At 55.2% G+C, this 121,057-nt stretch overlaps 4 protein-coding genes across 10 annotated transcripts; 2 read left to right on the top strand and 2 right to left on the bottom strand.

Moving 5' to 3' along the window:
- Positions 1-5,822: 5,822 nt before the first annotated feature.
- Positions 5,823-13,254, bottom strand: LOC141988647 (aldehyde dehydrogenase family 3 member B1-like). 4 transcript variants are annotated; one of them, XM_074954491.1, is made up of 10 exons: positions 13,194-13,254; positions 12,104-12,266; positions 10,883-10,993; positions 10,543-10,663; positions 10,203-10,288; positions 9,770-9,851; positions 8,977-9,363; positions 8,528-8,694; positions 7,595-7,694; positions 5,823-6,994 (listed from the first exon to the last, which is right to left on the bottom strand). In XM_074954491.1, exons 1-10 carry the CDS (start codon positions 13,238-13,240, stop codon positions 6,801-6,803), a joined length of 1,458 nt encoding a protein of 485 aa, XP_074810592.1. In that variant the 5' UTR covers positions 13,241-13,254; the 3' UTR covers positions 5,823-6,800. The 4 variants fall into 4 exon arrangements, with proteins under 4 accessions (XP_074810592.1, XP_074810589.1, XP_074810591.1 ...); XM_074954488.1 differs by having other exon boundaries at positions 6,857-6,994; positions 8,508-8,694; XM_074954490.1 differs by having other exon boundaries at positions 6,857-6,994; positions 8,553-8,694.
- Positions 13,255-30,287: 17,033 nt separating this feature from the next.
- Positions 30,288-39,323, top strand: UNC93B1 (unc-93 homolog B1, TLR signaling regulator). The gene is made up of 12 exons (XM_074954485.1): positions 30,288-30,413; positions 32,315-32,436; positions 32,770-32,911; positions 33,836-33,989; positions 34,297-34,458; positions 34,649-34,778; positions 35,392-35,485; positions 35,762-35,886; positions 36,424-36,606; positions 36,890-37,163; positions 37,432-37,550; positions 38,004-39,323. Exons 1-12 carry the CDS (start codon positions 30,404-30,406, stop codon positions 38,304-38,306), a joined length of 1,818 nt encoding a protein of 605 aa, XP_074810586.1. The 5' UTR covers positions 30,288-30,403; the 3' UTR covers positions 38,307-39,323.
- A 17,875-nt stretch (positions 39,324-57,198) lies between these two features.
- Positions 57,199-71,134, top strand: MAX (MYC associated factor X). Of its 4 annotated transcripts, none has more exons than XM_074954495.1 (5): positions 57,199-57,365; positions 57,497-57,523; positions 64,691-64,798; positions 69,379-69,502; positions 70,298-71,134. In XM_074954495.1, exons 1-5 carry the CDS (start codon positions 57,330-57,332, stop codon positions 70,483-70,485), a joined length of 483 nt encoding a protein of 160 aa, XP_074810596.1. In that variant the 5' UTR covers positions 57,199-57,329; the 3' UTR covers positions 70,486-71,134. The 4 variants fall into 4 exon arrangements, with proteins under 4 accessions (XP_074810596.1, XP_074810595.1, XP_074810599.1 ...); XM_074954494.1 differs by having other exon boundaries at positions 69,373-69,502; XM_074954498.1 differs by lacking the exon at positions 57,497-57,523.
- Positions 71,135-74,796: 3,662 nt separating this feature from the next.
- On the bottom strand, positions 74,797-109,009 carry FNTB (farnesyltransferase, CAAX box, subunit beta). Its single transcript, XM_074954486.1, has 12 exons — positions 108,902-109,009; positions 100,448-100,512; positions 97,072-97,144; positions 96,111-96,202; positions 81,898-82,044; positions 81,149-81,232; positions 79,933-80,019; positions 79,551-79,680; positions 78,850-78,982; positions 76,279-76,390; positions 75,939-76,053; positions 74,797-75,236 (listed from the first exon to the last, which is right to left on the bottom strand). Exons 1-12 carry the CDS (start codon positions 108,992-108,994, stop codon positions 75,111-75,113), a joined length of 1,257 nt encoding a protein of 418 aa, XP_074810587.1. The 5' UTR covers positions 108,995-109,009; the 3' UTR covers positions 74,797-75,110.
- Between the last annotated feature and the right edge of the window lie 12,048 nt (positions 109,010-121,057).

The following is a 121,057-nucleotide window of genomic DNA, read 5'->3' as shown; positions in this document are numbered from 1 at the left end:
CAGGAGGTGCCCCTAGTGGTGACTGGCAAACCCCATAACGGCAGCAGAACTGGACACAGGATTCCAGCAGTAGTCGCACCAGTGCCAAATATACAGGTAAAATCACCTCTCCCCTACTCCAGATTCCCCTGTTTATGCATCACAGGATCGCATTAGCCCTTTTGGCTGCAGTCTTGCACTGGGAGCTCATGTTCAGCTGATTATCCATCACAACCCCTAAGTCTTTCACACAGTCACTGCTTCCCAGGATAGAGTCCCCCATCCTGTAGGTGTGGCCAATATTCTTGGTTCCTAGATGTATACATTTATGTTTAGCCATATTCAAATGTATATGGTTTGTTGAGCCCTGTATCAGTGACCTGTAATCTCCAGTATTTACCACTTCCCTAATCTTTGCATCATCTGCAAACTTTATCAGCAATTATTTTGTTTTCTTCCAAGTTGTTGATAAAAATGTTAAATAGCATAGGGCCAAAAACTGAACCCTGGGTGACCACCACCACCCCCCCCCGAAACACACTTGTTCAATGACAGTTTCCCATTTATAATTACATTTTGAGATATGGCATTTAGCCAGTCTTTAATCCATTTAGTGTGTGACAAGTTAATTTTGTATTATGCTAGTTTTTAATCAAAATGTGATACCAAGTGAAATGCCTTACAGAAGTCTCTTACATCAATACTATTACCTTTTATCAGCTAAACTTGTAATCTCATAAAAAAGATATGAGGCGGTTTGACAGGATCTATTTTCCATAATCCCATGTTGATGGGCAGTTATTACATTGTCCTCTTTTTATTCTTGGGTTACTATATCAGCTGCTTCATTATCTTGTCCAGGATTGATGTAAGGCTGACAGGCCTATAATTACCCAGGTTATCCAGTTTAATTATTGGCACAACATTAACTTTCTTCCAGTCTTCTGGGACATCCCCAATTTTCTGAGATGTATTGAACATCATTAATGGTCCAGCAGTTCCCTCGGCCAGCTCTTTTAAAAGTCTTGGATGGAAGTAATCCAGGCCTGCTGATTTAAAAATGTCTAAGTTTGGTAGCTGCTGTTTAAAATCCTGCTGAGATACTAGTGGAATGGAAAGAGTCATCATATGATACAACTACATCATACAGCTTTTTCCCAAATACAGAACTGAAATATTTATATAACACTTTTGTTATTTCTGGCATTATTATTGACAATTCTATTTCCAACTAGTAATAGACTGATACCATGTTATGATTCTTTTTGTTTCTAGTATATTTTTAAAATGTATTGTCCTTAACTCTGCTGGCAATGGATTTTTCCTTGAGTCCTCTTGCTTCCCTTATCATTTTTCTACTATTCCTAGCTTCTGATTTCTATCCATTACTATCAACCTGCCTTGTCTTCCATTTCTTATATATATTTTTTCTATTACTGACTTCACTTCCCTCTAAGTTAGGTTGGTTTTTTTTGCCAGTGTGGTCTTTCTTCTGGATTGTGACTTCTTTGGGTATCTAATGAAATGTTTTTAAACAATTCCTAACTCTCATTCAAAATGGTTTTTAATGGGGGGACAAGGACTGGGATGTGGTTGTGGCTAGACAAGGCAGGATGGGTGAGGCAATGGGGGTTGTCAGCCTGGATGGAGGGGGATGGGTGCATAGGCACGGACTCTGTGGGTGCTCCAGGGCTGGAGCACCCACAGGGAAAAATTAGTGGGTGCTCTGCATCCACTGGCAGCCAAGCACCCCTCCCCACCCCCCACATCCTCCGAGTGTGCCACATCCCCGCTCCTCCGCCTACTTCCCAGCGCTTGCTGCCGCCAAACAGTTAGTTGTTTGGCAGCGTAGCAAGCTCCGGGAGGGAGCAGAGAGGAGCAGGAACGTGGCATGCTCAGGGGAGGAGGTGGGACTGGGGCGGGGATTTCAGGAAGGAGTCGGAATAGGGGCAGGGAGGGGGCGGGGACTTTGGGGAAGGGGTTGGAATGGGGTCGAGGCGGGGCGGCAGGGCAGGGGTGGAGTCGGGGCGGGGCTGGGGGCAGAGGGGGGTCGAGCACCCACTGGTGCGAGCAGGAGTTGGCACCTATGGATGGATGGGTGAGGTGATGGGAGCTGTTTTTAGCTAGGCGGGGGGATGGGTGAGGCACTTTGTGTCCTCGTCTATGGAGCACGGTCATGGCCCCACTGGACACTACCACTCTGCATGAGGGCACATGCCCATCTGAAGTGGAATACCCTGACCCAGCGGCTGTAGGAGCAGTTCCCGGCGGGTCAGTCCCTGTTCTTCTCGCTGGGCCAATTCCACAGGTGAGATAAAAAGGAATCTGGAACAACACAAACTCCTTCATGTGCACTAAAACGGGAGGGGGTCTCCTAAGCAGCCTTTGAACCTGGGCCCCTCAGCCCCAGCTATGAGCACAAAGGCTGTGGGGGTCAACCACAGCAGAGGGGACCCAGCCTTGGCCCGTGGGATTTGCTGTTTGCCAGGGCTCATGGGCGTGGGTTTTGTTTCGGGCCCGAGGAGGTACGTGTGGCCGAGGGGCTACGTCTGCGCGTACGCAGACAGCGATGTGGCACAGTCAGTCTGCGCTGCAGGGCTCAGCCACCCAGTCTGTCCCCCTGGGCACCCGGGGGCTACTCCCAGCTCTGCCATGAGGAACCTTGGTTTGCAGCTGGCCCTGCTAAGGAATTCCACACCCCCACTGCCCAGAGAGCCCACAGCCAGCTCTCAGGGGCTTCGCCCTCGAGTGCCTGGCCCCAGAGGCACTGAGCTGTGGCCATGGGGAAGAACAGAAGAGCTGGCTTGGGCCACTTGAAAATTAATGCACACTTTAAATTTAGCCCACTGGGGCCACCTACAGCCCCCTCTTATCCCAGTCTTGGGCTCCCCCTACAGCTCTTCCAATAGCCCTCAATCCTGACCCTCAGCTCCCTGCTGGCCCATCCCTAGGCTCCTCCTACCCCCAGCTATACCAGTGCCCTCAATGCTGACCCACAGACCTCTGCTGCACCAGCCCTGCCTGCTAGTGCCCCTCAAAGCCTTGGAAACAAGCAGGGAGAACTGGAGGTCCTGGTGATGTCAAGGAACTATGACGTGATTGGAATAACAGAGACTTGGTGGGATAACTCACATGACTGGAGTACAGTCATGGATGGTTATAAACTGTTCAGGAAGGACAGGCAGGGCAGAAAAGGTGGGGGAGTAGCACTGTATGTAAGGGAGCAGTATGACTGCTCAGAGCTCCGGTACGAAACTGTGGAAAAACCTGAGTGTCTCTGGATTAAGTTTAGAAGTGTGTGCAACAAGAGTGATGTAGTGGTGGGAGTCTGCTATAGACCACCGGACCAGGGGGATGAGGTGGATGAGGCTTTCTTCCGGCAACTCACGGAAGCTACTAGATCGCATGCCCTGATTCTCATGGGTGACTTTAATTTTCCTGATATCTGCTGGGAGAGCAATACAGCGGTGCATAGACACTCCAGGAAGTTTTTGGAAAGCGTAGGGGACAATTTCCTGGCGCAAGTGCTAGGGGAGCCAACTAGGGGGGGCGCTTTTCTTGACCTGCTGCTCACAAACCGGGTAGAATTAGTGGGGGAAGCAAAAGTGGATGGGAATCTGGGAGGCAGTGACCATGAGTTGGTTGAGTTCAGGATCCTGACGCAGGGAAGAAAGGTAAGCAGCAGGATACGGACCCTGGACTTCAGGAAAGCAGACTTCGACTCCCTCAGGGAACAGATGGCCAGGATCCCCTGGGGGACTAACATGAAGGGGAAGGGAGTCCAGGAGATCTGGCTGTATTTCAAGGAATCCCTGTTGAGGTTACAGGGACAAACCATCCCGATGAGTCGAAAGAATAGTAAATATGGCAGGCGACCAGCTTGGCTTAATGGTGAAATCCTAGCGGATCTTAAACATAAAAAAGAAGCTTACAAGAAGTGGAAGGTTGGACATATGACCAGGGAAGAGTATAAAAATATTGCTCGGGCATGTAGGAATGAAATCAGGAGGGCCAAATCGCACCTGGAGCTGCAGCTAGCAAGAGATGTCAAGAGTAACAAGAAGGGTTTCTTCAGGTATGTTGGCAACAAGAAGAAAGCCAAGGAAAGTGTGGGCCCCTTACTGAATGAGGGAGGCAACCTAGTGACAGAGGATATGGAAAAAGCTAATGTACTCAATGCTTTTTTTGCCTCTGTTTTCACTAACAAGGTCAGCTCCCAGACTGCTGCGCTGGGCATCACAGAATGGGGAAGAGATGGCCAGCCCTCTGTGGAGATAGAGGTGGTTAGGGACTATTTAGAAAAGCTGGACGTGCACAAGTCCATGGGGCCGGACGAGTTGCATCCGAGAGTGCTGAAGGAATTGGCGGCTGTGATTGCAGAGCCCTTGGCCATTATCTTTGAAAACTCGTGGCGAACGGGGGAAGTCCCGGATGACTGGAAAAAGGCTAATGTAGTGCCAATCTTTAAAAAAGGGAAGAAGGAGGATCCTGGGAACTACAGGCCAGTCAGCCTCACCTCAGTCCCTGGAAAAATCATGGAGCAGGTCCTCAAAGAATCAATCCTGAAGCACTTACATGAGAGGAAAGTGATCAGGAACAGTCAGCATGGGTTCACCAAGGGAAGGTCATGCCTGACTAATCTAATCGCCTTTTATGATGAGATTACTGGTTCTGTGGATGAAGGGAAAGCAGTGGATGTATTGTTTCTTGACTTTAGCAAAGCTTTTGACACGGTCTCCCACAGTATTCTCGTCAGCAAGTTAAGGAAGTATGGGCTGGATGAATGCACTATAAGGTGGGTAGAAAGCTGGCTAGATTGTCGGGCTCAACGGGTAGTGATCAATGGCTCCATGTCTAGTTGGCAGCCGGTGTCAAGTGGTGTGCCCCAGGGGTCGGTCCTGGGGCCGGTTTTGTTCAATATCTTCATAAATGATCTGGAGGATGGTGTGGATTGCACTCTCAGCAAATTTGCGGATGATACTAAACTGGGAGGAGTGGTAGATACGCTGGAGGGGAGGGATAGGATACAGAAGGACCTAGACAAATTGGAGGATTGGGCCAAAAGAAATCTGATGAGGTTCAATAAGGATAAGTGCAGGGTCCTGCACTTAGGATGGAAGAATCCAATGCACCGCTACAGACTAGGGACCGAATGGCTAGGCAGCAGTTCTGCAGAAAAGGACCTAGGGGTGACAGTGGACGAGAAGCTGGATATGAGTCAACAGTGTGCCCTTGTTGCCAAGAAGGCCAATGGCATTTTGGGATGTATAAGTAGGGGCATAGCGAGCAGATCGAGGGACGTGATCGTTCCCCTCTATTCGACACTGGTGAGGCCTCATCTGGAGTACTGTGTCCAGTTTTGGGCCCCACACTACAAGAAGGATGTGGATAAATTGGAGAGAGTCCAGCGAAGGGCAACAAAAATGATTAGGGGTCTAGAGCACATGACTTATGAGGAGAGGCTGAGGGAGCTGGGATTGTTTAGTCTGCGGAAGAGAAGAATGAGGGGGGATTTGATAGCTGCTTTCAACTACCTGAAAGGGGGTTCCAAAGAGGATGGCTCTAGACTGTTCTCAATGGTAGCAGATGACAGAACGAGGAGTAATGGTCTCAAGTTGCAATGGGGGAGGTTTAGATTGGATATTAGGAAAAACTTTTTCACTAAGAGGGTGGTGAAACACTGGAATGCGTTACCTAGGGAGGTGGTAGAATCTCCTTCCTTAGAGGTTTTTAAGGTCAGGCTTGACAAAGCCCTGGCTGGGATGATTTAACTGGGAATTGGTCCTGCTTCGAGCAGGGGGTTGGACTAGATGACCTTCTGGGGTCCCTTCCAACCCTGATATTCTATGATTCAATCCCAACCCACAGGGCTCCCCCTGGTCCCCTATGCTGGCTGTTGCTCCCTGTCTTTCATTCTCCCACAAGCTGCTCCTTGGCAGCAGGGAGAAGACCGGGGGGTGACGCTGGCCCTGCTGGCTGCTGTGCTTAGTCCCCTCTCTGGGGCCCTCCCCCAGCCCCGCCTATGCTGCCCGCCGAGCCAGAGCCAGGGAGGGCGAAAGACCTGCAGGACCAGGCCAGGCAGGCGAGTTCAACGCTGAGTCTTTACTAAACCAAAATCTACACAGGGCGAAGCACAGAGCAGGGGGCAAACGCAGCGATGGGCGAAGAGCACAGAGCACGATGGGAGAATGAGGCTAAGCCAGCACAGCGGGCATGTCTGAGGCAGGAGTGATTCCCTGAGAGCAGGCTGGGTTGCTAGCTGCCCTTACTGCCCCTGTGGCCCTCGTCCCCCTCGGAGCAGGGTCCTTCGGCTCCTGGACACCTGCCCTCCCCAAACATGCACTGAGAGGATGGCACTGCCCTTCCTGGGCAACACAGCAGCAGCCTGGGGGGGCACCGGTGTGGGAGGGCACCACTGGGATTACAGGGCCTACATATCTCCCTGGTGGGGCAGACAACTGGCCTGGAGGGGTCATTCCTAGGCAGCCCCCTTGGCATTTCCCCCCTCCCAGCATCTGTCTCCATGGGGGCAGTGGGGTGGGGGGCAGCTCGGAGACACAGGGGAAGCTCTCTCCCTACTACCCAAGGAGCTGGAGATGGGGAAGCAAGAGGCTGGGCTAGGAGGGGCAGGAGCTCCCAGAGATGGGATGGAGGAAGCTGTGCCCCTCTTCCCAGGAAGATGAAGGAGTCGGACAAAAACTATTTAGCCCCTTTGGAGGGGCCCTCCTAAGGTCAGCCAGGCCTTCTTCCCCCATGGCAGTCAGGCAGCCTGTGGGTTGTATGGTGCTGGGCGGCTGGGCTGGGTGGGCCCGACACTCCCGTCACAGCAGGGCGCAGGTACCCTTGCGCTTGATCTCGGAGGCAGAAGATAGCAGCCCCATTTTGCGCTCGCTGTAGGGTGGGTAGCGCAGGGAGTTCATGGTCTCCAGGCCCATGCTGCGCAGGAGGCAGGCGCGGTGGTGAGAGAAGGTGTCAAAGCTGAACTTGCCGTGGTACGAGCCCAGCCCACTGTTCCCTAGAAACAGAGCAGAGCTCGGATACGGGCACAGGCCAGGGCCCAGCCGCGCCCACCCCCACGGTACGATCCCAGCCCACTGGGCCCTGCCGACACACCCCCTCCCCCCCACAGTATGATCCCTGCCCACGGGGCCCTGCCCACACAGCGTGGCTCAGTCACGGGGCTAAGCCCCCCCCCCACACGGTATGATCCCAGCCCACAAGGCCCTGCCCATACAGCGCGGCTCAGCCATGGTATAGCTGCAGGCCCTGGTCACATTGGAGGAGATGCAGCCAAGCAGCGTGTCCGTGGGCCGCTCTGTGCAGTCCCAGGGCCCCAGCCAAGGCCCAGTGTATGCACCATGCCCTGGGCAGAGACGCTGGGCCCTGCTCCCAGCCCGTGTATCTGCAGGCAGCTGGGTCAGCAGTGGGAGGCTGCACGGCTCCGGGCTGTGATGGCTGGAGCTGATTAGAGCCAGGCCCTGACGTGCCACAGCCTGTTCCAGGAGCCCCATGGCAGACAGGCCCCTTCCCCAGGCTGTGCATATAGCAGCCCCCCAGGGGCTCGGCCCCAGGCTGGGGGGCAAGGAACAGGGGCAGGCTGGGGGCCCAGACGTACCAATCCCACCGAAGGGCAGCGAGAGCAGCGTCATATGCATTATGGGGTCATTGGCACCAAAACCACCGCTGCTCGTCCGCTCCAGCACCCGGTGCACCAGCTGGGGGGAAGCAGAGATGGGGAGTGAGGGAGCCCCATACCTGTCTGATATTGGGGTAGCTGGGGGTGGGTGCCACCCCATCAGCTGGCTAGGAGCCCCTCCCACACAGCTGCTTCCCTCTGGGAAGGGCGACCAGGCCCGGGGCAGGGTCTGGGTCACTGGGGCCGTCTCTCCAATTCCTACCCAGCCCAGCCATGTTCTCCAGCCTGTCCTCTCCTGCCCCCTTGCCCTCGCCATGCGGTTATATCACTGCCCAGGCAGGTGCAGTTCAGCCCTCGCCTTGTAACAGCCACGCTCCTCCCCACTTCTCCCACCAGGGCGGTGCCCCACGCGTTCGCCCAGGACAGTCAGACCGTCCGACACAGAAGCAAGGGGGCTACAGGCACCAGAGCAGCCTCTACCACCCACCAGCCAGTGCCACGCACTGTGCTCATGATGCCCAGAGGGTGACTCTGCGGCTGGGGCCTTGTGCGGACCCCTGAAGGGCCCCAGTTGTGTCCTCACGGCTGACAGAGACCTGGGCTGGTTTCATGTCGGTCGTACAGTCTCACAGTGCCACCCCCGTCTGGACGCTTTCACTCCGCTTCGCAGGGATTCAGCTTTGGCCTCTTCCCAATCTACTGGAGCTAAGTCCAGCGCACCTGCTCCCGAACCCAGCCAAGAGTGTCCACACGGGGGGCGGCTGACCTGGGGTGCAATACAGAGCCATTTTCCTGTGGAGACTGGCCCCAGGGTCGGGGCGGGGGGTTGCACTGGCACAGAAGTAAATGGGTGAAAGGACGGTTCCAGCATGAGTCCTCAGGCAGAACTAACCCTAGATCCCTGCCCCGCACATTGCTGTCAGTGGCGAAGACGTACACGACCAGCGGCCGCTCCCGGCTGTTGATGAAGGCGATGGCTTCGTCCACGTTGGGCACGGTGACGATGGGCAGGACGGGCCCGAAGATCTCCTCCTGCATGGCAGGCTCTGACGGCTGCACGTCCACCAGCACCGTGGGGGCTGTGGGGAGGGGGCATCACTCACTGCACAGGGGCACATGGCAGCCCTCATCTGCCATGGGTCTGCCCTCATCCAGCCCTGCCCTGACACCGGAGCTCCCCACAGGCCCTGCCCTGCCACCAGAGCTCCCAGTGTTCATTTCTCCACCATCAGGGCTCCCCCTGCCCTGCCTGGATCCCTGGATCCGCAGGCCAGAGCTCAGGTCCCTGGCAATGGGTCCCCCAGAGCCCCGCACCCTGACATGGGTCCCCCAGAGCCCCGCACCCTGGCCAGGGCCCTCACCGATGTAGCGCTCCTTCTCGTCCATCTGCCCCCCGATGGCCACGCGCCCGCTGCCCAGCAGGGCCCGGATGCGCTGGAACTGCTTGTCACTGATGATGCGGGCGAAGTCGGGCGACTCCCGGGGGTCGGGGCCGAAGAACTGGGTGATGGCGTGACGCAGGGCGGGCAGCAGCTTCTCCTGCGTCTCCGCGCTGCACAGCACGTAGTCGGGCGCGACGCAGGTCTGCCCCGCGTTGAAGCAGCGCCCCCAGACCAGCCGGTTGGCCACATTCTGCATGTCGCTCTCGTCAGCCACGTAGCAGGGGTTCTTGCCCCCCAGCTCCAGCGTCAGCGGCGTCAGGTGCGTGGCCGCACCTGCCATCACGATCTTGCCCACTTGGGGGTTGCCTGCGGGGGTTGGGGAGACGCATCAGGGCAGAGACCTGCCACTCTTCCACCCGGCCTGGGGCACCAGGGGCCTTGGGATGCAGGCAGCCTCGGCCTCGCCCAGGAGGGGGAAGGACCCTGCATCTGGCTGGGAGCTCCAGTCACTCTCAGCCCCCGTCTTCAGGGGCCTCAGAGAGTCACTCAGCTGGGATCCCAGCCCTGGAGAGCCTCCTCTTGGCCCAGTCAGGAGAACCCCGAGGGGCCCAGAGCCACTGGCCGGGCCCCAAGTGTGTGCCCTGGCAATGGGCTCTGGGGGGAGCTTACTGGGAGAGGGAAGGCAGAGGATGTGTGTAGGGGGGGCTGGACGGTGCCCTCTGGTGTGGAAGGGGAGGGAACCGTGGGGAGGACTGGGTCACTCGGGACATACCAGTGAAGAAGATGTAGTCAAACTTGTTCTCCAGCAGCTGGGTGGTCTCCGTGGGGCCCCCAGTCACCACAGCAAAGGAGTCCTGCAATCGGAGAGGGGAGGGTGTTTGGGGTGATCTTCATCCTGCCCCCTTTACTCTGCCCCACTCCTGCCCATTACTGTAGTGTTTACCCTCTCTGCTCCCTGTGGCCCTGTCCCCGTCACTCTGGCTACTGGCACTGACGGGGCATTGGGGTGGGGGAAGGGGGCACTGGGGAGCAGCTCAGTGGGTGCGGGGATGCAGTGGTTGAGGTATTGGGGAGCACAGAGGATAACTGGGTGTGGGAGGCTGGGGCATGGGGCAGGGGGCTGGGCACGGTGCTAGGCATGAAGAAGTGGCTCAGCGCCTGGGGAACAAATAGGCATGGTGCCAGGGGAGGGGGCAGTTCCTTACCTTGTCCAGGTAGCTGGGCAGCACCTCAGCCACGAGCTTCTCAGTGCTGCTGCTGATTTCGGAGGGTTTGATGATGACACAGTTCCCTGGTGGGGCAGGCGGGACGTCACGAAGCAGCACAGACACCTCCCCTCCCCAGGGCCTTGCCGCAACACCCCGACCCACCACTGGGGAGCACTGCAAGGATATGCCCCCCGAGAAAACACCAGGAGCCTCATTTGGTGCTGGGGCAAGGCTCTGGGTCAGGAGCCCTGCCTTGAAGCACTTGGGCACCATGCTGGGGGTGGGACCTCTGCCTGGGGCAGGTTCCAGGCTTTGGAGTTTGAGGTCCCTGACTCACCAGCAGCGATGGCCCCAACAAGGGGCACCAGGATGAGGTGCAAGGGGTAGTTCCAGGGCCCGATGATCAGCACCACTCCGTGGGGCTCCTTCCGGATGAAGGCCGTGTCGAGCTGAGTAACCTGCAGGGGAGGCCTCGGCATCAGGACCTGGGCGGAACAGGTCCCAGGTCCGGGGGGGGACTGAACTCGCCCATGGGGATAGGAGTCCTAGCACGGTCGTGGGGGCACGTCCCAGTTCAGCCCTGGATGCTTGTTCCCACCCGCCGCAGGCCTCGACCTGTGGGTGTGTTTCCTCCCCTATCCCCGCAGCTCAGCCCCGGGGGCGCATCTCCCCATTACCAGATTCTTCACCACAAACTCGTCCTTCATCCAGCTGGACAGGTTGTTGAGCGCGTAGTTGACCTCGTTCTTGACCAGCATGACCTCGGAAAGCTCCGCTTCCAAGCGGGGCTGCAGGCATACAGCAGTGTTATCTTCAACCCCTGCCCATCAGGGACCCCCCCACCCAATACACAGCTCTGCCCATCCACCACTACAGACCCTGAGGGCGGCGTGGGGCAGGGATAGGACCAGCTGGGGGAAGCTCACTGGGGTGGGGGCAGATGCAATGCCATCTCCCCTGGCAAAAGGTCCCCTCATGGGTCAGTGCGGTCCCCGGGCCAGCGGTGCCTGGACTCTTCACCAACACCAGACTCTCACACAGCCACCTGGGTGCATGAGGCCTTCTGCCAGCTCCGGGCAGCCAGGAGATGCTGACCCATGCCGGTAGGCAATCCCTGGCCTCAGATCTTCTCGCCTTTGTCACCTCCCAGCTGGCCCCCAGCAACGCGACAGGCCTGGGCACAGAGCCGTCCCACCTGCAGGAAATGCCAGCTGGGGCAAGTCACCGTAGCACATCTCCTCAGCACCACAGGAGCCCTCACCCCATAATCTCACCCTGCACTGGCACCCCATGGACAAGAGAGACCAGGGCTGGGTCAGGCGCGTCTCAGCGCTCCATGGCCTGGGCCCGGCGTATCTAACAGAGCCTAAAGCCCTCGGAGGGGGACCGGGGTTGACAGTTCCACTCCTTGGGCCAGGGGGACTCTCTGCCACCAGGCAAAGCTGGTCTGTGCAGGAGACAGAGCCTCCTCCAGGGCCAGTCACAGCCCAGGGAACGAACTGTCCTGGGAACTACGGTTCATCCCAGCCTTCCCCTCCAAGGGCCAGGTGCTGCTCCCAGTGGCCTTCACTGACAGAACCCAGAGCAGCAATGACATTTAACTAGACCCTACCAAAACACCCCCACCTGCACACACACAGTCCCACCCCCAGGGGAGAAGAGAGGGGACCACATGCTGCAGTCACCTCGTGTAATGCACAACCCACAGCCCTCGGCTCCTGCGGGGAGGAGGGTGGGCCAGGAACCTGGGCAGATGAGACCCCAGTGCACCCCCTGCTAACTGTGCTGTGGGGGATCCCCAGGGAGACCCCCCATTCCTCCTCCAACCCTTCCCTACAGGGAGACCTGCCCCCCACTTGCCCTGCGCTGGGCTCTCGGCTCAGCCCCGCCCGGCTCACCTTGCCCATGTCCGAGGCCATGGCATCCAGGATAGGCTGCTTCTTGTCATCCAGGAAGCGGCCCAGCGCCTCCAGCTGGGAGACCCGGTGCTCAGCGGTGCGCGTCTTCCCCGTGAGCCACACAGCGTGCAGGCTGCTCACCAAACCCACATAGGGGTTCATGCTGGTTGGGAGGGGGTAGGTCAGCCTGTCCTGGGAGGACCCAGAGTCCCCCCCTCATCCCCAACTCTCCATCCACACAGCCGCTGACCCCCACACACCTTCACAGCCACTGATCCTTCCCCCTGCCCATTCCCATGGCATCTGAGCCTCTAACTTCCCTCCCTCTGCACCCACTACATATCCCCATACTCTCTGATCCCCTAATCCCCAGCCCCTGCACTTCCTGTCCATCCCCAAGGCCTCTGATCCCCTAACCCCTCTCCCCCTGCCCATCCCCACAGCCTCTGAGCCCCTAACCCCCTCCCTCTGCATCCCCTGTCCATCCCCACAGCCTCTGAGCCCCTAGCCCCGCTCCCCCTGCAGTCCCTGCCCATCCCCACGGCCTCTGAGCCTCTGACCATGCCCATCCCCACAGTCCCCAACCCTGACCCCTGTCGGGGGGGCACAGGCAGTGGGGGGGGGTCTGCCCTCTTCGGGGGGGGGTGCAGATGGGGAGTGGAGTGGTCCAGCCCCAGAGGGGCCCAAAGGGGTGGGAATTTCAGTGAAATCAGGGATGGGGGGGGCAGCCCTGACTTGGGCACAATCCCACAACCCTCTTCTACCCCCTACCACCCCATGAAGCAAGCCTCAGCCTCACCGCCTGATCACCCTGCCCCCGCAACAGGCCCCGCCCCCAGCACCTGTTCACCCCGCCCCCAGCACCTGTTCACCTCGCCCCGCAGCAGGCCCCGCCCCCTGCGCCTGTTCACCCCGCCCCCAGCACCTGTTCACCTCGCCCCCGCAGCAGGCCCCGCCCCGAGCACCTGTTCACCCCGCCCCGAGCACTTGTTCACCCCGCCCCCGCAGCAGGCCCCGCCCCCAGCGCCTGTTCACCTCGCCCCCGCAGCAGGCCCCGCCCCCGGTGCCGGATCCCCTCCGTACCACGTACCTGTCGCGGCTGTTGGGATTGGCACAGCCCCGCCCCCTTCCCGCCATGCTGATGACGATTGGGCACCGGCCCGCCGGCGGAGGAAGGTGATTGGCCGGGCTGGGGCGGGGCTGGACCAGGGGTGGGATCTTGTGGCCCTTCGCTCGCTGTGATTTCCTGCCGGGTGATGCGGCCACGGCTCCGCCCCCCGGGGCAGGGCAGAGACCTAGAGCCGTCAGCGCCCAGCAGTGCTGGCGGGGGCTGAGAGCCAGGACTCCTGGGTTCTATCCCTGCTCTGGGAGGGGAGTGGGGGTAAGAGCAGGGGGCAGGCAGGTCTGCTGGGTTAGAGCAGGGGGCTGGGAGCCAGGACTCCTGGGTTCTATCCCTGCTCTGGGAGGGGAGTGGGGGTAAAAGCAGGGGGCAGGCAGGTCTCCCGCTCTACGGGGGGCTGGGAGCCAGGACTCCTGGGTTGTAGCCCCACTTGGGGAGCGGGGGTCTAGTGGTTAGAGTGGTGGCAGGGACTGGGGGCTAGGGCTCTGGTGTCCTTTCCTGGCTTGGGGAGGGCAGTGGGGTCTAGTGGTTAGAGGCTGGGGGCAGCTGAGAGCCAGGACTCCTGGGTTCTATCCCAGCTCTGTCCTGCAGTTGTTCAGAGCACGGATTTATCCTCCCATCAGTGTCCCGCAGAGGTGTGACCCTACTGGCCTGTGGCCCGTGGCTCCCTGCTGTCAGTGTGAGGATGGGCCTGCCTGGCCTGTGCTGGGTGTTGGTTTGGTTGGGAGGAGACTCTGCCATTGGGTGCTCTCCCCAGTAAGATGCTCGGAGGGGCAGGGACTGGTGGCTTAGCGCAAGAGCCCAGCGCTGCCACTGCCCTCCTAGGCCCTAACCCTGCTACAGTCAGCAGGGCTTGGCCTGGGCCCCCTTTGTGTGGTGGTGGGGGGGTCTGGCTGCCCCAAGCCTTAAACCTGCTAGCCCACCCACACGGCTCTGCACCCCACAGCTGAGGTGACCCACAGAGTTTGGTGTCTCTCGGCACTCGGCCCCTCACCCAGCAGCTTTGGAGTCTGTCTTCATAGAATCATAGAATATCAGGGTTGGAAGGGACCCCAGAAGGTCATCTAGTCCAACCCCCTGCTCGAAGCAGGACCAATTCCCAGTTAAATCATCCCAGCCAGGGCTTTGTCAAGCCTGACTTTAAAAACCTCTAAGGAAGGAGATTCTACCGCCTCCCTAGGTAACGCATTCCAGTGTTTCACCACCCTCTTAGTGAAAAAGTTTTTCCTAATATCCAATCTAAACCTCCCCCATTGCAACTTGAGACCATTACTCCTCGTTCTGTCATCTGCTACCATTGAGAACAGTCTAGAGCCATCCTCTTTGGAACCCCCTTTCAGGTAGTTGAAAGCAGCTATCAAATCCCCCCTCATTCTTCTCTTCTGCAGACTAAACAATCCCAGCTCCCTCAGCCTCTCCTCATAAGTCATGTGCTCTAGACCCCTAATCATTTTTGTTGCCCTTCACTGGACTCTCTCCAATTTATCCACATCCTTCTTGTAGTGTGGGGCCCAAAACTGGACACAGTACTCCAGATGAGGCCTCACCAGTGTCGAATAGAGGGGAACGATCATGTCCCTCGATCTGCTCGCTATGCCCCTACTTATACATCCCAAAATGCCATTGGCCTTCTTGGCAACAAGGGCACACTGTTGACTCATATCCAGCTTCTCGTCCACTGTCACCCCTAGGTCCTTTTCTGCAGAACTGCTGCCTAGCCATTCGGTCCCTAGTCTGTAGCGGTGCATTGGATTCTTCCATCCTAAGTGCAGGACCCTGCACTTATCCTTATTGAACCTCATCAGATTTCTTTTGGCCCAATCCTCCAATTTGTCTAGGTCCTTCTGTATCCTATCCCTCCCCTCCAGCGTATCTACCACTCCTCCCAGTTTAGTATCATCCGCAAATTTGCTGAGAGTGCAATCCACACCATCCTCCAGATCATTTATGAAGATATTGAACAAAACCGGCCCCAGGACCGACCCCTGGGGCACACCACTTGACACTGCCTGCCAACTAGACATGGAGCCATTGATCACTACCCGTTGAGCCCGACAATCTAGCCAGCTTTCTACCCACCTTATAGTGCATTCATCTAGCCCATACTTCCTTAACTTGCTGACAAGAATACTGTGGGAGACCGTGTCAAAAGCTTTGCTAAAGTCAAGAAACAATACATCCACTGCTTTCCCTTCATCCACAGAACCAGTAATCTCATCATAAAAGGCGATTAGATTAGTCAGGCATGACCTTCCCTTGGTGAACCCATGCTGACTGTTCCTGATCACTTTCCTCTCATGTAAGTGCTTCAGGATTGATTCTTTGAGGACCTGCTCCATGATTTTTCCAGGGACTGAGGTGAGGCTGACTGGCCTGTAGTTCCCAGGATCCTCCTTCTTCCCTTTTTTAAAGATTGGCACTACATTAGCCTTTTTCCAGTCATCCGGGACTTCCCCCATTCGCCACGAGTTTTCAAAGATAGTGGCCAAGGGCTCTGCAATCACAGCCGCCAATTCCTTCAGCACTCTCGGATGCAACTCGTCCGGCCCCATGGACTTGTGCACGTCCAGCTTTTCTAAATAGTCCCTAACCACCTCTATCTCCACAGAGGGCTGGCCATCTCTTCCCCATTCTGTGATGCCCAGCGCAGCAGTCTGGGAGCTGACCTTGTTAGTGAAAACAGAGGCAAAAAAAGCATTGAGTACATTAGCTTTTTCCACATCCTCTGTCACTAGGTTGCCTCCCTCATTCAGTAAGGGGCCCACACTTTCCTTGGCTTTCTTCTTGTTGCCAACATACCTGAAGAAACCCTTCTTGTTACTCTTGACATCTCTTGCTAGCTGCAGCTCCAGGTGCGATTTGGCCCTCCTGATATCTTTCCTACATGCCCGAGCAATATTTTTATACTCTTCCCTGGTCATATGTCCAACCTTCCACTTCTTGTAAGCTTCTTTTTTATGTTTAAGATCCGCTAGGATTTCACCATTAAGCCAAGCTGGTCGCCTGCCATATTTACTATTCTTTCGACTCATCGGGATGGTTTGTCCCTGTAACCTCAACAGGGATTCCTTGAAATACAGTCTTGCCTTTGTCGCTACCCGTGGGCGCCTTCCCTGGGGTGTCTCTGTTTGCGTCCATGTTGTTACCCTGGAAGGTGTTGGTGGCTTTCAACAAACGTGTCTTTGATCTATAGAAAGTCATAGAACTGGTTAAAGTCAATGGCTGTGCTAAGCACCTGTCATTCAGGCCAAAGGAATGGAGCAATTAAATGTCCCTTTGTGTAGTGGTAGCTGGAAACAGCAGGAAGCCACTGTCCAAGGCAATGAACCTCAGGGCAAAGCTAATCACAAGCTAAGGAGCTTTCCTGGGATTGATTGCAAATGTGGGGGGTGGGCAAGAGGGGGGAAACTGATTTGTTGTGTGTGAAAAAGCAGCCAGGCTGCAAGAGATGCAGCAGAGAGTGGGGCCCTGGAGGAAGCAGAGACTGGGCTGCCTTCGGGCAGGGAGCTCTCTGGAGGGGCAGACTTGGATTTCTGAGCAAGGGACCTGCCTCCTGTTTCTTTGCTGGGCGCAGGGGACCAGACTCTGCCTGCGTTCTTTGGGCAGAAATGGGATTGCACCAAAGAACAGCCCTGACACGTAGCCCCCATTTCTGCTTCTAATGGAAACAGCCTGGCAAGGCCTGAATGAACCGCTGGGGCTCGGGTGACCAGATGTCCCGTTTTTAAAGGGACATTCCCATTCTGGGGACCTTTTTTTTATATAGATGCCTATTACCCCCCACCCCCGTCCCAGTTTTTCACAGTTGCTATCTGGTTACCCTAGCTGGGGCCAAAGGGGCGATAATGTTTTCAGCTGCAAAGGGAAATGCCCCACAAATGCTGCACCTGGCGTGTGTGTGTGTGGGGTGGGGAGTGGGGTGCCCTGCTGGAGCTGAGGATGTGAAAGATTTACTGTGGATTGACCGAGGAAAGCCCCCGCGATGGGTACAGCAACCAGGCAGAGCAAAAGGTGGCCATGCGTGCTGTGAATTCCCTTAACCAAGAGACCCTGATGCAGCCCACCTGGACAGGTGGGGACTCTCTCTGTCCCAGGGGCTGGAGCAATGGGGTTATCTCCAGGAGGAGAAATGGGTTCCTTGCATGTACACAGCTCAGGGGTGATGACGCAACTCTGGAGTGGGCCTACCAATGCTGGGAACCCTGCTTCCCTGCCTCACCGGCTCCTGGGAGCTTGGAGCGAATACAGGGTTATGAGAAGCTTTGCAGGGAGTCAGGCCTATCCTGATTTCCCCAACTGCTGTTCAAGGGGTCACTTCCTATCCCACCCCAGGGAGAAGGGTGCCCCAGGCTGCAGCCAAGATAGGCCACACCCCACCCGGCACCCCCTGTACCCCACAACTTCTGTCCTGTGTTTGCCATCCAGCAGGAGAGCAGCTGCCTTCAGACGCCTGGCTTCTGCAGTGACTCTGTCAGTCGCTCCAACATCGATGAGGAGTATGGGGTTATTTAGGCTTCAGGAGCGGGGTGTATGGGGCCTTGGGAGTCCTGCAGCCAGTGAGGAAGGAGGTCACTGGCACAGCACTCGGCAGTGCCCAGCTCCAAGGGGGACACAGCCTATCCCAGCGGAGGGCAGGGGTGGGCACGGAGGAGCACAGAGCACCGCTCGGCCTGTGGCCCTCGCCGGGTTCAGTAGGGTGTTTAGGGGTACCTATGGGGTACAGGGCAGTGGCAGCCCGGGGAGATGGGATTCGGTCTCAGGATTAGCGTATTGGAGCTATTGTAAATAAAGGCTTGAACCCATGGCCTCTGGCTCTGAAAGCGGGAGGCACCACTACCCGAGCGCCAGGGCCGATGCCCCTGACTGGAGGGTGCAGGAGCAGAGCCCTAAGCCTGTGACACGGTGTGACCAGCAGAGGGGAGCGGAGACCCCAAAGCTTAGTCTGGGATGCACAGTGAACACCAGCCCCTTCCTGGGTACATGCCAGGGCTGGGAGCAGGGGCCTGTCACCCAGCCCCGCGCCCGCTCACGTTCCCAGGCACTTGTAACTGGCCAAACCTGTCGGAGCCGCCAGGCAGCCTCTCTGCCTGGGGGCAGCCCAGGGAAGAGATCCCAGTCATGGGATAAGAGGGAAGGTCCTCTCATGGATTGGTAACTGGTTAAAAGATAGGAAACAAAGGGTAGGAATAAATGGTCAGTTTTCAGAATGGAGAGAGGTAAATAGTGGTGTCCCCCAGGGGTCTGTACAGGGCCCACCCAGAGCCCATTTCTGCCCCCTGTGTTGAGCCCAACAGCTTCTCCAAGGAGTGGGTGCTACCCACCCCAGGCAGGTCTGAGCAGTGAGAGGAGATGTGTGGGTCTAGGAGCCCCCGGGCAACTGGCTCAGATCTCTGCATACAGCTCGGGCAGCAGGAAGAACAGGCCCAAGGAGAGCAGCTGGGACCCATGGGACTCAGCCATCTGACTGCCAGCTCCTCTCCCCTGTCCCAGGGCTGGTCCTCATGGGAGCCAGTCCTGAGTCTGAGGGGATTTGCAGTGGGGTAAGCTTCCCCCACCCTGAAGTATGTAACCTAATTGCAGTATGTAACCTATCATTTAAATTAGCTGCTGTACCAGATGATCAGAGGATAGCTAATGTGATGCCAATTTTTAAAAAGGGATCCAGAGGTGATCCTGGCAATTACAGGCAGGTAAGCCTGACTTCAGTACTAGGCAAATTGGTTGAAACTGTAGTGAAGAACAGAATCATCAGACTCCTAGATGAACATGATGTGTTGGGGAAGAGTCAACATGGTTTTAGTAAAGGGAAATCATGCCTCACCAATCTACTAGAATTCTCTGAGGGGGTCCAGTGGATATAATGTACTTGGACTTTCAGAAAGCCTTTGACAAGGTCCCTCACCAAAGACTCTTAAGCAAAACAAGCAGTCATGGGATAAGAGGGAAGGTCCTCTCATGGATTGGTAACTGGTTAAAAGATAGGAAACAAAGGGTAGGAATAAATGGTCAGTTTTCAGAATGGAGAGAGGTAAATAGTGGTGTCCCCCAGGGGTCTGTACAGGGCCCACCCAGAGCCCATTTCTGCCCCCCGTGCCTTGGGCATCCCTGCACTGGGCTCTGGCCCTTGCATCCCTGGTGGATCCAGCCTTTCTGCCACCCTGGGGGGAGGAGCAGCGCAGTTTTGTCCCCTTCCATGGGGAAAACTGAGGCACAGAGCCAGGAAGGGGCTGGCCCTGTTGTTCAGGCACAGGGGTGGGACTCAGGAGAACTGGGCTCCCTTCTGGGATCCCTGCCAGCCCTGGATCTCTGAGGGCACTGCTTCCCATCAGTACATCAGGGATAATAGCCCTGGCCCACATGTGTGCCTGCTGCCGTGGTGAAGAGGCACAGCCCAGCCCAGGTACAGGGCTTTAGCTGGTCCTCAGGCCACCAGCCTAGGGCTGGGCACAGCGCCCAGGGCCTTACCACAAGCCTCTCCAGGCTCCACTCACTCACCAGACAGCAGAAGGGCTGGGACCTCCTGGGGCAAGGGGGAAGGAAGCTGCCCAAGGCCCAGCCATGCCAACACTTCCCCACAAGGTGCTATTTGCACTTACTGCATTAGCCACCTAGTGAGCTGGACCCAGCCTACAGACCCCAACGCTGTCCACACGGGGCCACCAGGAGATATCGGACAGCACTGACTCCAACTCGTTCCTGCCCTAGGCCTGGATCAGAGCCAGCACTCCCTAGAGGGGAAAGACCCCCTGCCTATTCTCAGGCCCCCTGCCTATTCTCTGACCCCCTGAACCAGCCTGCCCTCAACCATGGGACCAAATAGGAGCTGGCACCTCCTAGAGGGGAAAGACCCCATGTCCCATCCCCACCACACACCCCTGAGCAAGCCCGCCCTCCCCAGGACTGGATTGGAGTAGGTGACCCCTAAAGGGGAAAGGCCCCATATCCCATTCCCTGCCCCCCTGAGCCAGCTGCATGCTCTGGGCCTGGATCAGAGCCAGCACCCCATAGAGGGGAAAGGCCCTATGTCCCATTCCCCCTGTCCCCCCCCCCGTCCCCCAGCCAGCCACTGCCCCACCCTGGGGCTGAATTGGAGCAGGCACCCCCTAGAAGGGAAAGGCCCTGTTCCAGGCTGGACACCCCATTGCAGTGGCTCAGCGAGGGACCTGTACCTGAGGCACTGCCCATGCACTCCGGGGTTGGGTGCTGTTGAGGTGGGAGCTCGGCACCTTGCTGGCTTCTCGCAGGGATTTCCTCCGACTCAGCCCTCTTGGCAGTGTTGTTTGCTCAGTGCTTCACTCCAGCAATGCTCGTGGGTGGGTGGCAGCCAATTGGGGCACAGCAGAGAGGGCGGGACGGCTCCCCGCCTCTGTGGAAACACAAAGTGGGGTGCAAAGTGTACAGCAGGGCAAAGTGTACAGGAGGTACACCCCCTCAGAAATGGGGGTGATTGCCAGGGGGCACTGTAAGCACCCCAGAGAGCTGGGCACAGCTGCACCACGCCGCCTCACTGACACCAGCCACAGCCACGCAGGAACCTGGGGACCAGTGCTCCCTGGGAACCACCCTCACACCACCACCCCTGGGACCCTGCGAACCCCACTCCCCTCACACCACCCACCCCCAGGACCCTGTCCTAGGAAGCCCCTCCACTCACAATGCCCCCCTGGACCCTGCCCTGGGTACCCCCCTTCCCTCACGCTGCCCCCCTGGAAACCTCCCTCCCCTCACACTGACCCCCTGGACCTTGCCCTGGGAACCACGCTCACACCAGTGCCCCGGGACCCTGCAAACCCCCCTCCCCTCAAACTGCCCCCCTGGACCCTGCCCTGGGAACCCCCTGCCCTTCACACTGCCCCCCTGGGACCCTGCCCTGGGAGCACCCCTCCCCTCACACCACCCCCCCAGGCCCTGCCCTGGGAACCCCCTTCCATTCACACCGCCCCCCTGGGACCCTGCCCCAGGAACCCCCCTTCCCTCACACTGCCCCCCTGTGAACCCCCCTCCCCTCACACTGACCCCCCGGACCCTGCCCTGGGAACCCCCCTCCCCTCACACACACACCCCCGGACACTGCTGTGGGAATCCCCCTCCCCTCACACTGCCCCCCCAGGAACTCCCCTCCCCTCACACTGCCCCCCATGGGACCCTGCCCCAGAGGTTGACTCTCCGGGGCTCAGGCGGATTCCCACCCATCAGCTTGGCTGGGATTAGTCATGATCTGATTCTGAAAACCCCACACCCTAATAATCCCACAGAATCATGTGTGGGAGGTGGCACAGCTGGGCCCCTGTGCCAGCACATCTGCCCCTGCCACTGGCATGCCCGGCAATAACTCACCTCCCGCAGGGAGCCGCATGCCTGCCGGCTCCTTGCCCTGCTAATTACCGCTCCTGTAAGCAAGGGGTAGTGGCAGTAGTGCCCCAGGTACAGAAGGGAAACTGAGGCACCAAGACAGGAAACAGCCAGGCCAAAGTCACCTCCAGGAGCTAATGTCAGGGAAAGAGAGCTCCAGGCCCCGCACAGGGGTGAGGCCCAGTTGGCCTTGCCTTGCTCCCCCTCAGTGTTCTGCATGGGGAGACTCTGTGCTGCCTATGAATCCTCCCTCTGCCATCACTAAAGCAAGGCTGCCAGCCCTGCCTGCAGGGGTGGGGGGCTCTGCAGGGTCCGTGGCTGTGTGAATTGCCCAGCACATCTCCTGCAGCCTGCTGTGGGCCAGGATGCACACTACGTGCCCAATCTGGGGGTCCACTTAAGGCACCCTGGCCTGGTCATTCCTAGCCTTTCCCACTGGTTGTTGATTGAGTTTAACCTGAGTCCTCTGCCTTTTCAGTGTGGATGGGGTCCTGTTGCTGCCTCCCCCCCCCCAGGCCCCAATCCCCTGGCCCCCCCAGGACTAAGTGCCCAGCTCCTCAAAGGTCTTTCAGCTCCCAACATCCACTGAAATCAAACTCCACTGTCCCTTTGAAGAGCTGGACCCAAGTTCTTTGCCTTGGAATTTCCTTCATTTGCTCTTAATGGTTGTAAATGGCCCCGGGCCATTGGCCCCTGTGGGGCTGCCCTTGGGAGACCTGCCAATGGCCCCTGCCTGCTGCCAGGGGGCCCGACAGACCCTGCTTGTGGGGACGGAGTGCAGAAACGAGAGGGAGAGCAGGTCCCTGGGGGGAGGGTAGAGCTGACCTAGCGCTGAATGGAGGGGGGAATCCCCCCCTCCCTCGGCAACTGCTTTGGCAGGGGGTAGTGCCAGCTGCCGGCCCAGCCTGAGCTGTGGGGAGAGGCATGGGAGGCGCAGGGCTGGCACACCGGACAGGACGCCAGCCAAACGGATCGGCAGCATTGTGCGGGTGCTGTAAGGCCGGCTCAGCACTTCCTCCTCACCCCAGTGCTGCATCTGCAACACAGGGCCCCTCCAGCCAGGGCGCCTTGGGATCCAGCAGCCTCTGTCCCTCCCAGAGGTGGGGGAGGGGGTCAGACAGGGCAGGGGGAGGCAGGAGGCCGCCCCTCTGCAGACGCCCTGTGTATTAAACAGTAACTATTTTTAAAAAATAACTTTTCTGCTTATAACAATAATTTTGACACAAATGTGTTTTAGTCTTCATTTAAAAGCGGTGAGAAAACATCAATTCATTTTAAACAACAGGGTTATACATTTCAGGTTTGAAATAGTGTGAAATATAAAAAATGTGTTTAATTTATAAAGGGGGGGGTCACACTCAGAGGCATGCTGTGTGAAAGGGGTCAGCATTACCAATACCAAAAAGTTTGAGAACCACTTCTCTAGGGACGGGGCTCTCTGCTATCGGGGAGAAGGGGAAATCAGCTCTGGTCAGCTTTGTTTGCATCACACTTTAAACTGGCTTAGCCCCAATTCCGTGTGTCACGGAGTTTGCTCAGAGTTGGTTTCTGTGTCAATTGTCTCAAGGATTGTGCCCTGTACTTGGGCCCAGGACAGTGGCATTGCGCTGGCCCCGGGGAGAGGGGTCACTCCAAGCCTGTTGCTAGTGGACTTTGGTTGGGTAAGGAAATCCTAGCTCGTGCGAGAGGAAAGTTGTATTGCAGAGAGCAGAGGGGTTTTGCCCTCTGTGTAGAATCAGGGGTTGTCCTTTGCAGCAAGGCCTGAGAACCCATGGGAGCAGCGCAGAGCCCACAGCTGACTGTGACTCAGTTTGAGGATGCACAGCTGGAGCACCACCTTATTCCAACAGCCTGTGGAGAAAGCAGGTGTGCGGGGGTGAATTTACCACGAGCACGGGTGTAATCTGATGAGCTGATTGTGCGCTCAGAGGAGCACAAAGTGAAGCAAGGCTCCTGTGAGTGTCAGGTCGGGTAGTGAAGCTAGCAATGAATGCAGCTGTTCTCACAACTGGCACTTCCGTAGGTGGGGCACCTTGCACCCCAAGAAGGGGGAGTCCAAACCCTCTGATCCCATGGTCAGGCCCAGGTAATGACAGCGAGCTCAAGCCCATCCTTGGATTTCGAGGGGGACCCATGAAGTGTCACTGCACTAGGAGATCCCAGGAACGCCAAGCTGCGATTCACGACACTGACTCAGCCACCTCGGCCCCCTGTGCAATGAACAGGGTGAGCCAGGCACCTTCGAGGGTCAGTGAAGGGTCACCGGCTGGCGCTTGCAAAAGGGCAGCGGGATTGCACAGGATAAGCCCTGCAGGAGGGTTGCCCCGCCTGGAGAAGCAGCGAGCTTTGGTCAAGAAACACGCTCCGAGCTCAGCAGAGAGACTGATGCTCAGGAGGCGGTGAGCGGGTCCTGGAGCAGGCCCGTTTTGCGCCAGGGAGTGTGGCTGGGGCAGCCTGGCCAGGGGACGCCCCAGTAGAGGTGCTGAGCTGGCCTCGGCGTGAAGCCTGGCTGGAGCAGCAATGGCACAAAGCAGAGTTAGCCCCGACCCACGGGATCTTCATGCCACTCCAGCAGGCTGGGCAGAGGCAGAGCTCTTGGTGCAGTAGGGCTAAGAGATCTGGACTTGGCTAAGGCAGACAGAGGCTCCCTGAATCCAGGGGGAGGGGACGGGTGGGGAGCAGGCTCCAGAAGCATGGAGCTGGGCTTTGCTGGTTTGCTTGTTTGGAAATATACAGAGAGGGGCTCTGGGTTTTTCCATCTCCCGCAATAGAGGGATCCTTGGGGGTCCGTGTTTCCTGCGGTTCTGAGCACCTGCGAGGGGGGAGGACAAACGGCCAAGGGGCAGCAGGGGGCACGTTAATGTCCCGGTGTCAGAAATAGGAGCAGGGCAGCAGGGGGGAGCTCTGATTTCTTTTATGTACTGAGCCTGGAGCTTGTTGCTCCCCCAGGCACCTGGCAGATGAGTTCACACAGACATGTGCACACTTGTGCCTACAAATGCACACCCCCACACACACCTGTATCCACACTTGAACATACATACACCCACATGTGCACACCTGCACCCATACGCACAGACCCTCAGACACACCTGCACCCACATGCACACACCCCCAGGCACACCTGCACCCACACGCACACATCCCTAGGGACACCTGCACCCACACACCCTCAGGCACACTTGCACCCTCATGCGCACAAGTTCTCCCAATACCAGGGGCACCCGGACCCTTGTAGCTCTCTAAGAGGATGGAAGGTGCTGGCTGCGCACATCCCCTTGCATGGGGGAAGCCAGACAGCCAGGGAAGCCATGTACTCTCACTGTCTGGGGCTGTCCAGCCAGCCCCCCAGCCAGGGCTTGTCAGGCTGGGTAGCAGGGCCCTGCCACAAGTCCCTATGCCCCCGCCCCTCTGCTCAGCTGGCTGGCCATTCTGCCCACAGGCTGCCCACACCAACAGTGCCATCCCGGGCCTGGGCTTTGGAAGCCAGGGCAAGGCCCCGGGCAGCTCCCCCCCAGAGCAAGGGCCCAGCCAGTGCCCACCTGTACTGCTGCTTGGCAGGACGCAGGTGCATCCCCGAAAGCAGGAACAAAGGTGGGCGATCGAGTTACCAAGGGGCCTCTGGGCAACGTGTCCCCCTGCCGCTCATTCCCTGGGCACGATGCCCAACCCGGCTGCACTGCAACCTTAGCACTGCCCCAGCCAATCTACCCGGCCCAGCTGAGGCCCCCCCTGTGAAGGCTCTCCCTGTCTTTCTGGCCGGGTCCCCCCATCGTGGCATCCGCCCACATCCTCCTCGGCACCATCCCTGGCAGCGAGCTCCTACCCCTCCCCTCCTGCCCGGGGGAGTGGCAACTCTGCCAGTAGCTCCCGCGCCATGCCAGTCTCCGTGCTGGAGTGCAGGTCCCCTTGCCTCAGCGCCCCCTGCCCCTTATCTCCTCACCGCTGAGCCCACAGGGAAGGCCTTGCTGAGCTGGCACAGGACCCAGCCACCAGCTTCACCTGCCAGCCTCGCTACTGCTTGGATGGCTGCCCGAAATCCAAGGAGCTGATTGGCCGTGCCAGGGCAGGGGGTGGGAAGCGGCCCTCAAATCTCACCAGGGTTATCCCACAGAGTCAGCCCGGGGCCCGTCTAGCCCGGTGTCCCAGCTCCAGCCAGCTGCTTCAGGACAGCACCAGGATGCCTGCAGTTGTGGGACAGTTGCCCCCACCCTGGCTAAGTTCCTGTTCTCGGTGCCATCTAGTAGCAGGAAGTTCCAGAGGTCCATGTAAAATAACACTGAATTTCCTGCTTCAACTTTGAATGCCCCTTGACGCTGAAGTTATCTAAACAGACCCCATTCTAGTCCTCTAGTGCTCCCCCGCCACACCCACCTGCCAGTGTCACCCCAAGTGCACTCCCCAGCCATGCCCGCCCATGGTGTCACACCAAAAGTGCTCCCCAGCCATGCCCACTGGCCAGTGTCACACTGAGAGTTCTCCCCAGCCATGCCCACCTGACACCGAGAGTGCTCCCAACCACCCCCACTTCTCACCGCCACACCAAGAACCCCTGGCCACGCCCACTTGCCAGGGGCACACTGAGAGCACCCCCCCGTCACGCCCACTTGCCAGTGGCACACTGAGCGTGCTGCCTCTTCACCTCTTGCACCATGCAGGGCGCATTCCCCCTGCCATGCTGAGCTGCCCTTGTCACCCAGAAGCAGCCACACATAACTGAACCGCAGCAAACGGATGCTCCCCCTCTGGCTTTCCCCTTTGGCCTCGAGGAAAGTGCACAGGGCTGGGATCCAGGAGACCAGGAGCTGAAGGCTGGCCACTTCTGGGGGCCATCTTGCCCCACATACACGCCTGCACTGGTGGGGAAGGATACAGCCCTGGAGGCTGCCATGTTAGCCAGATTGTAGAGGGCTCCATGCCCCCAGAAGGCAATGTCTGGAGGTTGGGGAAGGGAAGCAGGCTGGGGAGAGGGTTGCGGGCAGCAGCCTGGCAACTGGGGCTGTTAGGAGCAGGGAGCTGGCTGGCAGCAGGCAGGAAGATTCTGGGCAGTGGCCTGCAGAGAGGGGGCGGGGAAGGCATTGCACTGGGATGGCCCTGCCCCCTTGAACTGAGCTGCCCCAATGGGACTGCAGAGGTGCTGGGTGCCTGGGGCCCCGGGTAGCTGGCACCACTCAGCTTCTGGTTGCCCTAGTAAATCCCCCTCTGTGAGCTGGTATGTGAGTGTCAATGGGAGCCCCGCGCTGATAGCTCAGAGAGCCCAGAGCACTTGCAGAGCAACAGTCAGCCAGAGCGGAGGGGTGTGCGCCCCACGGTTCCCCCGGCCACAGTGGGGCAGTGTGGAGTATGTGCTCAGCTGTGGAGGCAGAAATGCAGGTGTAACCCACCCTCTGGAGTTGGCCCTCGTGCACCCACTGCTGGAATCTGGAGCCCAGATCTGGAGCACACACTTCCAGAAGGTTTCAGAGTAGCAGCCGTGTTAGTCTGTATAGGAATGCATCCGATGAAGTGAGCTGTAGCTCACGAAAGCTTATGCTCAAATAAATTGGTTAGTCTCTTAAGGTGCCACAAGTCCTCCTTTTCTTTTTACTTCCAGAAGGGTGTTGATACATTGGACAGCGGTCAGAGAATGATTAAGGGATTGGAAAACCTGCCTTGGAGTGATAGACTCCAGGAGCTCAATTTATTTAGCTTAACAAAGAGCAGGTTAAGGGGTGACTTGATCACAGTCTCTAAGTACCTACGTGGGGAACAAATATGTAATAATGGTCTTATCAGTCTAGCAGAGAAAGGCCTAACATGATCCCATGGCTGGAAGTTGAAACTAGACAAATTCAGACTGGAAATAAGGTGTAAATGTTTACCAGTGAGAGTAATTAACCATTGGACCAATTTACCAAGGGTTGCGGTGAATTTTCCATCACTGACAATGTTTAAATCAAGATTGGATGTTTTTCTCAAAGCTCTGCTCTAGGAATTATTTTGGGGCAGGTCTCTGGCCTGTGTTGTAGGAAGTCAGACTAGATGATCACAGTGGTCCTTCCTGGCCTTGGAATATATGAATCTTCCAGTATGTTACATGGCTCCCTGCTAGTGGCTGGGTCAGAGAGGATAACAACCAACTACTGCAGTCAGTTAGTGTAGCTCCTCCTTGACTGCAGGTGCCAGGGTTCCGTGCTGCAGGGATGAAGGAGCTGGGCTCACCCCCGGCTGGCTGCGGGGCCATGTAGTAGGGGGCAGGGGAGTTGCTGCAGGCTCTGGGCTCACGTCCGGCTATGGAGCTGTGGGGGGGTTTGTGCAGCTGCACCTGGTGGAATTTCTCACCTGAGTTTTTCTTTTAGGAAATTCCACAGGACCAGGATGTGGCAGAGGTGGCCAAGGACTGGACTCGGGTGCTAGGAGATGGCTGCAGGCCAGCCGCCTGCGCCACCTTCCCCTTGCACAATTGCACCATGATGGTTTGTGATCACAAGCCCAATTGCCCAGACTCCCATCTCCATTCAGTGCCAAGGACGGATGGCAACAGGGTTGCTGGTATAACAAGCAGGCTCAGCCGGGCATTGTGGGCTGGAGGCATGGACCACTGGGTGGGTTCTCTGGCCTGTGTGATGCTGGAGGTCTGCCTAGCTGATCTAATTGTCCCTCCGGGCCTGAACATCTGTGAATCTGTTCAACATCCCTTCAGTCCACGGCCCTTGCCGCTTTCCCTGCACCAGACAGACTAGCCTACCCTCGATGGGGAACTGAGAATGAAAGCTGGTGGCTGTTCCACCAGATGCAGCCCCGGAAAGGGAATTTGGTGAGCATGCGACTCGCTGCAGAAAGGGAAGTTGGGGCAAGTGAAACCTGCTCGAAGCTGCGTGGTGTCAGCTGGGTGAGCTGCTCCCGCCTGCTGCGAGTGGCTGGCCTTTGCGCTGCAAGCTCACTTCCTGAGCAGGGGCATGTTCACTGCACGTGACACCCCTGGGGCAAACCCCTCCGTGGCACAGTGCATCCAGGCACCGCTGAATACACCTGCTGCTGCTTGAGGCAGCATGGCAGGAATTTCCCACAATCCTCTAGAGCTGCTCCCATCCTAGCATGCTGTGAAGCAGCACAGACCCTTCAAGTGGCCAACTAGGGCAGCCCATGGCTGGTTGGAGCAGCTGGGCTTTTTCTGGGGAGGCGTTAAGGCCCTGCCCCTAGTTTTAGCTTCGAGTCCCACCCCAGAAGAGGCTGCTCCTGGGGCCAGGCTAGGGGAGGGCAGGTCCAGAAGAGGCAGGAGCTGGGGTATCTGGATGGGGAGAGGGGGTGGGAGATTGGGGGAAAAGACATTGAGCAGCCAGTAAAAGGGCATTCAGCACATAAGTGAGGCAGCGCTGGGACTACTAATCCACCATGGGCCCGATGGGCAGAGATGGCTGCACTAGGGCAGATGGTGAACGTACCAAGCAGAGAAGGAACCTGTATCAGACGCCTGTCCTGACAGGCACCTTCCCTGGTGATGGCACTCCCACCACCACTCACCAGGCAACTGGGTTTGGGGGAGCTGTGTAGGGCCTGGGGCACTCTGTCAGCTGTGGATTTCTGAGCCCATTGCTCCAGGGCCTGCTGGGCTGGCAGAGCTCACTGCAGAGACCCCACTTGGGTGCTCTCCTGTGGACTTGCTCTTGTGCTGCCTGGCCTGGTCATCTTCTTCAGGATATAGTAAAGGATCCCTCTGATGGGTGCTGGCTGGAGACCAGGGCCAGGCTGAACATCAGCACTGCAGCCCACAGGGATGTAAGTATATACGGGGCACTCTCCCCTAGCAGTCAGTGCTGGTCCAATGCCTCAGGTCAGCACTAGGGGGCGCTGTGTTGAGATCCTTTGGGAACTCCAGGAGCTGGGCCTTGAAGAAAAGCTGCAAATATCAAGAGCTGGCGATAAGATTGGCACTTGCTGCGTCCGTGCTTACAGAAAGGGGAGCAGGAGGCTATGCTGCCCCATCCCCATCCCCACCCCATCCCCAAATGCAGGCTGCTCCAGCTCTTTCCCTCTGAGATTTCCCCAGCGCCTAGAGATCACCAAGGAGATCAGGGCCTCCTGCCTGGCAAAGGCCAGGACTCTCCCTGCCATGTGACCCTGGGGAGGTGTGGGGGCAGTTCCTGTGATCTCCTCCCATCCCAGTGCACCACCAGGCCAAGATCTAAGCCCGTCTTTGCCGCCTGCTGCAGCTAGTGACTGGGACTGGTCCCCTCCCTTTATACGGGCCCTCCAGCAAGTATGTGTGTGTGCAGGGGGAGGGTCAGCCCCATCTTGCTGCCAGGGAATCAGAGCCAATTTGCTCCTAGCACTGACCTCAAATTGACCCCAACACCCTTGGGAACCGGCAGCACCTAGTGAGGGTGCCACTTCCCGCTGGGGCAATAATGTCCTCTTAACTCTGCCCTGCTGGGTGCTCACCTCGGGGGCCGTGGGGTATTTTCTGGGCGAGTCTCCACTGCTGCCCCTGCAGGGGGCAGAGTTAAGGTGATGGAGGGGCAGCGCTGGAGCTGAGTCCTCACACCAGTAGCAAGTGCCCTTGTGTCATCACAATATTCCAGGGTAGAGGCTGTAACTGGGCGTCCCTCAAAAATCAGGTCCTGGGGGCAGGGGAACGTGGGAGGGGCAACGGATCGTACCCCTCTATCTCCATCCCAAGGGGCAGCCTTGATGGAGGCAAGAGCGCCGATGCTGGCCGGGCGGGTCCTGCCACTTTAAGAGATGATCCCCCCCCTCCCTTCCTCCTGGCCGAAAGGGGAAGTGCTGCCCGCTCCCTCCCCCGCCGCGGGTCCCAGCCCGGACCGGAGCTTGCAGAATTCGCCAGCGCTATGGAGTCAGGTACCGGGGCCGGGGCGGCTCCTGCGCTTGATCCCCGTCCCCCTGCATCCCTGCCCCTGCTTCCCCCCGTCCCCCCCTCCTGCCCGCCCCATTCTCCTCCCCCCTTCCCAGCCCAAGAACCCCTGCACCTGCCCCACGTGCTCCTCCCCCGCCCCCGGTGCCTCTTCTTGGGGAGGAATCTGCTCATTCTTGGGTCTTTCTGTGTCAGACGGAACTTCCTGAAACTCTCCCTCCCTCCCCCCCCCGTCCCCAAACCAGGGGGCTGCGGGTCGGGAGTGAGGGGCGCTGGGGGTGCTGTGGGGGGAGCCCAGGGCTGGGATAGCAGGGGGCTGTCGGGAGTGAGGGGCGCTGGCAGAGCAGTGGGGGGAGCCCAGGGCGGGGCTGCGGGTCGGGAGTGAGGGGCCCTGGCGGTGCTGTGGGGGGAGCCCAGGGCAGGATAGCAGGGGCCTGTCGGGAGTGAGGGGCCCTGGCGGTGCTGTGGGGGGAGCCCAGGGCTGGGATAGCAGGGGGCTGTCGGGAGTGAGGGGCCCTGGCGGTGCTGTGGGGGGAGCCCAGGGCTGGGATAGCAGGGGCCTGTCGGGAGTGAGGGGCGCTGGGGGTGCTGTGGGGGGAGCCCAGGGCTGGGATAGCAGGGGGCTGTCGGGAGTGAGGGGCGCTGGCAGAGCAGTGGGGGGAGCCCAGGGCGGGGCTGCGGGTCGGGAGTGAGGGGCGTTGGCAGAGCAGTGGGGGGACCCAGGGCTGGGATAGCAGGGGCCTGTCGGGAGTGAGGGGCGCTGGCGGTGCTGTGGGGGGAGCCCAGGGCAGGATAGCAGGGGCCTGTCGGGAGTGAGGGGCGCTGGCGGTGCTGTGGGGGACCCAGGGCTGGGATAGCAGGGGGCTGTCGGGAGTGAGGGGCACTGGCGGTGCTGTGGGGGGAGCCCAGGGCTGGGATAGCAGGGGCCTGTCGGGAGTGAGGGGCGCTGGCGGTGCTGTGGGAGACCCAGGGCTGGGATAGCAGGGGGCTGTCGGGAGTGAGGGGCGCTGGCGGTGCTGTGGGGGGAGCCCAGGGCAGGATAGCAGAGGCCTGTCGGGAGTGAGGGGCACTGGCGGTGCTGTGGGGGGAGCCCAGGGCTGGGATAGCAGGGGGCTGTCGGGAGTGAGGGGCACTGGCGGTGCTGTGGGGGGAGCCCAGGGCAGGATAGCAGGGGCCTGTCGGGAGTGAGGGGCGCTGGCGGTGCTGTGGGGGGAGCCAGGGCAGGATAGTAGAGGCCTGTCGGGAGTGAGGGGCACTGGCGGTGCTGTGGGGGGAGCCCAGGTCAGGATAGCAGGGGCCTGTCGGGAGTGAGGGGCACTGGCAGTGCTGTGGGGGGAGCCCAGGGCTGGGATAGCAGGGGGCTGTCGGGAGTGAGGAGCACTGGCGGTGCTGTGGGGGGAGCCCAGGGCAGGATAGCAGGGGCCTGTTGGGAGTGAGGGGCACTGGCAGTGCTGGGGGGGGAGCCCAGGTCAGGATAGCAGGGGCCTGTCGGGAGTGAGGGGCACTGGCAGTGCTGTGGGGGGAGCCCAGGGCTGGGATAGCAGGGGGCTGTCGGGAGTGAGGAGCACTGGCGGTGCTGTGGGGGGAGCCCAGGGCAGGATAGCAGGGGCCTGTTGGGAGTGAGGGGCACTGGCGGTGCTGGGGGGGGAGCCCAGGGCTGGGATAGCAGGGGGCTGTCGGGAGTGAGGGGCACTGGCGGTGCTGTGGGGGACCCAGGGCTGGAGTAGCAGGGGCCTGTCGGGAGTGAGGGGCACTGGCGGTGCTGTGGGGGACCCAGGGCTGGGGTAGCAGGGGGCTGTCGGGAGTGAGGAGCACTGGCGGTGCTGTGGCCAGGTCGTGGCACTTTTCCCCATTCCTGTCTCTCTCTCCTGTGTCTGTGTCCCTGCAGGCGGCCATGTGAACCCAGCGATGGAGAAGGACCCCAATCACTACCAGGAGGCCGTGGGCAATGGGGTGGCAGCTGACAGACTGGTGGCGGGAGCTGGTGACGTGCCTGGCCTGGATGTGGGGGTGAGACCCCTATTCCCTGCTGAGCCTGTCTGGCTGTGCGCTGTGTCCTGGCGGCTGTGGGCTGAGGAAGGTCAGGGCTGGGCTGGGCAAGGGCCAGCCGGGCCCCTCAGTGCTTCCAGCAGTCACATGGCTCCCAGCCCAAGGGGTGTTGCTGTCTGGTGGGGGTGGGGATGGGGATTGGTGGGCAAGGAGGGCAGCCGCTGTGTTGGCAGTTCCAGAAGTGCCTGGCAGGGCCCCTCCATGGAGCAGTGTGGGGAGCAGAGGGGCTGGCCCCTGGGAAAAGGGGTTCCAATTCTGGCCCCACCTCCCTCATGGCTCCCTGGTTCTCCTCAGCTGGATGACTTTGTGGGCGCCAACCCCGACTATAACGAGGAGGAGGAGGAGCGCAAGTACTTCCGCCGCAAGCGCCTCGCCGTCATCAAAAATGTGCTCGCAGCCAGCCTGGGCGGGATGCTGACCTATGGCGTCTACCTGGGTATGGCCCGCCCACTGCCCCCCAGGCATCTAGCTGGGTACGGCCCGCCCACTGCCCCGCCCCGCCCACTGCCCCCCAGGCATCTAGCTGGGTATGGCCTGCCCACTGCCTCACCTCTGTCTTCTGGCCCCACCCATTGGCCCGCAGCCTGGATGGGATGCTGACTTACAGGATCTACTGGGGTATGCTCCCCCACTGTCCCTGCCTCCTGGCCGCCCCCACCCTCAGCCTGGGTGTCTCCCTAAGTATGGCCGACCCACTGCCCTGCCTCTGCCTGGCCCCACCCTCTGCCCCCTACCTGAGCATGATATTGGGATACGTCATCTATCTGTGTTACAGACCACTGTTCTGGGGGCCCCCTCCCACTAATTGTGTGCAGGGTTTTTCCTGGTGCCCCCCACAACTTTTCCTCCTGTGTCCCCTCCCCCTTCCTTCCCTTCCCTTCCCTTCCCTCCCCTCCCCCCTTCCCTTGCAGATAGCTGCTGTGGGGACCTCAGGAGGTCATCTAGTCCAACCCCCTGCTCAAAGCGGGACCAATCCCCAATTTTTGCCCCAGATCCCAAATGGCCCCCCCTCAAGGATTGAACTCGCAACCCTGGGTTTAGCAGGCCAATGCTCAAACCACTGAGCTATCCCTCCCTGCCTCGCCACTCACTCCCTGGGTCCTGTGTCACTGCCCCTCCAATCCCAGGAGAGTGTGGGGAGGAATGGGGGTGGGTCAGATCTCAGCCTGATTCCAAGCATCCAGGGCCCTTGCATGGCAGCCCCTCGGCCCTGGTAACTTCCCCCATCCTTTCCCAGCTGCCCCATCCTGCAGGGGGCTGGGGAAGAGGCCCTGTCCCTCTGGGTTCAGTTCCCCCATGTGCTGGGCTGGGCTCATGGGGTGCAGGGCAGGATTCACCCTGGTGCATCCGACCCCGCCAGGCCTGCTGCAGATGCAGCTGATCCTGCACTACGACGAGACGTACCGGGAGGTGAAATACAGCAACATGGGGCTGCAGGACATCGACAGCAAGATGCTGATGGGCATCAACGTCACCCCCATTGTGGCTCTGCTCTACACGCCCATCCTCATCAGGTACCTGCCCTGCCCACCAGCCCACCACACCCTCCAGAACCCGAGAGATCCCTCCCTCCCGAGCCAGCCCCGCTCTGGTGCCCCTTAGTGGGGAAAGGCCCCATGTCCCATTCCCTGCCCCCTTGAGCCAGTCCCTGCCCTGGGGCTGATCAGAGCTGGTGCCCCTGCCCACTGAGCTAGCGCCCCCTGTGGTGAACAGACCCACGTCCTATCCCCGAGGCAGACAGAGCCCCATGTCTCCTCATGGGGGGGGGGACGGGGACATGGGGGTCCTACTGCTGACCCAGTTCCCCATGTGACTGCCCAGGTTCTTCGGCACCAAGTGGACCATGTTTCTGGCCGTGGGGATCTACGCCCTCTTCGTCTCCACCAACTACTGGGAGCGCTACTACACGCTGGTGCCCTCGGCCGTGGCCATCGGTGTGGCCATTGTGCCCCTCTGGGCCTCCATGGGCAACTACGTCACCCGGTGAGCTGCCATGGAGCAAGGCCCTGCCTGCTGGGGGGGGGTGTTGGCGTTTCTGCAGGGGGATGGGTGCTCGGGTGTTGGCGTTCCTGGGGAGGAGGGGTTGTGACCCCTGGTGGGCACTGTGTGGCTCATGGGGCTGCTGCTCCGCACCCTCCCTCCCCCATTTCGTGCTCACAGTTGCCCCCTGCAGGATGGCGCAGAAGTACTACGAATACGTGAACTACAAGGAGGAGCATGTGCAGGAGCAGCAGCGTGCCCCACGTGGTGCCTACAACGCCTACATCATCGCCTTCCAGAGCCTCTTCTACGGCTGCTTCCACGTGAGGGCAGGGCCTGGGGGTATGGGGGAGGGGCCAGGGAGATGGGGCAGGGGCTAGGTGTTGGCTGGCCAGGGAGGAGGGCTGGGCCTTGGGGGCTGGGGGTACTGGGGGAGGGGGCAGGGAGGTGGCCCATTGTCTAGGTGTTGGCTGGGCACTGAGGCATCGGTACTGGGGATGGGGTGGGTAAAAGCAAGGCACTGGGGAGCGGGGAGGGAGGTGGGGTAGGCACTGGGGCTGTATTGGGGGGCATGGAGCTAGGCTGGACGTGGGAGGAGAACTGGGGGAGGCTGGGCGCAGGGGGAGACACGGGAGGGGAACAGGGAGGTGGGCTGGGCGCAGGGGGAGACACTGGGGGGGAACAGGGAGGTGGGCTGGGCGCAGGGGGGGCACTCTGGCTGCAGCTTGGTTCTCATGTGCCAAGTCCAGGAAATGCAGCTGGCTGTGCTGGCCCAGGGGCTGGCCTGGGCAGTGCTGGGCCTCGTGTCCCGGGACAGAGCTGCGGGTGGAGTGGAGTGTGCTAGTGTGGCCGGGCTGGGGTAGGAGACCCCACACACACACACACACACGCACGGGACAGGCCCAGCCTCACCTCCTCCCCATTCCTGGGTTCCAGCTGAGCTTCGTCTGCGCCCAGATGCCCATGCTTTTCTTCCTGAATTCGTACCTGTACGACCTGAACCACACGCTCTGCAATGTGAAGAATTGCGGTGAGCATCTGCGGAGGGGGCGCTTCCTGCTGGCAGAGGGGCAGCGTTACCCAGCCAGTGCAGACTGGCTCCTCCTGCCCCATCCTTATCCTTGCCACTTCCACTCCCCTCACCCCAGCACTCCCTCCTGTTGCTCCCTGACACATCCCCTGCGCGCTGCCCCTGCCCCCTCCTCGCTGCCGGAGCGCCCGCCCTGAGTCCCACGCTGTCCTGTAGGTGGGGCTCTGGGCGCCCCCTGCAGGCCGGTTGGGCTGTGACGCCGTGTTTGTTCCTCAGGCACACTGAGCAAAGGCATGCTCCCCGGCTTCAACGCCACCGTGCTGCAGAGCCTGCCACGCAGCATTAACCTCATCATCGTCGAGAGCGTGCTCATGGGCGTAGCCTTCCTCTCCATGCTCATGGTATGGACCAGCAGGGGAGTATGTAGGGGGCCTTCCACTCCATGCTCATGGTATGGACCAGCAGGGGAGTGTGTAGGGGGTCTTCCTCTCCATGCTCATGGTATGGACTGGTGGAGTGGGGCATAGAATCACAGAATATCAGGGTTGGAAGGGACCTCAGGAGGTCATCTAGTCCAACCCCCTGCTCAGTGGGGCAGTGGGGGGCCTTTCTCTCCATGCTCATGGTATGGACCGGTGGGCAGGAATGGGAGCAGGGCTTTCCTCTCCATGCTGTGCCACCCCTCTCCATGCTCACCACGCAGAGCTCCCCAAGGTGGGTGTGATGGGGTCAAGGAGCCCATGGTGGGTGCTGTGGAATGGGGCAGTTGCTGGAGAGGGGTCTACGGCCCCCACACCCAACCTGACCCACAGCCTTGGCCAGCTCTTCCCATCACTCCCTAGCTCACCCTATGCAAGCAGTGGCAGTGCCCCCCCCTTGGAGCGGGGTCCGTACCCCTCTGGGTTTCAGGGTCTCCCGTACTCACCCCCCGCCCCCAGGTGCTGATCCTGTGCGGCTCGGCTTATCGCCCCACGGAGGAAATCGACTTGCGCAGCATCGGCTGGGGCAACATCTTCCAGCTGCCCTTCAAGCACATGCGGGACTATCGCCTGCGCCACCTCTTCCCCTTCTTCATCTACAGCGGCTTCGAGGTGCTCTTCGTCTGCACCGGCTTCTCCCTGGTACAACTGCGCCCATTTCCATGGGGGTGGGGGAGGCCACAGCAGAAGGAGTGGAGTACAGTGCTCTGGTGGGGGGCTGGGCACAGGCAAAGGGGTGGGGGTCTGCACTATGGGGGTGGGGCTGCGTGTAGCAGAAGGGGTGGGGATTTGGATGGGGGTGCCCTCTGCCAGGGGCTGGGGGAGCAGGGGGACTGCCCTCTGCTGGGGGAGCAGGAGTGGGAAGGGGGGCTGCACTCTGGTTGGGGGCCGGCCATGCCATGCTAACCAGCATCTGCCCCCCCAGAATTACGGCGTCTGCGCCATTGGCCTGGAGAAGCTGGCCTACATCATCATGGCCTATGGTTTCTCGGCCGCAGCTTGCTCCAGCCTGGCGCTGTCCATGCTGCGCCTGCCCCGCCAGGCCCCACTGCTGGCCGGAGCTGCCGCCCATGCCATCTTGCTCATCGGCCTGTTCTGCTGGGCACCCCACCCGCGTGTCCTGGACCAGGCCCCCTTGCTCTACCTGGTGGCAGCGCTTTGGGGGCTGGGCAGCGCCCTGAACAAGACCAGCCTCAGCAGTGAGTAGTGGGGTCAGGGGTGGTGGGGTGGAGTGTAGCCCCGGGCCCAATGTCAGCTGGACCCTGCCCGTCGCTCCCAGTGATACCTCCACCCCCATGGGGGAGGCAGCCCAGTGGCTCTGGAATGGGGCTTTGGGCCTGTCTGTGCAGTTGGAAGTCCCGCCTCTCTCCCCTGGCCCCAGTGGACCCGGGAGCTGTGACCCTGTCCAGTGTGGGGGAGGAGCTGCTGTCTGTATGTCTGTCTGTCTGTCCGTCCGTCCCCCCGCAGCGCTCCTGGGGATGCTGTACCAAGACAAGGAGCGCCAGGACTTCGTCTTCACCATCTACCACTGGTGGCAGGCGCTGGCCATCTTTGTGGTGTACCTGTGGTCGGGGCTGCCCATGAAGGTGAGCGGGGGCTGCTCCCAGCCTGCTCTCCAGTGGGGCAGGGCACAGGGGGCTGGGTCATGGGAGGTGCAGGCCTGAGTCCACGATCCCCAAAGGGCGCAGGATTGATGTGGGACAGGAGCCATTTTCACCAGCCGTAGGGGCAATTGCCCTGCTCCCCAGCGGGGCCGTGAGGACCTGGAGGCTTGGGCGGATGGGCTGAGACTTTCCTTTGGTTCTGGATCAAACTGTTTAGTCATGGGCCTGGCCCTGGCCTCAGTCAGGACAAGCCCCTTCCTGGAACTGCCTCTCCCATCATTTCCCCCTCTGGGTGAGGCAGGCAGCCTGGCCCAGATGGTTAGGCGGGAGGGGTGACCCTAGCCTGTCCCCTCCCCTGGGCCCAACTGGTGGGGGGCAGGGGTGGGGGAGAGTCCAGCCCTACCCCTGCTCAGCATGCGCTCTCCCTTCCCCCAGGCCAAGCTGTCCATCATGCTGCTGACCCTGGTGGCCTCGGTGCTCTCCTACCTGTGGATGGAGCACAAGCTGGGGCGGCACGTGCTCTACCGCGTGCCCAAGATCCCCAAGCCGCGGCACAAGGTGCGGGGCTACCGCTACCTGGAGGCCGAGAACTCAGACGAGACGGGCTCGGAGGGGGAGTCTGAGCAGGACAGTGACAGCTCCCAGCAAGAGCAGGCAGGGCCCGGTGGGCAGCGGCACCAGCAGAAGTGTGCTTACGAGCAAGCACTGGGGGAGGAGGATGGGGAGAACGTGGGCTAGGGAGCCCCCCATGCCCGCCACCATCACCAACTCACTGCAGCTTTCCCCCCATCTTGCCCATTGGCTGTGGTACTGGATTGTCCCCACCGAACTGTGCCAGCCGGGCCTGGCAGCATCTCCCACCCTCTTCCAGGCTTGGTGGGAGGGGCCTGGAGGCAGAGAGAGGACCCTGCACACCAAGGTGACCCGGTGACTACTCCAGAGGGCATTGGAGCCCTGTTCCGCTGGGACTCCCAGTCCACTTCACAAAGCAGGTTTGCTATGGGGCTGTTTAGTATCCGTCCCTCCAGGCTGCCCCCAGAGCGCCCCTTGCACTGGTTGGGGTCTCCAGGGGCCTTGGTGCTGTTGGAGCTGGTCAGGAATCGGGCCCGGTCTCCCAGGGCAGGCACCGGCTCGTGTCAGCTGTGGACTGTGCATGGTGCTGTCTGTAATGGGCCAGGCCCAGCCCAGCCCTGGTCAGTGCGTGGAGAGGCTGGTGCACTGTGGAGTAGTACTGTGTTACCATGCTGGATACTCGGGCTTGGGATCTGCCCTCTGCCAAACGTGGAGTGGCTGGCACTGATCGTTGCCCTTCGTGCATGGGCACCACGGCTGTTCCCATCTGAAAAGGGCAGCAGTTGCTTTTCCCAGCACACATGGTGCCCACATAAGGGGACGATGCCAGCCCCCACAGCTGCCTTCTCCTGGCAAAGCAAGGGAGGGGCATGGAGAGCTTTCTGCCAGCGCCCCCTTCCAGGAGGGGAAGGCCCAGCCCCATACTCAGCAGCCTACTGAGGCCTGGCACCTGTGTGAGCGGGGAAGCCCATGAGGCCAGGCCAGCCTGGGCACTGGTGCTGTAAAGCCCTGTCCTGCAGTAGAGGAGCTGTGATTCCTGCTGCTAGAGCTGCTTTTCCCCGTCCCTGCCCCACCAGCCCCAGCAAGAAGCAGAGCATACCATGTCTAAAGACTGAGTTCTGGATACTGGACACTGCCCCCCACACCTCCCGTGTCCTACTGTGCTTTGTAAAGGCCCTTTCCCAATAAAGATCCTCTCTCTGAGCTGCCGGGACTGTGTGTATCTGGGCTGAGGGGGCTGCTGGGTTGTGTTCTGGGTGGGGAGGTCACTCACGGGCCAGATGCCCATGCACACTGGCACCCTGGCCCAGACCAGCTATTGCCACCTGGGGCTCATAGTTGCCTTGCCAGGCTGGCTCGCTGGCCTCTCAGTGAGGAACCCAGAGAGGAGTGGGGCACTCTGTGAAGGGAAGGAGGCAGCAAGAGGGGGCACTCAACTCTGATCTTCCTCAAGGGGAGGGTGAAACAATCTGAACCCATCATGATGGCGGGGGGGGAGAGGTGCTGTGGCAGGGCCGGGACTTCGGGGGACAGCTGCTGCCCACGGACCTGGCTTGGCATGGAGTGGGTGGGCCATGTGCTCACTAGGCACGGGGCTGTGGGAGTGGCTCCTACAGCCTGCGCTTCCCAGAGCAGCTGTTCAGCACCTACCGTGGAGGAGCTAGGTGTCACTGGCCCCTATAAGCTATTTTCAATCCCTCTTGCCAACCTGGAACTGCCCCTGCTCCAGCCGTCCAGACAGTAACCCAAAACAGCAGGCCAGGAACAGAGCCTCCTCCCCGAGCCATGGGGCTGCCTATCAATTACAGAATACGCTTTAGGTGGTTTTCCAGACCCAGCCACCCCCTAATGTCATTGGGATTATTTTAAATCAAAGCTGCAGAAGCTATCAGAAGCCTGCATCCCAAGAAAGGGGAAAAAATTCATAGGCAGGAGTTGTAGACCAAGCTGGATGAGCAAGCATCTCAGAGAGGTGATTAAGAAAAAGCAGAAAGCACACAGGGAGTGGAAGACGGGAGGGATCAGCAAGGAAAGCTACCTTATTGAGGTCAGAACATGGAGGGATAAAGTGAGACAGGCTGAAAGTCAAGTAGAGTTGGACCTTGCAAAGGGAATTAAAACCAATAGTAAAAGGTTCTATAGCCATATAAATAAGAAGAAAACAAAGAAAGAAGAAGTGGGACCACTAAACACTGAGGATGGAGTGGAGGTCAAGGATAACCTAGGCATGGCCCAATATCTAAACAAATACTTTGCCTCAGTCTTTAATAAGGCTAAAGAGGATCTTAGGGATAATGGTAGCATGACAAATGGGAATGAGGTTATGGAGGTAGATATTACCATATCTGAGGTAGAAGCAAAACTCAAACAGCTTAATGGGACTAAATCGGGGGGCCCAGATAATCTTCATCCAAGAATATTAAAGGAATTGGCACATGAAATTGCAAGCCTATTAGCAAGAATTTTTAATGAATCTGTAAACTCGGGGGTTGTACCGTATGATTGGAGAATTGCTAACATAGTTCCTATTTTTAAGAAAGGGGAAAAAAGTGATCCAGGTAACTATAGGCCTGTTAGTTTGACATCTGTAGTATGCAAGGTCTTGGAAAAAATTTTGAAGGTAGTTAAGGACATTGAGGTCAATGGTAAATGGGACAAAATACAACATGGTTTTACAAAAGGTAGATCGTGCCAAACCAACCTGATCTCCTTCTTTGAGAAAGTAACAGATTTTTTAGACAAAGGAAACGCAGTGGATCTAATTTACGTAGATTTCAGTAAGGCGTTTGATACCATGCCACATGGGGAATTATTAGTTAAATTGGAAAAGATGGGGATCAATATGGAAATTGAAAGGTGGATAAGGAATTGGTTAAAGGGGAGACTACAACGGGTCCTACTGAAAGGTGAACTGTCAGACTGGAGGGAGATTACCAGTGGAGTTCCTCAAGGATCGGTTTTGGGACCAATCTTATTTAATCTTTTTATTACTGACCTCAGCACAAAAAGTGGGAGTGTGCTAATAAAGTTTGCGGATGATACAAAGCTGGGAGGTATTGCCAATTTAGAGAAGGACAGGGATATCCTACAGGAGGATCTGGATGACCTTGTAAACTGGAGTAATAGTAATAGGATGAAATTTAATAGTGAGAAGTGTAAGGTCATGCATTTAGGGATTAATAACAAGAATTTTAGTTATAAGCTGGGGATGCATCAATTAGAAGTAACGGAGGAGGAGAAGGACCTTGGAGTATTGGTTGATCATAGGATGACTATGAGCTGCCAATGTGATATGGCTGTGAAAAAAGCTAATGCGGTCTTGGGATGCATCAGGAAAGGTATTTCAAGTAGGGATAAGGAGGTTTTAGTACTGTTATACAAGGCACTGGTGAGACCTCTCCTGGAATACTGTGTGCAGTTCTGGTCTCCCATGTTTAAGAAGGATGAATTCAAACTGGAACAGGTACAGAGAAGGGCTACTAGGATGATCCGAGGAATGGAAAACTTGTCTTGTGAAAGGAGACTCAAGGAGCTTGGCTTGCTTAGCCTAACTAAAAGAAGGTTGAGGGGTGATATGATTGCTCTCTATAAATATATCAGAGGGATAAATAACGGAGAGGGAGAGGAATTATTTAAGCTCAGTACCAATGTGGACACAAGAACAAATGGATATAAACTGGCCACCAGGAAGTTTAGACTTGAAATTAGACGAAGGTTTCTAACCATCAGAGGAGTGAAGTTTTGGAATAGCCTTCCAAGGGAAGCAGTGGGGGTAAAAGATCTATCTGGCTTTAAGATTAAACTTGATAAGTTTATGGAGGAGATGGTATGATGGGATAACATGGTTTTGGTAAAATAGGCCCAATGGCCTGTGATGGGATATTAGATGGGGTGGGATCTGAGTTACCCAGGAAAGAATTTTCTGTAATATCTGGCTGGTGAATCTTGCCCATATGCTCAGGGTTTAGCTGATCGTTATATTTGGGGTCGGGAAGGAATTTTTCTTCAGGGCAGATTGGAAGAGGCCCTGGAGATTTTTCGCCTTCCTCTGTAGCATGGGGCACGGGTCACTTGCTGGAGGATTCTCTGCTCCTTGAAGTTTTTAAACCACGATTTGAGGACTTAAATAGCTCAGACATAGGTGAGAGGTTTTTCGCAGGGGTGGGTGGGTGAAATTCTGTGGCCTGCGTTGTGCAGGAGGTCAGACTAGATGATCATAATGGTCCCTTCTGACCTTAGTATCTATGAAACAGCCCCCATGCCCAAGGCCCCCTGCCCTGCAGCCGGGGCAGCTGTGCCCCCAGGCTGCTCAGAGGGCGGGCTGACCCCCGATAGGCCAGACAAGCAGCTTTCCACACCCACTGGGCCCAAGTGCAGCCCCAGCCGGGAGGCAGGCCCTGTGGGTACAGTGTGGGCCGAGTGGGGGCATGGACACATGGGGATGGGGCAGAGGAAGCGGCTTGTCTGGAGTTAACCCCATGGTGGGGGCAGAGCGACAGAGGTGAGTGCTGAAGGAGAGGAGCCAGGTGCTGCGGAGGGGAGGGACGCTGCCTCTCTGCACACTCACCCTCTCGCTGCTGCCCTGGGCTTGCTCCCCCACTGCCACGGCTGGAGGCCAGGCTATGGGCACTAGGCTGCAGCTTCCCCCAGGCTGCCTCCCCATCTCTCTTGGCAGAGCCCCTTGGATGTGCCCCTATCAGCAATGGGGCAGGATAATGCTTGCCAAGCTGGGCTCTCCACAGCCCCTCACTGCACGGGGCACAGACTCACAAGAGGATCCAACAGCCTACCCCCTGGCTACCCCCCTTGGGAAGTGCCTGACACCCCGACCCTCAGCTCCTGCCCCCTTGGGGAGTGCCCATCACCCTGACCCTCAGCTCCTCCCCAACACACTTGGGGAGTGCCTGTTGCCCCAGCCCTCAGCACCCCCCTTGGGGAGTGTCTGAAACCCAGCCCTCAGCTCCCTCCACCCCAAGGAGCACCCAGAGCACTGTCCCGTCACAGCCTGCCTAGAGATGTGTCCAATCCCCCAAATCTCAGCTCTGCCCTTGGGAAGTGTCTGATACACTGCCCCTCGGGGAGTGCCCATAGCCCAGAGATTAGGGGCACTCCCTTGAATAGATGGGGGGGACTGGACCTGGGTCTCCCACATCCCAGGTGAGTGCTCTGACTGTGCTGAAACTCACAAGGCGGTTCACCACCATCGCCTCCTCCAGCTGTTTTGTGACTCAAACCCTTTGCAAATGCCAAAAACAAAGTGGACCGGGTTGAATGACATGTTTCATTAGACCAAAAAATGGATTTTTTTTTTAATTTGGGTGACACTTTTTGCAGTTTTCGCATTTGGTTTGACATGAACCAATTTTATATTTATTTGTTTTTCAGAACAGCCATCAAACTGAAAAAAAAGCTTATTCACCCAGCTGTAGTTGGGGCAACAGCTGGAATGCAGGGAGAGAGCTGAGGTGGGTGGTGACCGTTGAAAGGTTCTGGAGTGGGTGGGGTGGGGCAGCAGGTGGAGGGATGTGGAAGGTTCTGTGTCAGTTGGTGTGACGCGGAAGGTTCTGGAGCAGTGGAGTGGGAAGCTGTCAGTTGGATCAACACAGAAGGTTCTGGAGTGGTTGGGGGGGGGGCAGCAGCTGGAGCGACATGGAAGGTTCCATGGCAGCTGTAGTTTCATGGAAAGTTCTGGAGCAGTTGGGGGAGGAAGCAGCAGCTGGAGTGATGCAAAAGGTTCTTGAGTGGTTGGGGATAGCGCAGCAGTTGGGGCGACATGGAAGGTTCCGGAGCAGTTGGGGGGGGACAGTAGATGGTGTGACGTGGAAGGTTCCGGAGCAGTTGGGGAAATGGCAGTCAGAGCAATGTGGAAGTTTATGTGGCAATTGGAGTGATATGGAAGGCTCCAGAACATTTGGGGGAGACAACAGTTAGAGTGACGCAGAAGGTTCTGGTGTGGTTGAGGATGGCAGTTGGATTGGCACAGAAGGGTATGTGGCAGTAGGAACATAACATAAGAATGGCCCTACTGGGTCAGACCAAAGGTCCATCTAGCCCAGTATCCTGTCCTCCGACAGGGGCCAGTGCCAGGTGCCCCAGAGGGAATGAACAGAACAGGTAATCATCAAGTGATCCATCCCCTGTCGCCCATTCCCAGCTTCTGGCAAACAGAGGATAGGGACACCATCCCTGCCCATCCTGGCTAATAACCATTGATGGACCTATCCTCCATGAATTTATCTAGTTCTTTTTTGAACTCTGTTATAGTCTTGGCCTTCACAACATCCCCTGGCAAGGAGTTCCACAGGTTGACTCTGCGTTGGGTGAAGAAATACTTCTTTTTATTTATTTTAAACCTGCTGCCTATTAATTTCATTTGGTGATCCCTAGTTCTTGTGTTATGAGAAGTAGTAAAAAACACTTCCTTATCATCAGGGAGGCTTTGAAAACCAGTTTCATGACTGTCCAGGCTACCTGTGACAGTTGTGTGTGTTTCTCCTTGCTGCAAACCCACCCCCTTTGTTGATTTTAATTCCCTGTAAGCCAACCACCCTCCCCCTTTCGATCACAGCTGGCAAAGGAAATAAAGTAACTATTGTTTTGAAACCATGCATTCTTTCTTTATTAATTTAAAAAAAAAAAGTGAGGTAACTGACAAGGTAGCCTGGGTGGGGTGGTGTGCGGGAGGAGGGAAGGACAAGGCTACATTGCTTATTGTAGCCACACTACAAATCAAAACTGTTTGAATGACAGCCTTCTGATGCTTGGGCCATTCTCTGTAATGGAGTGGCTGCGTGCCCGGAGCCTCCCCCCACCCGCGTTCTTGGGCGTCTGGGTGAGGAGGATATGGAACTTGGGGAGGAGGGCTCCAACAGATGCTTCATCATGTCCGTTTGCTCCCCCATTAGCCTCAGCATCACCTCCTGCCTCTGCTCTTTGCACTCACTTAATGCTTTCCTTGCCTCTGCCACTGAATGCCTCCATGCATTAAGCTGGGCCCTATCAGTGTGGGAGGACTGCATGAGCTCGGAAAACATGTCATCGCGAGTGCGTTTTTTTGCCTTCTAATCTGTGATAACTTCAGGGACGGAGATGATAGGGGGAGCATAGAAACATTTGTACCTGGGGGAGATAAAAAGGGAGAGTAAAATTTAAGATGATACATTTCTGAGAACAAAAGGGAGACTCTTTCACAGTGAATCAAGCAATTCACAGCAGACAGCACATGTGCTTTAGGTGCAAGGTCGCATTTTGCCTTTTATAGTGAGCACCTGCCGGTACGGTAACACATCACAAACGGCTGGGCAACAGAATTCGGTTTCCAGGCAGCCATGGTAACTCTTTTCGTACGCAGGGTTGGCTTCTTACGCCTTCATAACATGGGGGAATGGTTTCAAACTGCAGCACCATCCTTTCCCATAGCAAGCAATGCCGGTTGGGTTTCACGTTTAAAAGGAGGGGCTGTGGTTTTCGGGTGGATGTGCAGCACACACCTCCCCCCACCTCACCGCATGGCTATTCTCGGGGATGATCCCTTCACCCCTCCCGCCGCTGCGTGGCTATTCTCTGGGATGATCCCTTTTAGCCAAGTGCAAACGGGGTCCTTTTACTGTTCCCTTACAAAAATTTCCCTATTTCAACCAGGTGACCATGAATGATATCACTCTTCTGAGGTCAACACAGAAAGATATAGACCAAATGTTGCTTGAATGCGACCAAAACCCAGGACCATTCGCTGCCATGCTTTGTGCTGCAATGATTCCAGACTACTTGCCACGGGCTTGGCATGGTAAAGTGTCCTACCATGGAGGATGAAATAAAGCAGCCCTCCCCAGAAACCTTCTGCAAAGGCTTTCAGAGTACATCCAGGAGAGTTGCATGGAGACGTCCCTGGAGGATTCCCGGTCCAGCCCCAGACACGTTGTCACGGTTCCTTCCCCACTCTGAACTCGAGGGTACAGATGTGGGGACCTGCATGAAAAGACCCCCTAAGCTTATTCTTACCAGCTTAGGTTAAAAACTTCCCCAAAGTACAAACTTTGCCTTGTCCTTGAATCTTATGCTGCCACCACCAAGCGTGTTAAACAAAGAACAGGGAAAGAGCCCGCTTGGAGACGTCTTCCCCCAAAACATCCCCTCAAGCCCTACACCCCCTTTCCTGGGGAAGGGTTGATAAAAATCCTCACCAATTTGTACAGGTGAACACAGACCCAAACGCTTGGATCTTAAGAACAATGAAAAATCAATCAGGTTCTTAAAAGAAGAATTTTAATTAAAGAAAAGATAAAAGAATCACTTCTGTAAAATCAGGATGGTAAATACCATACAGAGTAATCAGATTCAAACCATAGAGAACCCCTCTAGGCAAAACCTTAAGTTACAAAAAGACACAAAAACAGGAATATACATTCCATTCAGCACAGCATATTTTACCAGCCATTAAACAAAAGGAAATCTAACACATTTCTAGCTAGATTTCTTACTAACTTTACAGAAGTTCTGAGTCTGCATTCCTGATCTGTTCCCGGCAAAAGCATCACACAGACAGACAGACCCTTTGTTTCCCCCCCCCCCCCCCAGCTTTGAAAGTATCTTGTCTCCTCAATGGTCATTTTGGTCAGGTGCCAGCGAGGTTATCTTAGCTTCTTAACCCTTTACAGGTGAAAGGGTTTTGCCTCTGGCCAGGAGGGATTTTATAGCACTGTATACAGAAAGGTGGTTACCCTTCCCTTTATTTTTATGACACACCCCCAAATCACAGATAGGGTGAAACACTGGCTGTGATTTCTTCCTGGAGCTCTAGGAGAAAACAGAGTTAATAAGACACATGCACCTCTAAATAGACTACCAACTGTATAAAGACTAACAATATTTTCCACATCTCAAGGATGATTTTAACCAGTTGATTCTGGGAAACTTTCACGGGAGAGTGCATCAGCCACTTTGTTAGAAGCTCCTGAGATGTGTTGTATGTTGAAATCAAAATCTTGGAGAGCTAAACTCCACCAAATAAGTTTTTTGTTGTTTCCCGTGGTGGTATGAAGCCAGTGTAGCGCAGCATGGTCAGTTTGCAGGTGGCAACACCGTCCCCAAATGTATGGGCATTGCTTTTCCAGAGCAGAGACAATGGCGTAACATTCCTTTTCACTGATCAACCAGTGGCTTTCCCTCTCAGCCAGCTTCTTGCTGAGAAACACAACAGGATGGAACTCTTGATCCGGTCCTTCCTACATTAAGACTGCTCCCACACCACGCTCGGACGCATCCGTGGTTACTAGGAACGGTTTGTCAAAGTCTGGGGCCCTTAGCACAGGGTCAGACATGAGTGGCGCTTTAAGCTGGTTAAAGGCCTTCTGACACTCTTCAGTCCACTGAACTGCATTTGGCTGTTTCTTTTTGGTTAGGTCTGTCAGTGGGGCAGCAATTTGGCTGTATTGCGGTACAAATCGTCTGTAATATCCAGCCAAACCTAAGAAGGATTGGACCTGTTTCTTTGACTTTGGGACAGGCCACTTTTGGATAGCATCCACTTTGGCCTGTAAGGGGTTGATAGTTCCTTGACCCACCTGGTGTCCAAGGTAAGTCACTCTGTTTAGGCCTATTTGACACTTCTTAGCCTTAACAGTCCTGCCTCCCTTATACGCTCGAAGACTTTTTGTAGATGTTCCAGGTGTTCTGCCCAGGAATCCAAAAATATGGCCACATCATCAAGGTAGGCGACTGCATATTCTCCCAATCCCGCTAGGAGACCATCTACAAGTCTTTGGAAGGTGGCGGGTGCATTCCACAGCCCAAAAGGGAGCACATTAAATTCATACAGCCCGACATGTGTGGTGAAGGCTGACCTTTCCTTGGCGGATTCATCTAGCGGTACCTGCCAGTACCCCTTGGTTAAGTCCAAGGTAGAGATGAACTGGGCCCATCCCAGTTTCTCCAATAGTTCATCTGTGCATGGCATTGGATAGTTGTCTGGGCGAGTTACAGCATTTAGCTTAAGGTAGTCCACGCAAAAACGTATCTCCCCATCTGGTTTGGGAACTAGAACCACTGGAGATGTCCATGTACTGCCAGAGGGGCGGATTACACCCATCTGTAGCATATCCTGGATCTCCCGTTCTATAGCAGTTTTAGCTTGAGGAGACACTCGGTAAGGTTGAGCTCTAATTGGATGAGCATTACCTGTGTCAATGGAGTGGTATGTCCATTCAGTCAGTCCTGGGGTGGCTGAGAACATCGGCACATAGCTAATGCACAGATCTGCTGTTGCTGCATACGCCCAAAGGATCATGGAGGGGTTCACCTCTTCCACGCCACCAGTACTTTTCCCTTTGTAGTAGACACCTTCAGGCCACTCAGCATCATCTCCTCCCTGGGCTGTAAACTGACAAACCTTTAATTCTCTGGAATAAAAGGGCTTTAGAGAATTAATAAGGTACACCGTAGGCTTTTGGTTGGAGGTCGGGAATGCTATGAGATAATTAACAGCTCCCAGGTGCTCTTGGACCGTGAATGGCCCTTCCCACAACGCTTCCATTTTATGGGCCTGGAGCGCCTTTAAGACCATGACCTGGTCCCCTACTTTGAAGGACCGCTCTCTGGCATGTTTATCATACCAGGCTTTTGCTCTTTTTGAGCATCCTTTAGCAAGGGGTAAAGAGGTTCAGAGGGTGTTTTGTAGGTTGGTTACAAAGTCCAGAATGTTAGTTCCTGGAGAAGGTGTAAACCCCTCCCATTGCTGCTTCACCAACTGTAATGGCCCCTTAACCTCGCAGCCATATACAAGTTCAAATGGGGAAAACCCTAAACTGGGATGTGGTACAGCTCTGTAGGCAAAGAGCAACTGCTACAACACTAGGTCCCAATCACTGGAGTGCTCATTTATGAATTTATGTATCATGGCCCCCAAAGTTCCATTAAACTTCTCCACAGGCCATTTGTTTGATGATGGTAAGGGGTGGCAACCAAGTGATTCACCCCATGAGCTTCCCAAAGGCTTTCCATAGCTCCTGCCAGGAAATTAATGCCTGCATCTGTGAGGATGTCAGAGGGCCAACCTACCCTGGCAAAATGTCCGTTAGTGCCTGGCACACACTTTTAGCCCTAGTGTTGCTTAGAGCTACTGCTTCTGGCCATCGGGTGGCAAAATCCATGAAAGTCAGTATATACTGCTTTCCTCTTGGTGTCTTTTTCGGAAAAGGACCCAGAATATCCACAGCTACTCACTGAAATGGAACCTCAATGATTGGGAGTGGCTGGAGAGGGGCTTTGACCTGGTCTTGGGGTTTTCCCACTCTTTGGCACCTCACAAGACTGGACATAGGTAGAAACATCCTTGCCCATTCCCTCCCAGTGGAATGACTTTCCAAATGGTCTTTGGTTCTGTTCACCCCAGCATGGCCACTAGGATGATCATGGACTAAGCTTAATAGCTTTACCCTGTACTCAGTTGGAACTACCAACTGTCTCTGAGGATGCCAGTCTTCCTGGTGTCCACCAGAAAGAGTTTCCTTGTACAAAAGTCCTCTTTCTACAACAAACCTAGATCAATTAGAAGAGCTGAGAGGCGGTGGGTTGCTCCGTGCCACCATCCAAGCTCTCTGAAGGCTTTCATCTGCTTCCTGTTCAGTCTGGAACTGTTCCCTTGATGCTGGAGACATCAGTTCCTCATTGGATTGTGGACCTAGGCTTGGTCCCTCTGGAAGCGATGCAGGTGATGGGGCTGTTTCCATTAACTGTGAACCGCTCTCTGCTGGTGCACTATGTTGGGGTTCAGGCTCCAGCTGAGCTTCTTGTGTAGGGTTACCTGCTGCTGCCAGTGCAGGTTTGGTGGGGCCCTCTAGTGTTGGGGTTGCAAGCACTGGATTCAGTGCTGGCACTGGTTCTGGTGCTGGTTGTTCCGCCAGTTCCGGTTCTGGGACTGGCTCTGTCTGGGTCTCTGGGACTGAATCCACTACTGCTGTTGCTGACATTGGCATGGGGTCCACTTCCATCACCTCTGACCGGGTCCTGGTAGAAGTTTCTGGAATAGAGCTAGATGTGACAGCTTGCTTAGCCTGGCTGCAGGTGACCATTCCCATCCTCTTGGCTAGCTTCACATGATTGGCCAAGTCTTCCCCCAACAGCATGGGGATGGGATAATCATCATAGACTGCAAAAGTCCACGTTCCTGACCAGCCCTTGTACTGGACAGGCAACTTGGCTGTAGGCAAATTGAAAGAGTTGGACTTGAAGGGTTGAATTGTCACTTGGATCTCTGGGTCAATTAAACTGGGGTCCACTAAGGAAGCATGGATAGCTGAGTGCTCCGGTGTCCCTCCATACAGTGACCTTCTTCCCGCCCACACTCACAGTTTCCCTCCGCTCTGAGGATATCTAGGAGGTATCTGGGCCTGAGGACCTCTGGTGTGATTCTGGTGCAATGAACTGTAATCTGTTGGGGTTCTTGGGGCAGTTGGCCTTTACATGCCCCGGCTAGTTACATTTAAAACATCGTCCAGCTGACGGGTCACTGGGGCAAGGTGGGTTGCTGGAGAATGGTGTGGCGGGATGATAAGGTGTCTGGAGTGTTCCTTAGGGTGTAGTTGGGGCCTTGGGCTGCCCCCGGCAGTAGGGTGTGGGCTGAGGTTGTCCCTTCTGGTATGCACTCCAACTGCGACCAGGGTTGTTCCTCTCTCCTCCCTCCACCTGTTTTGTTCTGGTTTGCCTCACCTCTCTGGCGGTCTGGGACTGCTCGTATTGATCAGCAAAAGAAGCAAGACTTCCTGCTGAGTCAATTTTCTTTTCCCATGAACACTGTTTTATATCATCCTTGGACATATTTAGGAATTGCTCCTGTATCATCAAATCCCGCATTCCTCCAAAGCTAGTTACATCCCATCCATTGAGCCATTTATCAAACAGATCTGTCATCTGGTTTACATAAGCCACATTACTTGGTCCAGGTCCTGTCTTAAGGGCTCTAAATTTTACTCTGTAAGTTTCAGATGTAACTTGAAATTGTTTTAAAACCAAATCCTTGAACTTATTATAGTCAGAAGTCTCATCAAGAAGCATCTTATTGAATATGTCCAGAGCTCTTCCAGTCAATTTTGCGACCAATGTGGTCATCTTGTGAGCTTCAGGAATTTTATGGAGTGTGCACAGTCTCTCAAAGGTGAGAACATATTCAGCAATATCACTGGGTTCATCATACTGTGGACATAGTTGGTCCCATTTGTGGATTGTTGGGTAAGGATTGTTAGGGTTATCCGGTATATTCTGCTGAGCCTTTGCCTTCTCCATCTCCAGTGCATGCTTCCTCTCTTTTTTCTTCTCTTCCAGTTCTTTTTCCCTTGCCTCCATAGCAATCCTGTGGGCAGCCTCTTGGGCTTTTTCTGCCTCTTTTGCTGCTTCCAGTCTGGTTAACTCCAGTTTGTGTTGTGCCTTGGTTTCTGTCATCCTAGCCTCTCTGTTTTTAACTAACGTTGCACCCGAGAGTTAGAAAGAAAACCACAAAACAAAACAAAAAAACCTGGCTTGTAAAATTTTGCTGTGCTATAACATGATATCTATGTCCTCTGATAGCTATTCTCAGCCTACAGAAAAATCCTAAAAAACAACAACTAACACCTCTGTCTCCAGGCAAATAGACAGAAAACCGTCTAGCTGCTCTTAGCTAAAAAAAAAAATCTTTTCAGGTCTGTGAAAAAATTGTGAATTTCCTGCAGGAGCTTAACTACCCTGCCTTTAGGTAGAGAAAGCTCCAGCTCAAAAAAGAAGAATCCCTTTGTTATGCCTGCTGCTCTGTCCCCCAGGCAGAGACACAGAATTTACAGCTGCAATCCTCTTTTAAAAACCTTTTTAAATCCTCCTGTGCTTCTGGTTCACAATGATCTCAAAAAAATCTCAAAATGATCCCCCAAAAAATCTCAAAATGATCCCACCACTCTGCTACCATGTCACAGTTCCTTCCCCACTCTGAACTCTAAGGTACAGATGTGGGGACCTGCATTAAAGACCCCCTAAGCTTATTCTTACCAGCTTAGGTTAAAAACTTCCCCAAGGTACAAACTTTGCCTTGTCCTTGAATCTTATGCTGCCACCACCAAGCGTATTAAACAAAGAACAGGGAAGAGCCCACTTGGAGACGTCTTCCCCCAAAATATCACCCCAAGCCCTACACCCCCTTTCCTGGGGAAGGGTTGATAAAAATCCTCACCAATTTGTACAGGTGAATACAGACCCAAACCCTTGGATCTTAAGAACAATGAAAAATCAATCAGGTTCTTAAAAGAAGAATTTTAATTAAAGAAAAGATAAAAGAATCACCTCTGTAAAATCAGGATGGTAAATACCGTACAGGGTAATCAGACTCAAACCATTGAGAACCCCTCTAGGCAAAACCTTAAGTTACAAAAAGGCACAAAAACAGGAATATACATTCCATTCAGCACAGCTATTTTACCAGCCATTAAACAAAAGGAAATCTAACACATTTCTAGCTAGATTTCTTACTAACTTTACAGAAGTTCTGAGTCTGCATTCCTGATCTGTTCCCTGCAAAAGCATCACATAGACAGACAGACCCTTTGTTTCCCCCCCACAGCTTTGAAAGTATCTTGTCTCCTCAATGGTCATTTTGATCAGGTGTCAGCGAGGTTATCTTAGCTTCTTAACCCTTTACAGGTGAAAAGGTTTTGCCTCTGGCCAGGAGGGATTTTATAGCACTGTATACAGAAAGGTGGTTACCCTTCCCTTTATTTTTATGACACACGTTAACAGACTTTTCCAGTAGCTGTACTGGCTGCAAATGCATCCCAATTCTTCAAGGCAAATCAAACATTAAACACTATTGCTTTTAAACCCTGTACAGTAGTTACAAATGTGCGCTCACCAGAGCTGCCTTCTCCGGCTTCAGGGGTGGGGATCCCGCCTTCGGAGGGTATTGGCTCCAGGGTCATGAAAAGGTCCTCCTCCTCCTCTTCCTCATCCAAAAAATCCTCCTTCCTGTTTCGTGAGACTCTCCCCTTGCAGGTGTCCATGGACAGTGGTGGGGTATTGTAGGGTCCCCCCCCCAGAATGCCATGCAGCTGATCATAGAAGCGGCATGTATGGGGCTCTGACCCGGAGTGACCGTTTGCCTCCTTTGTCTTTTGGTAGGCTTGCCTGAGCTCTTCAACTTTCACGTGGCACTGCTGTGTGTCCCTGTTGTAGCCTCTCTCCACCAGGCCCTGTGCGATTTTGGCATATATATATATGTCAGCATTTCTTCTTTTTGATCAGAGTTCGGCCTACACAGATTCTTCTCCCCATACAGCAATCAGATCCAGTGTCTCCTGTTCGCTCCATGCTGGAGCTCATTTGCAATTCTGCGGGGACTGCATGGTCACCTGTGCTGCTGAGCTTGCCACACTGACCAAACAGGAAATGAAATTCAAAATTTCCCCGGCGCTTTTCCTGTGTACCTGGCTAGTGCATCGGAGTTCAAAGTGCTGTCCAGAGTGGTCACATTGGAGCACTCTAGGATAGCTCTTGGAGGCCAATACCATCGAATTGTATCTGCACTACCCCAAATTTGACCGAGCAAGGTTGATTTTAGCACTACTCCCCTCGCTGGGGAGGAGTACAGAAGTCGATTTTAAGAGCCCTTTAGGTCGACAGAACGGGGTTGGTTGTGTAGACACATTCATTTCAAAATCGACCTAATGTGTCTAAATTCGACCTAACCCCGTAGTGTAGACCAGGGCTTAGTAAATGGTGTGACGTTACACTACATAATGTTTTATGGAAATATGCCTATGAGTATGAATATGATGTAACTGGAATATGCTTTAGGCAAAAGGTCTCTTGTAAGGTATCGTTACAAAGCTTATAATCTACTGAGTGTGGTCATCCTATTTGTATACATGTACCATTCTTGTATCTGAAGCTAGAAATATGAAGTATAACTCTGAGGTCCTATTGTAATTATGCAAAATATGGGCCATTAATGGTGGTTTGGAAGCTTGATGGCTCCCATTGACTAGGACAATTGGTTGTAAATGGTCTGTTTACTTGCAAACCTTCCTGGGTGCATGCCAGACCTGGAAGAATAAGGGTGGGGTCTCACAGGACATGTGAACATGTCATCTGATATTGGAATCCATCTTAAACCTGGTGCTTTTCCTTTTAGAAGGAGGGGTGGGGACCCAGAGAGACAAAAGATTCCCACTTTGTGCCAAAGTTATAAAAGGGGGTGGAACAGAACAAAGGGGGCTGCCGGTCATGAAAACACCTGTTTTCCACCTAAGATGTCTGCTGAAACAAACAAGGACTGTACCAGGGGAAAGGTTTGGGCCAGACTAGGAAGGAATCCAGTCTGTGAAAGAATCTTATTGGAACATCTCTGACGGTGAGATATTACCTGTAATCAGTTTCTTAATGTATGAGGTTTAGATATGTGTGTTTTTGTTTTATTTTGCTTGGTGAATTTGTTCTGTCTGTTATTACTTGAAAACACTTGAATCTTACTTTTTACACTTAATTAATAAACAAAAGTGATTTTATTAACCCAGAATAAGTGATTAATACCTGGGGGAGCAAACCGCTGTGCATAGTTCTCTATCAGTGTTATAGAGGGTGGACAATTTATGAGTTTACCCTGTATAAGCTTTACACAGAGTAAAACGGATTTATTTGGGGTTTGGATTCCATTGGGAGCTGGGTGTCTGGGTGCTGGAGATAGGAAACCTGCTGAGCAGTTTTTAGTTAAAGTCTGCAGCTTTGGGGGCATGGACCAGGACCTGGGTCTGTGTTGCAGCAGGCTAGCATGTCTGGCTCAACAAGGCAGGGTTCTGGAGTCCCAAGCTGGCAGGGAAAATGGGCTCAAAGGTAATTCGAGCACATCAGGTGACAGTCCCAAGGGGGTCTCTGTGGCCGAACCTGTTACAAATGGTATCAACGCCATTACTTTTATCAACCAAACTTGTGATCTCATTAAAAAAAAAAAACACAGCAAGTGTGATTGACAAGACCCATTTTTCCATACAACCCTGTTGACTGACAATAATTATGCTGCTAGTTCTTAATTCTTTACTGATTGTGTCCCATATAAGCCTTCCCACAATCACTGCCAGGCTCAATGGTCTGCTGTTATCCCTAGTTTATTCTGTTTAAGCATTTGGTATGACTCTAGCTTCCCTGCCCCCCCCACCCCACCCTCTGGAACTTCCCCACAGTTTCAAGCTCTTTGGGGCAGCAACTGTCTCTTTGTTCTGTGTCTGTACAGCACCTAGCAAAATAGAGCCCTGGTCCATGACTAGGGCTACTAGGCACCACGGTAATATAAATAATAGGAAGATTTGTTAAAAATCAACAACAGTTCAGAGGGCTCCTTGGCCAATTCTTTTAATACTCTTGGGTGCAAGTTATCAAGTTTAACTTTAATAGTTGCTGTTTAGTATCCTCCCTAGTTATTGATGACATAGGAAGAATTTCCTTCTTGCATTAGTATCACAGAGGTCCAGCCTTTCCCTCCTGCCCATGCAGCCAAAAATCTCATTTCACATCTTGATTGTTCAAACCTCCTCCTTTCTGGCTTTGGCTACTGCAGCCCTGCTTCCCTCAAGTTTACTCAGAAGGCTGCTGCTAAGATCATCTTTCTGGCTTGTGGGTCTGAGCTTGCCAGCCCCTGAGTCCCCTCACCTTCCCATCAAACGTGATCTTGTTGGCCAAGATCCTCCAAGGTATTTAGGCATCTAACCACCTCTGAAATCAGTGGAAGTTAGATGTCTAGGGCCCAGATATCTTCAAGGCTCTGGGCCCTTTTCTTTACCCATAAGGCCCCTCTCAGCTTAGCGCTCCCCTGCAACCTAGATACTCTAGTAACCTAGCATGACACTGACCTCGACCTTCACTCCACCTGCATTCTCAACCTTTCCCGCTCACCATCAGTTTCTCCCTTACATAGCTCTGTACTTTCTCCCATGCTGCAACCCCTTACAGTGGGATAAAATCCATCAGCCACTATCTTATTCTCCTCCAAATCCCTCCTTACGTTTGCCTTCTCCATGACACCTACAGAACCCTGCCTGTACAGCTACCCAGCGGTCAAGTGGTGAGAGGCCCTCTTCCCCTTCCTTCCCCTATCCTCATTCCCCCATCTCACCCCCTGCCCCCGAAGTACAGAACCGCTTCCCCATTACCACACAACATTAACAATTCTCCCTGGCAGTGTTTGCATGTGTGGTCTGTCCCCATCCCCTCTTCTTAGCATGGGAGCTTATTGAGGCATGGGCTGACTGTGCACCCACAGCACAGGGGTGCAAACTTCTCCTCCCAGATTGCCATCAAACTAGGGCAGCCCCGGCGCAGGAGTCCCGCAAGGGCCTGTGGAGGTCTTGGGCAGAGCCATTCCAGTGGGGGTACTGTGAGGCCTGTAGACAGGGGCCCCCAGGGTGTTTGTGTGTGTCTTTAGCAGGGAAGAAGCCTTGGCCATAGACCACCAATGTAGGGTTTGTGGAGGCCCCCTTGTGAAGTTGGTGTGGTCTATGCCATGTAAGTGCAACAGGGGACTTGGACCCAGCCTGGGATCCATGCCCCCTAGGTGGGCATGGGCCTTGGACCCAGCCCCCAGGATTCGTGCCCCCTAGATGGCCATGGACCTTGGACAAACCCCCCTGCCCCAGTGTGGGGTCCCTGCCCCCTAGGTGCGGTAGGGTCCTTGGACACCCCCACCCCAGTGCGAGTCTGTTCCAGGTGCGGAAGCAGCCCTGGGTACAGCCCCCACCGTGAGGTTGTTAGTAGGGTGGGGTTCCGCACACTCTCCGCCTCCTATCCACGTGTCTTCTTCTCCGCGGAGTCCTTCCTCCTTGCCCAAGACTACAGCCCCCGGCGTGCAGCGCGCCGCCGCCGCAGGGGGCTCCGGGGCCGAAGGCAGGGCCGCGCGGGGCTCGCTGGGACTTGTAGTTCGCCGAGCTGGGACACCGGCTGCCGCCCGCCCCCCAGCGAACTCCACCCCCCAGCAGGCCCTGCGGCGGCGGCGGCGGCGGTCACGTGGCCGGGGGCGGCGCACGGTGGTGGAGGCGGCGGCGGCGGCGGCGGCGCTGGGGCTGCGGGAGGGAGGTGGCTGCGCCGTGCGGGCTGTTGTTGTTGCGCTGCCCGCGGCTCCCGCTCCGCGCCCCGCCCGGCTCGGCTCGGCTCGGCTCGGCTCGCAGCGCCCGGAGGCCCGGCAGCATGAGCGACAACGATGACATCGAGGTGGAGAGCGACGTGAGTGGCGCCCCCTGCCCCCCTGCGGCCCGGCCCGTGTCAGGCCCGGCCCGGCCCGGCCCGGCCCGGCTCGGCGCGGGCAGCGGCGCTGACAGTAACGCGTGTGTTTCTCTATCTCTCTCTTATTGCAGGAAGAGCAGCCGAGGTTTCAGTCTGCGGTACGTGCCTGCCTTTCCTTGCTTACCGCCCGGCCCCGCCCGGCACGGCCCGGCCCGGCCCGGGCAGCCAGGCCGCGCCGGTGTGAGCGCTAGGGTGGGGGTCGGGGGGGGCAGGCCGGGTGCGCGGGGACCGGATCTAGGGGCTCCGACCCAGCTGGCGCTAGCTCCAAGTTCATGTGATCCGAGACGGGCATGTACTGTGAGCTATCGGGGTTGGGATCCAGGCTCGGGCACTCGACGCAGGCTCAGAGATCCAGGCTGGGAGGTGTGTATGGAGGATCTGGGGCTGGGGTCTAGGGCAGGGCGAGCCAGGCTGCGAGGTGTGTATAGGGGAGCCAGGTTCAAGGGAGCCAGGCTGGGAGGTGTGTATGGAGGATCTGGGGCTGGGATCTAGGGCAGGGCGAGCCAGGCTCAGGTGAGCCAGGCTGGAAGGTGTGTATAGGGGAGCCAGGCTGGAAAGTGTGTATGGAGGATCTGGGGCTGGGATCTAGGGCAGGGGGAGCCAGGCTCAGGGGAGCCAGGCTGGGAGGTGTGTATAGGGGATGTAGAGCTGAGATCTAGGTCAGGGAAGGGTCAGCCAGGTGCATGTGCTCCAGGGGTGGAGTGGGATTGGAAGGATCATCTGTGGTGGGGTGGGAATCTAGATCAGGCATGTTGGGCATGGTTTGGGAAGGGGGATCTAGATCACGGAGGTGTAGAGTGGTGGCTGGAAGGGGCATCTGTAGCAGGCATATGTGGAGTGGGAATCTAGGATGGGGTAGGAAGGAGGATATAGACCCAGTGTGTTTGGGGGGAGGTCAGTGTGTGAGATGGGGATTTAGATGAGAGGAGTGGGGTGGAGGGGGCATCTCTAGTGTGAGTATGAGAACCAGGTGGGATCAAGATCAAGCCTGAGTGGGGGGGTTGTGGAGAGGAATCTCGACCTGGCATGCTAGGTTGGGGGGTGTGTGTGGAGGGGAATCTAGGCTGGGCATGTGTGAAGGAGGATTTGGAGGGGAATCTAGACTGAGCATGTACGGTGAGATCGGGATCAAGGCCAGGTATGCATGGGTTGGAGGGGAATCTACACTGTGTGTGTATATGGAGGAGATTGTGGCTAGACATGGCAGTAATGGTGGTGGGGATCTAGGCCAGGTTTGGGGGTGTGTGTGGAGGATCTAGGCTAGGCATATATGTGGATGAGGGATCTAGGCCAGCCAGGCATGTGGGAGAGGGATCTAGGCCGGTTGGGCTTGGTTTCATGTATGTGGGGGGATCTAGGCTGGACGTGTGTGTGTGGGAAATCTGGGAGAATCTAGGCCAGGCACATGCATGTGGAGAGGTTCTAGGCTGGGGGTGTGTGGGATCTAGGCCAGGGTGTGAGGAATTGGAGGGTGGACCTAGAACTGTGTGGCATGTGTGGCTGGGGATGTAGGCTGGGGGTGTGTGGGGAGAGCTGGGCTGTGTGGGCTCATTGTGTGTAGGGTTGTGAGTGTGAGGTAGGGTTGTGAGTGTGAGGAAAGGTGCAGGGGGATCTAGGCCATGCATGGGAAGGGTGGGTAGTGTAGACTGGTTGGGGTGGGGGGAAGATGTGGGGGACACACAGCATGAGCTGTGTTGGTTTGGGAGAGGGGCCCCCGTCTCTATGGAGGAGTAGCAGCTTTGAGCGTGATGGAGTTACTGGGCTGAGATCCCAGGCCTAGCAGGTGGTGGTATACTGAGCACATAGGAGAGAACCCCTTCCTTGGTCGGGGGGCAGCTGAGGACACTGCAGCCTGCCCAGGGCTCGGGTCAGGGATTGAAGGTGTGACTGCTGTGGTTCTGTGACATCCCATAAGGCAATTGTCTTGTTTGGGAATGGCTGCTTGGAGGGAGTTGTTCTGTGTTAATGGTTTGAGTACAGCCGAGGTGGGGTTGTGGTACAGACCCCCCCCCCCACCCCTCCCACCCTGCCCCCCATCCCTGCACTGCCTCCAGAGGATTGAATGAGTACTGAGTGGGAAGTTGTCGTCTTTGGGGTGGTTAATGTGAATGGGTGACACTGAAAACACAACACTCTGTCTTGGGGTCCTGGCTGACTCTTTGAAAAATCCCTGTGCGTTTGGTTGGGGTGGCCCTTAGTCTCCCCAGCTGCGTTGCTGTCTGAGGTGCCACCTCTGCATGGAGCAGCAGCCTTTTCCAGTCAGGTTTCCAGCGGTTTCTAGACTGTAAGATCTGGATTGCAAGGGGCAGATAGAGGGGATTTAGCTCGGGTTATCAGATTACTAAACCAAGTGGGTTCGTGATCATCAGCTAGCAGTTGCCTTCGGTTGCCTGTCTGGTTAGTGGAGCATCAGCAGTGCCAAGGGGGTATCCGTCCAATTCTTCAGTTTGTCTTGAAATTCGTTGTCTGCCTAGATGGTGCCATGCGCCGGTGTTTTATAGTTAGAGGTCCCATATTGTTCTCATGTCCCTCAGTGGGACTCCTAAGGATGTGTATCCCTGTACCAGGCCTTGCCTAGACCAGTAAGATTGCAATAAATCAGTTTCTCCCTGAATCCTTTGGGGAATGGTGCATGTGGATGAACCATGTCCCTAGGCTGTGTAAAAGGACCCTCCTAGATTGCTGTTGGGCCATATATCTCTGTTCACTCCTGGATTATCAAATTGAATCTTGCTCACTGGCTCGAAATCCCAGGTTTGTGTGCTCTGCTCTTCAGGAGGGAAAGGGCCATCCCACCAAATTGAGGCAACTTCTAGCTGTGTTTGGCCTGGAAGGCCCTTGCCGATGGATATGGTTTCACAACCAGATTTTCCTGTCTTAAAAAAACATTTCTCACCCCTCTTGCTGTGCGAAAGACTCACCCGAACAGGGCAAACAGCTGTCAAATGCCCAAAGAAAAGAAACTGAAAGTCTAGGATGCTTTCCTCTAGCCTTTCAGTTTTCATACTGTTCTGTGTTTCTGGTAACAACTATAAGTAAACATGGCTCAAACGGAAGTGGTCACTGCTTTTTTAAGAAGCAGGAAGGATTTCAGGTCTCAGCCAGAGGGTGGCAGTGTAGAAAGAGCTACTACTGGGTAGGCCTAAAAGTTGAAGCCATGATTTGCGTGGCCATGTTTATGAATCTCTCCGAATTGCAGTGAAAACTTTTTTGGCTGTAAAACTTTCTCTGCAGCGGTTGTACCCTCAACTCGCTTGCCTCCTGCTAGTGTGGGAGAAGCAGGCCAGGAAACATTCTGCCTGTTTGCGCTGTCCAGATGGAGTAAAATGCTCCACAGTAAGCAGCAAATATGCCAACAGTAAATTAGCTTTTACGGCTTGGAGCCCAGTTGGCAACTTGTAGCTTCTAAATGCCTCTAAACTCAGTGCTGGCTCTGGACAACTTGCTATGAGTTGCTAGGATGAGACGTGTGGGATGGGTTTTTTATTTTTTATTTTTATAGATAAAGGCTTCCTTAAATAAGTCTTGGGAGCAAATGACTTTGGGAGTCCCTTTGTCTTCCCTTGCCAGCTGGTGGAAGAAACCCTGGGAGCATGAGCTTGGCTTGTGTAGCGTTGTTGGCCTGGAGAAGCATGGTCTCCTGTCGAGCTGTGCATGGTTCTTTCGACCCCCTTGCTGGTAGTTCTTGAGCCTTGTGAAATGATCTGTTTGTGGGAAAGTTCAGCTTACTCAGGAGAGGGGCTGGGAAGCCGTGATACGTTGAGGTTCAAGCTGCTAGAGCAAATAGCTGCTCCTGTTTGGCCTAGCACAAATGATCCATGATGTACTGAGCCTAGTGTCATAGTCACTGAGAGATTGTTCCTTAAAAGCACCCATTTGGTTCGTGCGGGGCTGGCTATGGAAAGTGACAATTTCAAGGAAGATTTTTAAAAGCAGCCCCTAAAGGGCCGCCTTGTGGCATCTGCTCCAACTGGGTAAAGCCCAGGATCAGGCCCTGGCTTGCCCAGCTCAGACTGGTGCAGGGTGTCTCCTGGCAGGCTCTGTTTTGCTCTCCCACATCTTTGGCTGGTTTGCAGAGTAGCAGCTTCCAGGGTGCCCAGTTGGAGGCTTCTCTGTGTCGCAAGCAGGAGACACCTCAGCGCGTGTCCCCAGTGGGCAGCTCCATTCCTCGAGGGCCTGGGGGCCAGCGGCTTGGCGTTCTGAGCTAATGCGATTGCGTTGCTGGCTAATCGAGAATGTTGACTAAGTGTCTGGTCTGGCTCGTGTCCTCAGGTGACCTGGAAGGAGGCAGCTTTGTTTTTATTCCCACCAGGTGTCATTAGATGACTTGACCTGGGTTTACTCTTCCCCTCCGTTAAGGGTTCAGCTGCTTCATAGGCAGGCCGGCTCCCCCATACTGGGCTGTGTTGGGCGGTGCCTTCTGTTGCCTGTGGGGGTGATCGGAGCTTGGAGCGCTCTGTCTGCTCCCGCTGGAGGGGGTGGAAAGCATGTGCTGGCAGAGGCCAGGTGGGCCGTACAAAGATTCCAGAGGCTGCTGCGTCCACTGCCCGCCCTCTCCGCTGGGGTGCTGGCTGCGCGTGGCATGCGGGCCGTGAGCCTGGCTGTTCTGAGATTTGCTCTCCTCACTTTCGAAGGATGTCTAGGTAGAGCCCTGCTTTTCCAATGATTGTGACTCTTAAAGACAGAGCAGAGCCCAGGGCCATCCAGCCATGTGTCTGAGCCAGGGTTTGAATGGTGGGGGTGAGGTGTCAGGGGTTTGGTATTTTCCTTCCTCTTGCAAGCGTGTGCCCCAAGGCCCGGCTGTGCAGGTGCTGGCAGTCCGCACCAAGGCACCTCAGGGCCGGCCGAAGCTGAGATCCTCTGCAGCACCTGCCAGCCCGGGAAGGGCGCTAGGAAGCACTAATGGAGAGTCACGTGGCAGCAGGCCACGCTGGCCGATGAATGGGGCAGTGTTGTCACATGGGCCTCGCTTGGCACCAGGCACTGCTTGTGCCAAGTGGAGCTGTAGGGATAAGAGCCAGTCTTGCATCCTCTCCATCAGCGGGTTGTGGCAGAGCCCGATGCTGCTTTCACTTCGCTCTTGCCTGGGCTCAGGGCTCGCTGCTCCCGCACTGCAATTATCCACGGCGTGGATGATGCTGTTTGCTGGGCCATCCCCATGTCTCGGTTGCTGCAGGTGACAGCCCTTGTATGGGGGGGGATTTTTGTTCTGCTGGTACCCACGTCCCAGCAAGCTTCCCTGCTGCAAGCTCAGCAGCCTTCTAGCTCTGGGTCTGCACCCGTCAGCCAACACGACTGCCTGCCTCGTCAAGCCAGCTTCCAGGGCTGGCTGGGAACCAAGCCAGATGGAAAACCAGTGCTTCTGCTGCATGGTCAATGACCGTATTCTTCTCCAGCCATTCACTCCCGGTGCTGCTCAGTGGCGGAGGCTGAGTGCACGGCAGCGGCTGCCCGCGGCTTTGCGCCTGCCTAGTTCTCCCGGCTCCGCCTTTGTACGGCCCCGCTCCCAGGACTGGAATGTCCAGCCTGGCTGTGTTCATCCAGGCACTGGACAGAGGCTCTGCTTTGGTTGGGGAGAAGCTCCCAGCACAGCTGCCCCTTTGTGCTCCTGCCAGGGCTGGGAGGGGCTGAGCTGAGCGAGTGCCTGGGGAGTGGGGGAGCCCAAAATGACTGAATTTGACTTATCGTGGGCTGCAGCTGCTTGCCAGCACCAGGGAGGCTGGGGAAAGTGATCTGCATACAAATAGCCCAGCTTGGAGGGAGCACACAGCCTCCCGCATGCCAGTCAAGGGACCAGTTCAGCCTGGGTCTCCAACTGGCTCTTTGCGGATGGCCAAGGGGCGGGCCTGGCCCTGGGAAGGCAGGAGGGATTAGCAGTACCTCTGTGCCTGACAGGCTGCTGTTGGGGCCGACTCCTTGTAAGACAGAGCGCCTGCATGGCCGTACTGAAACCCCTGGCGCTGGATGACTAGGGGGCAGCTGGCCCCTGCGTTTCCCCTGCCCGCAGGAACAGCCCAGGGTAGGTGTGGCACTGTGCCTTCTCCGTGAACAGCTGGCACGGAGAGCTCTAGTCAAAGACCTTGTGAAGAGCAGAAGCTGGCCGGTTGCTGGTCCCCCAGGGAGCTGATGGCAGGGTGTCTGCCTGCCTGTGCTGGGAGGACGGGAGGGAATGTGGTTTTCAGGCCCCAGGCCTGAGAGCTCAGATCTTTGCTAAGTGGATCCAGCACGCAGCTGGAGCGGCGATGGCATTGCCCAGCCTGTAGGTTCGGGTACGTGTCCCCGATGCCCTGCCGGTAACCCCTGGCAGCTGGGGCCCTGGCGCAGTCATGCCGGTGAATGGGAAGGCTGCCTGGGCTGCAGTACCAGGTGGCATTTGGGCCTGGTAAGAATGCTGCATACGTGTCTCCTAGCCCCCGCCTGTGCCAGCTCGCCTCCAGGAACTACCTCCCCCAAGCCCATGTTGATGTGTTGGCAGCACGTGCCACCTGCTCTCCGTCCTGTACCTGAGTCAGTCAGCACAGGAAGGTGACCGGAATCTGTGGGCACTTGAGGCTGCCAGAGAAATGGGTTCTGAGGGAAACCTGTGCCCACGCCAGCATGGCACCTGGCATCCCATTCAGAGGCCAGACGCGATGATCTCATGGTGCCATCTGCCCCTGGAATTTAAGGGACCTGCCGGCACGGCGATGCCTGTTGTGTGCAGGTTGTGAGGAGTGGTTGGGGTTTGAGGTGACGGAGGAGGAAGCTGGGTGGTCGTAGAGCCTCCTGCAGCCCCACCAGCGTGGGCAGAGGTGGGAGGACAGAATGGGACTCTGTCCGGCCCTGGAGGTTCCCAGCTGAGTCTGATTCTTCACCCTTGACCCCTCGGGTATCTGGTGCTGAAGCTCCTTGTGCAGGCCGGACCTGTTGCTGGGGCTGACGTCTCTGTTGGCACCTGGCCCTTCCCAGGGGACGCCGCCTAGGTGTGTGATCTACACTGGCCGTTAGCGTCAGTCACTGAATGATCCTGGTTGGTTATGAGCGTGGGGGCGGGGCCGGCCTGAGCATGGGGGCGAGGCCTCTTCCTGCCTGGACGGCAGCTCTTCCTCTGCACTCCTGACTCCAGCTACCTTGGCCGCTGCCGCCGCCGCTCTTCTTCCTCCCTCTCTTTCTTTGCATCCAGCAGGGCCACACTCCAGAGACCGCTGTCCCCCGAGCGCAGCGCCCTCCCCACTGGGCCAGGCTGAAGGTCCCTAACACCCCATCTCTGTGTCCTTTTCTTGCAGGCTGACAAGAGGGCGCACCACAACGCGCTGGAGCGCAAGCGCAGGGACCACATCAAAGACAGCTTCCACAGTCTGCGGGACTCTGTCCCGTCCCTCCAGGGAGAGAAGGTGAGTTTACTGAGAGAGCTAGCCCCCAGCCTGGCCCGGCTTCCTCCTGCACACACTCTGCCGGCCACCCTGCAGCCCGGGCTTAGAGACAGGGGCCAAGAGTGACCCAGTGAGACCCAGCCCGCGCGAGTGCCGCTGGGGGCTGAGATCCAGTGCAGGGAGGCACCTGGGGTGTTTTCTGTGCTGGGTGCCTCAGTACCAGGGATGGGGGGGGGGCATCTGAGGAGATGTGACGGCCGCTGACACATCGGGGATCAAACCAGGGCCCTCCAGAGCTGGAAGCCTGAGATGCTCCTGCTTGAGCTAAGAGACCAGGGCGCCTGGGCTGGCGGCTGTCAAGGCTGGTATCCTCAGTGGATCGGCACAGAGGGGCCCCGGCGCACCAATGGGTATCCCAGACGAGGTAGGGGAGCAGAGCCAGACTCCGGAGGAAAGGTGCAGAGGCGGGCGGGGTAGGTTGATCTGAGGGAGAAACGGTACAATGGTGTTGCTAGGAGAGCTGCGTTGTTGCCTAGATCCCATGGTCTGAGGGGTCGGGGAGGGATGAGCGCTGCCTGTCCTGCCGTGCCCTCCCGGCCGGCAGTGCAGCGTGTCTGTCGGCAGAGCATCCTGCTGTCCTCCAGAGCTGCTGCTCTGTCCCTTTTGGGCCCAGAATTCCCTTCTCCGCCAGCCTGCAGCCGTGGCTGTGCCCTGCTGGGCTGGTGCTCATCCAACACCTCGCTGGGGCAGGCTGCGGGCAGGGCTTGCTCCTCCTGCTGTCCACACGTGGTCTCCCCACCACATGGAGACTTGGCCTGGCACTGGGACTGTCCCGGCACAGCTTGATGCCCAAACACTTCAAGTCTCCCAACTCGTTCACAAGTCAGCCCGCCTTCCCCTGGCGGGGACCCGGCACCAGGCTGTGGCAGCCTTGGGTGTCTGGGCTGCACGGCCCAGGAGACAGCGGCAAAGGCGCCCACCCTGGAGACTGGGAGCCTTGATGTAGGCAGGCGTCTTCTGGCCTGCTGTGGGCAAGCCTTGTGCCCAGGGCAGTGGCCGCCTGGGCAGGGCCCCATCTCTCGTGAGACGTCTTAGTGCCGGACACGTAATGACGGGGCTTCCCTAAGGCCAGCTGTGCGGCCTCCAGCCTCGGGCAGGCAGCTGGTGACACTGGGTCAGCGGGCAGTGTCATGCCACCCTGAGAATGGCTGGGGCGCAGAACTGCTTCGGGTTTGGATCTGCCATACAGCATCCTGCTCCCTTACTATGGCGCCATCCTGTTCCCCCCCCCAGACCTGCCCAGGACACCGCCTGCCTCTGCCCTGGTCTCTGGCACCCAGTTCTTCTGGCCTCCTGTTGCTCTGGGTCGGCTGGCAGAGGAGAGCTGGGGGCTCCTGGGAGGAGGCCCCGTGGGTTGGAAAAGCCAGGCTCTTGACTGCCGACCTACCTTCTGGTCTGTGTTGTTTCAAAGGGAGCTGGCGCTAGCACCAAGCTAGGAGGCTAAGGAGAGCCGTGGGTCCTTTCAGACTGTGGTGGAGCTAGCTGTCCATCAGAGCTCTGTGGAAAGAATGAGGAAGCGCAGACCCGGCTCTTTGGAAAGGCCAGAGCTATTTGGAGGCTCCAGGCCAAGCACATGTCCTGTTAGGCAGCATTCCTGGGTGCAGTCAGGTCAATGACGCTGTATTGCAGCCCTGGCCAGACCCACCCTTCCTCATTCAGGCTTGGGCTGAGAACAGGGGCCTGCAGTTGGCTCCTGAGTCCTTACCTAGGCCCTGATTTGTGACGCTGCTCCTCACAGCCTCTTGCTTAGCACAGCAAGTCAGGCCACTCGCTGGGCTGCTGAAATCCGGAGGTAGGAGCCCCGTGGGAGGCCCCCACTTTTGGAAATCTCAGCGGGGGAGTTGCCGGGGTGATGCTGTCTCAGCAGAGAGAGGTGTTGAGCGTTACTCCTCCATGCAGAGCTCAGATTTGGAATTCCCTACTGCGTTTTCAAGCGATCCAACAAGAGAACCCCATCCTGTGTAACTGTAATATGTTCACCTGGGTCATCGGCTGGGCTTGAACCTGAGACCATCTTGTCTACGGCCCAGAGGAGTAACTCCGCTCACTGCTCTCGGTAGAGGGTTAACCCTATCCTCACACCAGCCCCCAGAGGGTGATGTGATGCACTCTGCCAGTGGGTTACACGGGTGATTGCTAGACACCAATAGACTGCTGGGAACTAGGCTTCCTGGGTGGGGAGTATGGCTCAGTGGCTGGCAGGGGTGGAGTCAGGACTCCTGGGTGCCGTTTGAGAGGAGGCATTGAAATTACATAGGGCTCTTTCATCTGTGGTCCTCACGGTACTTTGCAGGTGGCTCTGCAGGAGTAGTCTCTTATAGGAACCTGTACCTAGATTTGGCAGCTGCTTTGTGAGAGGCACTGAGACCTGGCTTCTCTGTCCACCTGTGCCAGAAGTGACTGCTCTCTCAAATCCTCATTGCCTCTCCTGTCAAATGAGGAGGACCCATGCTTGACTGCTCCCTAAAGCAAGGGCCTTGCTGAGTAAGGGCATAGAATTAACACCAGTCAGATAGAGAAGGGACCAGAGCTCCTGGCTCCCAACCCAGTGCGTCTTCCTCTAGGCCCAAGGTTATTGAAGAGAAGCTGGCGGGTCATGATTTGTTTTGCTTTAGCTCTGTCTGTCATGTGGCTACGGTCCCGCCGGCGCTGGGTGCAGGCAGCTGGAGCGCACAAGAGACAGCGCGAGCATCCAACAGGTTTTCCTGATTGCGAGCACAGGGAGGTTTTTCTGTGGCTTATTTATGATTTGGGAGAGTCGAACAACTTGGCTGAACTGAACTCGCTTTCGCAGGGATGGCGGACGGTCCATATATCTGGTTCCTCCACTAGACCGGGGAGATGCCCACAGGAAACTGGGAAAAAGTGTTTAGCCTTGTCAAAACTTGCTGGTTTTGCTGCCTTTCCAAAACCACTCAACTGGAACTAGAGGCCAAATCTGGGAAATGTCAGCCTGAGCCCTTAAACTGGGTTGGAGTTACAAGGAAGTGAAAACAAGGGATTATAATGGGAAGGGTCAGTCAACCTGAACGCAGGGGTTTCTCCTGCTCCCCCTGGAAGCAGAGTAATCCCGTCATATGCTGCCACCTCTGGAGGCCCAGCGATGTGTCAGGAAGTGCACTACACTGTGTCCTGGGGAGCAGGCTGGGATCAGCCAGGCCATGGTGCGGGAGTGCCCCTAGCTCGGGTGCAAAATGCCCAGGGGGCATTGAGTGGGTTCCCTGGGTGGAGAGGAGGCCTCCGCAAGCCCCACACTGTCCTCGCTTAGCTCCACTTCAGGCGGTCTGGGGATAGCCTTTCCGGCCTCCCATCTGAGGGCTGCCATGGCCAGATCCTGCTTAGCTTCTGAGCAGCGCTGAGCTCGGCTCGGCGTGTGGCGGTGAGCTGCTGGGACGCTGTGCAGCCTGTGGAGATGGGCCAGGCTTAGTGCAGTGCCTCACTCTCCAGGCTGTTAACCTGCAGCTGTGAGCTCCTCCAGCCTGCCTGCTGGACAGTGGCTGAGGCCAGCCTGGGCCTGTCCCTCCCTCCCTGCAGCAGCAGTGAATGGAGCTGGGCTTCAGGCAGTGGGTGGGCCCCAGCAAAGCTGCTTCTAGCCTCAGACGCTGTGAGTGACCCCATGTAGGCTGCATAATCTGTGCCTCAGTTTGCCAGCTGTCAAAGGGGCTGTGGGTCCCAGGCATGTGGCTCAGTGTTGTCAGGCACTCTGCCATGCCAGCGACCCTCTGGTGCAGCTTTAACAGTAACTAGGGCCAGGGGGCTGCCCCTTGGACAGGGATCACTACGTCCCCTGCTGGGCACCGTCCCTCCTGGGCACCAAGTAAGGCTGATTAGGTGATGAACAACTGCATTGCAGTATGTGCCAGAAGGGCAGAGTTAAGGTGATCCTGGCAGCCTTAATCCCATCATGGCTGGCCAGGGCAGCTGACTTTGAAGCTGTACCATTCCTCTAATGGTGCCTTTGGGGAGAACCTCCTAGGGTTTTGGGAAAGAAAAATGAGGACACAAGTATTGCCACCTAGTGCATCTGGGCTGCAGCACAATGCTCTATACCGGGCCCTCATTCCAACCTGTATTACCAGTGTGGGAGCTACACTCGTAGCTACTGTTGCACGCACTGTCTCCGCCAGGGTCTAGTTGGCTTCCCGAGCAATGCCAGCCAATAGGCTTACTGCTCCACACCAGCGCAGGTGCAGAGAGCACCCCTCCTGCCGCAGGGCCAGGGCCCAGCCGAGGGCAAGCTGAGACATCGTCACTGTGTTGTGCACACCCTGGGCAGCTCCCTCCTCCCCGCCCCCAGCGATGGGCTCAGGCTCTCTGCAGACTCAGGTAGCGTCACTGTGTCGTGCACACTTGCGGGCGCTCCCCCCTGTGATGGACTTAGTCGTGCCACAGGCTCCGGCTGAGCCGCTCACACCACCCGCTCCATGCCTAGGCCTGCCAAGCTGCGGGGCCTGTCCTCCTGGCGGGGAGGAGGGGCCTGGGAGCTCCCCCCCATGAACTAGGTCTTTATTTTGTTATGTTTTTTCCTACTATTGCAACAGGCATCCCGGGCCCAAATCCTCGACAAAGCCACCGAGTACATCCAGTACATGCGCCGGAAAAACCACACGCACCAGCAGGACATCGACGACCTCAAGCGCCAGAACGCGCTGCTGGAGCAGCAAGGTGAGCGGGCAGCGCCCGCGGGTCCAGGGCAGGGGGTGCTTGATGCGCCTGGGCCCTGGGCATTTCGTAGTCTGCCTGCGCCCCTGCCGGATCCGCAGCGCAGAGCTGCTGGGCGGGGGGGGGGGGGGGGGAGTGCTTGTTGCCCTGGCACTGGGTTTCCCCAGTCCAAACAGCCAAGACAGCTGGGCTCTGGGGTGCCCTGGGGTGGGGGAAGAGGAGGACTTGGGGCCTTGGGTGGGGAGTTGTAATCACGTTGGGACTGGGGAGCCTGTCTGGTGGAGATTGTTGGGGGGCTTCATTGCAGAGTGAAAAGAGCTGAATAAATGGGGATTGCGCCAAGGCTGCCCAGCTCCCTGCTGGCACTGGGTGTGGGGTGGGGGGATCTGCCCCATGTCTCGGCCCCTGCCAGCATTGTGGGTGTGGGGTGAGGGGAGCTGCCCCACATCTTAGCCCTGGGTCACCTGGTGAGGGGACCTGCCCCACATCTTAGCCCTGGGCCACCTGGCTCTCTGCCAGCACTGGGTGGCAGGTCTTGGCGCCTGGCTCCCCGCTGGAGCTGAGTGGGCTCTGGAGTTCTCTGTCCTCAGGCCCGTCACCGTGCGTGGCAGGGGGTCAGGGCGCCCTGCTGACCATGACCCTGTGTTGAGGCCTCAGCTGTGGGTGACTTCCCTCCAGCTTCCTGAGGCTGCTCAGGCCACCCTGGCCTGTGTTGGGGGCTGGGCTGGCCCAGCCTTGGCAGGCAGCGATTGCAGCGGTCAGAGCCTCGGGTCTGGACACTGTCCCCTCTCCCCGCAGTCCGGGCGCTGGAGAAGGCGCGGTCGAGTGCCCAGCTGCAGGCCAACTACTCCTCGTCGGACAGCAGCCTCTACACAAACCCCAAGGGCAGCGCCATCTCCGCCTTCGACGGCGGCTCCGACTCCAGCTCTGAGTCGGAGCCGGACGAGCCTCAGAGCCGAAAGAAACTGCGCATGGAGGCCAGCTAGATGCCTGGCGGCGACGGACTGGCCCCGGCCGCCCCGGCGCCGTTAGCCCCCTGCCCGCCCGCTCTGTAAGGACTCTCCCTTCTCTAGTAGAGGCTCTCGGACTGCAGCTTTCTGCCCCGCCCCGCCCCACCCCGCCGGTCCCGGCCCGGCAGCGTTTCCTTTGGGGGCCAGCCGGACGCACGGCCTTTGGATAGACTCTGGGCAGCGCTCGGCTCTGAGGAGGTGCCCCCCGAGTCGCCCGGTCGATTTTCTACGAGTGTTTCTATTTATACTAACGCGCCCCGTGAACCTGAGCCGCTGGGGGGAGGGGCAGAGAGCAGCGGTGCCCGTCAGGCGCGCCCAGAGCCGGGTGCGCCCAGAGCCAGCCTCTCCTCGCTGTTCGGGAAGGCCCCTGTGCTGCCCGGGCGGAAGCCAGGCGTCCGGCCTCCCGCTGTGATGTGTGGGAGAGGGGGGGAGGTTTTTATCGAGGGTGAATGGTGATGAATTGCTATTTATTTCCTGCTCTTGGTTCAATCCGGCCCGACTCTGCCGCTGCCCCCAGGGGCCCCGGCGACAGATTCGTAAAGTAATGATCAAATTTCCTTGCGCGCGGGCGTCCCTCAGCCGCCCGCCTTTCGGATGTAAATACACCCCAAGCATTAGAGCTGGTACTAATATCGGCTGCGTGGTGCTGGCCTCGCCCCAGGGCAGCTGGGCTCCGTCCCAGCGGGACGCGAAGGGGGCACCGGGGCTAGGCCTGGCGACGGCCAGCGCGTGTGTATGTGTGTCTGTCCCTCTCTCTCCGTCCTGTCTTCTCCCTGCTCCCCCCGTCCCCGGTTCGTGGCGTTCTCTGATCTCTAGTGCACACCGTGTAGCAGGCTCCCTGGCCAGGGCCTGGCTCCCTCCAGCGGAGCTGAAGTATGTTGTACATACTGCCCAAGAAGTGTCTTGCAAGTTAAGGCTTCCCCTTTACTATGAGACTATAAATAAAAATCTTATTTTATCCTTCCTGTTGGTGGCGGCGTTTTCTTGCCGGCATCCCTGCCTCCAAGGGGGAAGGTGCTTTGCCAGGCTGCCCTCCCCACTCCTAGTAGGAAATGGCCCTGGAGCCAGGCGGCTGCTCAACCTTTTTGCGGACGTTGGGCAGGCTGAAAACACCTTTGGGTGCTGGGGGGCCCAGCTAACCCCAGTGCCAGAGGAGTGGGGGGTGATGTTTTGGCATCAGGCTGCCCCTGCCCATTGGGCTGTAGTGAATTGGGCATGGGCCAGTTCTGTGGGCAGAACTCCAGAACGAGTGTGAACACCCAGCTCTTTTCCTCCATCCACCTCAAAGCAGGTCAGTAGCACTGTCCCCATTTCACCACTGGGGAGACTGAGGCATGGGGCAGGGGAAGGGACTTGCCCTATGGTGTCTGGACAGAGCTGGGAATAGAGCCCAGGTCTTCTAAGTGCCTGGCCAAGGCCCTGGCTGCTAGGCCACAAGCTGGTTGGCTCCTCTGCTGGGCACAGAGGGAGAAGAGCAGGGGCTGCAGGAATGGGGCCCTGTCTGTAGGGTGGGGGGCAGAGCCAGCTGGGCTGTGGGTGTGGGCTGTGGCTGGCGGGAGGGTGCTCAGCCCTGTGCACTGCATCCCAGGCTGGTGACAGGAACGGCAGCACCACCAGCTTGCTTCCTTGGGCGGGGAGGTCCCAGGCATCACTGGGGCCCTTGGGCCATGGCCTTAGCTCCCCTGGGCCATGCTCACCCAGCTGCCAGGCCATGCAACCAGCTTGGTGTAGGGTGGGAGGGGCAGCAGTGTGGGACTGGGAGTCACAGCGGGGCAAGGGAAGAGTGAGAACCACTGGTGAGGGGCTAGCCCTGAGAGGGCACCACGGCCAGTGCCCATGGTGCTGGGAGGGCAGGGCTGGGGGGAGGTGCCCCCTGCCCAATGCACCCCTGCCCCCACCACTTCTGTCCTCCCAACCCTGCCCGGAGCGCAGTCAAGGCAGCACTGGTGGAATGGGGCCTCTGCTAACAGTCCAGGAGGTAGCTGCTGCTGTGGGGGGGTTATTCACTGAAGCCGCCATGCTGCAGCAAGGCATGGGCGGAGGGGGCCTCCCCTGCCTTCCCATAGCTCCACGTGGGGCCTTAGCACCAGCAATATTCAGAGCCCTGAGGCTAGGGGTTCCCCCTGGGCCCACGAGCCACCCCCGAGTGTCCCCTGGCCCCCTCTTGCTGCCCCCTGGCCCGGGAGCAGAGCGTCCCTGCCTCTGCCTCTTCCATGCTGCTTCCTGGCTGCCCCAGGGTCTTCATACCCCCCCACCTCGACTGCCAGGCAGACTGAGCCGGCCCTTCCACCTCAGGCCCTTCCCTTTCCCAGCGGGACCCTCCGCCAGCACAAGGGGCCCCTCCACCCGCAGTCATCGCTCCTGCCCCACGCTGGGCAAGGAGGCAGCCCCATCCCCACCCCCAGCGAGGCTACAGTCAGGGCAACAGCAGGGGAGGAGGCGCACGCAGCACCCCCCCCCCGGCACCCCCCATGGGGGAGGGGAGGGAGATTCCTGGACCTGAGAGGGGCCCTAGGAGCACATGCAGTGACAGTGGTGGGGGCGAGTGTGCTGCTGGGGGGTGCTGGGAAAGGGGGGCTCCTCGCCCAGAGCTCACTGCTGCTGGCAGGGAAAGGGCTGGGGGGGGAGTCCTCTCTGGCCCCTGTCCCAGAACAGCCTGCCTGCACCCCAAACTCACCCCCAGCCTTGCCCCACCCCAGAGCCCACACCCCCAGCCAGAGCTTTCACCCCACCACTGCACCCTCAACCCTCTACCTTAGCCCTGAGCCCCTCCAGCACCCCAAATACCTTATCCCCAGTCCCAGCCAGAGCCCTGAGCCTCCCCAACACCACAAAACCCTCATCTCCAGCCCCAGCCAGAGCCTTCATCCCCCTGAACTCCAACCCTCTACCATGGCCCTGAGCCCCTACCACACCCCAAACACCTTATCTCCAGTCCCAGCCAGAGCCCTCATCCCCCCACACCCCAACCCTCTGCCCCTGCCCTCACCCTAAGCCCTTCCCACACCCCAAACCCCTCAGCTCCTACACCCCTACTCTTGCCCTGAGCCCCTCCCATCCCCCTCAGCCCTGCACCCCCTCCCAAAGCCTGCACCCCAATCCCCTGCCCCAGCCTAGGGCCTGCACCCCAGACCTCCTCCCCCACCCAAACTCCCTCCCAGAGCTGTGGGGGGTGGAGTTTGGCAGGGGTAGGTTCTGGGCACCACCAAAATTTCTACAAACCTGCCACCCCTGGGTTGTCTACGGGTGTTAGATGCTGCAATACCACTGGCGCTGGGCCCAGGGGCAGAACCTAGCCCTTCTCCTTGGCTAGGGGCACTAACCTACCCACCCCTCGCTTCCTGGAAGCCATCTGCTGCTTCATGCAGAGGCAGTCGGCCTCTCCCATGGCTGAACTGCTGCTCTTTTAAACAAGGAACCCTGGCCCTTGCCCCAGGAGCTCACCACTGCACTGCCCTGTCCTGCTGTGACACACAGCCCGCTGCTGTGCTCATGGGAAGCGTGGCGGCGTGGCCCCTGTGGCTGCAGGGCTCCATCTTGCGCTGCAGACCTGAGCTACTGGGCCTGAGAGCTAAAGCCACACAGACTTGAGTGCCCAGTGCCCCCTTGGGCATGAGACCCCCCCACCCCTACCACTTCTCCTTCACCCTACAGCCAACGCTTGGCCCTCAGCACCTATCCTTCTGCCCACAGCTGGGTGCCAAGCTGCTCTGTCCCTGAGCCCCAGGGATGCCCCATCTTAGGTGTTGCCCCATCATGCTGGTCCACCCCTAGCCTGCAGCAGTGCCAGGATTTGGCCCCTCTCGCCACAGAGCCAGGATGCCGTGGACAGGCCGGCTGAGCCATGGGTTGGCTTGGTGCACCCTTCCCCGAAGACGAGGCGGCAGCAAGAAAAGGTTTAATAACCATGTTGGCAGAATCACCCCGCCAGACCCGGGGAGGGAGGCTCAGCTGCAGGGGAATGGGGCTGCTGCCCATTTCAGTCCTGTCCCCTTACTAGCCTCCCGCTGGGTTTCCTGTTCCATGCAGGGCACCCAGCAGCAGGGACTCGGCTGCCCAGAGCATTGCAGACCACTGGAGCGACCACCTCTGATCTGCCCCTCATCCCAGTGCCAAACCAAGGTTCAGCCGGTATCATGCAAGCAGGCCCTGTGGCACCAGCCTCCTTCTCTTCCCACAGTGTTAATTGTGAACAGGCCCCACGCCCCCTCCCAGGTAGCGCCATGGGGCAGGGCTGGGCCTGCATTGGCCAGGCTGGAGGGCAGCAGCTCGGGCTGATTTAGTGTGGTGCCAAGGAAACCCCCAGGGGCTCAGTTCTGGTTTATTGATGCTAAAACGTTCACAGCCCGTTATTTCAGAACAGCATTGCTCCTGGCAGGAAGGTTAGTGGGGCCCGGGGCCCTCGTGTGCCTACAGCGGGGGGCCCGGCACGGCTATTTTTGGTCTGGCTAGTGCCTTGAGCTCGCACCGGCCGGAGGGGGGAGCGCCCTGTCCGCCCCGCTCTCAAACCCCAAGGTTCGCCCCGTGGGGGGGGTTTCGCGCTGTGCTCCGACTGCAGGCAGAGCACGTCTGTACAGCGTCCGCGAAGGGAGCTGCCCCGTCTAGTCTCCGGCGGGTGCTGTCATCTCCTCTGCCGCCGGCATGCCGGGGACGGGCTGCCGCAGGAAGTGCATGACGGCCTGCACCACTCTGTCGGGGGAGATGTTGTACACGGGGTGTGTCGGTTGCTGCGAGGGGAAACACACCCAAGTTAACAATGGCGACGGGGGGCTGGGCCAGGCGAGCGGCTCACGTGGCCCAGGCACAAAGGGCACCCGGGCGGGAGAGGAAGCGTGGGGCAGAGGCACTGGGGATGCTGTTTTGCATCCCACGTCCTCGGCATTATTCTGGGGCAGGTCTCCGGCCTGCGTTATCCTGGAGATCAGATGAGACGATCACAATGGGCCCTTCTTGGAATCTATGAAACAATTTTGTACCAGCTGCAGCCCTTTAAGAAGAGGAGGAGGAGGAAGGCTGCCCCTGCGGCCCACAGAGCCATGGGAATCAGCCTGGCTGCGAGCCAGAGTCAGGGCTGGGGGTGCCTGCGAAAAGGAAGGGGCCGTGAGTGCTGGTGGCTCCTGCTGACCCAGCCTCCATCACCAGGCCCCTCCTAAGGAGTCAGGCATCCCGTCCTCGTGCGCTCAATGCCTGGTGCTGAGGTGCCAGACCCCAACGCAAGGGCTGGAATCCGCCGCCCCGTCTCCCCATGTGGGCCAGGAGCGCAGAGCGCGCCTTGCGAGGTGTGATGCTGGGGAACGCCAGGCCGGCCCCAGACACCCAACGCTTCAGGGGCCATCTCGGGCCGGTGGCCCAGGCACTCCCTCAGGGACAGCACTCGCAGCACGAGGGCCATTTGCAGGGCGGGAGGCAGGCTGAGCGGACCCCCTTACCAGGCGATTCTCAGGGACTCCCAGCACCACCTCGTGGAGCAGGTCTCCGCTGCCGAAGTGCTGGGCTATCGACAGGCCGCTCAGGCAGTAGCAGGTGTGGTAAAAATCCCGTGACCTGCAGTCAAGCAGGGACATGTTTGGTCAGACGCCCGCCGACATGGCCCAAAGCAGCCCCCAGCACCACCCCTGCAAGCCCCAATGAGCTGCTCGATGCTGCAGCCTTCTCTTAACCCCTTCAGTGCTGTCCTGGGCCACGCTGGCCCTCGGGGATGCACCGGCCACGGAGCTCCAGGCAGCCGACGCGCTCAGCAGGTGCCGGGACCTCCTCGCGGGTACTCACTTGCCCGGCTTGTCCAGCAGCCCCCCGGCAGGGCACTGGCAGCACAGGAGGATGTACTCTTGCAGCGCCTGCTGGTCGAACATCCAGTGCGTCATGCTGAGGGCAGGGTCACCTGGGGAGGGAGCACAGGCCGCGGGGGGCAGTTAGGGAAAGCTGAGGGACAGTCCCCCATTTCTTGCACTGGCCAAGGCCACGGCACCGCCCCTGGCCTGCAGACACTGTCCAACTCCCCAACCTTTGAGAGCCAGCGTAGCACCCCCCCCATGCCGGACAGGACAGGGTGCGGCCGCGGGACAAGGAGAGCGAGACTGTCCCGATCCCAGAGCAGGGAAACCACTGTACCCGTGCCAGGGCTGGCCAGAGTGACCGTCAGTGGCCTCTCCCACACAGGAAAATACGTTTGCTTTGCGGGCTAGCAGGGCCTTACACAGGGATCTCATGAAGCTGGCCCTGCCCCCAGGTCCCCCCGCACTCTGAGGTCACAGCTAACAGAGCCCCGGGTGCCCAGGAGGAGGCCCTACAAGCACAGGGAGCCAGGAGGAGGCCTGGCTGTGGGGACCATGGGAGGCACCACCGCCAGGGGAACGGTGTGGGGGGCTTCAAGAATAATGGCTGCTCCAAACCACCCCCCTCCTGCTGGCAGGCAATGAGGCGCGGAGAGTCACGGGGAGCTGGGCACCTAACTCCCATAGGAGCTTCTGAACCGTTCCCCCTACACGCCCACCCGGCGTGACCTCGCACTCCTTTCCACGTCAACACTAAGCCTCCCTCCTGCCCCAGCCAGGCGGCATAACACAGAACCCGCCTCACTCTCCCCTCGCACCGCTGTCATGCTTGTGGGCCTTGCTGAGCCTGCTGCCCCTCTCTGACAACACGCCAATGATCCTGCCAAGGGGGCAGGGGGAAGGGGCACAGAGATGTTAAAGATCTCGCCCAGTGTCACCCAGGAAGACAGTGGCAAGGCTGCGGCCCAGGATCCCCGCTCCCCAGCCCCGACCGGCACGCCACAGCTGCGCAGAAATATTTGTAAATAAGAGAACATAGCCCAGGCCGACGCCAGGAACAACCAGCACTTCCGTCGTATTGCCAGTCATCGGCACGTTTGATTAGCACACTCCCACGTTTTGTGCCAAGGTCACTCATGAAAACGTTATATGAAACTGGGCCCGAGACTGACCCCTGAGGAACTGTACTGGTAACCTCCCTCCAGCCTTTCAGTGTGACCCACTGTAATCTCCCCTTTAACCAGCTCCTTACTCACCTTTCAGTTCTTGTATGAATCCCCAGCTTCTCCAATTTAAATAATAATTGTCCATGCAGGACTGTATCAAATGCCTGACTGAAACCAGGTAGATTAGACCCATGGCATTTACTTTGTCTAAAAACCAGTTCTCTTCTCAAAGAAAGGTCACATTGGTCTGGTATGATCTGCCCTTTGTAAAACCATGTCGTATTTTATCCCAATTACCGTTCACCTCTATGGCCTTCACTACTTTCTCCTTCAAAATTTGTGTTTAAGACCTTGCACACAACGGAGGTTAAACTAACAGGCCTGTAGTTTCCCAGATCACATTTTTTTCTGTTCTTAAATCTAGGTACTATATTAGCAATTCCCAAGTCACAGGATATGACCCCCAAGCGTACAGATCCATTAAAAATCCTTGCTATTTGTCTTGCAAGTTCATAGGCCAGTTCCTTTAATATTCTTAGATGGCAATTATCCAGACCCCCTGATTTAGTCACATTAAACGGTTTGAGTTTGACTTCCACTTTGGATGTGGTAATTTCTACTTCCATATCCTCATTTCCACTAGCAACCCTGCCACTACCCCATAGCTCTTCATTACCCTTATTAAAATCTGTGACAAAGTATTCATTTAAGTATCGGGCCATGCCTAGATTATCTTTAATCTCCAGCCCATCCTCAGTGTTTAGCGGTCCCACATCTTCTTTTCTTGTTTTCTTTATATGGCTGGAGAACCTTTTACTATCGGTTTTAATTTCCCTGGCAAGGTCCAGCTCTGCTTGGCTTTCGGCAGTTCTCACTTTATCCCTACACTGTCTGACCTCCCAGAGGCAGCTTTCCTTACTGATCCATCCCTTCTGCTTTCTCTTAATCACCTGTTTGAGATGCTTTGTTCATCCCAAACCTGAATAATTCTGAAATGCAGCTACAGCGTCTCACAGGAGCTGTAGTTTGGGTGCCTCGTTCTCCTGTTCTCCTCTATAGGCCAGACTCCCCTGGCTGGACTACATCTCCCAGGATGCCCCATGGTCTCCCCCTTGGAGAGGGGACGCAGTGCATCATGGGAGATGTAGTCCAATCAGGAAGCCCAGCTGATACAGCAGAACAGAAGCATGAGTCCACCTGGACTACAAGTCCCATGTCCAAATCAAAATATTCCAGTTTAATCAAACACCCAATTGACAAAATTTCCAGCCAGTCTAATATACGATCCCTCTGCTATGGAGGCAATCTGGCTACTGATGCAGACAACACGGTAGCCTAACTGGCATGGTCATCTGTGCCTGGCTTCACTGCTGTAAGTAACACACAGGCCCCAAACTCACCCTTGGCATGCAGTGCTCGGTGGAGAAGGGGCAGCAAGCCCGCCTGCCAGAACGAGTAGCAGCCATCCACCAGCTTGTTACAGCGGCCCTGGAAACCGCCCTCAAAGCGCATCTGTCGGCTCGTGACCCAGTGCTGGAAGGGATAGACGGGGACACGTGTCAGGGCTTGGACAGTCTCAGCTGCCACGGGACGACCGGCTTGGTGGCACCAGCACCTGGCTCCATTTCCCACCCTCTGACCCTGGATTTCATCTCCTCCCTCTTCACCAACAGGAGCAACGGTTAGCATCTTGCCAGCTCCCCGCTAGCCCCCATGGGCACAGGAAACCGCTTTCTTTCAGCACTATGGAGAGGAGCCCTCAGCCTGAGCAAAGCAACTTCTGAAGGGCTAGCCCCTGGCAGCGCACTGGCCCGACAGGTTGGCATGCCAGCCGTCCGGCACACCGCGCTGGTGCCTGGGTGTTGGAATCTGTGCAAAGAGAACAGTGCCTGCAAGACTGGTACTGACCACCCCAATGCCGCTCTGCAGCATCAGCATAGGGTCTCTAGCCCAGCGATGAGCATGGTGCCCCCCAGCCACACTGGCTGGAATGAAGCAGGGGGCGCCATAGGGTGGTGTCAGCAAACAGGGCCCTCCTTGGCTGCGTGGTTCCAGCCTCCCCAAGGGCAAGGAGAGCGCGCCCCCGGCAGAGTCCACTTACTAACAAACATTTCAGATTCAGTGAGTCCTCCTGCTTCAGAATGACCAGCGCTGCCAGGCCACAGAAAGTGTATCCTCCGTGGGCCTCCATGCCCGGGACTCCGCCAATGCCACCCTCCCAGTTCTGGCACCTAATTCAGAGAGGGGCGGGCAGGGAGAACATGGAAACAGCCACTGATACTTCTCTTCCCTCAGCTCACCCCGGGCACCGTGGCACCGTCCTCCTGCAATGCAAGCCCCTAGCATGGGGCGCAGCCCCGTGTGCAGCCTGCTGAGCCCATGGGATCTCGCACGGGCCTGCTCTAACAGAGGGGAGCCTCGTTTCTCCCCGGGGCAGAGTCTGCAGCGCCGCACAGAGCGGCAGCCCTCTGGGCTCTCCTCACCTTGCGATCCACGCGGCAGTCCCTGCGAAGAGCGTGGGCGTGATGATGTTGGTCAGCGAAGCCACTGAGGCGGCGCAGTATGCGCTCCTGTGATGGAAAGACGAACCGGAGAGTCAGCCCCCACGGTTTGCCACGGACAGCCCCAGGCTGGCAGCTACTGCACTGCCAACTCCACGAGCGCCCAGCGCTCCCCCAGCGCTCCCTGCTCCACTGCGTTTGGCTTCTAGCGGCATAAATACAAGATTCGCTACGGTGCAAGTCCCTTTATCCCCAGGAGAGATTCACTCAGTGCTCCACCGCAGCAGCACCTTGCAACGTTATCAGAATAACCCCTAGCTTTTACCTAGCACTTTCCAGCTGTACATCTCAAAGCACTCTACCAGGCAGGTCAGTATCACTATCCCCATTCTGTAGATGGGGAAACTGAGGCACGAGGCCAGGAAGTGACTTGCCCAAGGTGGCCCAGCAGGCCAGTGGCAGGGCTGGGAATAGAATCCAGTTCTCCTGAGTCCCGGTCCAGTGCTCTGTCCACTAGGCGACGCTGCCTCCCAGACAGACCCCTGATCTGCAGAGTGAGAGCAAGCCAGGAGACAGCTCCTCAGCAAGGGCCTCAGGCGCTGCTCCAGGTAAGTGACCCTAAAGGCCTACAGCAAAATTCCGAAGACGTCCCACACTGGACACCTCCCAGACAGAAACCCTGGATCATCTCGTCGGCTGTGGTTTGCTTGTTGGTGAAATGAAGGGCTTGTCTACATGTGGAAATTGACCATCTATTTCTACTGCTCTGGTTACACCCAGCATGGCCGACTCCAGGAGAAGAGGGCCTTTTTCCGGCTTAGCTTCTATGGGAGGTGCACCATTAGAACTACCCGGGCATGGTCACAGCAGGAAGTTGCCACCCACAGACAAGTCCCAAGACTGATATAACCATGCACTGCCTTTCCTTACGTCCCCATACTGTCCGTAGCTGCAGGGCCGCCAAGCAGACAAGGATTTCAATTTGGGACACTGCCAGGCAGATGACACCAGCTATTCCACACCTCCATCACCTGGAGTCTTTAAACCAGGATGGGAAGATTTCCCACCAGCTCCGCTCCAGCTCAGCCACAAGCTGGGGTGGGGGGGGCGGGAATCTGTGGGGTGGGCGATGCAGGAGGTCGGTCGGTCCCTCCTGGCTTTGGAATTTCTGACCGGTGCTGTGACTGCTCCCACCCACCTGACATCCACTTCACCTCCCACGTGCATGATGAAGGAGCCGTCGGGCTGTTTCAGCGAGTATAGATACTCCAAGAGCTTCTCCCTGAAAAGCAGCAAGGGCATTGTTAGGGGTTCACGCCACCTGACACAGGAGCTGGCCAGGCCAGGGGCCCATTAGCAGGTGGACGTTGCCATTGCAGGGTCAGCTCCAGCCAGCCCGTTAGCATCTCACTTTCACAGGCACCACGATGGTTCACAATTTCTCTTTTAAAGTAAGTCACACCACCCAGCCAATCAAACTGCCACATCCCCACCCACGCAGGGGAACCAACCAACAGGGGCAGCGGGAGGGGCCTGCTTTCAGCAAGGGTTGGGTAGAGATCTGGGCCTGGCCTGGGTGTTTGGGGGTGGATGGCTTTATACAAGGCCACTCCTTACCTCCTGGACACCCAGGGCCCAAATTCTCTGATGTGCTGGACAGCCGAGAACCCCCAGTAACGCCCATGGGAGCCCAGCACGTAAGCACCTTGTGTAGCAGAGACCTCAAAGCCCTTGTGGCAAAGTCCTCAGCCGGCGTTTCTCCTGTGTACACCCACGGGCCGTACACTGGAAGCGACAGATGGCTGCTCTGCTGACACCTGCGAGAGCTGTACCAAGCCATGAGAGCAGGCGGGGCTCCAGCCCACCGGGGAGAAGGGCTGTGATTTGGGTCACCTCCCTCCTGCCTCCCATAGCGGGGCGGGAATCCTGCACCAGGGCCATTTTCACCTGTTGACGACGTTGAAGGCCTCTTCGGTACCGATGATGCAGAGGGCACTGACAGCGGCATACGTGGGAGCGAGATGGGGGTGCTGGCCCGGCCCTCCTCCGAACCCACCACTGGGGCTCTGGCACCGGCTTAGGAACTGGCAGACACTGGAGGGAGAGACAGGGTTGGTCAAAAAAATACCTGGGCACAGTTCACCCAATCCTGCACTTCAAATCCCCAGCACAGAGCCCCGGCCTGTCTGCTGGCTGCGTGGTGCAGCGGCTAGCGCGTGGGACTTGGGGGGGTTCACAGATCGCCAGGCCCAGGCCCACCCGTCAGGCCGCTGGTTTTGCTCTGGCGGCGCAATTGGCTAGCACACAGCGCTACCGCAGCAGTACTTGGCTTGAGCTGGGTTGCCAAGGTTGTGAGCTGAAGCCTAACCTGGAGCACTATGAATGTAAGAAAGGGGTGCCCAGATCGACAGCAAAATCCCAAAGGGTTATGAGAGAACCTAGCAGGGTCCAGAAGAACCGAGGGTAATTAACCATTGGAACAACTTACCAAGGGCTGTGGTGGATGTTTAATTCAAGATTGGATGGTTTTCTACAAGCTCTGCTCTAGGAATTGTTCTGGGGCAGATCTCTGGCCTAGGTTAGATGGGAGGTCAGCCAAGATGCTCACAGGGGTCCCTGCTGGCCTGGGAATCTCTAAAGGGAAAGGGCGGCTAGGCAGGTCATTTACAAAGAAAACGGAAGCAGCGCCCATCTTAAGGCGCTGGGGGAGCAGGGCACTGGAGATGGAGGGGCCTCCCGGTGGCCTGTGACCCAACGCAGCTCAAATTGGCATCCCGAGGGCAGAGGTCTGTCCCACGCAGGTTACAGCCTGCAGCGCAGTTCAGGCCTAGTGCAATCGATCCCTTGGAGCCTGCACTACCCGCAGGCCGCACCTGCTGTAGCAGATCTCCGGGATCGGTGCTAGCCCCCAGCTTTTAAACAGTCCCTTGGAGGAGCTCTTCAGCGCGCCAGCCCCGCAAGGGTCCCACTCTTCCGCCAGCGTCAGCCACGTGGCCTCACTGCCTCCGAGATGGAGCCTCTGGGCTCCAGCCCTCCTTCTCCACCCTGTGAGCTCTGCCCAGCACGTTCCACTGAGCCAGACCCCTAGAGAGACCTGGCTCCTCTTTGGGGGCTCAAGCCCCCCAGCCTGTGTTTGCAGTGACACATGGCAGCCTTTTCAGAACGGAGTTTATTATTCACCTGGAACACAGCAGGTTAGCAGAGAAAAATAAAGGTTAAGACAGAGTCCATTCTGGGCCACTCAGGTGCCTTTATATGCCACACAGCAAAGCTGCATAGAGTTGATCAGACTCAAGTGTGGGGGCGGGTCCACACAGCAAACCTCTTCCGTTATATACATTTGCACATCTCATTGCATTGCCTATACATTGCATCACACCTTGCAGGACTGGCTTGGTCTCGTGCTCTGACCGCACACAGCTTCCTCCTTACCTCATCTTACGTTCCCCACTCCTCTCGTCCACGGCTAGCCTGTCCCGGGCGTTCCCTCCCATCATCGTAGGTCGCACAGACGCTGTCTCTCTTAACTCCCTGACCCATTTGCTCTCGTCACGAGGACATTCTTTTTTCAGCCTGCTGATCTATTTACCTCCCTTGTCCTGCCTCCCAAGAAATGGGGTCTCCTCTATGTCCATGCCAGGTCTACCCGCTCTTTATCCACAGATCTCAACGCGCCTGGCAAAGCAGGGCGATAACCTTATCCCCATTTCATGGATAGGGAAATTGAGGCACAGAGCATGGGAGTGACTTGATTTCCCCCAAACCAGGAGCAGAGGCGATGACTAACGGTCACCTGATAACGCCCGGAAGGCAGGTGCTGAGCCCCAGCAGCTCCACTGGGTTTTGATGGAGTTTGCTGGGGCCCAGCACCTTGGGGCATCTGTCTGCTCTCTGTGCCACACACAGACAGAAAAACAGACCAAGAAATGGTGTCTGCGGGGCACCTCCTGAAGAGCCACAGCCTCCGTCCCCGGCTTTCGCTGCTGTCGCAGTCTCTTTCAATGCGCCGCACGCTATTTAACCTGCCAAGTGCGGCCGGCATCTTGACAGCCACTCAGGCTTTCACACCAGCCCGGTCTCCCAGGTCACTTGCTTCAGGCCCTCCCTCCTGCCAATGCTGGGGATGGAGCGCCACCAAGTGGTCAGAACGGGCACCTCTCAGAACACAATCACCCCAACCCGCTTAAGGGCGTTGTTTTGGTCATTGCTATGCTGCTGGACAGGAAGCCATGGGCAGAGACATGGTTTAGTGGCTGTCTGTCCGCGTCCACCTGGTAAGAGCATCACTATCGAAGTGCAGCTGCGATGGGCTACATAAAAACACCTCTCTGATGGCCCAGGTGCACTTGCTCTGGGTCTGTCTTCACTGCAGCCAGCCCAAGCTCTTGCCCAGTCCCCTCCCCGCTTACCCCAGAGTAGCAGGGTTTTCAGCCGAGGCTAGCTGGCCCAGCTGAGGGTGTGGGCTAAAGTCTGGGTGCAGCATTCGCTCAGGCTGGTAACCAGACCAGTATGCAGTGAGGACACAGGCTAACCCTCTTAAACGCTGCTAGTCCTCCAGCGCCTGCCCGCAGGTTCCCCCCCCCCAGGAGAGAGAAGCTTTCCCACAATGCACTGGGAAAGAACCAGAGCAGCTCAGCTTGCTGCGGCACAGACGCCCTGGGAAACGCTAGCGCCACCCCGGGGCAGCGCAGCAGCGAGGAGGCAGGCAAAGGGCTGCTCACACCCGGCCCGGGCGAACGCAGCTGCTGATCACTGGAGTTAACCCCGTGGCACAGATAAACCTTACGGTCTCACCCGCTGACACTGATCCCTTTTGACCGCTCTTCGCCTGCACAGCTGGAAGGGCCCACCCAGCGAGCCGCTATCTAGCGTGCCTGACGCATGGAGACAGCGCTCAGCTAGGACTGACCGTAGCCCCCGAACCGCCAGCACAAAGGGCCTCCGAGGGGGCTGGATTCTCAGATCCCAGGCAGAGTCTGCAGCACCAACTAGAAAAAATCATCCCTCTGGTCAACCAACTGAGCAGCATTTGCCACGGGACTCACTGGAAGAGACGTGGAGAGAGATCCTGCTGATCCCTGGAATGCAACGGTGGCGACCTTGAAATGACTTTGAACAAAGCATCCGTTCCAACCCACCGGGCCTTGCTGCTCTTCCAGAGCCCACAGCAACAGCACTTTTATGTACATGGGAAATGTCTGGGATCAGCCACCGGTTTCACTTCTTTCTGTAAATCCTGAAGCCTCTTATCATAGAATCACAGAATATCAGAGTTGGAAGGGACCTCAGGAGGTCATCTAGTCCAACCCCCTGCTCAAAGCAGGACCAATCCCCAATCAAATCATCCCAGCCAAGGCTTTGTCAAGCCTGACCTTAAAAACTTCCAAGGAAGGAGATTCTACCACCTCCCTAGGTAACGCATTCCAGTGTTTCACCACCCTCCTAGTGAAAAAGTTTTTCCTAATATCCAACCTAAACCTCCCCCACTGCAACTTGAGACCATTACTCCTTGTCCTGTCCTCTTCTACCACTGAGAATAGTCTAGAACCATCCTCTCTGGAACCACCTCTCAGGTAGTTGAAAGCAGCTATCAAATCCCCCCTCATTCTTCTCTTCTGCAGACTAAACAATCCCAGTTCCCTCAGCCTCTCCTCATAAGTCATGTGTTCCAGACCCCTAATCATTTTTGTTGCCCTTCGCTGGACTCTCTCCAATTTATCCACATCCTTCTTGTAGTGTGGGGCCCAAAACTGGACACAGTACTCCAGATGAGGCCTCACCAATGTCGAATAGAGGGGAACGATCACGTCCCTCGATCTGCTCGCTATGCCCCTACTTATACATCCCAAAATGCCATTGGCCTTCTTGGCAACAAGGGCACACTGCTGACTCATATCCAGCTTCTCGTTCACTGTCACCCCTAGGTCCTTTTCCGCAGAACTGCTGCCTAGCCATTCGGTCCCTAGCTGTGCATTGGGTTCTTCCGTCCTAAGTGCAGGTCTCTGCACTTATCCTTATTGAACCTCATCAGGTTTCTTTTGGCCCAATCCTCCAATTTGTCTAGGTCCCTCTGTATCCTATCTCTGCCCTCCAGCGTATCTACCACTCCTCCTAGTTTAGTATCATCCGCAAATTTGCTGAGAGTGCAATCCACACCATCCTCCAGATCATTTATGAAGATATTGAACAAAACCGGCCCCAGGACAGACCCCTGGGGCACTCCACTTGACACCGGCTGCCAACTAGACATGGAGCCATTGATCACTACCCGTTGAGCCCGACAATCTAGCCAACTTTCTACCCACCTTATAGTGCATTCATCCAGCCCATACTTCTTTAACTTGCTGACAAGAATACTGTGGGAGACTGTGTCAAAAGCTTTGCTAAAGTCAAGAAACAATACATCCACTGCTTTCCCTTCATCCACAGAATCAGTAATCTCATCATAGAAGGCGATTAGATTAGTCAGGCATGACCTTCCCTTGGTGAATCCATGCTGACTGTTCCTGATCACTTTCCTCTCATGTAAGTGTTTCAGGATTGATTCCTTGAGGACCTGCTCCATGATTTTTCCGGGGACTGAGGTGAGGCTGACTGGCCTGTAGTTCCCAGGATCCTCCTTCTTCCCTTTTTTAAAGATTGGCACTACATTAGCCTTTTTCCAGTCATCTGGGACTTCCCCCGTTCGCCACGAGTTTTCAAAGATAATGGCCAATGGCTCTGCAATCACAGCCGCCAATTCCTTTAGCACTCTCGGATGCAACTCGTCCAGCCCCATGGACTTGTGCACGTCCAGCTTTTCTAAATAGTCCCTAACCACCTCTTTCTCCACAGAGGGCTGGCCATCTACTCCCCATGTTGCGATGCCCAGCGCCGCAGTCTGGGAGCTGTCCTTGTTAGTGAAGACAGAGGCAAAAAAAGCATTGAGCACATTAGCTTTTTCCACATCCTCTGTCACTAGGTTGCCTCCCTCATTCAGTAAGGGGCCCACACTTTCCTTGGCCTTCTTCTTGTTGCCAACATACCTGAAGAAACCCTTCTTGTTACTCTTGACATCTCTTGCTAGCTGCAGCTCCAGGTGCGATTTGGCCCTCCTGATTTCATTCCTACATGCCCGAGCAATAGTTTTATACTCTTCCCTGGTCATATGTCCAACCTTCCACTTCTTGTAAGCTTCTTTTTTATGTTTAAGATCCGCTAGGATTTCACCATTAAGCCAAGCTGGTCGCCTGCCATATTTACTATTCTTTCGACTCATCGGGATGGTTTGTCCCTGTAACCTCAACAGGGATTCCTTGAAATACAGCCAGCTCTCCTGGACTCCTTTCCCCTTCATGTTAGTCCCCCAGGGGATCCTACCCATCCGCTCCCTGAGGTGACAGAGTAATGACACCGAGAACACAACAAACCCAGGCATGCAGAGAGGAACTCAGGGCTGACTGCACCCCTGAATTTGAGCTAGCTACATTTGAAATGCAGGATAGATGCTTTTTCCACTAGTTGAGCAGCCCAGTTAACAGGCCAAGTAATTGTCATGGACCAGGATGTAGGCAGGCAGACATACAGGTCAGAGCCAGGAACCGGAGTCAGGCGTCGGAGGGGGAAGACAGAGCCAGGAGTCAAGCCAAGGGTGGGGCATAGGAGCAGGGAGTTGGAACAAGGCAGGAGGGCAGAGAATCAGGGACATGGCCCGAAGGCAGGGCTCAGGCGAGAGGGCAGGGTCTGATGTAGCAGCCAGCAATTCACCTAGTTACTGGGCCAACTTCCAGTACCTCCTTCTGGCTTAAATAGCAGATTTGAGCCCATCGGAGAGACTGGATATCTCCTCTAATCAGGAGCTTCACAGGTGGCACCTCTAGTGAGCTAGGGTCCACCAGCCCACACTTCCTGCCGGACCCAGTGAGTCTGAGCCCTGTCTGAGGACCTGGGTTTGAGACCCATGCTTCCTCACAGCAATGTGAAAGGGGGTATTTTTAGTCACTGGAGGGAGCTGTTACTGTTGTACCCCATTTAAGGAAACAAAAACTTTAAGGGGAGATAGAAACGTTTGAGGATTTTGGCTTTGGTGTATGAAGCCTCTTCCCCTAAAGTGTGCATCCGATGAAGTGAGCTGTAGCTCACGAAAGCTTATGCTCAAATAAATTTGTTAGTCTCTAAGGTGCCACAAGTCCTCCTTTTCTTTTTGCGGATACAGACGAACACGGCTGCTACTCTGAAACCTGGCAAAATCTAAAGTTAATCAGCCTTCGCTTGCTGCTCCAGCAGCAGAATTCCCTCCATTTGGGCTCTGTCGCTCCACACTGATTTGTTTTATCTGGCATTAGTTTCATCAAGCCAGACCCAAACAACACACAAAGAAGAAAGATTTCCAGGGCTTGGTACGGCCAGGGTTGGAACTCAGCTTCTCCATCCGGGTCAGTTCGGTGTAGGTAGAAAATAGTGGTGCTCACTTGGAGCCGCTCCTTGATTCTAACCACCCCAAACATTACCTGGAAATGCAATTCCGTCCTGCATAGGGATTCAGGAGGGTTACATCAGAGGGGTTTGCTTTGTTCTGTACCTGTGACCCTCTCTGAATACAGTACTGCGTGGCATGTACACCTTTGCATTCAACCAACCTGTATCTGCCTTTGCTCTGGCTGGATTTAGCAGGCTGCTCAGGTCCTGCGAGGGGGACATTTCAGAAGAGGCCTGGCAGGAAAGCGCCACTCTGCTCAACTCACAGGGAAAAAGGCAGGCTGAATTTCTAGCCCCACTGTCACCCAGGGAACATGCAGATGTTGAGCTGTCTCCACTGCCTCTCTGCACAGCGCAGCTAAGTGTGGATAGTTTCTTCTAGCCCCGTGTTCATAAGTGTCCCTTTAATTGCGGCTTCTGGAAGGTGGTGTTTAAAGAGCGATTTGCCGGACCGTGCTGATGGCTCGTCTCCCGGGCCTTAATTCTAGCTAGAGCCTGGATCTGTGTGTTTGGGGAGTCCCACACTCATCATGGCAGCTCAGTCCTGTTCGCTGACACTATCTGCCTGGTGAGACGACGGAGATCTTCAGCAGCCACCACCGTTACCTGCCTGGTGGCTTCTCATTGCATTTCCCTCCCCTGCTTTGCTCCTTCGCCCCCAGTCACTATGGGGTTGACGCACGTTCCCTGCTAAGTGCCATTGTGGGCTGCGTCTCTTCGCAGCAGGGAAGCTGGGATTGGGGTCTGTTTGTCAAAAGCAACGGCTCTGAGTGCCGATCACTTGTTTTGGATGGATTGATGGCTCCAGGTTCTCGCCCAATCCTAACCCCCGAACACGACTCACATAGATCTCCCCAGGTGCGTGGATTCAAGGCAGAACCTCCCGAGGGACAATCCAACACTGACATTGCAACCCCTCCTGCAGCCTTTCTGTAGCTAGATGGGTTTCCAAAATGAAATAAAGGTGCACACCCAGGCAGATTTCAGAGGAGGTAAAAATTAATCCAGCCCGATGTATACTGAAGGGGACAATCTGATTAGATGAAACGATAAAACTTCCTCTTTCCACATCCCCGCCCCTGCAACTCACAGAACAGCTTTTCCAGTGGAGAGAGCACTGGACTGGGACTCAGGAGAACTGGGTTCTGTTCCCAGCTCTGCCATTGGCCGGCTGGGTGACCTTGGGCAGGTCACTTCCTGCCTTGTGCCTCAGTTTCCCCATCTGTAAAATGTGGATAGTGATATTGGCCTGCTTTGTGAAGCACATGGAGACCTGTGGCTAGAAAGTGCGATAGACGACTGTGGGGTTCTCATCGTTATCACAGCATGAAGGGAATTCCAATCCGGGTTTCTGAGCTGTTCTCTCTCACACCTGCATCTTCCCGAGGAAAGGTGGTGTGTTCTCAGCTCCTGGGAAATCCCAGTGCAGACAAGCCCAGTCTGGAGTCTTCCTGTGATTCAGCAGGGCGGGGGGGGACCCTGGCTCCCCCTGGCCTTTACCCTGACCTGCTAACACGTGTGAAATCTCCACAGTGCCTCATCCGCACCAGGACTTCACCTGGTGTAGTTCAGCCGTATTAGCCCGGCCGAGCTAAGGACGCAGCTTCCTGCCAGCGAAGATGAGAGCTGAGATTCCAACACCACGGTAGGTGCTGTCCCCCACCCCCACCCCAAGAGCAGAATCAATGTGGGTGGGAGCAGAGCAACAGCGCTCGCTGGCGTTCTCCCCCAACACAGACACCTGTAGATCCCAAAGAGCCCCAAGGGCCAGCTGGGGTGAACGGGGAGGGGTGCTAGGGTCTGAGAAGAGCGATCACCAGAGCAATCCCAGCATGCTGTTAAAAGGGGCAGGGGCGGGGATCAAGCAAGTGCTAAACTAGATACTAACCAGTGACTCACAACATCAAGAGTATCTGGCAGCTCAACAGCAACCGAGCAAAGCAGCTGGGACACACCTGGCAACGGGTCACGGGGGGCCAAGTCCCTTCTAGCTCCCTGTCCACAGAGTCTCTGCAGTTAAAAGGGATGTGGTCCGCCTGACACCTAGGTGATTTCAATACGTGCGCCACCTGCCTGGAGCGCTCTCACAGAGTCAGGAGGGTTCAGATCTTTACAAACATCTGTCCCCCATAACGGGTGATGGCGGGGTGGGGTGGAGGTGGGGAGAAACAGCACATCTGTACACACACTGCTGGCAAATACATCAAGCGCTCAAATTGAAAAATAAATGTGCTTAAAGTGCTTTTCCCCTCCGATCCCTTCTCTCGCTGATGGTAACGTTCAGGGTCCTTGTTACATGGCAGGAAAAAGGCTTCAGTCAGAAGGGTGATCATCCCCTTTAAACTACCAAATGTTTTCTCCTGTCCAAAGCAAAGGAAAAGGCGCTGAGGTGATAAGAACTGCAATGGGGTATTATTACTACTAGGGCTGTCAAGCGATTAAAAAAAATGCATTGCGATTAATCGCGCAATTAAAAAAATTAACTGTGATTAATCGCTCTGTTAAACAATAGAATACCATTTATTTAGATATTTTTGGATGTTTTCTACATTTTCAAATATATCGATTTCAATTACAACACAGAATACAAAGCATACAGTGCTCACTTTATATTTATTTATTACAAATATTTGCAATAGTATTTTTCAATTCACCTATTCACCAATTTTTCAATTCACCAATTCATCTCTTTATCATGAAAGTGCAACTTACAAATGTAGAATTATGTACAAGAAACCTGCATTCAAAAATAAAACAATGTAAAACTTTAAAGGCTACAAGTCCAATGAGTCCTACTTCAGCCAATCACTAAGGCAAACAAGTTTGTTTATATTTACAGGAGATAATGCTGACCGCGTTCTTGTTTACAATGTCACCTGAAAGCGAGAACAGGTGTTCACCTGGCACTGTTGCAGCCGGTGTCGCAAGATATTTACATGTCAGATGTGCTAAAGATTCATATGTCCCTTCATGCTTCAACCACCATTCCAGAGGACATGGATCCATGCAGATGACGGGTTCTGCTTGATAACGATCCAAAGCAAAGCAGACTGACATGTTCATTTTCATTATCCGAGTCAGATGCCACCAGCAGAAGGTTGATTTTCTTTTTTGGTGGTTTGGGTTCTGTAGTTTCCACATCAGAGTGTTGCTCTTTTAAGAGTTCTGAAAGCATGCTCCACACCTCGTCCCGCTCAGATTTTGGAAGGCACTTCAGATTCTTAAAAAACCGTGGTTCAAGTGCTGTAGCTATCTTTAGAAATCTCACATTGGTACCTTCTTTGCGTTTTGTCAGATCTGAAGTGAAAGCGTTCTTAAAATGAACATATGGTGTGTCATCATCCGAGATTTCTAGAACATGAAATATATGGCAGAATGTGGGTACAACAGAGCAGGGAACATCCAGTTCTCCCCCAAGGAGTTCAGTCACTAAGGGTATGTCTTCACTACCAATGTGAAAGCACTGTAAAGAGCTCTCCCAGTGCTGTAAAAAAAACCACCCCCATGAGGGAAGTAGCTCCCAGTGCTGGTGCACTGTCTACACTGCCACTTTACAGCACACCCCTGAGTGAGAAAGTTTCAGTGCTGTAAATAAGGCCTAAGTAGATCAGTACTATAGATAAGGCCTAAGTAATTAAGGCTTTTTTTTTTTTTAAACAAGCGTCATCAGCATGGAAGCATGTCCTCTGGAATGGTGGCTGAAGCATGAAGGGGCATAAAAATGCTTAGCAAATCTGGCACATAAATACCTTGCAATGCCAGCTACAAAAGTGCCACGCGAATGCCTGTTCTCACTTTCAGGTGACGATTTAAATAAGAAGCAGGCAGCTTTATCTCCTGTAAATGTAAAACTTATTTCTCTTCGCAATTGGCTGAACAAGAAGTAGGACTGAGCGGACTCTAGACTCTAAAGTTTTGCAGTTTTGTTTTTGAGTGCAGTTATGTAACAAAAAAAAAAATCTATATTTGTAAGTTGCACTTTCACGATAAAGAGATCGCACTACAGTACTTGTATGAGGTGAATTGAAAAATACTATTTTTTATGATTTTTACTGTGCAAATATTTGTAATAAAAAATAATATAAAGTGAGCACTGTACATTTTGTATTCTGTGTTGTAATTGAAATCAATACATTTAAAAATGTAAAAAAAATCCAAAATATAGTTAATAAATGTCAATTTGTATTCTACTGTTTAACAGTGTGATTAAAACGGCGATTAATTTTTTTAATCGCTTGACAGCCCTAGTAATAATAATATCCCATTGCAGTTCTTATCACCTCAGCGCCTTTCTTCTTTGCTTTGGACAGGAGAAAACATTTGTTAGTTTAAAGGGGTGGATCACTCTTCTGCCTGAAGCCTTTTTCCTGCCCTGTAATAAGGACCCCGGAAGATCAGAAGCAGCGAGAGAGATCAGAGGGGGGAAGCACTTTTCTCTCATTTATTTTTCAATTTGAGTGCTTGATGCATTTGCCAGCGATGTGTGTAAAGTTAATTGTGTGAGTTAGCTGCAATTAATCGACAGTGCTAATTATTATTATTAATAACCCCTAGCGCTTTCCATCAGTTCGTCTCAAAGCGCTTTCCAACGTGAGTCAGTATCCTTGTCCCCATTTTACAGGTGGGGAAACTGAGGCACAGGAAGGGAAGTTATTTGCCCAAGGTCACCCAGCAGGCCAGTGGCAGATCTGGGAACAGAACACAGGTCTCCTGAGTCCCCTACCCCCTACACAACACTGCCTTCTCTTTCCACACAGCTCCTCTTAATCAGCAGCGCCTGCCTGTATGCACTGCCAAGTAGCTCAGCCCAGAAGCACCAGAGCAGCTCCCCTCCCGCCCGTGTGCTCCCATCTCAGTCTCCGAGATGCACGGCAGCGTTGCAGGACCGGCAGCATTCCCTCCCCACCAGTGCATGCGGCCTCACTGAATCTGTGACCAACCTCCCCGTGCTGCACCTCAGCCGGCGCCTTCCTTTGCACAGCTCCCTGCCCACAAGAGAAGGGGGTGGCGTCCCGGAGGAGGTGACTGGCTCGAGTCCTTATCACCACCATCGACAACTGTCACAAGATGCCCCCTGCCGTGCAGGAAGGCAACAATGGGCGTTATTGTTGGAGCAGGATGAATGGCACAAAGTGCTTTTGTGCTGCAGAAGCAGCGTTATCCGTGCAGGGGCGGGAAGGGGGAGAGCTGGCCAAGCACCCAGACAAAAGCACCTCCAGGGATTGGTCTCCAGCGTCGCTCCCAGGTGCGGGACGGGTGACGCTGAGCCAGAGCCGGGCCTGGACAATGCACCTGCACAACACACCTGGAAGCTTGTCAGGACAGCAAGCCACTACCTGTGGGACAGAGGGGTCCAGCAGAGAGTGGGGGTGGTGGTGGGAACTGAAATGGCGGTTAAACAGATACGCCATGGCTGCAGCTAGCTTACTGATGAGAAGCCGCACATGAGATGTTCTCAAAGGCCAAGGCAGAGATGCAATCGACAAGGGGCAGAGCGGCCCGGCAGCCTGTTTGAATGCCCACTGAGGAGGATGGAGACGCAGAACCCATCCCGCTTCTGTGAGCGGCACCTGATTAAGGAGTGGTGTTAGGTCACATGCAAGGGTGTGGAGGGCTCGGAAAGGTCTCCGATCACAGCAGCTGTTGCTGCGGGATGGTGCAGGTGGCACCCCAGGGTTACAACAGGGAGTCAGACTCAGCAATTCTGGGTGCAGCAAGCCCAGCGTTAACCCTCTCAGTGCCTGGCTGCACAGCTCCCCTCTCTGCTCAAAACACACTTAGAGACTGGAAAGCCCAGGGAGACCCAACTATAAACCTAACTGGAGCACAGAGTAGATTCTGCCCCATATCCAGCTGCCTCTCTAGTAATCTACAGTGCTCCTCCTTTCAGTCCAGCATGCCCGTTTCCTCTTTCATCTCCCTCTGGCCCTCTGCTTGGCCTTCTCCTTCCCCTCGGTTTCATCCACGATCTGTCTTCTTTCTCTCTCTTTCCCTGAGATTCCCCATTCTCAAGCTCTGTATCCCCCTGGTTCAAACTTGATCCAAATGACCAAACAGAGCAGAGCCTTCTGCGGCTGCTGAATCCAGAGCTGAGCCGTGCCATCCCCCTGTAGGGTGTGGGGCTCATTCCAGCACTGGCACCGTGAGACGCTGGGAGCTCTGCACCCTCTCCCTGCTTAACCCCCGTCAGCACCACTGCAATCAGACATAGCCCTTCCGTAACCATTTGGACTGGGAAGGTCCCTTCTTTCTCCGGTTCTTGGGCACTGTACATCACCTTCTCCACCTGCTTAGGAGGTTTGTGTGCCGTCCCCATGGCTGGCACAGTCTCCAGGAACACTGGGGTGTCTTTCTTCCATTTGCCACACACTTGTCTGCTCTTCCTCTGGAGCGGCCGGGGCCACCGGGTTCCCATACCTTCTGACAGTCCTGGGACACTGGCTGTGACACTGGAAACCTGGAACCATCCTGCCCAAATTAACACTCGTGAATTAAGCCATAAAAGAGCCCTCTGTGTGGGTCAGAACAGTGATTTCTATGGCAGACACAACCGCAGGTACAGAGAAGTTACCGCCCTGATTGTCAGCAGGTGAAGGCCCCAGGTCCACATGCTCACATGCAGATGACAACTGCACAGCCGCATTGGGAACTGGAGCACTCCCACGGCATGCGGCCCCATTGGTGTGCGTGAAGCCCTGGCCTGCACAGACAAGGCAAGCTTACAGGTCCAGAGAGGCCTCCCATCTTGGCTTACTGGAAAAATCAGGCCCTACGGGACTTGAACATTGTCACGCACCGAATCAGTAGCAGATCACAAGAGACGTGCTTTAGCTTGGCTAGAAGTCTTGGGCTGACGCGGAGCCGAATAGGGGAGTCAGTGCTCTCTGCCTAGCAGCTCCACGAAGGAGCGGGAGGTAACCCCCAAAGAGAGAAATACCAAGAGAGCTAAAGAGGGTGATTGGTTTATAAACCATGCTGGCTGCAGCTGACAGGGCCAGTGACACCAGGGCCAGATCCACACCTATGAGTGCTACGGTTCTCTCCTACCCCGGCACAAAAAAGCGGCACCGTTCAATCCCCTGTTTGGTGAACGGTAACAGGAGGTAATGGGGGCACCTTACGTAGTATTGGGATGAAACAGAATGGGCCACGTTCCTCCCAGGTGCGAGTCCAGCGCAGGCAGTGGAGTTACCCCAGGGATGAATTCATCCTGAAGTGCCAGAGCAACTTGGTTTCATTTCCTCTTAAGTCGGAGCCAGTTGCTGCATCCGATTTCCAGTGGGGCAGCTCACGGACCTGTGTGAGGTCAGAGAGCGAGGGTAGGGGCCGCCCACTCCCCACACAGCTCACCTAGGCAGGAGGCAGGTTCTCCATTACCTGGAGCCTCTCAATCAAGACCCCATGTCTTTCTAACTGATACCATGTAGGCGACAAGTCGCTGGGCTTGGTGCAGGACCCAGTGGGTGAGATTCCCTGGCTGGTGGTAAGCAGAAGGTTTTACAATGATTTAAAAGCCAGCCTGAGGAGAAGGAAGGATTCCCGTTTTGCTCACTAGACCAGAGTACAGTACTTGTAAATATCATGGAGACCAAGAAGAGATCTCCAGGAGTTTATGTTCAAATATCCTGTCTTACGGACTGCAAACCTCCTGCTGCAATAGGCATTCGTTACAGAGTACCGACCACACACCAAACAGGACTTACTCCGAAGCCACAGACTCTGGGATGGGCTCGTCTAGCAGCTCCAAACTGTGCAGGATCCAATAGCACAGCCAGGGGCGGCTGGCGTCCAGACACTACAGAAGGGGAAAGACAACAGCGGTCAGATCCCAGACTGGCACTGCCGACAATACGTTTGTTACGCGGCCGCAGGGAGATGGAGACAGGGCTATGCTGAGGACAAGCACAATGAAGCTGATTCACTTGTACAGTTCTGGGGTGAATTAGCGAGCGACTGAAATTATTCTAAGGAAGAGACGTAGAAAAGTCACAATGCATGTCAAGGTAGATCAGAGGACTAGGAGGGCATGGAACTCATAACACCTGCAAAGCCATGAAAATTATAGAGACGCTCCACAAAGAATCTAGAAAGCAAATAACTCTATAACAATAATAAAGGCTTTCATCCCGAAGGATCCCAGAGTGCTTTACAGACCATATACACAGCACAGAGATCACTTCACCCACTGCTGAAATGCAGCCACCTCTGGGGCATGCTGTTTCAGCCACTTAATGGCACACAGCATCAGCAGAGAAGCAAAGGAGGATGCCTAACTGAAATTAAACCAGTCACCTAGAAAACTGGGTTTCGCTCCGACTGGAAAATGAAACAAAGATAAGCATAAAACATCCCAGTGATAACCAATCAATGGTACTGGGCCTTTAAATGCAAGGACTGCAATGGAATGAGCACCAGAGCTCCAGTAGCTACAACATGGCCTGCAAAAGTGCCCCTGGACAAAACAGTAACTGCGAGTCCCCTGCAGCATGCTCTGTACTGGCAGACTGACAGGCCAAGGAAGGCAGGGGGAAGAAGTGGGAAGTTTTACAAGTCGAGAAGCAAGCTGAATAGGATCCCTGGTGACTGCTGCTGCCAGCTCTGGGACTGGGGTGGCCGACGGGACGGCTGCAGAAGGCAGCTGTGACTTTGCCACTGCGTGCTTACCTCGTAGGCATCCGTCAGTTGTCTTAGGCCTCTCTTCAAGTAGTGGAAATGCTTCTCGCGCTGCAGGACAAATCTGAAAGGCAAACAGAAGGAGAAGAGCGCTCGGAAGCTTCACCCAGCGTTTACTGGTGTATTCGTCTTTTACATCCCAGCCCCTGAGAGCGGGGATGACCTAACATGGTATCCTCTAGGCCACTCGGATACCACACAACAAGCACGACATACACACCAAGAGACAGCAGAACTTCCATGAAACAGAGCAGACTGCAAGTGCCTGTGTCTTTACCACGCAACATGACAAATCGCAGCATGCAGCGCTCCACCTTCTTCAGACCTGCTAGGCTGCAATGCATGCTGGGATCTGTAGTTCCTCCATAGCCAAGATCAAGGTAAGAAAGGTTTGACGCAAATTAAGTGCGACTTTCTAGCACCATGCAAGTTGCTAATGCAGCCCTCAGCCGGACACTGTTCAGGCATCCTTAGCCTAGAGGATTCAGGAAAAGAAATACTGCGGCTACCACGAACTGCAGATATTTACAGATTTCCCCGAAGCACTTCTCCAGCAGCACATCAACCAGTTAGTCAGGGCAAAGAGAGAGGGTACAGAAAGGATCTCACAGGTGGGATTTTAAGGGCAAGAAGAATGGCCTGTGGAATGATTAGCCCCCTATACAGAGTTTACAGGTGCATACTGTTATTGTGGGCACAAATGCTCTTTGCTGTTAAACCCCTGTGAAGGCTGAGGCAAGGCATCTTCTCGGTCTCACCAGCCCTCAGCTATTTTTAGCCTTGGTGAGACGGGCTTGGGGTAAAACAGTCCCTCTTGGCTGCACAGGGGCAGTCCGCTCCTTCTCTCAGCCAGTCTTTTAGGTCGGTTTCCCTCCCCTATGGGAGGGAATGCAGCCTCCCCGCCTGGTGAGGCTCGCTGTCTTGCTGCTTCTCGCCTACTGGCGGCTTGCCTTCCCCCACCTTCTCACCAACAGGGGAGGGTTTAAAAAGGTCTCAGGCAGCCCCTAGTTGGAATCAGCTGATCCTAATTGCCCTCAGGTAACTCCCTCTCAGCTGATCCTAATTGATCTCTGGTAACCCCTTCTCAGCTGAACCTGATTGACCTGTAGTCACCCCTCCTCAGTTAATTGGGAGGGGGGCCTTTTACCCTTCTGGGACTGTTTTCTACCCCACCCTTGCAGCTGTCAGTCCTGAGTTTATCGCAAGGCATAAGCGCTGCTCAGCAGATGGCAGTTAGGAGAGCAAGCACAAGGTTTGGACTACCATATTTATCAGAGTACTAGCAACCTTGTGTTCTCCCAGGAGCCCGTGCAGCTCTCGACCCCCCTCCAGAAGCCAAGCGTAATGCTCACTTGGCTCTTTGCATTACCACTGCCTCCGATGTCAGTTAAAAACCCATTTTCTTGCCTAGACGCTCTCTTACATTCCTCCACAAAAGCTTTCACCAGCTAGACGGGGCAGGGATCTCACTGCAAAGGGCAGCCAGCATTACCGCGTGCACCCAATCAAGGCAGTCCCAGTGAGTCGCAAAGTACCAGCTGTGATACTCTCTGCTAGAATAGATTTGGGAAATTTGACCTCCCCGCAGGAAGAGAACAGGAGAACAACTGATTCGCAGCAGAGCTGCCCCTTCTACACAGACTGGAATTTCTTGCTCTACATCTTGTCGAGTCTGGCCCCCGTCTCTCTGTCAGGTCGTTTGTGGTTTTAATCCACCACTTCTCACCCGTCTCTGCTCTCACTGGTTTTAAGTCACATACATGCAGGGGCTTGGAACTGGTTGTTAAATGAACCACATTATTTGCATGTTCCCCACAGAGCTAGAACACAGAAGCGTGAGGTGCTCATTCCCTTTGGGCCACCAAGGGCCAGAATGACACAGGGATTGAGGTACCTAAAGATGCAGACCCGTGCCGAGTGGCCCACCAAAGGGTCGAGGTGCCTAAGGCCCATTGGCTGTCAATGGGAGTTAGCCGTCTAACCTGCTTGGGCATTTTTAGGGATTAGCTTAGGTACCTATCCTTTAAACTCCCAAGCTGCTTTGTAAATCTGGCTCCGAGTATGGAACATAATCCTAACCTGGACCTTTCCCTCAGAGGTCAGGAATGGTTCTTATTTAGAGTGTGAATTCTCTGGGGCAGGGACTGCTCTGCATTTGTACAGCCCCTAGCACACCGGGGCCCTGCTCTCAGCTGGGAACTATTAGCCCGTGGGAACTATCGGAGTGAAAATATCATTCGTAACATGGTGGCCACCTGATTTCAGGCATTCAGTCAAGTGCCCGCATGTGCACGGTAGGAGCAACAATTGCCATAAGTAACAACAGCGATTCCTCAGAGGCCTCCCATGAGAGGAAACAAAGGTCACCTGAGATCAGGTGTACCAGGAGCTGGATTTTAGCCAGAGGAGGCTTTGGATGGGGGAAGGGACTAGTTCGCACATGCATGATGACTGGTGCTGCTCCATTAGTTCCATACTTTGCTGCTGGATTTGATTTGATCTTGGTTTTAAATTGGGGGGCAGTGCATATGGAGGAGTAAATATGAGGAAGGGGAAGAGGGAGGAAAAAAACAGGAGTAGGGAGTGAGGAAGAGAAGGGAGAAGCGCTGAGAGGAAGAAGGGGTGGGAGGAGGATGGGGCAGAGAGCCAATCAGCAGAGACTAAGGGCATACAGAATCCAACCTGGAAAAGGCAGCCTGGTTCACCCAGGAAACAGGATGGTGCAATGCTGCAGGTGTTATGCCCATCCCCCACTGTTCCCACCCTTCCAGCATCCGCACGGGGGTGTTACTCAGCGCTGTGCGTGCAAATGGAAGCTGGTTCTGCGCAGGGAGGTTATGGGACGGGCGCACCAGGTGGGCAGAGCAGCAGAGCTGTTGGGTTTGAAGATCCAGCAGGTCACCCTTACAGCTTAGCTCAGGAGGTGGCAAATGTGTTCGGATAATCCTCTTGCCTCCCGACATGCAGCCAGGCAGCTTGGGTCAAAGTGGAGCAGTGCATGATGGGACCTGTAGTTTCTGGATCAATACTAAATGCAGCATCAGGCTGCACTGGAAGCTCCTAGGGGCCACATCTCTGACCCAGCCAGCCAGAACACGTGAGCAAACCAACGTGAGATGGAAAAGCAGAGACAGGGATGTCTGACTCCTGGGCTCTCTCTTGATGGGCAAAAAGAGGGTGTCCACTTAACACAACTGACAATCACCACCAAGACAGAGAGTAGCACGTGTGAGGCCGTGCTTTGGCCTAGGTTAAAACCTGGCCAGCGGACATGACTTCCAAATGCACCACCCTGCAAAGTTCACCCAAAAATCCCGGGTCAAACACTCCTCCCCTGGCTTCTATTGGGTCTGCTACAGTAACTTACTGTGAGGCGTGGTGGTTCGTCTTGTAAGCGCTGAAGACCTCTTGCACCAAGTCTTCCACTCTGGTCTGCAGGGAGTGACGGTCATGAAGCAGCAGAAAGGAAGGGGCGGGGGGAAGAAAAAGAGATCTTTAGTTTTGAAAAGCAACCTCACCAAGTTTACCTAGCAAGCAGCATTTGTGACTACAGCCCATCCAGCCATGCAGGAGCAGCTCAGTTAAGACCAGGATGCACCCAGACAGCAGACTCCAGGACAGAGTTACAGGACTACAACATGAGAAAAGACCACACTGTGCCAGAGCCGCACACAGCTTCTGGCGTTCTGATCCCCTGGCCAGCAAAGAGGCCTGTAGCGTGGCTGGATGGGCATCCCCAGCTGCTTCTCATGTCTGAGCAAGTTCACTCTCACCAACAGAACAGGGAGAGGAAAGCCGGGATCAATATCAACATGTGTTTCCAGTCCATGTGGTGGTCTGACCCCAGGACAGCGAGTCAGGAACTCTTCTGTTCTCATCCTGTCTCCAACCCCCAGAGGGGCTGTGGGACATCACTCACCCATTCTGCCTCACTTTCCCTGTGCGTGAAATGGGCTTTGGGGACGATCGCTCCAGGAGGTCTAGCAGAGTGCTTAGGCCTTGTCCGCCACAAGCTCGTCCCGGGCTAGTGAATGCGGCATAACCTCTCCCTAGTGTGGATGCAGTTTTGTCAGTATCAAGGTCCTTACACTAGTACAGCTGTTCCCACACTGGAAGGGGAATGAATTAGCCGCAGTGTAACTGTCCCCATCAGGCATTGGAGCAGTATGCCTATACTGGTAAAAGCAACGATCCCCCTAACCGACATAGTTACAGTCGGTACAAAACCCGTGCGCAGACAATGGAGGGAACCGTAGATGTGTTATCATTGGAGAGAGAAAACAACACAGGGGGACGTTCTCCCTCTTAACACCTGGGCACCGCCCTCCGCCATGACCGCACGCTGAGGCCCGACAAGGCAGACAAGTCAATTTACAGATCACACTTGACTACCAACCACCAAGGGACAGCAGCAAGTCAACTTTCTCCAGTCAACAAGAAAGCGCCACAAGTCACCAGACCTTTTAAGGGAGAGGCTCAGCAGTAACACCCGGCTGTGAATTACAAACTCACCCTGAGGAAGGTTTTTAAGAGCAGGTGGGACAAACACCTGCAAGGGATGGGCCAGGTTGACTTGCTCCTGCCTCAGCACAGGGCTGGACTAGATGATCTCTCGAGGTCCCTTCCAGGCCTATGTTGCTATGGCTCTATGCTCCAAAGACCTTAAAGAACGATTACGGGAAGGGGCTAGGAGTGGTTTAAAAGCGTCAGTCTTGTGTATACCATGAATTCCCAATCTCTCTTGCCTAGGCGGCTGGCCACTCCAAAATCCCTTTCCGCAGCAGCAATGAACGCATAGGCCCCAGTCCGACCAATTCTTAAGCACACACCTAACTTGACCCAGTCAGTCTAACTGAGGTCAATAGGGCTGCTCACGTGAGCAGAGGCAGGCATGTGCCTAGCAGCACGCTGGAGCAGGGCCTTGGCCACTGTGCCACTCCGAAGACGCAGTACAACCGCCAGGGTCTTTACCAGAACATCTCTGCTACTTGGTTTTCTGGGCAGTCACTCTTGTCGGTCTTTTCCAATTGGCCAAGAGCTGACAGATGCTCTGTTTCTGAGGTATGAGGGCAGAGATGTCTCGGGTTTCAGAGAGCTAAGAGCCACCCAAATATCACCTCTACAAGCAGCCAATGGAACCATGGCCCAACAGCGCCACATGGTGCCTTCAGTTGCCCTTGCCACTTCTCACGTGAGGGGTAGGGACAGCAGTTGGCTGCGTAACCACAGTCGCTGGTTCTGGAATTCATCAGGTTGCAAACGTACAAAGCTGGATCTGGCAGCAACGGTGCTGTGTTTTGCAAATTTCACTGCTCCCTAAAGGAATCAATGGACGCCAATAACTCTCAAAAGGCTTTTCCTCTAGCATGTCAGAACCCCTCCTGATCCGACAGGGTTTATTCAGCTAAGTATATATTAGCTTTGCCTTATCGGAGGCTCCTTTTCAAGGAATCAAAATGTACCTGTAAGCCATCAATCAACCCGACGTGACTTTTGTTTGTCCAAGGTGAATTCATGTATCTCCAGCAGAGAAGCAGCTTATCAGGAAGCTTGAAAAGAAAACTGCTCCTCAGCCAGGCTTCAGTTTAACTGGCCATGAGGAAAAAACTGCCTTTAAAAACCAGTTCACTTTACTCCGGGACCTCCGATAGCAAAAAGTATGACGCTATAATTGGATTGTTATTACATGACACCCCTATCAAGCCGAGTTAAGGCTGTTTGGGTGCCCTATCTATATGTCTCCAGACCTCAAGGCCTCATAGGTTCTAAGGTCAGAAGGGACCACCGTGACCATCCAGTCTGACCTCCTGGAGAATGCAGGCCATAGGACTTCCCTGAATTAATCCGCGGATTGCTGTGATACTTAAAACGTAGAGTGTTTAACTCATGTCAGCGATGGGTAATATAACTGAATTTGTTTGAGAAAGTGTTTCTTTAAATGTATACCTTTTATACAGTTACTACAAAAACATCCAATCAATCCACCACAACCATACACAAGTCGTTCCAATGGTTAATTACCCTCGCTGCCGCTTATTTCTAGTCTGAATTTCTCTCGCTTCAACTTCCAGCCACTGGATTGTGTTAGACCCTGGATTTCTTTTAAATTAATTCTAAATTTTCTGGGTTTCTAATGCTCGTTTTGGGAGATAATCACAACATCTCTGAGATATTTCTTACTCTTCAGTTAATGATATATACTCAATTTTAACTCCGTCTGTGATTTTTTTGGTTGGGAATATGAGAGATTGAGACATTTTTACTTTAGGATGGTGTACAGATTAACAGATTCTGGCGCTTCTGGCCTTATTGTATTCATCCCAGCGGTTCTCAACTCGCTGCCCAATTAGCACATAGCTGCAGCCCAGCTGTGTGCTAAAGGCCGTGGGCCACGCAGGTCTGGATCACCGGCTGCCTGGCCGTCCAGCACCAAGGGGTCTGGGCTTCCCGGCCAGGCAGCATGTGGTGTGGTGGGAATCACCTGCTGGACCCGCATGGAGGGGTCCGGGGCTGCCGTCCAGCTGGCCCCACAGAGGGTCCGGGGTCGGTGTCTGGGCTGCCGTCTGGCTACCCTACCACCCGGCCCCACACAGCAGGGTCCAGGGTCCCTGCCGCCGGGCCCCCCTGCCCAGGGCTCCACTCCTTGCCCCATTTTGTGGAGGGGTCTCTGGGCGGGAGGTGCTGGGCATAGGGGTCTGTGGGGGGCGTGCTGTGGTTCTCAACCTGTGACCCAGGTAACAAATTATGTGCATACGCGGCCCAGAATGATAAATTGGTTGAGAACTACTGATCTAGGCTGACCTCCTGAATGACACGGGCTGCAGAATCTCACCTGCTGATCCCTGCATCCAGCCCAGAACTCCCGGCTGAGGGAGAGCAGAAAGATCTAAATTTAAACATTAACTCGATTTGGTAGTATAACGTCTAGGTCTGTTTTTTGAAGCACACTAACTGTGTGCTCGGCAAAGCCGATGGCAATATCTTTTCATAATGTAACGACCTGGATGTGGCGTGGGTATTCTCTGGATCTGGAAACAATCCTGTTTTTTCTAGTCATACCCGAGACAAAAGGGGTTTTTATTCTGTTGGAAGAGCTGGGAAACTATAAACACAGCTAGTGATGCCGCTCCCTGGAGATGCAAGTCAGAGAGGCCAAGCATTGCGTGAGCCAGAAACACCAAACTCCCCCCTCACCGCTGCAGGGAATCATTTCAGGGCAGGAGTGAGGCGGATCTGCGTGTACAAAGCCATGGTGAGAACAGAGGGCTACAAGTCTTCAGAGTTGTCAAGCTGACACCTTCATCAGCACTAAGATTATTTAGTGTTTCTCTTATGGGGGCACTCACAGGCCCCAATTGGGATCAGGGTCTTTCTGCACTAGGGGCTGGACAGACACAAAGAAAGTCACAATCCCTGCTCCAAAGAGCTTCCATGCTAACTAGACAACCCAGACAAAACAGAAACAGACAGTAAGCTCTTGAGGCAGGAACTGTCTTCTCATTCTGTGTTTGCACAGCGCCTAGCACTATGGGTCCTGGGCCACAGCTGGTGCTTCTAGGTGCTACCCTCATATCCCTAATAAGTAACAATCACAAGCAAGATGCCAAGAGATTTTTTTTTCCTCCTAAAGTATCTTCCACACCCTCTCTCCATCCAGCTGATCCTGAGGGCCCTCCCTTTCCACTCCGCACCCCTCAAAGAAAGCAAGACAGGCTCACCGTGGGGAGGACAGAAAATTAGCCAATGCTCTCTAATTAAAACAACTAAAGAATCCTTTGTTCTAGGAAAATGCGAATGCAGGACACGTCTCATAAAGCATCCCTTTCAGCCAAGGCATTCGGTAAACCCTTCCTAACAAAAGAGGGGAAAGAAACATGAATCGACTGACTCAGACACCACAAAGCTCTAAGAAAAGGGTCATGACAGGCGCATTCTTGAGCCACGTGCGTGCTTCACAAATAGCGAGAAAACGATCACGAGCTCTCCCCTCCTAAGAGCGCTGGCCTTGCCTAGCGTAGGAGGAATTTACATTCATCTACCTCAACCCAGGAACACAAATATATTGTGGGCAGCATTTGCCTGCTCTACGATATTGGAGGCTCTCCAGAAAACACTATGTGGTGAAACCCCGATTTACTCTGGTAAACGTCTGGTCAATATGTTCACCAGGGCTGCACCAGCCCCGGGAGCTGCACCACTTATATGTCGTACCCACCTGTTGTCGCTCATGTTACACTTAGACCACAAAGTCTTTGGGGCAGGGACCATTGGCGTTCTCTCCATACAGCACCTAGCACAGGGGGGGTCCCGGCCCACGACTGGGGTCTCGACTCCCCCGCAACACAGACAACAGAGCACAGCTTCAGTTGTGCAGGACTCGAGAACTCTTCCAGAACTGGAGCTCCTTCCCTCTAACACTAAGGCAGCGTGTCCTGGGGAGCCGGTGAGTTCTCTATGCTACAGCTGGGGAAAGCCTCACCTACCCAAAACCTTGCTTTAGTAAATGGCTCCAGTGTCCCTCTCCACCATCAGAAATCCAGCCTCTACTGACGCTGAACATAGAAGTCCTGTCCCTGGTACTATTTGTATTTGCCACCTTGTGTTTAGATCATTCTAAAGGATCCCAAAGCTCTTTAGATGCTATACACACGCACAGAACACCCCTAAAATGCAGCCACTTTGCGGCTGGACAGCAGCATGCTGCACAACTGAGCCAGAAGGGGCAATCTGAGCCTATGACCCTGGATCTGCAACATCCTCCACTAGGGGTAGCACCAGCAGGAGTGATAGTGTAAACCAGTGGTTCTTAACCAGGTGTACGTGTACCCCTGGGGGTACGCAGAGGTCTTCCAGGGGGTATATGAACTTGTCTAGATATTTGCCTAGTTTTACAACTACATAAAAAGCAGGCTACATAAAAAGCACTAGCCAAGTCAGTGCAAAGTAACATTTTATACATACAACGACTTGTTCATACTGCTCTATATACTCTACACTGAAATGTAAGTATAATATTTATATTCCAATTGCTTTTTTTATAATTATATGGTAAAAATAAGAAAGTCAGCAATTTTTCAATTTCACAGCATGGCTGTGACACTTTTGTATTTTTTTGTCTGATTTTGTAAGCAAGTAGTTTTTAAGAGAGGTGAAACTTGGGGATACCAAGACAAATCAGACTCCTGAAAGAGGTACAGAAGTCTGGAAAGGTTGAGAGCCACTGGTTTAAACAAGGCACTGGCAGCTGCCCATATTTAAATTCAACATTTTGTAGGCATGCCCCGAGCAGCGTTAGACCACACTAGTGGTGACCTGAGGCTTGCACGTATGGTGTGTGGTCACAAACCACAGGGAGGGCCAGTGCCTGACTACAAACTCAGTGAAGAGCCGCAGCATGAGCAGGGTATTCACGGGAATACCCCACTGAGATCTGGGCCCAGGAATAAGTGCCTAGACACCAATATGGAACACTTCCATTATACGCAGTCTGGCCCTAGGAAAAAAAACAAATAGCCCCTTAATAACTAGTCAGAAAAATGATACTGTGGAAAGGGGTTGTAGCATTAAGTGAACTGCCGGCCATAGAGAACACCAGCAGCAGGTCTCTCTCAGATAAGAATCCAGGATCCAGAAGCATCTTCATGCCTGCTGGTCCTGCCCTGGGGGATGAACTCCAGAAATTCAAAGGCATAGCACAATCCAATGGCTGGAAGTTGAAGCTAGCCATATCCAGACTGGAAATAAGGTGTAAATGTTTAACCACGAGAGTAATGAACCACTGGTACAATTTACTAAGCTTGTGGTGGATTCTCCATCACTCATCATTTTTAAATCAAGACTGGATGTTTTTCTCAAAGCTCTGCTCTAGGAATTATTGGGGGAAGTTCTCTGGCCTGTGTCAGACAGGAGGTCAGACTACAGTGGCTCCTTCTGGCCTTGGAATCTATTAAATCTGGATCAGCACCGACGTCCCCCCATCCGGGAAGCTATTTCAGATGCTGAGGCACAGGCGCCAACCCTGTGGGTGCTTGAGCCGCTGAGCAACCATGGAGAAAAAATACCGGGTGCTCAGCACCCATGGGACTGGCCAGGGCTGCTGCTCTGGTGGCCCTGGGGCTGGCTGCCAATCAGCTGTTCAGCAGGTGGTCCTGCCCACCCCATCAGCTGTTGAGCAGGGCTGCCCCACCACTTGTTCCTCTCTGCCCCCTAACCCCCAACTGCCCTTAAGGCAGGAGGGGGAAGAAAGGAGAGCACGCAGGCAGGAGACATAGGCAGCATCCATCATCATTCCAGAGGCCTAGCAGGCGAGACAGATCTCCAGGGAGGGCAATCACTGGGGGCAATTGTGGATGGATTTAGTAGTGGTTTTGTATCCCATACTTCAGAATGCCAGGGCCACACCGACCTATTGGGGCTCAGCATACATCTCCATTTGTCAGTGTCTTTTTCCTGTTGAACACACCCACACGGCTATTTCTCCCTCCCCATCAGGCCTCTGACTTGACAGAGGTGCCACAGACAGAAGGGGAGAGGGACAAAATGTTCTCATCTTTGCCACCACCAGAGAGAACTTCCTGTTTCCAGCACAGATGTGCCAGGTTTGAATCAAGCAATTAATGCAAAAAGTTCAACAAATACTGTCCCTGCGACTAGGGCGCACACATTCACAGCACAGCCAGCCAGCATGGGCACCCAAATCTCTCCAGAGCCTAATCAGCTACACTCTGTGCAAAGAACCCTACCCCTTCATTTAAAGAGACGACAGCCAACTGGTCCCGATTCTGAAAGCTATTAATGGACCAAAGCCCAGCTGCATTAGAGACTGCATCTCCGCCTCTGGGGCACTTCTCCGGGGCAATGCAGAGCCTAAAGCCCCGGGCGAAGTGTGTGAGAGCCTATAAGAGACTGAAATAAAGCACTCGAAGGGACCTGGCGGCAGAACAAACTTCCAGCAGAGATTAAACAAATCCAAAGCCTGGGCAGCTTTAGGAAATGCCACCACATCTCCTTTAATACAGCTCTTCCGCCAGAAACAGAATGCCTGTTAGTACAACAAACCTACCCAAGGAGAGCGTCCCACGGCCGGAGAAGGGAGAGGTGTGGAAGACTCAAAGTCCACTAGGGACCTTGCAATGCCAATCTAATGAATGTGGGAGGGGCCCAGACATTATGGTGACGGGCACCAGTACAAAACCCTAAAACGGATGCATCTTTTTGGGAACTTTCCTCCACTCTGACCCAACACTCCAGCCCACGCTTATAGCTGCCTGCTGAAACGTCCCTGGGCGGGGAGATACTGAAATCAGAACTTCGCCGGGACTTCGTCTATCACCTCGGTCTCTAGCACCAGCTGGGGCTCTTGAGCTGCCTGTTTTAAGAGCCTCCTTCCTCCCCGCCGCTCACAGCCTTTGCTCTCTTCGCTCCCCTCGCTTTGGCCAGCAGAGCCTGGCAGCCAGGGGGCCCTTTCCGGCTCTCAGGCCTGCGCAGGGCAGCCCGTTCCCGGGGCCACTTAAACCAGCGCCACCAACACGTGGGTCTGCTCCCGGCCCGGCGGCACGACGCTGGGCGCGCCCCCGCTGCAGGGCTGAGAGCGCCCACAAGCCGCGCGGGGGGGGGGGGAAACTGAGGCACGGGGAAAGGAAGGGATTTGCCCACGATCACCCAGCAGGGCAGTGGCAAGGGCGGACTGGCTCCTTGTTATAAACTCCCCCATCCCTGCCAGTAGCAGCGCACTGATCTCCGTTACCCTAAACCCGGCCCCGCCCCGCCCTCCCAACCCGGCCCGCGCGGGGCACGCCGGGAGCCGTAGCCCCGGCCCCACCTGCTCGGCCGAGGTGAGGGTCCGCACCCCGTCGTCCCGCAGACGCTCCCAGCCGGGCTCGGGGCCCGGCGGGGGCCTGGAGGCGGCCGCCATGCTCCGCGGCGAAGGGAGAGGCGGGGAGCCCGACGGCGGCTCGGCGGGGACAGAAAGGCTCGGGCCGGGCTCGTTCCACTCGGCGGCTCCCCCGCGCGGCCGCCGGACGCCGGTGCAGGCGGCCGAGGGCAGCGCGCAGGTGGGCCCCGCCCCGCTGGCGGCCTGCGCGGCGCCGCCTGGGCTCCCCCTACCGGCCTTGGCCGGGACTGCAGCACATGTGTTGCCGCCACGCCTGCCCCTCCTGGATGCCCCAGTGTTTCGGCCACATGCCCCTGGTGCAGCTGTCTCCCCTGGGTCTGTAGCATGCCCCCCGTGTGCCCCTTGTTCCTCGAATACCCCTCAATGGCAAGGGGGTTACAGGAATGTCGTGACTCTGATGTGTACATTCTAGGTCACCAAAGAGTGTCATGGGAGGTCTTAAATGAAAGCCAGGGTCCCACTGGTGACTGTTGCCCTTGTGAAATGCACGTACAGCTAGTAAGGTGTTCTGTGTGTATTCTGCAAATACGTTCTTAGGTGTGCATCCCAGCAGGAGGTTTCCTGTGTATTGACCTGTGTATTGACCTCTCTCTCCCTCGGGATGTAAACTGCATCCGTGAGCTAACACTGTAGGCACACTTGCATACGAAGTCAACAGAGAGATGTGAAGTCAACAGGGAAGAGCCCAGAGGAGGAACAAGCCACCGGGGGTTATTCTGTCTCGAAGGTCAGACAAAGAACTTCGGGGATACAAGTAGAAGGCAAGGAAGTAAACAGATTCACAACCAGCCTAGGCTGAAGATGCTGCTGAAGGCTTTGGGTGAGATAAACCTTAGTCCCTAGAAAGCATGTTAGGAATTTGGTTTATATGTAACCTTTTGTTTCCATGGTCCTTTGTTTCCATGATACTTACCCAGCATCTCTTGAATCTTGGTAATAAACTTCACAATTTGCCCGCCTGGTTTTGACATGCCCCGACGCCAGTTGAACAGGTTCTGGACCGGGCAAGGTCTCTGTGCAGCCAACCAGTGTTGCTGGGGCCCTCGGGACAGCCCTTTGTGCAGCTGTGACGCCACCCAGCCGATGACGCACATTGTCGAGGAATGCCTGCTGACTCGGGTCAGCGGTGGCCCAGAAGAGCTGCATCCCGCCACTGACGATGCCATCGCTTGGCTAGACGACTATGCACACGCGAAATAAATAAACTTCCCTTTGTTTTCACTATAAATTAAGGCTGTTGATTAATTGTAGTTAACTCACGCGATTAACTCAAAAAAATTAATCACGATTAATCGCAGTTTTAATCGCACTGTTAAACAATAGAATACCAATTGAAATTTAGTGAATATTTTGCATGCTTTTCTACATTTTCATATATATTGTATTCTGTGTTGTAATTAAAATCAAAGTGTATATTATTTTTATTACAAATATTTGCACTGCAAAAATTATAAACAAAAGAAATAGTATGTTTCAATTCACCTCATACAAGTTCTGTAGTGCGATCTCTTTGTCGTGAAAGTGCAACTTACAAATGTAGATTTTTTTGTTACATAACTGCACTCAAAAACAAAACAATGTAAGAGCCTACAAGTCAACCCAGTCCTACTTCTTGTTCAGCCAATCGCTAAGACAAACAAGTGTGTTTACATTTACAGGAGATAATGCTGCCCTGTTCTTATTTACAATGTCACCTGAAAGTGAGAACAGACGTTCACATGGCACTTTTGTAGCCAGCATTGCAAGGTATTTATGTGCCAGATACGCTAAACATTCGTATGCCCCTTCATGGTTCAGTCACCATTCCAGAGAACATGCTTCCATGCTGATGATGCTTGATAAAAAAATGTGTTAATTAAATTTGTGACTGAATTCCTTGGGGGAGAATTGTATGTCCCCTGCTGTTTTACCCACATTCTGCTATATATTTCATATTATAGCAGTCTCGGATGATAGCCCAGCACATTGTTCATTTTAAGAAAAAGATTTGCAGATTTGACAAAATGCAAAGAAGGTACCAATGTGAGATTTCTAAAGATAGATACAACACTCGACCCAAGGCGAATCTGAAGTGCCTTCCAAAATCTGAGAGGGATGAAGTGTGGAGCATGCTTTCAGGTTGTCACGGAGTCCCTGGGCAATGCTCTGGAACTGCTCCCCATGAAGCCAGTCTGAAACCAGTCAGGACTCTGGGGCAGTCGCCTTCCTGTGAGCAGCCTGTCTTCAGGACACACAGCTCACACAGCTTCCACCTTCCTGGGTCTGACCTCGGAGCATTCAGCATCCTCTGCCCCTCCATGCGCTTCCCACAGCGAGTCCGCTCATGTGGGGCTCCTGGGGAAGCCAGAGGGTCCTGCACCCCAACTTCACAGGCAGACGTGACTCTCAGCCAGACAGTAAAACAGAAGGTTTATTAGACAACAGGAACATGGTCTAAAACAGAGCTTGTAGGTGCAGAGAACGGGACCCCTCAGCTGGGTCCATTTTGGGGGGCAGTGAGCCAGACAAGCACGTCTGCCCTTCACTCCATGTCCCAGCCAGCCCCAAAACTGAAACTCCCTCCAGCCCCTCCTCCTCTGGGCTTTGTCCCTTTCCCGGGCCAGGAGGTCACCTGATTCCTTTGTTCTCCAACCCTTTAGCTCTCACCTTGCAGGGGGGAAGGGCCAGGCCATCAGTTGCCAGGAAACAGGGTGTCGGCCATCCTCTGTGTCCAGACCCCTGCACACACCTGCCCTCTAGGGCTCTGCAATGATCATACACCCTTATCCCACCACCTAGATACTTAAGAACTGCCTAGGGAAAACTGAGGCACCCCCACACTATTCAGAGGAACCATTAAGAACAGTCGCACTTCGTCACACAGGTGTCTTAAAAGAGCAACGTTCTGATGCAGAAACTGCAGAACCCGAACCACCAAAAAAGAAAATCAACCTTCTCCTGGTGGCATCTGACTCAGATAATGAAAGTGAACATGCGTCGGTCCACACTGCTTTGGATTGTTATTGAGCAGAACCCATCATCAGCATGGAGGAATGTTCCGTGGAATGGTGGTTGAAGCATGAAGGGACATATGAATCTTTAGCACATCTGGCACGTAAATATCTTGAGACGCTGGCTACAACAGTGCCATGTGAATGTCTGTTCTCACTTTCAGGTGACATTGTAAACAAGAAGCGGGCAGCATTATCTCCTGCTAATGTAAACAAACTTGTTTGTCTGAGCGACTGGATGAACAAGAATTAGGACTGAGTGGACTTGCCAGCTCTAAAATTTTAGATTGTTTTATTTTTGAATGCAGGTTTTTTGTACATAATTCTACATTTGTAAGTTCAACTTTCGTGATAAAGAGATTGCGCTACAGTACTTATATTAGGTGAATTGAAAAATACTATTTCTTTTGGTTTTTTACAGTGCAAATACTTGTAATCAAAAATAAATATAGAGTGAGCACTGTACACTTTGTATTCTGTGTTGTAATTGAAATCAATATATCTGAAAATGTAGAAAACATCCCAAAATATTTAAATAAATGGTATTCTATTATTGTTTAACAGTGTGATTAATCATGATTAATTTTTTTAATTGCGCAATTAATCTTGATTAATTTTTTTAATCTCTTGACAGCCATACTATAAATACATCTCAGGGCTGTGATATTTACCAAGGAGCCGGTCCTGAGCAGAACCAGACAAGCTGGGGTGCATGCTGCTCCCTTGGGGACAGCAGCACTGCTATTCCTGTGAGTGTCAGTGGACATGAAGCTTGGCACTACAGGGGAACACTTCACGGGGCTCAGGGACTGGGGTGCCCCATTGTTAACCCGCAAGGCAGAGTAAAGGCTGGCAGAGCCCAGAGGAGAGTGTGTGGGTGGCTCACAGCCTGGTGGGGTCAGGGAGCCGAAGCCCCGTTAAGCGCAAGCAAGTCTCCCTAATGCTGGAGGCGAGGGGGGGGTTGACAAAGTGGGGATTTTTCATAATATTTTGTATGACTACTGTGTATCAGTTTCCCCTATGTGCTGCATGGTTCACTAGGTGGGGAGAAAAGACTGTTTGCTCTTTGCAGAGGCCCAGTGATACAGGTGTGACTCTCGCTTAGCTGGCTGGGGCCTGGGCCCAGACAATGGCTCGGCCATTTGGTACCTAGCAACTAACAACCATGGACAACGGACCCCCTCTGCAGGAAGCCACCAGGTTTGGCCAGCTGGAGAACAAAGGGCCAGGTGACCAGGTTGCCAGGGAACTAGAACAAAGGATGGAGGAGGGGCCCTTGGGGGGTTGTTATGTGTGGGTCACTGGAAGCAGGACACACTCTTCTGGACCGGGACTCAAGGCAGGTCAGAGAGAGAGCCCTGAGCTCTGGACTGACCCAGATGGACTTTGCTATAACTGTCCATTCTCTATGCTAACCTACGGACTTTCTAGGCTGTGTTCCAGACATCTCATAAACCCTTCTGCTTTATAGCGCTGGCTGACAGTCCCTCATTAAGTTGAGGGTGCATCACTCCCTTGGGGGGGTACAAGTCTTCCCCAAGTGTCCAATCCAGGAGGACTCACTGCAGGGAGCTCACGGCATGAAGCAGGATACTGAAGGCTCCGAGGTTCGGCCCCAGGAGGCGGTAAAAGCAGGGGCTCACCCCAGCGAGCGAGTGTGACCCTACAGGGGCTGATGCACTGAAGGGCTCCTCCCAGGGACTGTTCCAGAGCCAGATGAGAGCACCAGACCTGTGGATCCGTGACAGGGGTAACAAGGTGATTCACAGTCCTGAGTACCCCAAGAAACGTCACACCCCTAGCATGGCCCCCAGGGTTGCCTCCTTCCCCATAGCTCATAGCCTGCATGCTGGGCACTGGTGCAGACCCCCCCAACCAGGATCCCCCAATCCCCATTGTGCCAGGTGCTATGCAGACTCCAACTTAGATCAGAGGCCTGTTGTGCCGGGCACTGCACAGACACACAACAAGAGATAGCTCTTGCCCTAGCTGAGATCAGGGCCCTGCTGTGCTGGACTGGAAGGAGCATCAAGAGGTCATCAAGTCCAGCCTCCTGGCTGAGGCAGGACCAAGGAAAGCTAGACCATCCCTGGCTGGCTTCTGTCCAACCTGTTCTTAAAAAACTCCAGTGACGGCATTCCACAACCCCCCTTGAAAGCCTATTCCAGAGCTGAACTATCCTTATAGATAGAAAGTTTTTTCTAATACCTATGTCATAAATATAAAGGGAAGGGTAAACCCCTTTAAAATCCCTCCTGGCCAGAGGAAAAATCCTCTCACCTGTAAAGGGTTAAGAAGCTAAAGGTAACCTCGCTGGCACCTGACCAAAATGACCAATGAGGAGACAAGATACTTTCAAAAGCTGGGAGGAGGGAGCGAAACAAAGGGTCTGTGTCTGTCTGTATGCTGCTTTGCTATGCGGGGATAGACCAGGAATGGAGTCTTAGAACTTTAGTAAGTAATCTAGCTAGGTATGTGTTAGATTATGATTTCTTTAAATGGCTGAGAAAAGAACTGTGCTGAATAGAATGACTATTCCTGTCTGTGTGTCTTTTTTGTAACTTAAGGTTTTGCCTAGAGGGATTCTCTATGTTTTGAATCTAATTACCCTGTAAGGTATCTACCATCCTGATTTTACAGAGGTGATTTCTTTACTTCTATTAAAAGTCTTCTTGTAAGAAAACTGAATGCTTTTTCATTGTTCTCAGATCCAAGGGTTTGGGTCTGTGGTCACCTATGCAAATTGGTGAGGATTTTTACCAAACCTTCCCCAGGAAGTGGGGTGTAAGGGTTGGGAGGATTTTGGGGGGGAAAGATATGTCCAAACTATGTTTCCCAGTAAACCCACTTAGAGTTTGGTGGTAGCAGTGGAGATCCAGGGACAAAGGATAAAATTAATTTGTACCTTGGGGAAGTTTTAACCTAAGCTGGTGAAAGTAAGGTTAGGAGGTTTTCATGCAGGTCCCCACATCTGTACCCTAGAGTTCAGAGTGGGGGAGGAACCTTGACAACCTAACTTAAATCTCCCTTGCTGCAGATTAAACCAAATTACTTCTTGTCCTATCCTCCTGGAGAACAATTGATCACTGTCCTCTTTATAACAGCCCTTAACATATCTGAAGAGTGTTATCGGGTCCCCCCCGCTCAGTTTTCTTTTCTCAAGACTGAATATGTCAGGTTTTTTAGAACCCGAGTCTTTTACATGGCAGACCCAAGTTCCATTCACTTAGATGCACTGCCTTTCAGAATGAATTTGCCAGGACTATGTGCTTGGCTAGGCTATTTATAAAATGCATACCCATCTTCACAGATGAATGAGCAATATGTAAAACACAAGGAATCACTAGCTGGAAGTGCTAACTCAAACCATAGAGCCCACTCCTCTTTGAGAGTTGGGCAGAGAACCCAGGAGTCCTGACTTCCTCCAACTCAAAAGACCCCAATCCCCTCCCAGAGCTAGGAATAGAACCCAGGAAGCCTGAGCTCTGTCATTCTATTGTTATCGAACAAATAGTTGCATCCGATGAAGTGAGCTGTAGCTCACGAAAGCTTATGCTCTAATAAATTGGTTAGTCTCTAAGGTGCCACAAGTCCTCCTGTTCTTTTTGCGGATACAGACTAACACGGCTGCTACTCTGAAACTAGTTGTTGTGTGACTCACTGGCAAAGTGTGTGTGTTTTGTTCCCCTCTAGTGCTAATGAACATCTAGGGTAATAGCCTTCTAACAAGATCTGTTTGCCGACTCCTGTGCTGGGGTACAAGGCCTTGCTCAGCAGTCAGAGGAGTGAAATGCACAGTTCTTAACCCAGTCAGTAGGAGCGCGGAGACTGGCCTACAGACTCCCGGCTCAGTACCCTTTCCCATTCTGAGAGCGGCCGGGCGGCGGGTGGGGATTTGATGCTACCACCCACTTTCCTCTTGGTGCCGGGAGATGGGTTCTCGAGCAGCCATTGACCTAAGAGCTCGTCTAGCCCTGATCCATGTCAGTGCCTGTCCCGGAGGATGGAGCAGGTCAAATCAGAGCACATGTCCCCAGTGACTGCTGGTGCTCTGAGTTTCCGGCCCAAGGGGTAGATCAGGCCGGGGAGCACGTACTCGCATAGCAGTAGGACTGCTCGCCTGAGTAAGAGTGACAGCTGCACTGCCCAACCCTTGCTGAGCTCCTGCGGAGTCCCAGGAGGCCATGGCTGTCTGCCCCCATCCCTCACTGGAGCAGTCCACACTCTGGCTGGGGGCAGAGCCTGCCCACAATGAATAGCTGGGAGTGGACAGTGGCTGGTCCTATTGTGGACAGGAGGGCAGAAGCCCCAGCCCCAGCTGCCCCTTCAACCCGTGCTTGTTTTCTCCCTCATGGGGTCACGTAGTAACCCTGGCCCTGGCACCTGCTGCAGCTGGCAGACAACCACCTGGGGAGAGAGATGCCCACGGAGAGGGCAGGGGCTGGAAATCCACCCGAAGGGGCCGTGAGAAGGCGGCTAGAAACGAAGAGATGGTGCTGAGTGAAAAGGGGATTTGCTGAGGAAGCAGGACCGCGAAGGGCCGTGTGCCAGGAGCCCGGCCGCGAGGGCACAGAGTGTGTGACAAGGGAGGGTCACCCCCGGTACACCGGTGCCTGTGGAAAGGGGGTGGCCCTGCGGGTGAGGAGCTGTCGTTGTTGTGGGGAGCTGCTTGAAAGAGCAGCAATCATCGCGGCAGTGAAGCAAAGCAGCGTGGCGAGCCAGAGGGAGGCGAAAACGGGCCGGCAGGGGTGAAACTGGACTTCACAGCCAGGGGACAGGGACTTGAGCCCTTCTTGGGGTGATGCAGCAGGGGGTGGAAAATCTCCTTTTACTGGGATGGTATTTTACAGTTTAGTATTTTCCTAAGCAAGCACTTGATGTTACTTTCCATTATTTCTTGTCTATTATTATTTGATCATTTCTGTTCTATTTTTTCTTCCTGCCAAATTTCTGGGGGTTTCCTCTACAAAGTTTAAATTTTAAGGGTCTGTCCAGTGTGTTGCTTTGCCTGTGCCTCTCTTCCCAGTAGGCAGAGCCTAGCCAAGGCCTGGGTCACCAGTCAGTTTCCTCCTCTAGCCAAGCCCCCCGGGAGAATCCTGCAGTCTGTGCACAGAAAGGTGTCTTTTTGCGGGTGAACATTGGCCAAATAAATCCATATGCAGTTGGCAAAGGCAACACAGTCTGGCAGGTAACAGGTGCTAATGCCTGCATGGAGTGTGTGTGTGGGGGGGAGGGGGCTGCTTGTCAAGGGGATCCCTTTTTCCTAGCGCACAGCCCCGGCGCTGGGAGATCACACAGCATTTCTGCGTGTGCTCTCTCCGCTTCCCATCAGTTGCTATGGCAGATCTCCATGGCCGTGCCCTCACGTCATGCAGGAACGGAGCCTGCTCAGTGCTGTTCGATAGGCAGCGGCAGGCCTGAGCTAACACGCAGCATGCACCGTGCTCCAAGGGCAATGGTGCCTCCTGCTGCCTCGTTGCAGTCAGTCAGAGCTGCCTCCAGCAGGGGAGGGAACAAAATGATTGGTGTCTCCTGGCGCAAGGACAAGGGGGTGATCAATGGAAGAAAAAGGTGGCAAACTGAAAATCACTACAAGGAAATCCATTCTCACCCAGCAGGTGATCGTCCTGCGGAACTCCCTGCCACAAGGTGTGAGGGCCAAGAGCTGAGCCAGGTTCAAAAAGGGACTGGACGTTTCTATGCAGAACGAGACTATCCAGCATTGGAATAGATGATGCTGGCATGGATATGAGCCCTCTTGCTTCAGGACATGAGCCTAGCACTGTGAGACACCAGGATGAGACCTGTGTGGGGAGCAGATTATCCCAGAGCTGCTACTTTGGGGGTCCTACCCCTTTGTCTAAAGCACCTGGTTCTGGCCACTGTCAGGGATGGGATCCTGGACTGGATGGGCCTGGGATCTGATCCAGCTGGCAGGGCCTATGCTCCTGTGAATCTGAGTGACTATTTATTCTATGTAATACAGCAGCACCTGATCTGTGTTGGGGCTCATTGTGCCGCGTGCTGCATACCCACAGAATAGAGACAGGACCTGCCAACCTAGAGTTGGATGAGCCAAAATGCCCACCTTTCTCCTACCCTGGCTAATAGCAGTGTCCCACAGCAGCTGCCTGACACAGCAATTCACCATGGGGTTACTACAGCGTGTCTGGCTGGAAGCCCGTATTCCTGGGTCCTTTCCAGAGTCTGCCTCCCACGTGTGACCCCACGTAGCTCCAAGTGGACACCTGTCTGTGCTCCAGTCCCCCCTTTGAGAACTGGGGTAATGCACCTTCCTGGCTGAGGGGAAAGTGCACTAGGTTGGGAACCAGCAGACTATGAGTTTACGCCTCATGTCTCCTGACTGCTGTCCAAGCTCTGTGTCCTTCACAAGCCTTGTAACTGAGCCAAGCTAGCTATCCCACTGAGAAGTTTCGCAGGGTTGGAATAGAAGTCTGCTCTCTGATGTGGGCCGGCCCAAGCCTCAGCCATGCTGTCAGAAAGAAGCTGCCAAATCTAAGCGCGTGGCTACGTTGTCTGGAAAATGAGGCTATTCACCGTTTCAATGTGTTACGCGTTTTCCTCTTGTGGATGCTCTGCAGATAACAACCTACATCTGCTGCCACCTATTCATAGAATCATAGAATCTCAGGGTTGGAAGGGACCTCAGGAGGTCATCTAGTCCAACCCCCTGCTCAAAGCAGGACCAAGCCCCAATTTTTGCCCCAGATCCCTAAATGGCCCCCTCAAGGATTGAACTTGTAGATGATCCTTCAGTTCAGGTGGTAGAGGCCTGTGCTGAAAGCCCAGAATTCAAACCTTAATAATGCAAGGGATGGAGGTTTATGGATCACCCATCACAGAATGTTTTTAAATCAACCTAGGCAAATATGAACAATTAAGTTAGTTAAAAGAATATTCAAGTTGCAAAGTCCAGCACTCAAAAGTTAGGAAATGTCAGAATAATAGGGGTTGCTTTTGCAATCTGAATTCAGCTGTCTGCATTATGAGACAGTCTAGAATAGTGGTCTCCAAACTTTTTACCTTGCACCCTCCTTACCCCTGTCTGTGCCACCCCCCCGAGCTGGGGCTGTGGCTACGGGAGGGGGGGATGCAGACAGGGCTGAGGCTGGGGCCACAGCTGGGGGTGGGCGTGGGGCCGGCTCGCCCTCTCCAGCCCCTACGGGGGCTGGCCCAGGCCCCAGGCATGCCCCCAAACATTCCTTTGTGCCCCCTTGGGGACTGGTGGGCTATACTTATGTGATCACGGATTTCTTTTTCCCCACAGGCCCTCTGCATCATTCAATGCACAACTGACCTTTTTTGTTTGTTTATTTTGGAGTGGCTTTTATTGTTTTTTGTTTCAGATAAAATGCTTCAGCTGCTTCAGAGAATAACATGAGGGGGAAATACATTCTTTTGCCCTCCGGGCATCATTTCAGAAAAATTCTGGGGCAGGCAAAGTTGTGCCAGCACAGAGAACATTATCTGTGATTATATTATCGTCTGCAAAGTTGGGAGCAGGGGCATCAGAAAGTGGAGCACGTACACCTATGAAGAGTCAAGGAGGGAACCAAGGTCTTGCGGGAGCAATTGCCCCCCATAGCAAATGATACCCCTGTTTTGCCCATGTTAAAAAATTCTTATAACTGTTTCATTGAGAAGCTCTAGCACTTTCATGTTTTGCAGCAGAGGCTTGAAATTTGGCAGAGGGGTGGCCCTGATGGCCTTGCTGTTCTGGCAAAAATCCACCTAAAGCTGGCACAATTATCAACCTTTTAAAAAAATCTGTTTGCACATGCTCAGTAGAGACTTGTTAGAGTTGGGCAGCTAAAATCTCAGCAGAGTCCCTGTCCCAGCCAAGGTCTGCAGGACTGTCCCTACAATTGCTGCTTTTGTGGGACACAGGGGAGAAGAATTGCAGACCACAGGGGAGGGGGAACAAAGGCAGGAGCAGAGGGGGGCTGCAGCCAGGAGGGGAGGAGAGGATATAAGAAGGGAAGGAGTTGTAGCACGGAGAGGCTAGGAGTGGGGGTGGGGAGACAGTAGCAGGAGCTGGGGTGTGGAGATTGGAACAGAAGGGGACAGGGAGGAAAGTGAGGCAGAAGAGTCTGTAGCAACTAGACACTCCTCTCCAGACCCTGGATTGGATCCCAGGATCCCTGAGTCTCTATATGCCTCCACTGTCAACAAATAGCTATCAAAGCTACTGATAAAGTCTGTCTCTCCATCCCCCTCTAGTGGCAGGTGCAAATATTGCACTGGGCATAGCACAGTAATGGGGGCACTACCGGAGAAGCCCATATAAACGTGAAGACACAGAACAGTCTGTAAATCTGTGACACTGAGCGCTCACAGCTGTAACTGCAGTGACTGGGAGCTGTATTTTGAACATATAAATGGCTGTATAACGCTAAGTACTATGGAAGATCAGGCCCTGATTGGACACCCAAAACTAGTGGGCACTTGGCAATGGTGGCCTTAATCTCTGTGTACCTCAGTTTCCTGTGTGCGTAAGGAGGATAATGTCTTCAACCAGAGAGTTCATTAATGTTTGAGAAGCTCTCAGACACAATGCTGAGAGCACCACAGGAATGCCCAGGAGGAAATGCATAGTTCTGTGTTTGGATGGGGCAGTAAATAATGCAGGGGCCACACACTGAATCAGGAGGATACAAGGCAGTTGCCCAGGCACAGAAGGAGGCTGGAGCATAATGCACAGGGGCAGAGTTACAGCTGCATGGGCATCTCCTAATTTTCAAGGGCTCCACTTTGCAACCTGAATGTTCTTTCAATGTAGGGCTTTTTATGTCATTATTCCTATAGCTTGCTACTGCCATAGACCCGCAGCATTGTTATTGCAGTGCATGGTATACTGCTGTTTCTCTCAGGGAGAACTGCGGGGTGGAATTTCACTGCCCGTGGAACTAAGAGCCACTGGCAGAGTTGGTGTCTCAGAGATGGGAAATTCACCACACCAGTAGAAGTATTGGCTTGCTGAGGGGTCTCTGCTAGGCTTGAATGATGGCAAGAGATGGGAGAGCAGCGAATGATGCCAATAAAGGGGATGGGATGAATATTACCTGTGGTTTGA

Source organism: Natator depressus, chromosome 6 (genome assembly GCF_965152275.1).
Source record: "Natator depressus isolate rNatDep1 chromosome 6, rNatDep2.hap1, whole genome shotgun sequence".
In the NCBI taxonomy this organism is placed as follows: Eukaryota; Metazoa; Chordata; order Testudines; family Cheloniidae; genus Natator; species Natator depressus.
This window is presented reverse-complemented; position numbering and strand designations above follow the sequence as displayed.

What these genes read in the sequence shown, in the direction of transcription:
- UNC93B1 (XM_074954485.1), top strand. An exon ending in CCTTCCTCTCCATGCTCATG is followed by an intron (nt 35,887 to 36,423) that starts GTATGGACCAGC and finishes CCCCGCCCCCAG; the next exon opens with GTGCTGATCCTGTGCGGCTC. An exon ending in TCTGCACCGGCTTCTCCCTG is followed by an intron (nt 36,607 to 36,889) that starts GTACAACTGCGC and finishes CTGCCCCCCCAG; the next exon opens with AATTACGGCGTCTGCGCCAT.
- LOC141988647 (XM_074954491.1), bottom strand. Translation starts at nt 13,240, where the DNA reads ATGGCGGGAAGGGGGCGGGGCTGTGCCAATCCCAACAGCCGCGACAG. An exon ending in CGAGAAGGAGCGCTACATCG is followed by an intron (nt 8,695 to 8,976) that starts GTGAGGGCCCTG and finishes CCCTCCCCACAG; the next exon opens with CCCCCACGGTGCTGGTGGAC. An exon ending in TCTTCGCCACTGACAGCAAT is followed by an intron (nt 7,695 to 8,527) that starts GTGCGGGGCAGG and finishes GCTTCCCCCCAG; the next exon opens with CTGGTGCACCGGGTGCTGGA.
- FNTB (XM_074954486.1), bottom strand. Translation starts at nt 108,994, where the DNA reads ATGGCGGCCGCCTCCAGGCCCCCGCCGGGCCCCGAGCCCGGCTGGGAG. An exon ending in CCAGAGTCTGTGGCTTCGGA is followed by an intron (nt 82,045 to 96,110) that starts GTAAGTCCTGTT and finishes CTCTCCCTCCAG; the next exon opens with TGTCTGCCAGTTCCTAAGCC. An exon ending in GGAGGTGAAGTGGATGTCAG is followed by an intron (nt 80,020 to 81,148) that starts GTGGGTGGGAGC and finishes TTTCCATCACAG; the next exon opens with GAGCGCATACTGCGCCGCCT.
- MAX (XM_074954494.1), top strand. Translation starts at nt 57,330, where the DNA reads ATGAGCGACAACGATGACATCGAGGTGGAGAGCGAC. An exon ending in AGCCGAGGTTTCAGTCTGCG is followed by an intron (nt 57,524 to 64,690) that starts GTACGTGCCTGC and finishes CTTTTCTTGCAG; the next exon opens with GCTGACAAGAGGGCGCACCA. An exon ending in CGCGCTGCTGGAGCAGCAAG is followed by an intron (nt 69,503 to 70,297) that starts GTGAGCGGGCAG and finishes CTCTCCCCGCAG; the next exon opens with TCCGGGCGCTGGAGAAGGCG.